This window comes from Nannobrachium achirus (genome assembly GCF_963921795.1).
Source record: "Nannobrachium achirus genome assembly, chromosome: 8".
NCBI lineage: Eukaryota > Metazoa > Chordata > Actinopteri > Myctophiformes > Myctophidae > Nannobrachium > Nannobrachium achirus.
The window spans coordinates 42,186,651-42,330,829 of NC_137817.1; the positions used below are offsets into that span (position 1 = coordinate 42,186,651).

Genomic DNA, 144,179 nt, shown 5'->3' on the forward strand with positions numbered 1-144,179 from the left:
CTTAAGTTAAAAACAAACAAAGAAATGTGTTTCTACTTTACTGGAGTATTTTTAAATGTCAGTACCTTTACTTCGAACTATACTCCACTACATCTCAGAGGCCAATATTGTACTTTTACTCCACTACAGTTATTTGAAAACTTTAGTTACTAATATTTCAAAACATATATTAACAATTTCAGCCCTATATACATTTCGGCCATTTGAAAATAGCCAATCTACAAGCATTGTGAGCTTTCTACTTTGCTTTGAGTACATTTTGATGCCAATAGGCCTACTTTTGTACTTTTACTCAAGTACATTTTGAATTCCTTTACTTGTAACAGAGTATTTCTACATTGCAGTATTGATACTTTTACTTGAGTAAAGAATGTGAGCACTTTTTTCCACCACTGTCACATGTTTACCTACTGAGGTAAGACTGACCTCCTCTGGGCCTGCACAATTCAATGCCTTAAGTTCCACCCACAGGCACACACATACTGACCTGTAGCCCCATACCAACCCACCCCCTCCCTGTCAACTCTCACACTGACCCCATTTTTCACTGTCAATGTTTCACTGGAGAGCCACAGCAAAACATCCAACCCACTTTTATAGTACAAAGATTTACTGCATTTTGTATTCCATGTTCTTCAACAGTCTGTTAAATGCGACGTAAATTCTCTATTGATGGACCCCAAGTTGCAACTTTTGTGCTCTTGGACTTATCTCCACACCAAATCTCTTCGCCCCAAAAATAGCCGATCTAAAAGCTCACACAACGTGTCGAAGATCATGTTTTGGCTAATGTTCCCTCTAGGCTAAAATATGGGAGCTGGGATCCAAGAGGTTAAGTAAAGTAATCCCACGTACATCAGGATTTCACCGTGAAGGTGAGTCAGACAGACACATGGGCAGCGCGTCAATCTCATTCGCAATCGTAGTGTTCTGCTCAAGTCTCTAATGCCCGAGTTAGCCCAACATGAGCTTGTACTGTAGATCGAATATCTTCAGTGCATAACCCTTAAAACTTCCAGTCTGTATAAACTACAATAAATAAAGACTCCATGGTATGGTCAGTATTCGTTCAGGTTGTGTGACCTAAACATGGATTAAATCTCTGACAAGCAGACAGTGATTTACAAGTACTACATACTAGTAAATCACCTGCATGTGTGTTCTTGTTTATCTCCTCTTGATCACCAGTGCCCCTGCATGCTCTGAAAGAACCTCTGTGTTGTGCTGTGTGCGTCTTTGACATGAGCGTAATTCTGGCTGGTACCGATCTGTATGCCAGCAAGCCCCGCTCAGTGCCGTTGGATTATTAGGGCACAAAACAGTTCCTTCCGGAGCTAATCACTGGATTAGAATCATAAGATCTGCTCCCCTTCACAATGAGAGTTTGAAGAAGGATAATATAATAAACAGGCACAATCAATATGCAGACTTTAAAAAAGCATGATGTTTGTGATGATCTTCGATCATTTTTGTTTTGCCTTGTTTTGATTTCACTATGTAATGGTAGACTAGAATTCAATTGAATTATGTTTTCATTGGATTGTGATTTATGAAGTATGAGTGTTTGGACCCCAGGAAGAGTAGTCTTCACTGTAGTGAGGACTAATGGGGATCCGTAATAAACAATAAACTATTTGGAGGTTGAAAATTGGTATCGAAACTTCTGTTGAAAATGCAAACTGCAAAGATCTTCAAACTTTCCTCTCTCTCTCTCTCCCTCCATCTCTGTCTCTCTCTCTGTCTCGACCATGAAGAGCATGTGCATATCTGTCAGAGGAGTCCAATTATGGAACGTTTTACCGGAGCAGGTCCAAATCTGCAAAGATTTGAGACAATTTAAAAAACAGCTAAAGGAGATTGTTTTGGAGAAATATAGAAATGAAAATCTAGCGACCTAAAGGAATTCAATAATTAAATTGTTAAATAAAAACAAATAATTACATTTATAAGTATAGTATTTGGATGAGCGACAGGGTGTGATGTGGCAGTATTGGTGTTGGTAATAAGCATACAGAATGTGGGTATAAACTATATGTACTGATGTACTGTATACAATTGTAAGATATTTTATTTGATTTGATTTTTGACTTATTTTATTTTTCTGAATAATTTAAGTAATTTGGAAAGGTTCGTTTTATTACGAACAGTGACATTGTTAAAGTAAAACGGATGTTTGAGTGTTCATGCAATATGAACTTTTATTTTAAATTGAAATGTTAATTATAGGGGAAAAGGATAGGCATTAATAAGCTCTGAGCTTCGGCCTATGCCTTTTCGATCAGCTAGAAATTGCTGTAATGTTTTATGTTTTTGTGAAACTTTTGATGAGGATCGAAATAAACTAAACTAAACTAAACTAAACTAAACTAAACCATCTCTTTCTCTCTCCCATTCACCATACAGTCCTACACACACGTTTGCCGTACGTTTTGAATAATCAAATTTTTTCATGAGGCTTACTATCAGACCACTGGCGGTACGGAAGCAGCGGGCTGTCATGCAAAGCCACTCCGCTACTGTACCATGCAAATCATCACACCGTGAAGAGACACACAAAAAAAGTCACATAGAGTGACAGGAAAGAGAAAGGAGAATAGAGAAGAGCGTGTGTGTGTGTGTGTGTGTGTGTGTGTGTGTGTGTGTGTGTGTGTGTGTGTGTGTGCGCGCGCGATAGTGAAGGGGGAGTTTTTTCTCAGGTGGAAATGAAGCGAGCTGCTTTGAGCTCACCGTTTGAATAACAGACACCTCGGTTCCTTCGCAGCACATAGGGGATTATAGATAAAATATTTATCGCTGCAAAGCCCAGGGCATTGGTTTGACAGATAGGCTGTTGGGCCGTGTTATCACCCTCCAGTCGGGTCTGCCAAATGTTGGCCTGATAGAAGGTGTGGATGGTTCCCATGTAAGAACGTCCAAATCGTCCACCTGTGATTTGTTCATGGAGTAAGATTTATTCATTGAGTAACAAAGGTCCGGCCGGCGCAGGCAGCACTAGTGTTTGACCAGTGTTTCTCATTTGGCTTTTTAGTCACCCAGGTAGCTCCAAATGATTCAATCAGATCAGTTATGCTTAACCACTTAATCCGAGTTCCCAGAATTAGGCGATAAATGGCGACTAGGCGATAAATGGGTTATACCCTATATACTTTGTTGACAGGGTTCCCCGGGGCCAGGGCTATATACATCAGGTCCAGTAGTATTTTTTTTGCTTAAAAGATTTGGCGTAGAGGGATGGCTGATCTGCAAGCTTGTGACGCATCATGTCGCGATGTGTTGTGAACTAGTGCATTCTTTTGCAGAAAGCTCACCCCTGAGTAGGGATGTCATGGTTCAAATGGTCGATTGTTACGACAGTGTCGAGCGCGCAACGTGCCGTGGGTGCGTAAATCAGACTTTTTTGGTGCACCGTGAAAATCAAGGCATCAGAGACAGGTGACCTTTTAACTTTGGGTTGTGAATTCAGATTCAAAATGAAGTGCGGAGCCTCGACCAACTGGATTGGATTGTTTTCACACACACAGCACAACCTTGTTTATCACACGGAGCCTTTATCAGGGCAATCGGGATGTACCTACTGTTAAAACTACACTACTGTGTGTGTGTGTGTGTGTGTGTGTGTGTGTGTGTGTGTGTGTGTGTGTGTGTGTGTGTGTGTGTGCGTGCGTGCGTGCGTGTGTGTTACGTGTACGAGTGAGTGCGGTAAACAGGAGGTGGTGTGTAAGATCTCATTCCCAGGGCTGGTCTGCTACTCCCGGGACGCAGAGATAAAGAAACAGCCTGTTCCACAACCGAGCTGGAAACAATGGCTCAGGCAGCTGTGTGTGTGTGTGTGTGTGTGTGTGTGTGTGTGTGTGTGTGTGTGTGTGTTCGCTTTCGTGGCTAATATTTCATTTAGTCGATTCCCCACGTCTTCATTACAACTAATTGCTGATTTCCTCTTAATTCCTTTAATTAAATAGCTTCATGTTACTAGACATGGAAGTGTACACACACCAAAGTATTCCTTACCACTCACTCACACAAACGTGTGGCCATGTGCTGTAAAGCAGACAGACACACAAACCAATAACACGTGGTATTATTTCACAGCGCATCATGTCATCTGTACAGTGAGTGATCCAACACTTAGCTACTTGAACCCTAGCTAAACCTACAGTAATGTGGGGTAAAACATTAGGTGAAAATAACTACTAAATAGTCTACAACAGTGTTTCTCAAACTTTAAAATTTCTAGGTCTCCACTTAACGGGTTCATTTGGTTCCATTTGTACACTGTCAGAGTTACAGCCTGTATGGGTCAATTTAGACCCCCCTAAAGGAACCCACAGAGTTCCTGGAATCCACTTTGAGAACCACTGCTCTACAAGCTCACAAATCGGCAATTTGTGGCAAAGAGATTTGGTGTAGAGGGAATAGCTGTGGGGGATCACGGTCAAATAAGTAGAGAGGATTTAAAGATATGTCCCCATCTCTCCCTTATAAGACGATACATCTAGATACATGGCCTATGAAACGATTCAGGGATAACAGATTTTAATATGGAAAGAATAAGCTTCCCTGCGACTTGAAGACTTATTTTGAAGGCCGTTGGGAAGTCAAATGCTTACTTTAATAAGGATTGACTAACAAGCTAAGCTTTGCAATGGTCTCGGAAAATCACAGATCGTTCAATAAACAAACTTTATTAGCCCAGTGGTATTCAGAATTTGGACAGACAGACTAAAGCTTTTAATAGGAAAGGCTTTAAGATGCTTGCTGCACTGAGGACTTTTCATTTTCATTGCAATGACAGCTAGGTGAGCGACGGGTTGTAGCGTTGCAACACATTGCATACTTGTAGATCCGCTATTTTATTGAAACGTTTGCCCAAGAATACGGACGTTAGCGTTCATGTGGTGAAAGCCAATGGAGGCAGAGGGAGATGTAGCAGACGAGAAGGATGAAGACGAGGAAAAGAGAGGGCAAAGGAAATGGTGGGGAAAGGGGAAGGGGACATAGAACGAACGTAAGATTGCAACACATTACAAGGTACAGAATAACTTCATCTGAGCAAGACAAGAGGATGAGGAAAAGGCAAGGGGAGTAGGAGGAGGTAGGTGTTCCTCTGACTGTGAGAGGAAACAGATGCCATTATCCCTCTTTATCCCTGGGACAATAGACTGCTGACCTGACTACAGGAGAGGAGAGGAGAGGAGAGGAGAGGAGAGGAGAGGAGAGGAGAGGAGAGGAGAGGAAAGGAAAGGAAAGGAAAGGAGGAAATAGGTTAGAGCAGGGTTCCCCAGGCCCGCAGGCCATTTGCGGCCCGCGGGGGGCTACTGTCTGGCCCACACCAACCCCAGTAATAATGGTGGTATAAGAGCAGCAACAACACTCGTACAAGGTCGTCGCACGTGTGCGTTGTAGTTTAAATCATTTTTAAAATGTTAAATTCAAAACAAGCGGGTTTGGACATACAAGATTTTCACCCAACAACGACGAAAACTGTCACTGTATAGTGGGAACGCCACCGTCGCCCCCTGCAATGTTGTGGCCCTTGGCTTGGTACCCGAGACATAATTCGGCCCTTGGGGAAAACTAATTGGGGAACCCTGGGTTAGAGGATTAATTGGTTTAAGAATGAGTGCTTGAAATGTTCAGTTGACTAAGCGTTGTGTTTTGTGATGGATGGAGTATAACATTCAATGACTTTCAATCCACCGTTTCTAGTCTTGCAACACAAAAGAACATTCAAAGCCATTACTCAACAAAGAAATAAACAGAAGGAGATATTAAAGTTGTACCATGTAACTTTTTTTATAAAACAAATCTTAAAATTGTCCTAACTGTTAAATCGCTAAAGTTTTAGAACACCCACTCCGTTATTTTCAGCTTCTGAAGCCTTCTCTTTATATGTTTTCTATGATCCTGGCCGTGGACCGGATTTCGCACCATAAAGACGTAATCTGCATCATCTGTATACGTTGTGTATACGTTGCCCAATCACATCGCCGATCATGCACACATGGTACACTACCGGCCAATCACAGCGCATCTTGAAGTGGGGTCGCCATATTTGTAGTCACCCGTGTGTCTCTTTACTCAAAAGGTAATCTCGCCTACCAGGCAGGGTGAAGTAGTCCGTTTCTCCGGAATGCCTGAACGCACAGGAACCAGGGACCCCTCTAAAGATAGCTCTCGGCGTTGTGGAGGCAGACGCGGGGGTGTGAAGGTACGAAAAACGGGCGAAAGACGCGAACGCGACCGCGGTTTGCTATATGGCTACTGACCACTAGTTGAGAATCTTACACAGTATAGCTTTAAATCAAGCTGCACTAGTAAATGAGGCAGAATAGTGTGTGGAAGGGTTAGAAGAGTAAAGGTCATCCTGTGCAAGTGACAACAAATGAGGAGAGAAAATCAGAGCTGCTTCATGGCTGAACGGAGATAGAAAACACTGTATAGTCCAGTGGTTCTCAAAGTGGATTTCAGGGATTTTCTAGGTTCCTTTATGGTGGTCTAAATTGACCCTTACAAGTCTGTAACTCTGACAGTATACATTTGTATACTATCAGAGTTAAGGTAAGACCTTGAAATGTACAAGTTTGAGAACCATTGCTGTGTAGACAGTTAGCTTCCAAGCTGGCAGCCTGACACACAAGTTCAGGGATAACTTGACGACCTGGGGAGGGGGACTTTGCATGTAAGGTGCAACACTGGGCCTGGTGCAGGGCCTTTGGGTTTAGACTGGGATAAAGGTGAAGCTACATAAAATAATTAGTGACTATAGTACTTGTCTGACTTTCTTTCTTTCTTTCCATCTTTCTGGATAAACTTTATTTTGCCACGTTACTCCTCCCACAGTTTTGGTGGCACACACTTGAGCCATATGTCAAATTTCCCGGCTTCATCTGGACTCGTCTGCTTGCATCTAGGGGTGGGCGATATGGTGATAATTATCGTTGAGACGATACAATGTCTCCTCGATATGCCTTTTCAGAGGTATCGTATATATCGTGATACAATTGAGAGCCTTGCAAAAAATCCTGTTTAATTGTTAATACAGAGATTCATTGCAGAATACAATTTAAACCTGCATTTTGGTCTAAATCAGTAGTTCTCAAACTTTAAAATGTCAAGGTCTCCACTTAACTCTGACAGTGTACAAATGAAACCAAATGGACCCGCAAGGGTCCATTTGGTTTCATTTGTATACTGTCAGAGTTACATACTTGTAAAAATTAACTTGAAAAATAACCATAAAAACCAACGTGAAAAAGAATTGTGATAAAATCGTGTATCGTGATACAGCTTGGGAAAATATTGTGAAATTGTATTTTTCGATATCGCCCACCCCTAGTTGCATTTTGCTAAGAGATATGTTATATATTGTTTCATTTATATTAATGTATTCGTGAATTAATTTTCTCCATTGACTTTGAAAGGGAAAATATGGCGACATCATGGTGACATCATAGACCACATGAGACTGACACAGTACAGTATGTCCATATATAGGGCATTCCAAGATATGGGCTTAATTAATATTGAAGACATCAGGGATCTCCATATATGGCCATAAAAGGGACAAGAACAGCATTCACGTGCAAGTGAGACTCGTGTCACGGCAACCACACTTGCAATTTCCCAGAATTGCCATCTCTCTGGTTGGGCTCAGCGCTGCTGGTTGCCGGGAGAGAGTCTGCTGAATGGAAAAACGTGGCAGTGGAACACAGGGATGGAGCCTGGTGAATAAACACAGTGGGTGACTCACCCTGCTCTGGACAGCAGCGACGGCGGAGGAGGGTGGAATGGTGACACAACATGCCAGAGTGCATAAACTTCCCCCCTGATGCACACACACACACACACACGCGCACGCAGGCCGTCGCACAAAAGTAGTGAAAACAGCTGATCTACAAGCACACAACGCCTCGCAGTGCGAGGCGTTGTGTGCTTGTAGATCGGCTGTTTTCACTAGTTTACATTTTTAAAATGATAAATGCAAAACTAACGGTTTTTGGACATAAAAGGTTTCCTACCGACAACGACGATATCCTATATGGCAAGAATACATGGGTCACACACGCGCACACACGCACGCACGCACGCACTAACACTGCATCTATCCAACTCATGCCATGCCAATATGAGTTCAATAAACGTTTGGACAATACGTCATTTGTTTTAGTCAGGGCGTGTGTGTGTCTATGTGTGTCTGTGTGTGTGTGTGTGTGTGTGTGTGTGTGTGTGTGTGTGTGTGTGTGTGTGTGTGTGTGTGTGTGTGTGTGTGTGAGAGAGAGAGAAGAGTGCTTGCGCACATGAGAGCTTGCTTTGAGATTAACCCCTTAACCCCTATATACTTAGTTGACCATCGACCCTCAAGGCTCTGTACGCTTTGCCATCAGATGTCTTTGCCTGAAAACAGTGGGTCTGTAGGCCCACATGTCACAATGTGACACGTTGTGAGCTGGTAGATATAGCACTGTCACTATTGTGACATACACACAAATATCATTGTGGTTAACGATTACATTGTGTTCTTGTCGTTTCTGTGCGGCTGACATATTTCATAACTTTATACAAAAAAAAAAACATGAATAGTGGAAATATCTACAAGCTCACAACGTGTGAGCTTGTAGATCGGCTATTTCCGCCACTTTGTTGGAAAAGGTAGGAACATTTTGTCAACACGGAAAGGATTATGACACTTATGCAAAAGAATAATTGTGATTGGGTGATTATGTGATAACTGTGACAGGCCTGCTTGTAGATCCACTATTATCACCCCAGAATAGAGACATTAGGGCTCATCGTGTTGTGTAAAGTAACTACCGGTAAGTACATTTACTCAAGTACAATTTTGAGGTATCTTTTACTTTACTGGAGTATTTCCAATTTTCACTACTTTTACTTCTACTCCACTACATCTGTGTGGTACTAAAGTGGCACTAAAAAGCGCGACCACATCTCCCCAGTCCTTTTTCAAGAGAAAAAAAAAAACTGCCATCCCGCTGGCCTAACGGTCCGGGCGCACATCACATGGGCTCAGTGTAGCCTGATGGCGTGTCACTGGTTCGAGTCCCGATCCCGACTGCCTTTGCTGCGTGTCACTCCCCATCTCTCTCCCCATTTCCTGTCAGTCTACTGTCCTATCAATAAAGGCATAAAAGCCCCAAAACACATCTTTAAAAAAAAAAGACCCGCACAAAATATGGACACCACAGTGAAAGTGGCTCATAAGAGGATCAGTCTTGTGTTGAATGCATGAATCCCCTCCACTAACTACTACAAATCTAAGCCATCGTTCGGATTGCGCAGAAGGAAAACAATACATTATACAGTATATCGTCACTGTCGAGCAGAAACCTTGTATCTCCAAGTTTCAAATTTGTATGTTATGTTTAGCAAAGTAAAGCCCTGCTTCATCAAACAAGGCCGTCGCACAAAAGTAGTGAAAACAGCTGATCTACAAGCACACAACGCCTCGCAGTGCGAGGCGTTGTGTGCTTGTAGATCGGCTGTTTTCACCAGTTTACATTTTTAAAATGATAAATGCAAAACGAACGGTTTTGGACATACAAGGTTTCCACCCGACAACGACGATATCCTATGGCAAGAATACATGGGTCACACACACACACACACACGCGCGCACACGCACGCACACGCGCACACACACACACACACACACACACACACACACACACACACACACACACACACACACACACACACACACGCACACGCACACGCACACACACACACACACACACACACACACTAAGGAAGGCAGTGTGTGTGGCGGGTAGGTGGGCAGGGTGGAGATATCCAGCAGCAGTGTTTCCTGGAAGTGTGGCCAGTTTGGAGAGCTTTACAAAGCAGCCCTGCTTATCCCCCGGGCTCCATGGAAATCTGTTAATCTAATCATTTTACTGCCTAATTGGCTGGCAAAAAAACGCACGCCTGACTCACACACCACCACATGACCGGAGAGGAGGATAAAGTACTGGGTTTTGCTGTGGTTCTCAACCGGTGGGCCCGGGGACCAGTGGTGGAAAGTAACTAAGTACTAGGGCATACACGAATAGTGATTTTTAGTATTCGAATTATTCAACCTCAAAGTATTTGAATAGTCGAATATTCGACAGGACTGTCCAAACTGTCAAATATTAAGTAGGAGGCTTAAGCAGGAGGCGAACGTTGTGAAAATAGCCGATCTACATGCTCACAACGCCTCGCGTTGCGAGGCGTTGTGAGCATGTAGATCTGCTATTTTCACAATATTTATCTGTGGAACCGAGTCACATTAAATGTAATACCTACAATTCCAAGTGCTTGTCAAGGTGGGGGTCCCCATTAAAATATGTTTATTTTAGGTGTCACAGCCTAAAAAGGTTTGAGACCCCCTGGTATAGAGCATTAACAAATTCATCCACCTGGGGCATTGGGAATATTCGACTTCGGTGAACAACGTCGAATAGTGACTTTGATATTCGAATATTTGGTGAATGCCCAACTAAGTACTAAGTACAATTTTGAGGTATTTGTACCTTTCTTTCCAATTTCCTATACTTTTACTTCTACTCCACTCCATCTCGGATCCAAATATTGTACTTTTACTCCACTGCATTCATTTGAAAACTTTAGTTACTTTGTAGATAGGAAAACAATACTTATAATACATTACTTTTAATTCTACTCCACTACATCTCAGAGGAAAATATTGCACTTCAACTCCACTAGAATAATTTAAAAAAAGTTACTTTTCATTGTTTTCATTGTTATTACAAACATACAATAACCACTTGACTTCAGCCCTACTCTACAAGCTCTCAACGTGTCAAATCGTGATATGTTGAGAGCTTGTATAGATCTGCTTTTCATAAGATTTTATATCCACTTTGACAACTTTTGAAAACTCCATTTCACATAGAGTGAGTTACTTTTACTTTTGGAACTACTTTTGGTGCCAATAAATGTACTTGTAACAGAGTATCTCTACATTGGGTTATTGATTATTTTACATTTACAGTTATTTTTGTGAGTACTAGTTCCACAACTGATTGTGGGTAGTCTGACCAGCCCTTTCGTCACCTCAGCTCATATATGCTACACAGGATTGTGATATTAGGCCAAGACATTCCTCAGCACCAGTAAAATGAAAATTATACTGGTGATTGAATAATTATAATAAAACTGGGCAAATCAGTTCTAATAATAAAAGTTGTTTAAAAAATACTATACATGCCATTTTGGCTATATTTCATACATAAACATACTATTTAACCAAATAATTGAGTCATTGTTGGCTTAAACATTGCCTGGTCATGCAACTCATTAATCACTCTTTTGTTTCTGTGCTGGACTCTACAATATTGACCAAAAGTTTAACAAACAAAAAACTATGATATTTTGCGTGTTGGATTACCCATCTCAAACATGTTCCTCCTCCCAGATCAAACCATTGGAAAATGGTCTGTCGTAATGTCAAGTATACTGTGTGATTCATAGTCAATGAACTAAACTTGTCAGCGCTCCTTTAAGATCAAAGTAATATTGTCTGCTGTAAACAAGAACCACAGATCATCCTTTAGCAGAGGCCTCATTTGGGTCATCAGGGCAGGGGTTTTCAAAGTGGGTGACGGGGCACCCTGGGGTGCCGTGATGGCAGTCCAGGGGTGCCGCGAGATAATTTTATAATATTTGGAATTCATTTGGACACATAAAAAAGTATTATGTATCATTTTAAACTTGAAGTACAAAGTTATTTTCTGTCAGTTCTAATCAAAATGGCTTTTATCACACCGTTTTCCTCGCAACATAATCGCTAAAATATGGCATAAATATAGGTGTTGGGAGTGAAAATGATGAATGTAATGTAGGGGTGCCTCGGATGAAAATAATATTTATAGGGGTGCCCTGAGCCAAAAAAGTTTGGGAACCCCTGCATCAGGGGATGCAATGTCCACCCCCTAGTGTTCACATTTAACCTCAAATTCAGCTATTCTATGCATAAGCTATTGTCCCCAACTCATTTATATACCACTTTCAACGTGGCATCCCAATTAGGGGAACGTCATTATAGGCGAACATCGTTAAACATTCTCTCTTTTCACCCCCAAACGAATAGCGAAAATAGTGGATCTACAGGCTCTCAACAAGCCTGTAGATCGCTATTTTAGAAATGACGTTTAAGTGGTAACCACTTTTTTGCCACCTACTATTTCTTTCTGAAATTACGCCTCCTCGTCCTTTAGCATTACTGTGTACAATTGGCTTTGTTGAAAGTATCTGGAATACTGTGAATTAAGCAAAAGGAACTGGACCTCAGCAAGCAAGCCCATTTCTGATTTCTAGCGTTTAAATTGCAAGTTTTTAGATATTTTGGAGTTTACAGCTAAACAGCCCGAGAACTCCCGAGAGCCTCCTCTCGCACATAGAGCACACATCTGCTCTCCCATGTGTGAACAGACAAACTGCCTCTCCTACATTCAGACGGGAGACATTACACATGTGGCATTTAAAGGATTAATTGAACACGCTGTTCTAATCCAACCGTGTGAGAAAACCATGGTAATAATAGCACTGCACATGGTGGAGGCCGCGCTCTGTCACTGAGGGAATACCAAGCAGGCTCGTACAGTTCAAAGCAGTCACTCTCAAAAAGAGGGGTCCGCTGACCCTCAGGGGTCCCATGAGGGGGTTCCAACTTCCAAATGGACCATTGCAGAGCTGTAACTGAGTTACAAATGGACCCTGAAACTCTCTGAGTTACGGGGGTCCTTAACGTTGAGATTAAAGGGTGTGAGAACGAACCAAGCAGTTTAAACACAAGTGTGTGTTGGTGTGTGTGTGTGTGTGTGTGTGAGACAGTGACAAACAGAAACAAATTGACACACAAATGAGATGTAAATTGACATTCCTCATTCCAGTTTAACTAGCAACTTCACAGCATATGACACCTCCCATCAACAACACACGCACACGCACACGCACACACACACACACACACACACACACACACACACACACACACACACACACACACACACACACACACACACACACACACATCCTACCTTGGTGTCCACGATGGAGCAGGCGATCTGCTTGACGTAGGCCAGGTCAGCGTTCTGGGGCAGCAGGACAGACTCCCTGGTCAGGCCGATCTGGATGATGAAGGAGACCCCCGCCGGCGTGGGGTTGGCGGGCACCATGGCGGCCCCTCCTCCGGGGCCCGGCCCCAGGCCCATGTCCACGACGTGAGGGAAGCCCCCCTGATGGGTGGGCGTAGGGGGCATGGACATGGGCGTCCCATGGGGCATCACCACCGAGCCCGGGGGAGAGGGGCCCCCGGGAGGGAAGAACACCTGGGACAGGGGTCCCGAGGGCCCCATGCAGGGGCTGGCGTTGGCCATGGAGGGGTCCCTCCTCCGGGGTCAGGTGTTCTAGGACCCCCAAGCTGCCGGGCACGCTCGCCGACGCGTGCACGCACACCAGAGTGCAAAGTCTGCACTGCAGACACACACACACACACACACACAATACGTCTCTCAGTGAGCAAGAGAGTAAGGGTGTGGACTGTGGACAGGTTGTATGTATACACACACACACACACACGCACACACACACACACACACTCTCTCACACACACACTCACACTGTCACACACCCACACACATACACAAGGAGTCCGGATTCCTCTGTTATCCTGTGTTCACCCCCTCCTGGAAGCCAAGGGATCCCAGTCCAGGAGGCAGTGGTGGCTGCTGTGTTCCTCTCTTCCAACCTCTCTCCCTCTTCTTGTCACACTTCTCGTGCAGTCATTGCCTCGGCGTGGCACGGCTCGGCACCACGGCATGAGCAATGTGTGTGTGTGTGTGTGTGTGTGTGAGAGAGAGAGAGAGAGGCTCCTGAGGGCAAGACAAGGCTGTGGGGAGGCAAAGAAAGAAAGAAAAGCAGCCCGCCTCCCTGCTTCCCCTCCTCTTGTCCAAATAAGTTGAAACTTTCTCAGTGGAAAAAAAAAAACAATGCCACCAAAAAACTTCTGTTGTCCTCCCCAGACAATGTTACAAAATGGCCTCCTTTGGAGCAGGAAACTGAGAGAATGAAGGCGTGCGAGAGGCTGCAGTTGTTTTCTTTTCAACGTATCTTCTTTAGCCCTGTTTCAGTTTCAGCCCCAGTTCAGTGTATTCTGTTAGGAAAGAGCAGGCAGAGCTGTGTGTGTGAGAGAGAGAGAGAGAGGTACCTCCCTCTCCCCGCCCTCATGCTCTCTCATCTGTGAACTTGCCACAGCCAAAGAGGAAGTGAAGTGACTGACGCGGTCCCAGGCCAATAGAATGACAGAACAAGTCATTCCTGCAACAGGAAAGGGTTCGGTGATGTCATGACGGACACTCCCTCCTGCTCTCCTCCTGAACTAATCCCTCCTCCCTTTCCTCTTCCTTTCTCTCCCTCTTTCTCTCTCTCTCTGCTTTATGTTGGGGTAATTTGGCTTGTTTACCCGCCCTCTGTAACAGAGTGAGTCAGGCTCCTCTTACATTGCCTCAGGGCTCCGAAGGGCCCACACCTCCACACTCAAAAATCTAACCCTCTCCTTCCGTATCTCAGATTCCTTCACACATAATTCCACACAGCTCTACACACACACACACACGCACATATCGTTGGTGTCGGGCGGAAACCTTGTGTGTCCAAGACCTTTGGTTTGAAATGAACTAGTGAAAATAGCAGATCTACAAGCACACAACGCCTCGCGGTGTGCTTGTAGATCGGCTGTTTTCACTACTTTTGTGCGACGGCCTTGTATGAAGAAGCAGGGCTTTACTTGGTGAAAAAAACTTGAAATATGGAGCTATACGAGGTTTCTGCCCGACAACGAAGCTTGAAGTACAAGACTTGTTGTAGGTCGCTAAATGATCTCGCCCTCTCTCAGACTTTCACTGCCTACAATGCTGCAGTATTGTTACAATACACACCTGACAATACACACCTTGAACCTTCCAACCTGAAACAGTTTTTCTCAAACAATTTCATGTCAAGGACACCCACATTAAATGGCGCTTTTATATAGCGCCTTTATTCAAGGCGCTTTATAATGAGTGTGCATTGCATTCACACATAACACACATTCATACACCGAAACCATGCACACAGGACACTTCGCCATCACCTCTAGCTAGGGGAGCCCGGGATCAAACTGGGAACCTTCCTTTTCCCAAGCGGCCACTCTACCTCCTGAGCCACTGCCACCCCACATTTATCTGTATTTATCCGCAGACCCCCAACTGATGCTATATTGACATATACTGGAGTTTTTTTTAATACTTTTATACTGGAGTGACTTTTACTGGAGACCCCCTGGAATTCCCTCAAGGGCCCCTGGGGATCCCTAGACCCCACTTTGAGAACCAAATGTCTTCTGTCCATCCAATTTTTCCACCTTTTATTCTCAAGCAGACACCTCTCCTAGATTACAGAATAGGGCCACACCTTCAGTTTAAGTCTATTCATTCTGTCTCAGTGAGAAAGGCGGCTGGAATTGGGGAACTCCACTTTAATAGTGTTGGTGAGAGGGAGTGGATGGCTCCGGGCTGCTGTGTTACGACACATTTTAATCACTAAAGGAGCAGTTCGGTCTCTCTCTGAAGTTCACTGTGATTGGTCTCCTTTTGAAGTGAGTAGAGACAAAAACAGAGGACAGAGGACAAATTAGACAAGGGGTCTTCAACATTTTCAGACCAAGGACCCCTTAATTGAGAGAGATGAAGCAGGGACCCCCACAACCTTTTCTTTGTTTCCATATAGTTTCATTATTTGACAGCATGATCATCAGTGCATTTTGGATTCATGTCAATTTGTGTTTTCATATATTTAATCACTTGAATCGTCAATACTTAATAAACTTGACCTTTCACTCTGTACTTAGTGTGCTATTTTTCCCCCTACACCAAACATCTTTGCCGAAAATAGCCGAGAGCTTGTAGATCTGCTATTTTTGGCTAAGGGTCCAAGTGGTTAATATAAAAAAGGAATCCATGTTAATGGGGAGTTTTCCCACAGCTCCAACTCCATTAAGGCATTTCTACATTTCCTCATCAGTAAACACCGTTATCTTCTTTTGCTTTGGAAGGAGAGAGATGTAAATGATAAGGAAAAAAAGCACAAATCATGCATTAAAAAAAACACCCGCACACACATTTGAGTTCACTGTACAAAATCCTTCTTCATTTTTTATGTGTTTTTCTCCTTTAATAATGACATACAGCAGGGGACCCGTAAAGTAAACAAAAAGAGGGAAACTGTCATTTGATACAAGCTAGAATGCAGTTCAAAAATATATATAATAATAAAACAAAACTAATAAAAAGCAGGTCTCTTATCCCTTGTAGTTAGAGGAAATATTTTGAATACAGCTTAATATGATGTACAAAATATCACACAGTGATAAGTTGCTATTAAAAAAATAAAAACACAAAGAAATGAGAGTCCTTTACCTTGGCCTCTGACTGATTACTTTTTTTGTCTTTTACTTTATGCCTTTTTCAGTTTTTTTTACCCATTTTCTTACTTTTCAGTTTTTTTAATTGTTTAGCTTTTTTTTTTTTACAAGTTATAGTTTGCCATTGTCAATCACAAGCAGTTTCTATGCCTAGCAAGGAAGAATGGTTCACTTATGATACTACAGTATTCTTACATTTTAATAATAATCATAATTCAGAATTAAAGAAAATGTAACAAATAGAACATGAAAATTATGGACATTTACAGCACAACATGGCCTATCCAGTCTCTTTTCATTTACAGCCTCTTTTCTCACTTACTTTTTGCCTCTTTTTTTTTTTAGTGTGTCATTGATTTGTCTATTCTCAGAAAGGGAACATAGTTTATGTATATATATTTATATATTTAAAAAGAAAAAGAAAAACATCAATTCATTTACAGAAAATCAAACTGAAAATAAATGTGGGCCAGAGCCCGTCCCAGATACCCATGTGGTATTTTTTTATTAACACCAGATAAGAAATACCTGCGAAACATTTCTGCACCCTGTTTCTAAGGCCTGATTTCTACTTAGTTGCGCGCCGGTGTCTCGCAACATAAATTAGCCAGATCTAAAGGCTCACGGAGCCTGTAGACGTGGCTTGTTTGTGTGCAAGACACGACGTGCAGCCACGTATAAATCAGGCCTGACAAAGACATGTCTTTACCATCAATGAGATCTTGCCCTAACTTAAATAATCTGAATCCCATCTATTACTAAATGTAGTGCAACATAATAGCCAGACAGTTAGGCTACTTACTGTAAGTATCATAACAGCATAGAGTTGCCACACTGTATTGTAGTAGCAACTTGCCTTTCTTTGTGACAGATTGATGACAAAGCTAAAATATGTAGTAACTTTATTGGATCTGATGTAAGATTGCACCAACAGCATACTGTACTCCCACCCGTTTGATTAAAAAAAAAAAACATTAAAAGTTAAAACTAACAAGAGAATACCAGTGCCCCCATAAGGAGGGAATGGGATTTCTCTCCAGGCTACTTTGGAAACTCAGATATCACCTTCTGACTCTTAAAGTGACCCTGTGGCCTTGTTGAGGAGTTAAACGTTGCTCCTTAGCTAACTGATGAGATCCATCGGAGCAGTGGACTGTAGATCAACCGTTATGGGTGGCAAGTTGTACCAAAAGCTCACACGTGACTGCAGTTATCAGTTATCACTTGTCAGTACAACGTCGCCAGGGAGGTGGGTGAGAAGAGCTACCGATTCTAATCATTGTGCTCATGCTCTACTCTAGCACATATTAAGCAGTCGTGATGGGTCGTTCATGATCAGTTCTTCCAAAAGTACTAGTTCATTGCTGCAACTTGGGCATTCACCGAATATTCGAATATCAAAGTCACTATTCGACGTTGTTCACCGAAGTCGAATATTCGCTTATTTTATTGTTTTCTCTTTACAAAATATATAGTTTATAAAGCTTGGCTAGATAGGAAGTCATAAGAATGAGTTGTCAATGATGAATGATGAATTTGTTAATGCTCTATACCAGGGGTTCTCAAACCTTTTTAGGCTGTGACCCCCAAAATAAACATATTTTAACTGGGGACCCCCACCCTGACAAGCACTTGGAATTGTAGGTATTACATTTAAATAGTGTTTGGCCAGTTTGGCCTGTCCTGTCGAATATTCGACTATTCGAATACTTTGAGGTCGAATAATTTGAATACTAAAAATCACTATTCGTGAATGCCCTAGCTGCAACATGAACTAAATCGTTCATTTCCTGAAACGGTCACGTTCGCGCTTTCGTTCATGAGCCCCGCCACCTCCCCGCGTACACAGGACGGGAGGGCGGGCTGTACACGCGACGCAACACTACACAATAGAGCTACTGAGCAGTGAACGTGAACGAATCATTCAAACGGATCGTTGCCGTGAACATGAACAAAATTGTTCGTTCACTGAAATGAACTTTTTTTTCCCCCACCACTAATAAGCAGCTGCCCCCTCAACAGCCAATCAGAATAGTACAACCAGGACAACAGGGAGGGGCAACACATTAACAGAGGAGACTAATTCATGTGACTTTTGACCCTCATCTCAATGCCAGCAGTAGCTCTCTCCTATCAAAGGTTTAACCACTTGAATCCTATATACTTGGTTCACCGGAGTCCCCCAGGGGTCTATACCAGGCCCACTCCTTTTTTCCCCTCTACACCATATCTCTTTGCCGAAAAACATCACAGATCTGCTATTTCTGCCGAATGTTTGCCACAGAACAGGTATGCTAGGGTTGATGTGGTTCATTTGCGGGTGTCTCTCCACCAAACAGACTACTACGGAGTGGCAGTCGTATTAAGTTCGGAAATCAGACAGACGGATACTATGGTGCTAAAAATAGCCTAGGGCTTTCTTTTCCAACAACTAGCCCGCTGCTCTCCGACGGTCAAAAGCCGACGAGCTTCCCTACAAGTTGCGACCCGATGCAACAGTGTCCCCACCGCCCATTCAACAGCAGATTTCTAACGCTTTCCAACACTCTGTCTCTGAGTCTTTTCAATATATCGTCGTTGTTGGGTGGAAACCTTGTATGTCCAAAACCGTTTGTTTTGCATTTATCATTTAAAACATTTTAACTAGTGAAAACAGCCGATCTACAAGCACACAACGCCTCGCACTGCGAGGCGTTGTGTGCTTGTAGATCAGCTGTTTTCACTACTTTTGTGCGACGGCCTTGTATGATGAAGCAGGGCTTTACTTTGTTAAAGAACATACAGATTTGAAACTTGGAGATACGAGGTTTCGACAGTGACGATATGTAAAGGGGGTGAATTTATCGTGGGTTCTATTCTCTTGCCCTGGAGGTAGACCCCTCCCCGCCGCCAGATCTTTTCACACAGGAAAGATGGCTGGTTTCACACCATTAGCACTCCGCTGCCTGCTACGATGCCACTGATGCACGCCTCACAACAACAGGAAGCAAGTGGAACGTCACCTCACAACATGAGTGATAGAGATGTCCTCGGATTTACTTCTCTTTAAAACTCTGAATAAATAAAGGTTGGAGAACAATGCTAACCGGCTAGTGCACCGCCCAGAAAGCAGAACCCCAGCTCATCAGGATAAAACGAGCGAGAAGACGATCTGGACTGGTATCTGGTATCTTTGAACAATTTTAAGTCTGTGATTTTTATACGATATATTAATTAATTTTGCTTTGGGAACCACTCTTGTGTCTGCACTCCACAACCAATTAGCCAACCAACCCTGAAATGATAAAAGGCCAGCTTTCGTATACATCTCTGAAATGAAACTCGGCCACCACCATTCTTATTATGAAATGTACGTCGACTTACACTATCTCAGTCACAAAATGATTTGATTATGAGGTGAATACAAAATAATAAAAATAAAATAAACATTCACTCAAAATGATCTATAGCCCAGTGAGTGTGAAAAACATACTTGAAACACACACACACACACACACACACATCCCTGATTCTGACTCAAGACTATCGAGGTCTTAGCACCGAGATTTGACTAGTGCACAAGCAAACACACTCTCTCTCTCACACTCAAACAGTAAAAAGTGCCAACTGGCAAAATCTTCAGCACGTGCCGAGAATACACAGAGTGACTTTCTACCATTCTAGTCAAGATAGTTTAACTGTGCTCCTATGATAGCTACCTCACTATTGAAGTGGTTCTCAAACTTGTTTTTATTTTATATATTTTTTTTAATTCAAGGACCCCATTAATGTACCATTTGTATACTCTGTGTTACAAACGTGTACATTTGGAACCCCCCTCAAGGGACCCTGGACCGCACTTTGAGAACCACTTGTCCTTATTGATTAATACTGTATGAGTGAATGGCAGTCTTGGCGGTTAAAGTACTGAAACTGATCATGACAATAGTGCTTCCTCTATTAGTGGACATTGTGTTTCCCCCTTGCCGATACATACACACACACTGTGGGACGCGCACACAACTCAAGCAGAAGTGTGAGCGACACCGGCTCTCGAAACAGGAGACCGTATTACTCAAGACGTACAAATAGTGTGACTTAGTGTCCTGGCAATGAGGTTGAAATTAAAGCTATTTGTTAGGTGACTGGCTAGTTTATGTCTCTCCCGCACCCAAAACTAAAAACCACGCCGATTCTCCAGCCCCCGCCTGCTACTTCCCCGCATACACTCCGTCCTCCGGAGTCTTTGGAATGAAAACAAATGGCTCTTCTTTTTTTTCGACTATGAGAGGTTAACCCAGAACCTCCCATAACCTGTTTAAGTTTCCAATGTAACCAGAACCACCCCTGAAGGCGGAGGTACGTCCTAAAAGAGAGAGAGAGAGAGAGAGAGAGAGAGAGAGAGAGAGAGAGAGAGAGAAAGGCCTCGCACTGCGAGGTGTTGTGAGCTTGTAGATCTGCTATCTTTTGGGCTAAAGTTCTCCTCGGGATAGGGATTCTAGGGTTCAAGTGATGATGTAAAAATCAACAAAAAGATTCCTATTACCCAAAGATTTGGCAGACACCCCTGTAGTAACTCAGAGGAAGTAACTGTTGAAGACCCCTGCCGTGGCATATGGAAACAAATCCAGAACCTGTGAATAAAATGTTTCACAGCACGGCATTGGTTCAGTTGGTTCGGGTGGTCAAAAGAATAAAAAAAGAAAAGAAAAGAAGAGCCAAAATTGTTCTCCTGTGCAGTGGCTGGGTCGGATGGTCTCTGCACTGCCCCAACGACTGCACTGTCCTTAGGGCAGTGCACCACAATCATGTTAGCAACAAGTCAATGAAGCATTGTATCTACAGTATTGCGCTCCAAAATAAAATGGCGTGTATGTGCGTTCCGTGTGCATATGAAATGTGTGCACGCACAAGCGCACAGGTCTCCTTCTGCACGCCGTCGCGCAGCCGTGTGAGCGGCACACAACGACAAACACATACAGTACATACACAGTGTCTTGTACTAAACCGTAACGGGAGAAGTTCCCCCTAGAAATGACTTGTCTTCTATCGTTATACTCACCCCATGGGGACTTGAATTCATGGAGATTTGTTTTTTCGTTTTCATTGTTTAATTCCCAAGCCAATCATTTGATGAACAGAAGACACAAAGGAAACTCTTCGTGTCCCCTACCGGTACGGCTGCTGCTCATCAAATTATTGGCTTCGAAATGTGACAAAAAAATTAAACAAAAGAAACATGAATTCAAGTCTACATTGGGTTAACAATAGATAGAAATAAAAGTCATTTTAGTGGTGAACCACTCCCTTTAATGGGCGGACAGGGGGTAAAATCTAAATGTGAATCATTGTAGTGTAGAAAAAGTGTTAATCCCAAACATTAAAGAGTTGAAAACAGAGCAGCCGAGGAAGTCGAAGGTTATATAAAAAGCGGTATGATTAGTATCGCAACGAGTCACTGAGGCATCATGGGAACCAGCCGGGAATCGAGAGAAGTGGTGCGTCCTGTGGTGGTGAACCCAGCCAGTGGGGTGCAGGACAACATGGGTGTGTGTGTGTGTGTGTGTGTGTGTGTGTGTGTGTGTGTGTGTGTGTGTGTGTGTGTGTGTGTGTGTGTGTGTGTGTGTGTGTGTGTGTGTGTGTGTGTGTGTGTGTGTGTGTGTGTGTGTGTGTGTGTGTGTGTGTGTGTGTGTGTGTGTGTGTGTGTGTGTGTGTGTGTGGGGATGAGGTTTGTCCATTGTGGTCTTCAGTCTTTTGGCCCAAGTGTGGTTGTAGGACTCTGAGTAATAAACACAAAGAAAAGAAAAGGGTAAATAACTGCTGCACTCACTTCCTGAACAGTCCTGAACATTTCTCTAAAAGCAGTGGCTCTCAAACACTTCACTTTAGTCCATATGTTCGGCCATTTTTACTCAAGCAGTTCAAAAACAAGGAAAGCGATGAGACTCTGAGAAGTTTGAGTAAACATTAATTTATTAGAAACATATGGACTAACACATGCCAACGAGGCTCATCGGTAGATAGAAAGCTGTTTCGACGATGCGGTGAACACCTTATTGATTTGTACATGTTTTGAGCCGAATATGGACGTTGGAGCTCAACCAGCGAGAGCCCTCTGACTCCTCCTTATAACTCCAGTAGAGACGCAACGTCCGAATATTAGCGACCTCTACTGGTGTTATGATTTATGGCTAGCAACACCCCACAAGGACCCCTGGGGGTCCCTGGACCCCACTTTGAGAACCACTGCTCTAAAGGCAAACATTTACTTTAAGAGCCACATCATCAAAAGCATTTATCGGACATGGTTATTGACGTTTGCATTCAGATCCACTCGGCACTGAGTGCCACAGCGCTCCAGTTACACAGATAAGTGGCTCTGTTGCACACTTCAACCATACAAGGTTTTTATAGTTATCAAAGTTTTCGTTTTTATTTCCTTTTGACTTCATGTTTTCAATTTCAGTTAGTTTCAACTAAAAGGGTTTTGCTGGTTTTAGACTGTTTTGGCTTGCGTTAGTTTTAGTTTATTTGTCGCTGTGAGCTAGTAGAAAGGCTATTTTAGCTATTCTTAAAGACAAATATTGGAGGACAAATTTTTGTTTCAGTCAACTAAAATGCTTATTTGGACAGTTTTTAGTCAACTTTAACCCATTTAGAACGGGTACACATTACATTATTGTGTATCATTATTTTATGCTTTAACTATTGAAAAATAGCAGATATACAAGCTCACAGCGCGGCACCGAGTTAGACTTTTTGAAAAACCTATGTTTCTATGTCAGCAGTCTAGCCAGCCATCGTCAAAGAAAAGGTCCTTTTCACTCAACTGGAGCTCAGTTAGTCTGTTCTTGAGAGACTACTGTGTCAGTGGTTCTCAAACCTTTTCATGTGAAGGACCCCCAAACTTGATATTTATTTGGCCACGGACCCCCATCTCAAAATATTTAGTTCCAGGGACCACCCAGAAGCAAAATTTGAGTTACAAACGTTCGCTTTGAAAATACATATCTCAAATCTTTTCATGTAAAGGACCCCCAAACTTGATATTTATTTGGCCATGGACCCCCATCTCAAAATATTTAGTTCCAGGGACCACCCAGAAGCAAAATTTGAGTTACAAACGTTCGCTTTGAAAATACATATATTCAAAGATTTGCGCACATTTTCACGGTAGCAGATCTACAAGCTCGCAGCGCGGCTCTCGGTGCTGCGCTGTGAGCTTGTATATCTGCTATTTTTCACTGGTTAAATCATTCAATAATTCTAGGCCTAAATGGGTAACCCCGTGAGCGTCTCACCAGAGTGGCGTGTTCGTCAGACGAAGATCTTGGCGAGGGCGTCGGCTCCGGCGCTGGCGATGAAGGGCTGCGAGGAGTGGAAGGCCACGTCGTGGATGGCCTCGTCGTGCTTCTTCCTGTGGGCTGTGATCTCCTGCACGCACGTCCTGTTGTCCAGCATCCACAGGCGCACAGAGCAGTCATGGCCTGCAGGGGGCGAGCGAGAGAGGGTGAAGATGGGGGCACAGATGTAGGTCTGTCACGATTATGACATTTCAATAATGTGTTTCCAGGTTTGAACTGGAAACACATTATGAAAGCTGCATGTGTTTCAAGTTCAAAGGGCATGCCACCTTCTGGAAATCCTGGACTACAGTTATGCACACAGCCTGTTACAACAAAAGATCTCTTGTCTTTATTTTGTCACTCTTTATTTTATATTTTTACATTTTTGTGTGGACCCTGAATAAGCCCTTATTCTGGCTTCCTCCCTCTCCAGCATAAATGTACGTATGTATTGTCCACAACTAGTTAAATGCTGCCAACAGTGCCGACTAGTGGTTATAGTAGTCTACTAGCCGGTGAAACTCCTAACCCAGTGCTTTTCAACCCTTTTCATATCAAGGTCCATTATTCATTCAGCACATGAGCCGCGGACCACCATTTGATGACATTTAGCCTCTCACACCCAAAACAAAGAATAATTGGTTGTTGTTGGATAAGATTGTGTCCACAATTACATGCTGTATTGATGTGGCACTACAGAGAGATACCAGAGTTTGCAATTCTTCTCCATTCTCTAATTGTGTAGACTTCTTGTAAACAGGGTTCCCACACATTTTTACCAATTCATTTCCAAAACTTTTCCAGAATATTTAACCCAATTTCCAGGATTATATAACAATAATTCAGCTCAATAACAGGACGCTTACTCCTATGCGCAATGCCCAAAGACAGGTAGTGTATGCCAGTGGTTCTCAACCTTTTCAGGCCGTGACCCCCAAAATAATCATATTTTAACTGGGGACCCCCCGCCCTGACGAGCACTAAGAGTTGAGGAATTTTGTATAACACGGTTCTATTGTGAAAATAGCATATCTACATGCTCACAACACCTCGCGTTGCGAGGCGTTGTGAGCATGTAGATCTGCTATTTTCACAATTTCTGCCTCTAATATTTGACAATTTGGCCCATGTTTAATTTGTCATTTCAGAGGTATTAACAAAATCAATGATGATTGTGGGGTGATTGTGTATCTGTGTTTGTACATGATTCCTTGTATTTCTGTGCATCGGGGGGGGGGGGGGGGGGGGGGGGGGGTTCGGAATGGGGCTTCGGAAGGGGGGTGTTAGAAGTGGGGGGTGTCTGTGTGTCTGTGTTTTGGCATAATACTGTGTATTTCTGTGCATCTGTGCTTCCGGGTCAAAATGACCCGAACAGCACTAAAGGTTCAAAAAATATGAGGGGGGTGTAGCATGGGTGTAGTGCAAAACATTTTTTAGGCCAGTGAGTTTCAGGTGGAAAAAATGTAAACTTATACCTTTTTTTTCCAAATGAAAATGTAAAACGGGTCAAAATGACCCGAACAGCACTTAAGGGTTAAGAACCACTGCCCTAATCCAAGACTTTCAAAACAATCAATATTTCAAAAGACAATCAAGGCTGGTCATGTCGTTTTTTTTAAATATTTGCTCTCCCTGAAGGAGTCCTATTCCCAAAACAAGTCAACAAGTTCCTATTACTGTGGGGAAGCCAGTCAGAACTTACTGCCAGAGATGAGGTAAGTGCCTTTAGGGTCTGTTGTGAGACAGGTGACTGCGTCCAGGTGGGCCACCATTGAATGAACCACTTTTCCTGGAAACCAACACATGACAGCAGTTCAGTCACACTGGACAGGACTATCCATTCTTTTCTGAGCGATTACTTTTTCTAAATAAGCATGCATATTATACATTTATTTATATATCAAATGAATCGACATGGGAAAGATTCTGTGATTAGTATAACATCGACTGGTTTGATTAGTTTGATTAACCAAAATAGCAAACTGATCTACACAATATTGTTGCTATAAAAAAAAGAAGAAGAAGAGAATCGAGCACTCAAAAAATGTGGAGGAGAGGAAGTAATGGTTAGAAAGTCCGGTTAAAGACCGGTTAAGGTCTTCATCAGGACAAGAACTGAATATTTGTGCTATTTTGAAAACTGTAATAATAACTCTAACTGTTGCACCCCAAATCTAGGAACAATCATCGAAAGGAAAGGAAAAAAAAAACTTTATAGAAACAGGGATAACCAGCATGCACACCAACACACACCTGTCTTGTTGTCGAGGAAGCGGATGGTGCGGTTCTCATGTGCTGTGATGGAGACGGGCTCTAATGGATGACTGACCACACGATTTATCAGCTCGCTGCCTGCAGAGGAGCACAAACACACAACCATGATGATCCTTGAGCCCTGAAACCAACAACAATGTAATATGATGCTGTCGGGCAGAAACCTACAAACTCCTTATTCTTTTCTTCTTTTTTTTCTCGTAAATTAACACCCTACTTTATCATACTACAGCGTCACACAAAAGCAGATCTGCAGGCTTTTTTTTTTTTTATATATATGATATGATATTTTATAATATGGTCCAACTCCAATATCAACCGATACAGATATATGCTTTTCTAAATCTAAAAGTCAACTAATAGCTATAATATCAATTTAAATAATATCTATCTAGTGATATGGAGTCTGGAGTCTCATTTCTCTCCAAAAGCCCTTGAATATGAATAAGGATTACTATATTATGGTAAAGGTCAAATTTCGATGTAACACTTTTATGCCAACATCGGGAGGCCGATGATATCGGACGTCCCTGATTGGTTATGTCGGAAACGTACCGTCCTTGGTCTGCGTGTCGAGGACCATGATGCTCTGCTCCGTGTTCAGGTCATAGAGCAGCGTCTCGCCGCCGTTGTAGGATACCACCACCTGGTTGGGGTCCGTGGTGACGAAGGCCACCGAGGTGGGGGTGCCGTGCTCTAGGGGAGGACACACACAGAGAGACTGGGGTCAGGACACCCCACCGTGTAGAAAAAGAAGGCCTGTCGCAATTATTTGACATAATCACAATTCTTTTTTCATAATCGTTTACATGTTGAAAAATGTTCATATTTCAAACATTTTCAAAAATAGTGGAAATAGCAGATCTACAAGCTCACAACGCGTCGCATCGTGAGCTTGTAGATCGGCTATTTCCACTATCAATGCTTTTTTTTCAAGTATAAAGTTGTCAAATATGTAAGATATTTCTTTGTAAATTTAGGTTATGTGTAATATCTTCAAAGCCTACATTGAGTGACAATTAATCGTCATGTAATATGTCATAATGCAGACGTAGGACTGTGACCATTACACATTCAATTTGACGATGCACTGTTACACTGTGTTTTTGGCATTGAACATCGGCTGCCAGCCTTGTGTGCGCAAAATGCGTCACTGTGCCAGTTCACTGTGGGTTATGGGGAGATTTATACATTTTTATTGCAATTTATACATTATTACAGTCTTTTTTTCAAACACACTTACTTTGATGTGTGATATTTTTGGTTCCCTTTATGACAGAAGGCTCAAACTTTGTCATGGGCAGGGGGAGGGGGTTAATTAACATTACATTATATAAAAGCTAATTCTCTGGACTATCGGGCCTGGCAGAGAAGGACATTGGAATTTTCTCGGGACTATCGGGAGGGGCGGTAAATGAGTTAATATTACAGTATGCGATGCGCTTGTATTCTTTTTATCTTTTTTTTTTTCTTTTTATCACATATGCCTATGTATTGTAAGGCAGTCTGTCTTGGAGTTCCAGTAACATTGTTTAACGATGAATTTCTTAAATTGGGCTTTCATTGGTCCTGGCCCGCCATTCAATGTCCGAGGCCAAATCTAATTGCTGACCCCTGATATAGAGGGTTTAAGTGGTATCAGGTATGCACCTCGGCGAATAAAAGGTGAATTGATCCTAGTGCATGACGAAGGATAATTTCACGAGAAATGTAAATCTCCACGATACGATTATTGCGAGTTTTCGATCACGATAAACGATAACGATTATCGTCCCATCCCTAACGTACGCACACACGCACGCACGCACACAAAACACTGTCACCACACGAAACCCTGGTACCTTTCTCCTTGTTGAACACAGACAGACAAGGAGCCGAGTTCTGGGGGTCCCAGATGCGGACGGTGCCGTCGGACGAACAGGAGGCCAGTCGATTGTGGGCTCCCGAGTACGCCAGCCCCCACACACTGTCATCATGACCCACCAGGGCACTGCTCTCAATGCCAGGGTCTGCACACACACACGCACACGCACAAGCACAAGCACACGCACACACACACACACACACACACACACACGAAAAACAACGAACAATCAGCATGTAATTTGATGTAAAACAAATGAATCCTCAACATTAACTTGTCTTGTTACTTTGTACTAATGTGATTATCAGTTTTTACTTAAGTAAAGGTATCAATACTGCAATGTAGAAATACTCTGTTACAAGTAAGAGTGCTTTCCAAAAGTGGAAAGAACTCATTATGCAGAATGCCATTTCACAAGTTTTTAACTCTTTTGAAAATAGCAGATCTACAAGCTCACAATGTGTCACATTGTGAGCTTGTATATTGCCCATTTTCAAATGTCTGAAATATATGTATATAGCTGAAGTGGGTAATGTATATTTTGTAATAATAATGGAAATCTACAAAGTAACTTTAATTTTAAGTTTTCAAATAATTGTAGAGGAGTAAAAGTATAACATTTAGCTCTGAGATGTAGTAGAGTAGAAGGAGAAGTACTGAAAATGTGAAATACAAAAAAGGAAAAAATACCTCAAAATTGAGTACAGTACTAAAACTACCAGAATTTTCAAGTGGAAGGTTAAAAGAAACGACATTAACCAAACCAAACCTGAGTTAATGGCAGAACTACGGGACAGACTCACCGTAGTTGTCGTAAGGATCCACGTTGAGGTCTGGGATCTTCCAGCATCTGATGGTTCCGTCCAGACCTCCGCTGTAGCACGACTCTCCATCATCTCCCATGGCCAGAGAGAGGACAGCCCCACTGGACACACCACACAACAATGCACGCGTGTTAATAGAACTGATCCACTCGGCCCGGGCACCCTAGGCTGCTAATGCCGCCTGACAATGTGTCGCGGGTTCGACTCCCGATCCCGACGACCTTTGCTGTGTGTCAGTTCCCACCTGTCTCTCCCCATTTCCTGTCAATCTAATGTTAACTATCGATAAAGGACGAAAAAGCACTCAATGCTTCGCATGCCGACGCATTGTGAGCTTGTAGATCGGCCACTTTCAAATGGTTGAAATCTATATAGGACTGAAGAGGTTAATGTATGTTTTGTAATAACAATTAAAATCTACAAAGTAACTAACTAGTAGCTAAAGTTTTCAAATAACTGTAGGGGAGTAAAAGTATAACATTTGCCTCCGAGATGTAGTGGAGTAGAAGTAAAAGTACTGAAAAAAATTGGAAATACTCCAGTCAAAACTCAATACTAAAAGTACTTAGTTACTTTACACTACTGGTCATGTGTGTGACAGGGTGAGTGTGTGCTCACCTGTGAGCTCTGAATGTGTAGATGGGTTCAACGTCCAGCGCTGCATTCCTGCAGGGAGACCAAAGAGTGTTAGTTTTCCCTCAGCCATGCTGCTACCGCTGAGTTAACCATTTTACACCTGGCAAACCTATTTTGGCCCTGTCATTACAGGCAAGTAATTACATTTTAAAAACATTCCACAAAAGTGCAAAGATCTCTACCAAAAATATAGGTTTCTCTAACTTTCTTAAAAAAAAACAAAAAAAAAAACAACGCTAATTGCTAAGTGGGGTCCCCAAATTATTTTGGGTGCTTCCGAGTGCAGCATGCGCCCAGCCCCTCTCCCAATACACAATCATTATGAGGCTTTTCCTTCTTTAAAAAATAAATAAATAGGGAAAGGCCGTTTTGGTTCCGGTTGCGTCATCAGAATCAGAAAATATTTGGTGGTGACCCATATAGGCTAGACAATAGCGCCATCCAGCATCAAAACATAGCTCATCAAAGTCGTCCCATGGCAGAGAATGAGTTAATGTGCAGCATTGTTTTCTTATTCAACAGTAAACAAACCAACATACAGTATAAGGGCAATACTGTGTGACAATTTAGGGACTATAAGAACTTCTTAATACCAAATTGGCCAAATTGTCAAATATTGTGAAAATAGCCAATCTATAAACTCACAATGCCTTGCACTGCGAGGTGTTGTGAGCTTATAGATATGCTATTGTCACAATATTTATCTGTGGAACAGAGTCAAACTAAATGTAATGCCTACAATTCCAAGTACTTGTCAGGGTGAGAGGTCCCCATTTCAAATAGGATTATTTTGGGGGGTCGTGGCCTGAAAGGTTTGGAAACCATTCGTCTAGGACTCTCCAAAATGTTGCATGGGACCCAAAGCGGTGGCCTGTGTGACCAGGGCTCTCCAGTCCTTACTTCTTGGAGTGCATGGCCTTGTTGAGGTTCCACAGCTTGAGCGTTCCGTCCTCGGAGGCCGTGAGCAGCACGGGCTGCTCGGGGTGAAAGGTCACGGCGCGGATGGCGTCGAAGTGGCTGCGCAGCGTGAAACGAGGGTTCCACGTCTTCTTGAACTCCTCACGGTTGTCCTGCATCTGACAACACGCACACGCACATGCACACACAGACACACAGAGTGATGAGATATTTTAGGATGGGCGGCTATGGAGCACAACGGGTGCAAGTGAAATTCTCAGACATTTACAGGACACCTTTCCATTGACTGTAATTATTTAATTAAAAACAATATGTTTAAGCAATATATACTTTAATACAGAAGATTAGGCTTCAATGAAAGCATTTTAAAATATATATATTTTTTAATGTTGTTAATTACATTTTTACAATCAATGAAAAACGGTCACATGCAAGTATCTGACAATATATAAAGTCACTATGCCAACTGAGGCGAGGAAAATATAAGGTTTTCTTCATTAAAAAAAAATGCATATTTTGCTTTTTCATTTCCTGAAAAATGAACATTTTGGAGGTTTTGGCCCGACAACAGAGATATATATTTAAATGATAATCTTTTTTACTAATCAATAAAATAATCAGTAATCAACTAATAAATTGGTCTACTAACATCCATGGAGAGGTCATTGTCATTGTTGACGGTGAGGTCAGCCAGCTCGCCCAGGTTCATGTCGGCTCCGGCCACGGCGTCCATGATGAAGACGTCAGAGGAGAAGCCCAGAGCGCCACCTGCAGGTTCCAGAGGGGCGGGGGGGGGGGGGGGGGGGGGGGCGGGGCGGGGGTATAACGCAACGGTCACTGGTGCCGCTTCCGCAGCAACAATACCACCATTCTTTATTACATCATCACGCTGTCCCAACACACACACTCTGGGGTGACAACAATGTGTCACGTTGTGACTGGACATTTCTTGCCAAGAGATTTGGTGTAGAGCAGGGGTATTCAACAGGGGGTCCGGGACCCCTAGGGGGTCCTTAGAGTTAGGGGGTCCTCCAAATCTTTTGAGTGATAGATATATTAACCACTTGAACCCTAATGTTCATATTCTGAGAACTTTAGCCAAAAATAGCAGATCTACAAGCTCACAACGTTGAGCTTGTAGATCGACTATTTTCGGCAAATAGCTTTGGTGTAGAGGGGAAAAAGACCAGACCAAGTACAGTGAAAGGTCAAGTTTATTGAGTATTGACGCTTCAAGTGGTTAAATCTGAAAACACAAAAAAAACAAAATACACTGACAATTTTGCTGTCAAACAATGAAACTATATGGAATCTATGATAAGGTTATGCTTCATCTCTCTCTCAACTAAGGGGTCCTTGGCCTGAAAATGTTGAAGACCCCTGGTGTAGAGGGTTAAATGAAGTTGGTCGAGTATAGTCCTGAGCATCCCTCGTCAAAGAGGTATAGAGTTTAAGAGTAACACCCCTCATCTCTTAGTGGGGGATTTAAGTCTCCTTTAAATGAAACACAGCTAAAGAGAGGACGCGAGGCAAACCAAAAGGATAAATGACAGAGTCAACATGTGATCTACAACCATGTGACTAGGAGACAGAGTGAGAGTCAAGATGATTATTATTATTTGGTGATGGAAGGGAGGGGGGGGGGTTCTTACCTTCCCCGGCACGAGCTGGTCCTGATACAGAGGGGGGTGGGGAGGGTTTGGGAGGGAAGTCCGACATCATGCCCTGTAACTTGTTCCTGCGGTTTTCTGAACCGGGCAACGAGAGAGAGAGAGACACACAGAGAGAGTGTGACAGAGACAGAAACAGAGAGAGAAAGTGTGTGTGAGTGAGTGTGAGAGTGAGTGTGAGAGAGAGAAACGGGGACATTGAGAGAGAGAGAAACACAGTCATGCAGAGAGACAGAGTGAGGACAGGGAAGGGAGAACAGAAGGAAGAGAGAGACCAAGAGAAAAAGGAGCCGTAGGGAAGACAAAGGCACAGAGGCAAGATTATGGTAGGATTTATACTGCAACAGGAATAGAAATACATGTGGAGATGCCAGGAGTATGTCAGGTATGATTGAAAAGGAGCAGAGAGCAGGAAGATATAAATAAAAAGGGGGGTGAAGGAGGGTAAATGTGCCTCAGAGCATCTAACGTGTGCAGGGAAAAGCCTCATCAATACTGCATCTCATGGTGTCACTCACCGCTTTTCACATTTCAACAGATTTTCAAGCTGACGGCTAGCGATACGGGCGGCGCAGGCGGGAAAAGGTTCCGGAACCACCACAAGGGCTTTGAATAGTCCGCGGTGCATCCGGCTTGGCCAGGCACTCCCAACAAAACACAACTGGCCGTGTTTGAGGGTGGGAAGCCGGCATGGGAGGGCGATCTCTTGAAACCACATTAGTGACTACTACGGCTTGGTCAGGGGAGCTATTTGGCGCGTTCCTCCACAAACATCATGCCCTCCCAGTGAAAGTCCTCACCGGTCAAAAGAACCAGCTGGCAACTTCATGTGTACCACGGGAGACCAGCACCCTCCGCTCAAAAATAAATAAATAAAAAGATCACCAGCACGCACTTGAATTCCTTTTAGGATCTGTTATTTATTGATGACCCACTAGCAATTCAAGAAACAGGAGTTTAAGGCTCCACGGCCTTTCTCAGCGGCCGTGGGACGAAAAATGTGTCCGCGTCTTGAACTGCTGCTGGGTCATCAATAAATAAGAGATCCTGAAAAGGAATTCAAGTGATCGCCGGTGTTTTCTTGGAGCGAGCGTTTCATGCCAGAGTGTGAACTGAACTTTTTAACTGACATGCGCTCTTATTCTCTTTTTCAGGTTATCCTGTCTAGTCTACACCCTCCCACACAACCTGATTAGCAGTGACATGGACTACAACATGTGGAAGAAAAGTGGGAATTGGCTATATTGGGAGGGGAAAAAAGGAAAAATCCAATCAATCATTATCTGTCAGCTTGAGAATCAGTCGCTTTCAGCGAGCAACACCATAGCGCAAGGAAGCACATCTGAGGCTGAGGACAGACAACATGCACGGTGTCCTGTTGAGCATGATCTCTGACCCCAAAAAAAAGACACTTGCAGAGAGCAAAACAGGAGTGAAATCACAGCTGAAGAGCGACAGGATCGACAGAGTTCATGAAACAGGCAACAGAGAGACGAGAGTGCTTGGGAATGACAACAGTTTTATTTGACAAAAAAGAGGAGATGCCAGGACAATAGCGAGAAAAAGATGGGGGGTGGGGGGGGGGGCAAGAAGGAGGAGGAGGAGGGGGGGACAGATATATACACTGGTGGCAGTGATGGAGGCAGTGGTAGGCAAAGTGCTGGCGGCAGTTGGCGTTTTTTTTTTTTTTTTACTACGGCAACAGCGTACCTAACTCCCGTCCGTCCCCAGAGATCCGGGCCTCTCCCGCACCCTCCCCCTCCTCCCCCGAGCCCAGGAAGTCAAACTCGCTGAGCGCGTCCTCAGAGTCGTCCTCGTCCTCGTCGTCCTCGGGGTCCAGCTCTGTGGTCATGGGCTCCGAACCCATCTGGCAGGTGGGACGGGACCCGGTGAAGGATGCAAGAGAGGACACACAAAGAGACAGAGGGGGGAAGATTAATTTTTTTTTCCTATGCTCATTTTAAATCGGTTTCTATCCACGAGTTTCCTACGCCCCATAGTGCATCGCGCAAACGTTTGCATCGATCTTCCGGCGCCGATTTACAAGCTCTCAACGGGTTGCATCTGCGACGCGACGTGAGCTTGTATGTCTGCTGTTAAACCCGGAAGTTTGGTCCGGATAGTCTCCAGTAAACTCCTGCGGAAACTTGTGGATAGTTGCGTTTCCATAAAGCTTTTTTTGCGCATTAAGGCTTTTGCGCATAAACCTTTTAATGCAAACGCTTCAAAATTCGAATAAACTTTTTTATTATTCGCAAAAACATGTATGCGCTTGGAGGAGGTGGATTTTGAGGTTTTATCGAAAAAAAACATTAAGCGAATTTGTTTTGAATTAAAATGCATTGAACACGCGGGAAGGGCTGCTGGGGGTCGGCTGCCTCTTGTACCAACACCGGCCACCCAGGAACCCGCTTACAGTATGTTCAAAGCAGTTGTGCTCAGTCAAAAGTAAAACCATTCGTTCTGTGACGGCGCTGCGCGCACAGAACGGCCGAGAACAGCAGGCCTCCAAGTCCAAGCTCACATTTTCTTTTTTTTACTTTCTGATGATTCGCTTCCTATTTTCGAATACGCTTTATGATCAAAAGTCTTTCTCTTCAATCCGAATAAGCTTTATGGAAACGCAACTTATGTTATGGGCATTTTTATTTAAAGGAGAATTCCGGCCTAGAAGCTTCTCTTACCATTAGTTGGTGTTATTTACTCCCCAAAAGAGAACAGGGACCCTGGCGCTATTATTGATGTGATTGGAGTGTGCAGGAGTGCTGAGGAGGTGTCTCAGATCATGTCTTGTGGTTTGAGACACTGGTTCACTTTGCTGGTGTTTTGTAAACCTTTTTTAGTGATGTTATCCGGGTTGTAAGGCCGGATATCTTGGACAACATAATGTCTAATCAGACACGATTGGTCATGCTTCACTTGACATCCCTGCAACCACACTTGCGATTTCCCAGAATTGCATCTCTCTCGTTTTTAGTCATAGTTTTAGTCGACGGAATCGACACTGCCTTCACGGCAGTAACCATTACCTTGACGCGGGACTTTTTGTTCTTGCGTGGGCCGTCGATGCAGTCTGTGGTCATGCCTTGGAAGTCATCTTCCTCGTCGCTGTCGTCCTCGTCGTCGTCCTCACAGCCGTGCAAGAAGGGGATCTTGTCGAGAACCGAGCCGTCCAGACGCTCCTTAGAGCTCTCCTTCCCAGCGTTCCTAAATGTACACACACACACACACTTTAACTCTCAAATACACGCCTGAGATTTTAGATTTTAACCACTTTAACCATTATTTTATGCTTTAACTTTAGAAAAATAGCAGATATACAAGCTCACAGCGAGCTTGTAGATCTGCTATTTTTGAAAAATCGTGAAAACGAGTGCAAGTCTTTGACCCGATCTTTGACCCGACTTCTAAATCCTTCCTCTAAATCATGCCGTTCTCAAACCTTTTCATGTCAAGGACCCCCAAAATGACAGGTATTTGGCCACGGACCCCATCTCAAAATATGTTGTTCCAGGGACCACCCAGAAGTAAATATTTGAGTTACAAATGTTCGCTTTTAAGTAGATATATTCAAAGACTTGAAAAATAAAAATAAATCATGATTTTTCAAAAATAGCAGATCTACAAGCTCGTAGATCTGAGCTTGTAGATCTGCTATTTTTCAATAGTTAAAGCAGTCAATAATCCTAGGGCTAAATGGGTTAACCTCTCTGCTCACCAATCCACAAAGTATGTGGTTCATTTACCACACTGATTCCAAGCGGGTCACAAACCAATTTTAATGCGTCACGACTTGAGTATAGATCTGCAATTTTCGCTAGTTTGGGTCCCGGGCAAACAACTAATTTCAGTCTCAAGTCTCAAGCTAAAACGGTGTAAACTGGTGTAAACTGTAAAGGAACTGATACATGTTTAAGCTTTGGAATATGACCCAGTGTGCAGACTTTTTTTGGATTGAGTGGGATGTTGTGTGTGCCTTATCGTTTAGTTTTTTTATCGTTCAGAAAAAGAAAAGGGTAGGGTTAAAAAGCACAGGGAAGTACTACTCCTTTCCTGTTCTTCCATTCCATACAGAACATGAATTAGGAGAGGAGAGAAGTGGCTATGGTGAAACAAAAATTAATGATAGGCCGCCGCTTCAGAACGTCACTGAAAGAAGTTGAAGCCAGCTCTGCTTTGATTTGCAGAGTGTTGCAGCCGTCGTGCAGTGGCAAGTGTCAGGCTTCGGTTTGTAGCTTCCTGACCCCTGAAAATGACTTGTAGCCTGTTTGCTTTGTTGCAGCCAGTCTGAGCTCGGCATTACAGAATGTCAGATTTATGCCCGCCGTGTCAAGTAAGCGCAGTATTAATGTCAGCAGCCTGGCAGCTGCCCACATGCTTTTAACCCAATCTGTGTCAAAGAAATTACATCACGCTTCTAAGTAAAGGAGAACGCCACACCAGTTTGCATGAGAGAGAGAGTGTGTGTGTGTGTGTGTGTGTGTGTGTGTGTGTGTGTGTGTGTGTGTGTGTGTGTGTGTGTGTGTGTTACTCACACACAAACTGAACTTTATTTTATTTTAAACACAGATTTTCAAAAATAGCAGATCTCAAGTTCACAATGCATCGCAACTCGTCGCGAGTTGCTATTTTAGCAACGTATCTTTTTACTTTAGAAAATGTTCACCCATGACATTACAAACCCAAAATAGGGACACCAGGTTGAAAGTGACAAAAAATCTGAACACAAAGGTTCCATAATTGCAGATACCGTCAAAAAAAGTCGAATAACGGCAGAGACAACACATTCTTTTGTATTCGATAATTCATTGATGAATAAGAAATAAAAATAAATATGTAAAAAAATAAACTGCTCCTTGATTATTCAATTAACCTACATGAGCAAGATTAAGGCCATGGCTACACAGAGCTGGATATTTCTGAAGCTAGAAATATTTTTGTGCTGTTGGGGCTTGCAGCCACATGAAGCTGGATATTTTGGCTGTGAAACTGGATATTTTTTAAACCGGATAAATAAGTGGAGAGATTGAAAAATATCCGATTCACTGGATCCGTGTAGACAGGGAACCCGGATATCTCTGAAGACTTTACTGTGTGTGTGCTGTGCTTGTTAGACCAAGATATCTTTGTCGTGTGGACCTAAATATTTTTCTATGTGGATATCTGAAAAACAGGGATATATGAAATATCCAGCTCCGTGTGGACCTAGATATTTTTCTATGTGGATATCTGAAAAACAGGGATATATGAAATATCCAGCTCCGTGTGGACCTAGATATTTTTCTATGTGGATATCTGAAAAAACCGGGATATATGAAAAATCCAGCTCCGTGTAGCCATGGCCTAAATTATCGGTTGTAAATATTCTTTATATTTTGGGTTAACTGCCCAGGCCCAGACTGGAGGAGGTCTCACCTCTTGATCTGCTCCTCTATCTGTCTGACCAGCAGGGACTCTCCCCCGGCCAGGGCTTCAGGCTCTGGTGGGGGGTCGCTGGGCGGGGGGCCGTTGGCCTCAGGGCTACTCCGTCCCAGCAGGGAGCGCACGCGCTTGGAACGCATGTCCAGGATGGTGTCCGAGTAGCCCACCTCCTCCAGGTACCTACACACACACACGTTTGTATTACTGTACTTGTGAGGACATTGAAGTTTTAGAACAGTGATTTTATTAAAGGAGTAGTTCACCCCAAAATGACTTTTTTTTCTATTGATTAGTCTCGCCATGGAGACTAGAGTTCAATAACATTTTTAGTTTTTTGTCGCATTCCTAGGACAAAAATGTGATAACATTAATTTTCTCCCCATTCGTTCCGGATGGGGACCCGTTTCGAAATAGGTCCCCATCCGGAATCAATGGGGGTAAATTTACTTGAATCAAATTTTTGTCTTAGGAATGTGACAAAAACCAAAACATATTATTGAACTCTACTCTCCATGGCATGAGTAATCAATAGAAAAAAAATCATTTTGGGGGTGAACTACTCCTTTAAAACATACACTTAAAGGACAACTTTGTTTTTTTTTACAACAAGGGTTCATATTTTAGATAGTAATTAGAGAAAAGAAAAGATGAGCGTTAAAATGTTTTCATTTACTCCTTTCTATCGTTTTAGCCATTTTAAGGATTTTGATTTCATTTCTAAATATGTCTTTTTACACACAATAAGCCCATTCCAAAGATGCACTGACATCTTTCAAAGGCAAATGTGACTTATGGGGGCTAGAGTTAATGTAAATAGTAATAAAGAAATCGCCAGCTTATTGAGCCATTTCTAATCCTGAAGCCAAAAATCACACCCGTGTGAAGTGGAGCTGTGTGTGTGTGTGTGTGTGTGTGTGTGTGTGTGTGTGTGTGTGTGGATCATGTGTACCGATTTTTGTGACATTTGAAGAAAATATGTAGGAAAAGGAGCAAAAAGTGTGTTTTGGAGAAAATTCAAGATGGCGGAAAATCTATCATGGCGCAAATGGGCGTGGCCTATATGGGGAGATGCGTCATGACCCAAGGAATCCAGGGAAAAAATATTTTTAATTTTCCGACCTACGGTTCAAGAGTTACAGGCCAAAACGTAAAGTGGGGTGTTATGGCGCCACGATGCGGCCAAATGACACAATTATTTTTTATTTAATCCTTGAAATCATTATGAACCTCCTCTCCAAGTCTTGAAACTCTAGCCCCTATGGTTTGCGAGAGACAAATAATTGAATGTGAGTTTTTGCGATTCCCATTCTAAGTCAATGGGGAAAATTAATTCACTAATAAATTAATATCAATTAAACTATTGAACCTTTCTCTTAGCAAGTTACTAGCCCACGATTCCCGAGTAAGCCGGTCGATTTGACATATGGCGCGAGTGTGTGGTGGCAAAACTGTGGGACTAGTAGCGTGCCGAAGTTTAGGAAGTTCAGGCTACATACAGACACACAGACAGACACACAGACAGACAGACCCACACGGCCACGTATAGGGAGCCTGTGCTTCACACAGCTCCAAAAACAGCTGATTTAAGCAAGTTCGACTATACTTGTAGGGACATTAGTACAAACAAACACACACACACACACACTAATTAGCCATGCTAATGTACACAAGGTGCACGTGTGTACACAAGATGGAGCACAATGTGCAAGCACATCATGCCGATAATAAAAAAGGGAGGCTTACTTGCGTAGTAGCTGCCGGCCCTCTTTCCAAGACATCTGATTGGCTGGCTCAGAATCTGCCTCAGCGGGCCCATTGGGTACTACGGGGGCAAGGAAGAGACTGGTCATGATGATATACTGTATAAGACATGAAAAATTTTATCAATTGTTTAAGCACAAGCAAGATTAAGTTGTGAGTTTTTTTCCCGGACAGATTATCTATTCTGTCCGGGACAGATTATGTTTTCGGCTAATTGCCTGGCCCTACAAGGATCCCAAAAATGTATACACATACTGTAGGCCAGAATTCAGGGTGAGTGATAACAGAGAGTGAAACCTATGATCTGAACAGTCATGCTTATATAAGAGAGGTTAGACATTTGCTCGCGACCCTTTCACGGCCTGAAAAGGTTGAGAAGCCCTGCTGTGAAATACATACCTTGTTCTGCTTCCGTCTCTGGCTTCTTGTCCCCGGGACTCTGGTCACCGCCAGTCTTCAGCTTCTGATGCTTGGCCCTGCAAGGCACACAAATCACCACACGGGGGCAGCGTTACAAGAGAATCCCTCTGAACAGGAAGGAAATGTTCCAAAGCATTTCTATACAGCAGACAGAAGCATATTTGTGTTTGTCAATGTGCGTGTGCGTGTGTGTGTGTGTGTGCGCGCACACACACACAGCAGCAAGATTTGTGAGCTGCTGTGATAGGAGAAGGATATCAAATGGAACACAACCACCCTGCACTGTCTGCATGGAGTAACCTCGGTACATAGAAACTGTTTTCCTGAATATTCTACTGCAGTGGTTCTCTAACTTTTTGGGCTTCCCTTTCCTTGAATCCCCCTTTAATCGACAACATTTTGATAAAAACACTCAAAAGTCCAGTTTTTACGTCAATATGTTGAAAATCCAAGTAAGTAGCCAATTGTTTTCTATTCAGTAACAGTTAAGCTGGTCAGAATTCTTACTTAATTTGGTTAAAGCATCACAGAGCAGCACATTTTCATTTTCCAGAAACACTTTTCTACTGTTTGTTTAGACCAGGGGTAGGCATCCTTAGGCACGGGTGCCAACATTGGCACAGGGGAGGGTGTTCACTGGCACACTGGTAGAAATGTGAGAGAGAGGATTTATTTTTAAACCAAATATTGTTTTAAACGTGGTCAATTACATTAAAGATGTATTCAGTGATAATGAAAGTGGCCGGGGGTCATCTTGTCCCTTACTGGCCTTACATTGTGGAAATGTTTCGTTTTTTATAGATTTTTTACACCATTATAATGTTCTCGTTTTGATCATTAGACCCAATCACTGAATATTGGTAGGCCTACGTCTCCAGCTTCAGGATATGTATGATACTGATTTACTAGGAGACGGTGGCATTTTATGAGTTCAGTAGTTTATAATCTGGGCATTTAGCAGAGGTTCTTAATTCAGAGCGACTGCGGTTCTCAAAACTTTTATTTTGACCATCATAACTAAACATCATAACATAACTACGGCCATACTCTACCCCGATTGGTCGAGGACTGGCTGGCCACCTCTGAAAACCAAATCTAGCTATGCTCGTAACACGGACCATGGTGGAAGTCCTTATATGGTCAACACACATTCTAGTGAGGAGAATGAATGAAAAATGTACCAATTATATTTTTATTTGAATGAAATACAATCACTGAATATACCTTTAAGTCACCCAATTAGCAGCAGATTACATCCTGCACTACATCCATTAAAATTCTTAACCTTTACTGGGAGGGCAGTCGGGGAGATAGGTGGCTTATTGTAAGTCGCTTTGGATTAAAAGCGTCTGCTAAATGCCTAAACTGTAAACTGGTTATTGCTCTGAGTCTAATGATCGTTATAACAAGGTCCTGACAATCAAAATATGTCTGAATTTTGATGGGGTGTCATTAAAATGAATATTGACATGGCACACTGACTATCTAGAAAATAAAAACATGGCACTTCATTTCAAAAAGGTTGCTGACCCCTGGTTTAGACTGATGATAGGTTTGTAGTTTACCTATGATGATCCTAGATGATTATTTATATGCATTTCATGAATTACCTTGCGTTTTCCCTACTTAAAACGTAAATTGTATTAGTGCTGTTCATACAATGTACATTTTAGACACTTTTGAAAAAAAGGGTCAATTGTATAAAATCTAAAACAGAAGAATTACCTTTAAAAAAACGTTTGGAAAAAAAAATTGTAGTTGCACTTGTTTGTAGTGCACTATAAATATACCTTTTGAAAAAAAAACTGTAAATTGTGGAAATACTGTGCAAACAAAGAGACCAATTACCTTTAAACAACTGTTATTTGTGCTCAACCTTTCCTATGAGGATATGTAGGCCAACTGTTTCCGACAGCAAATGCACAATTCTTATGGTTTTGTAAGTTAGACTTGCCTCAGTCGCAATGTAACAGCTCTGAGAGCACATCATCTCTATTCCCTTCAATTGTGTATACAATATTTCTATTCCCTTCAATTGTGTATACCAAGGGTCTTCAACTAGGGGGGTCCGGGACCCCTAGGGGGTCCTCAGAGTTACTACAGGGGGGCCTCCAAATCTTTCTGATAGAAACATTTTTTTCATTTTTTTTTATATTAACCACTTGAGCCCTAATGTCCATATTCTGAGAACTTTAGCCAAAAATAGCAGATCTACAAGCTCGGCTATTTTTTGCAAAGAGGTTTGGTGTAAAGGGGGAAAGAGCAGACAGAGTACAGAGTGAAAGTTCAAATTTATTAAGTATTGACCGTGCAAGTGGTTAAATATCTGAAAACAAAGATTTTCATGAATTCAAAATACACTGATGATTGTGTTGTCAAACGATGAAACTATATGGAATCTATGTATGAGAAGGTTGTGGGGGTCTCTCTGCTTCATCTCACTCTCAACTAAGGGGTCCTTGGCCTTGAAGATCCCTGGTGTATACAATATTTCTATTCACTTTAATTGTGTATACAATATTTTGATTGTATTGTTCCACTTTGTTATGGCAATGTTAACGTATGTTTTGTCATGCCAATAAAGCCCTTTGAATTGAATTGAAAGCGTGCATGTGCGTCGGTCTAACCTTTCCTGTTTGAGAGCATATTCCAGCATCTTGATTCGTCTAACCAGGTCCTGCTTCATGTTTTCCTGGCCTTTCCTCTCGCCTTGAAGGAACGCCACCTGAGCCTGAAAAATACACACAAACAAACACATACGAACAGAGCCAACGAGAGGCTGGTTAATGGCAAGGCACATATCCAGTGAATGCACACGTGCACGATAACCCACTTTAGAATATCACATCTGCACTGAAGCTGTTGGAAAGCAGACACGGTTTCATTTAGTGGTGCAAACTAAATGGATGTCATTTATTATGAAAAACAATCAATTTAAATATAATAAAATACTGTTGTAGACAGGCTTTTCAATAGTTTTGCACATGTACAACAAATTATAAAATAGGACACTACTTGATAGCTTCTCCATTATTCACATAATCGGAAAAGATATTTGCGGCCCTAGATTCATGCTCACTATCGAGTTGTTTATTTGATTCATGTCAACAAAGTTTCACATAAAGAGAGGGTAGGATTTAAGGTTGAATTCTCAGAAACCAAAAAGGAATAAGTAGAGGGTGGCTGTTTATTTTTAAACTCCTGACCGAGCTCTCACCACACACACACACACACACACACATCTGCAGCAGGGAGGATAAACACGTCCTCTGGCCGGGCCTGGCCTCGCTCGCATACCTACTCTCAAGTCACATCCTTCCTCTCTCTCTTTGCTTCCTTGCTCCCAGTTTCCTTCCTTTTCCCTTTTTCTGTGAGCCGATGGGAGACGGGAAAAGAAGGCCTTGTGTGTTCTACTGCCACTGGTCAAACCGGCCCATGTTCTGACCCACCTCAGAGAAGGGAAGCAGGGAGGAAGAAGGACGCAATCTGAAGACGGCGGGAAGCAACTACTGGGCCTTAAAGCCGTTACAAACATTCTTTAGACTACCGTTTCTCAACGTTGGTCTCCGGGGACAATGGTCCCTTACAGGTATATAACTCTAATTCTTTCCTTTTTCTTCCCAATGAGGTCTGTGGAGTGGGTGCGTAGTGTTGTTCCGACGTCCCATTAGTCAGACGATACCTAACCTTAACCTCAGTAAAACAGTTATGCTTAAACTTAACTTTAAACTTAACCTCAGTAAAACTATGCCTAAACCTAACCTTAATCCTAACTTCAGTAGAACTATGCCTAAACCTAACCCTAACTCGGACAAATGGGACGTTGGACTATCGAAATTTCCCCTGTGGAGTGGACCAATTCATATCGAACTGAAATGAGTATTAATTATTAGGTTGAGAATCACTGCCTTAAGGGCTGTCCATACTGTCTCCGACCACCAAACTTTTCATTGGAAAGGTCCGGTTCAACTACAAAATGAGGTCACTCGCAACTTCTGAAAAGCATTACCCCGAATTTGATTTCAGAAAGCTGCACGTCGGAAAGATCAGACTTTCAGACGAAAGGTTCGGTAGTCGGAGACAGTATGTACAGCCCTTGAGATGTCTCCTCCTGCTTGAAGGATCTGATCAGACGTGGATCCTTGGCTGTGTCTCAGGTCCTTATTCTGATCTGTCCTATCTCCTACATCCTAGCTCCTACAGGAAGGAGATTTCGGTCTGCCTTTTTCCTCGTGTCAAGTCTCTTATGCCAGGACATAGGGAATAGGATCCTACGAGGAAGTGTTTGCAAGCTGAGCAGCATGACGAGTGATTACTCCACCCCACCAGCTAACAATAGAACGTCCCTACAAGGCTACAAGGGAGTTGGCCTATCACCGGTGATGTTGTCATCAGAAATGGACGTCGCGCGACATTACACTTCAGAGGCATCTTTCCTCTCTCCTCTTCTATGTTTCCTCAGTGGGAGGGACTAACATACAAGGAAAGGATGCAAGTGTAGCAAATGGGATTTATCAGTTATTAATTTTGGGGTTTGTATTGCAAAGTACACTGTGATGACGGTGTACTTTGCAATACAAACCCCCAAATCAATCCTCCAGTTCTAGGCAACAGAAGGGGGGGGGGACGTTTTATTTATTTCCACACAACTCCTCTAAGGTATATTAATGACATAGTTCAATATTGAAAATGGGTGGGTTTCCCCTTTAAGGACCTGATACGCAGCCCTTGATGGGCCCTGGAAGGTGGTATATTATTGGGTTCAATTCATTTATCCTGCACCTCAAAACCGCTACCAAGTAACCATCTGTTGGACAGAGGGCTGACTATACCACAGTGTATGGATGGGACTAAGTTCTAGTACAAGAAACCAAGGGAAGAGAACAGTATTTGTAGCACTCCAGTCCAGCGACATGGTGCCCTCTTCTGGTCCGGGAACCACAGTGAGTTAAAAACAAAGTAGGTTAAGGAGGAACCCTCGCTCCAGATAAAGCGTTTCATCTCTATCTGAACTGTGTCAGTGGAAGGGACAATGACTGGGCAGATGCCATCGCCATCGCCGTCTCCATCTCTCCTCGTTTAACTTTGTGTCCATCTCCCCGTCTCCCCGTCTCGCTCACCATGCCTCGCCAGGCCAGCTCCCTCTGCCAAGCGGAGCTGGATGCTTCCACTCTACTCATTTCACAGTCCATTTCCCCTCTGTGTGTGTGTGTGTGTGTGTGTGTGTGTGTGTGTGTGTGTGTGTGTGTGTGTGTGTGTGTGTGTGTGTGTGTGTGTGTGTGTGTGTGTGTGTGTGTGTGTGTGTGTGGTGTGAGAGAGAGTGTCTGCTCCCATACTCGCATGCAGTCCCCTAAAAATGGAGCAGCCTAAAAAGTGCCATCTCATGGGACAAGCACTCGGTCTACATGAAGAGTACAGTAGATGATGATGAGAGATGGGACGATAAGCGATATTATCGTTTATCGTGATAAAAAAACACTCACGATGGCCTGGGCCACAGGGTAGTGGTCCAGGCACCTAGGCTGGTAATCCAGACCAGCCTGCAGCGTCGCAGGTTTGATTCTCGATCCTGACGACCTTTGCTGCGTGTCACCCCCCCATCTCTCTCCCCGTTTCCTGTCAGCCTACTATGCATCTATCAATAAAGGCAGAAAAAGCCCCAAAATATATCTTAAAAAAAAGCAAAAAAAACAAACACTTTAATATATTGTGATATCGTCCTCCGTCGTGCACTGGGATCAATTCACATTTTATTTGCCGAGCTGCATATCCGGTACCACTTAAACCCTCTATAATTGGTAAAAGGTACTTATAATATACGTACTTGATAGTCTTTTTTTCATTCAAATGTCTTTGCCAAAAAATAGCCGATCTATAAGCTCACAACCCGTCGCGCTGCGACGGGTTGTGAGCTTGTAGATCTGCTATTTGTTGGCAAATGTTCTGCCCAAGGATAATGGATTTGGATTATCGCAATAATATCGTGAATTTTTCATATTGTCCCAGTACAGTCAATCATCCAGGAGCAGGACCACACACACACACACACACACACACACACACACACACACACACACACACACACACACACACACACACACACACACACACACACACACACACACACACACACACACACACACACACACACACACACACACACACACACACACACACACACACACACACACACTCATGTAACCCACTACATAGGCTACTGAAGGGCGGAGAAATATGCTTAGCAAACCTCACTCCTGTCTGCCGATGGTGCTTCAGCCATCCTGCTTAATGCAGTGTGGTTTTACACGCTAATCTAAGCATCCCGGAGATCCCCGTCAAAGTCGACATGTCAATGATGATGATGATCCAAAAGCTCTTTTGGATAGAAATAGCTTACTAACGTCTACCCTAAACTGAGGTCATATTGAATCACAAGAATCCTGAAAGTTAAAACATGAACACGCAGCATTTAGTGACCCTTAAGTTGAGATCTAATAATGGCGTTTACTACAAGGGGCATGTTGCTCACAGATTGAAATTTCAACTACCCACCTACGAGAATTGCAAAATAACCAATAAAAGTACCACAAAGCACAAAGAGAGAAAGGCCTTTACGGAAGATGAAATAAAGTACACTGATGTCACTTTAATACGAATATGCGTAAAGAGAAGGGATGCTTGGGGCCAAGTATATTGCACTGGCGTAGATTCAAAGAAAGATCAGGGATTTGTGGAATGTATCTAGCTTGACAGTGGGACAAGCTATAACTTGCTTTCTTACTCACTCACTCATTCTCCACCACACACACACACACACACACACACACACACACACACACACACACACACACACACACACACACACACACACACACACACACACACACACACACACACACACACACACACACACACACACACACACACACACACACACACACACACACACACACACACACACACACACACACACACACACACCCCTGAATGACACTGTCACGCTGTCTTCTGTGTTCCTTGAGAGACAAGTTCCCACCAGCCTTTTCCCACAGGCGCCCAATAATCTTGCAACTTTGACATGATGGCTTCAGTTCATCGGTCAAACAAGATGGCAAGACGCACAACAACACAGGCGTGTCGGGCACACATACCCGCTTGCCACAGCAGTGAGCAGTGAGCAAACACGTGTGCACAAGCACAAAAACGAGCATGGGTCAAATAAGTAATGGCTTTGTCACATAGGTTAAATTGAGGCATGACTGCCATTATGTTTGTACCACCTACATCCCTCTCCGTGTTGTGTAATTGCCATCCTCAACCATTCCATCGTGAATCACAATTATCTAAGGGCGTATTAAAAAAGTTAAGTGTTGTTTTTTTTGTTCAATAGCTCTAAAGTCTGATAGTTATCATTGCTGTATAGAGTGTTTGTTCAGTAACAGGGGTCTAACCATCTCTCCAGCTCTCTGGGAAACAGAAAATACATTTTCCGGTTGGGAAACTATTTTCATCCCAAATTGGAAACTGGAACACTATAACACTGAATCTGATAATTGATAAATGGGTTCTCTCTCCCGATTGGATGAAATTGATGACCCACCTGAAAAAGGTTTTTCTGTTTATTAAAGTACTGGAAAGTTGGGGAGACCTCTGTTACTGAACACTAGCAATGATTACTATCAGAATATACGAGGGCACGCACGCACGCACACGCACACACACACACACACACACACACACACACACACACACACACAATGGGCTAAAATCACTGACCATATTGAACGATGGCCATTTAGCTTTTATGTCCTACTCAGTGTGTTGGGAAACTCCATCCTGGGGTGGGTGACTATAGACAATGCTGAGTGGACACAAAGTAAAAGGAAACAGTGATTAATCTCTGGTTGGTTGTCTGTAACATTATAGCCTGGCTGGTTCACTTTATAGCCAGGATTTGTGTTATTTGGATTCTGTAGGTGAACAAATTATAACTAAAACTGAGAAAGCAACCTCGTTGGGAGCAAACCTGCCATACTACGGGAGGGCGCTAAATCAATCAAAATATTTTGGTCCAACTATCTCAATATTATGGATATTGTGATTTGCGATAATACTGTAACTGTGAGCATGACTATTGGAGCTTAAACAAAACATTTAGATAAATAGGCATAATCGTTATTCGTTATTATATAGTAATCAATTACTATATAATAACTATTTGAGTAAAGACAAATAACAGTAGCAGCTAGAACACTCAGGTAGTCAGGTAAGTTTACAGAAAGAAAATATCATGTTACTGTAATGAAGCCTTTAAAACCAGAAAGACAACGTCATTATTAGGCCAATGCCATATCACAATATTATACTCATAACATGATCAATAAACTGCATTGCCCAACCCTATTTCGTACCATTTGATCTCTGTATCTTGCAGGTGAGTCTTGGTCTCGGGTGCAACAGTGAATTGAACTAATCAATAATTTTATAATCGCACCCTGTTTTGGGCATGTCCATTTTCTTTAATCAAATGTTGCAAGCTTATAGATTGTCCATTTCACTATTTTTGCAAGACGCTGCTGTGCAATGAGGCACAAAATAAAGCTTATGTGATCAGCCGATTTTCGATTTGTTGATCAAAACTAAAAAGGTATATACTGTACTGTCTGTAAGTATATATAGGATATAAGTTGGTCCACATAGCCTTATCCTACCACTGCTAACCTTTCCAGAGCCTGTGGCCCGCTGAGGAGAGCAGACACATTTAGCCTTCCCCGTCAGAACCACCACTCTCCTGCTTATCAGAACAGGGTCAAGGGCAGCTTTCCTTTCCTCCACAGCTCTTCAGCTGGCCTCCCTCCATCCCTTCATCTCTCCATAGCCCAGGAGGGAATCAATGAGCCAGCAAGTAGAGCACTCAACTTTTCTGGGACAGTGTTTTTGGAATCAGAGTTGTTGTTGTGTTTAAGAGTGTGTGTATGAGAGAGACAGAGAGAGAGAGAGAAAGAGAGATTGGGACATCACAGACTGCTTACGTATGTTTGGACCAACATGCAGTCAAGTCAAAAGACACAAGATGTAATCCATTAGAGACCTACTAGAGTGCTATGCTAAACAAAGAGTGCTGAGGATGAATAACTAAACACAGACCCTTCTCAAAGTGCTGCAGAGTTGTATGAAGAGAAAGCATGGTCTAACTGACAGAGACACACACACACACACACACACACACACACACACACACACACACACACAGAGACAGAGAGAGAGAGAGAGAGCATGTATTGCACTGAACACCGTAGAATCTTCAGTGTTAATGGACCCATAAGGCTCTAAGCTTATGAGAGCAGCAAGTGTGTGAGTGTGTGTATGTGTGTGTGTGTGTGTGTGTGTGTGTGTGTGTGTGTGTGTGTGTGTGTGTGTGGGCAAGCGTCCCGTACTAGAGTACAGTACATAAGGATGTCATATTGTGTGTCGTTGCTGGGAGCACAGGGCAATTAATTATTAGGCACAAAGTGCCCTGAGGCCGCTTGGCCACGCTCGACAGGAAGTGATGTCATCTGGGTCACAAGTATTTCTATGCTATGATAATACTGATGTCACTAATGCATCTAAATGTGTCTGAATAACGCGTTTGCATTTTAAACACAAGAACCCCAGCGTCGCTATTCTGGGTGAAAGATACCAGGGTCCACGGCCACCTGGTCCAAGTTTAGCATTTTTTTTTTGGTGCTTTTTTTACTCTTTTTTTATTCAAGAGTCCTCTGTCCTCTAATGTGCTATTGTCATCATAATGGTAAGTGGTTACAGTAAAAAAGCATTTGGCTAGCACACCTACAAAAAATATATGTATATCCAACAGCGAATTAGCTTGAACACAAACATTGCTTCAATGATCTCAAAGTTGGCAGTGCACTGGTGCAGTTCTGCCTTGCGTGCGTGCGTGTGTGCGTGTGTGCATGCGTGTGTAAAAGACTGGCCCTGGCCACCTGTCGCTCTTGCTGTTGTCCCACCTGACCCAGAGAGGGGTGTGGCTTCCATGCCTGGCCTGTCACTGGAGACATTTGACCACAGGTGTTATGTTTTTAACGGCACCGCCACCAATAAAAAAATGCCACATGCACTAGCGCACTCACCATACGTGCATCATCATATGCTCTGCCACACTGTACAGTATGGTGTAAAATAACTGCATGTGACCAACAAAACACAAACACAACTACAAAGAAGCCAACAGTGACAGGCCAAGAGAATAATAATCTCCCAAGAGTAGTCGCCAAATTTCGCAGCCTATGCATTCACTTTCTTGGGTGCCCAAAGGTCGCCCAATTCAAACATAAACAAATGGGTCACCCCATCAGCAAAAATGGGGGGAAAGCAATGGCTCCAGCAACATGTTTTGATTGTCTTGGTGATTGACTAGGACAAACAGAACAAACACCCAAGACAAATGATTTTTTAAACAATATGTGCTCTATTGTGGCGCATGTTCAGTTTATGGAGGAGTAAAACAAAGAAAGAATGTATGTGCATATAATGTTCTAAACAATCCCAGATTGTCCCTTAAGGAGTCGTGCATGCACATTTAATGCCTAAAGATACATGTGAATGTTCACTACAGTATGTGCCTCTAACTCTAGTACAGCCACAGTACATGCTGACGGACATACCGAGTGAGTGAGCCCAACATACATGATAGCAATATAGGACTGTGTGTGTGTGTGTGTGTGTGTGTGTGTGTGTGTGTGTGTGTGTGTGTGTGTGTGTGTGTGTGTGTGTGTGTGTGCGTCAACCCTAACAGTATATCTGACACAATGCCCAATGTTAGCAGTGGTTTAACATGACTGCACAATGCATTTCTCTCTTAATTTTAGGACATGGTGACTGATAATTCGGCCTGGAAACAGACCACACATCTCTCTCTCTCTCTCTCTCTCTCTCACACACACACACACACAGAGCTTCCAACATCCCTGATTCCCCACTCGTCCACATGTTCGCCTATAAAAGCAGTGAGCATACAGCACAGTCACTTTGTTATTGTTCATCCATATTTTATCACGCTTCTATTTATAACTACCGTACATGGCTTTCAGTTGAAGGCACAGAACGAGGCACAGACAATCAGCCAGTGGCAATATGATTCTTCAGCGCCAGTTCAGCTTTATGGAAACCCAAAGATACTGTAATATTGCATTAAAGCAAACTGTGTTTACCAGATAGACAGAGGGTTGAGGTAATTGAAAATGTAGGAAACACACTTGGGGAGAGGAGGGAACTTTGTTGTCTGTGTGTGCAATCCATAACCTTTGTTTATCCGAGGAAGGTGTGATTATGATGCCATGCTTTTTTCTTGCAACACCCTGCACACCTGCCGGGAGTCACCCAGTAGTTTTCTAGTCTTCAGTCTTTTTAGCAGCTCTACTTGAGCCATTGGTTATTAAATGCCTTGCTCAGGGGCATGCAAATCACTGTTTTGAAAGCAGAGTTCATCGCTCATTCACATTCACTCAGTTCAGATTCAGGAATTTGAACCTATGCTCTTGTCTTGTGGTGAAACAGCCCTGCCTCTCCAGCTGTGTTGTTTGTTTGGCTAAAACTGTATGGTAAAGTAGAGTACAGTACTATGCAGTATGCCACAACACCTCATTATGTTTTAGGTGTTTAGGTGTAGTGACTGACGCTGTTTAGATACTAACTTATATTCAGAATTGTTGTAACTTCGTCAGGATATCTCAGATTTATGCTCATCTCAAAAAGCCAGGAAAGGATCACTCAAAAAATAAACAACAGACACGGTGCTGTTGAACCATCACAGCCTGCACTTGACTCTTGCATCGGTGTGAAAAGCTGTAAACTGGAGCATTCATTCACTGATCCAGGTGTGATTTGGTCCTCACATTGACACAACAGCACGCACTCACTCAATAACAGAGGCTTTAATATTGTCCCACTGGGCTTGCACTATCTTAAAATTATCTTTATACATTGGACACCCATGTGTTCTCACATCGGTCAAAATAATATATCTGGTAACATCCCTATCAAATAATGCATATATTTTAAATATATATATACATGATTTGATTAAGTATTTGATATAACCTTGTCATAGAAGGCTATCTATACAACAGTAATGTTAGCTACCTAGCATGTTATTCTGAACCAGCCTGGGGACTGAAAGGGGGGGACAGACCTTGCAGGAAGAATCACTTGGTTTGTGGATAAATAGTAACCTTTATCCTCCTGCAATGCTGCAAGCGAAAACGGGAACAAAACGATGAACCAAAAGATTACCCTGAGTTCGTCCCTCTCGGCCTCCCAGCGGTATTTCTCGGCCTGGAAGCGTCCCCACTCGTACTGGATGAAGTGCAGGATCCCGGGCAGCGACAGGCCCGCGTCCCCGTCCTGCGGTTCCCGTTGCAGCGACGAGCCGGCAGCCATCGCCCCGGCCGCCGCCGCCGCCGCCGTGGCCGCCTGACCGAGCGCCGCTTTCGGCCCGTTGGGGTTGCTGCGCCCCACGCCGCCGCCGCCGTTACCCCCTCCACCTCCCCCAGAGTTCTGGTTCGGTCCGCCGGCCGCCCCGCACGATCTGTCCGCCTCCATTTTGCCGTTCAAAGCTGGTCGGGCCCCGGACAAGGAGGTGGAACCCAAGGCAGAGAGAATGATAATAACAACGACGACGTCCCCCGTCCGTCTGCCTGCCTCTCAGAGCCAGCAGCACTTCCACTCTAAAGCCCCTTTCTTCCTTCTCCCGTTACGTTACGTACGAAATCACCGTTCACTTGCTAAATACGACACTTCCGTTGCCCAGCCTTCAACGTAAAGCGCTATCAATATTTATTATGATTATTAATATCAGTATAGTATCAGTAGTAGGCCTAGTCTGATGGTAGTAGTAGAGGTAGTAGGCTTGTAGAGTTGTTGTTTTTGTATTAAACTTAATTTGTTGAGCGCTTATCGAAAGTTATAACGTGATTTACATTTAAGACGAAACTGAAGGAAAAAAATGAAGAAATACATAGTAATAATATGCATTATTATCATTTTCGGTAAACTAAAGGCCCTATGACAAAAGAAAACTATGTGTAAAAAAGGATTGCAGTAGAGTAGCCTTCTGGTATTTGCAGACAATATTTTAAGAGAATAAAATTAATTCCAAAAAAGCATTCTTATAACTTTCGGTACATGACAAGTATGTTAGGGGTAATGGTAATCAGGTAATGCACATTTAAGAGAATTGCAGTCACACTACAATCTCAATGTGGCTCTCAGAATCTCAATCAACTGAGAGATTCTGATTAATTTGTGCTAGGAATACTCGCGTCCAGGAGGCTGGATTTGCTACACTTCCTGCCATTTAGTGATCAAGATTTTGAATTAAAAGTAAAAGCAAATCACATTTCACAATCATTTTGTGATATTAAAGAGAATCGTCCTGACTCCTGAGTGTAAGCCATTCTGACTACGATAAATATTTGCTACATAAATATTACACGTATTACTTCTATATATCTATATATATATTGCACAGGTGTGACGAGTAGCAGTAGTCCTATATACAGTGTAATATGTTTAATTTCCATCGAGTAAAAATGTAATGATAAACACAGTCCAATTCATAAACACTCAAAAAAGAAAGGTGGCTGATTTTCGTCAAAGAATTACGAAGAATGATAATTTAACCCTTATTTTGAAAGGTTTACACAGGAAGGCAAAACCGTTACACGGCTAACGTGACATTTACGCTAAGGTGCAGATTTATTCTAAACAAATACTGCGTTTCATTTAGGCATCAAATGTTGTTAATTTCCTTAAATCGTGTTGAGCGTCCAGTTCCAAGATGAGGATGATTCCACACAAACATGCGTAGCTATCTGTGTTCTTCACTTGCGCTGTGCACAGGATTCCTCCTCTGTACACATCCTACTGTAGATTACTGCAGATGGACCAAACAGCTAGATATCATGGACATGAAAACATAATTATACTAGGTTCTCGTCGATCGTGTGTGTCATACATGGGTCGGAACTGCCGACTGAATAACTAGCAGAAAAAAAGAAAGAAAGGTGAGTTATGAACAACAATCTATGTCAATTGTAAAGCATATTTTTGTGTCATTTTTTCTAGCCCATGTCCAGTGCGTGTTAGCCCTGACAAGACCTACACAGGTTCCCTGCTACGGAATATGCTGACTTCAGAAAAGTTGTTGCTGTGCCTTTGAGGGCAGTTCAAAGTCAGTGTAACGGGTAACTGGCCCTCTTGTCTTCTGCAGGGTAAATTAGGATAATCCAATTAATATCAGAGCATGTTGATGTTAATTATTTCCACAGGGATCTTATTAAAGACATAATGTGAATGTCGTATCTTATGAAACCATATTCACCAGATATTACCATGAATTAGATATTGTGTACTATACTGTATCATTTCTACAGGCTCAACAAATGATGTTTACAGTCTGGAGTTGAGCTGATGTGGCCTCCTGCCTCACCAATCTATCTATCAGGCATCAGGGTGTGATATTATGAACATTCCTTTTGTTAATCTCTGAGCTGGTAGGCCAGTGACCCATTGAGGTGTAGAATCCTTTTGTTTAGACAGAAGACCACTTGGTTACCATATGATGTGCTAAAACTAATCGTATCTCGAATCAACATGTCTGGGTCTCTGGACCAATGTAATGACAGAATCTGTCTCAGCTAACTTTGTAAGAGTATAAAGATTGACCAAAATGTTGTATTTGGGGTGCTTCCACGGGAGGACGGAGGGCTGCTGATCATCTGTGGCTCCATACATCTATGCAATAAACAAACCTGGCTGGAACCATCTCGAACCATCACCATCTCTCTGTCTGCATCTATGCCTGCCTGCATGTCTCCTCTTATCTTCTCTCCAAGCAACAAGGTTGAGAAATAGTTAAACTCAATCTCACAGTAACTTCGGGTATTATTTTAGGCGTAATAGTCTAAAATATACTTCATGAACTATTTGGATGTGGATTGAAAAATGATGTATTACGGTAAATGGGTTATTGGCTATTTTAAATGTCCATGTGCTCTGGATTTCACCTTTCCCACAGCTCTCCCTGAACTCTCAAGAGAGATACACAGCTCTCCAGCTCTACGCTAATGGGGACCTGACTGCCAGCAATCTAAACTTCAACTATTAGACCTCAGACTCGGAGAGTCTTCATTCCTCCATTGTACCACTGAGACGGTTGGGGTAACCATCAGGTGCCATGCGTGTGAGCTTCTGCCAAGGCCTGTTAACAGCAGCCATTCTACTCAACCTCCTGATTCTCTACTATGTCTCTCGAGCCCAGCAGCAGATGATGGAGAAGAGAAAAGACCTCGCCAGGGGCTCCAGGAGAGCTGCCCTACCAGCCTCCGGACTAGGAGGAGGCCTTGGGGGTCTTGTGGGGGCCGGTGGAGGGTTGCCGGGGGCAGGAGTGGTCGGGGTGGAGGGAAACAGCCGTGCGCCTCGCGTGACCGTTCTCGTCCGGGAGTTTGAAGACTTTGAGAATTACGTGGGAGACGTGGCGCATTCGTTCCTCCACCAGAGGCCCGAGCTTCCCTTCCTGGCCGTGGCTGACGCCTACCCCTACCCTCCCCTGTCCCTCCCGGACGGGGCTCGGCTTCTGGTGTTGTCCCCCAGCCCGGATCAACCGCCTCAGGCTCACAGGCCGGAGTTCCACGTCCAGACCGAGTTCGTGCTGCTGGTTCCCGACGGCGTGGAGCTGGAGCAGGGCCGGGCGGTGGAGAGGCTGATAAGGGAGCTGGAAGGCGAGGGCGGGGGGCCCGTGAGGCTGGTGGCAGCACCGGTGCTGGCTCGAAGCGCCGTGCAGTGCCTCCACCTGCGGGTCAGCCTGAGAGAGTGGACGGCCACCTATACGCCGGCAGCGTCCGGGAGCAGCGGGAGCGTGTGCACGGCTTTGCAAGGCGACGCGGTGGTCCTCATCCGCACCGAGGATCTCTTCAACCTCTCTGTCCCGCTGGGGCGGCCTCTTTTCTCTTCGCTGTTCATCCAGACCTCGCTGAGAGGCTGGAAGGTCAAGCTGCTGGAGAGCCCCTGTTTCTCGGCCAACCACCGGCCACTCTTCAGTTCGGCCCACAACCAATGGAAGGCCGACACTCGCTTGAAGGAGGCCACGGGGAAGCTCATGAGAAGCTTTGGCCTCAAGCGGCTCCTGTTGCCCGATGGGAAGGAACAGTGGCACGGCTGCAGCAAGGAGACGCCCCGCTGCTTTGGCACGGTGCGAGACGACACCCCCGACTACCTCTACCTGGAGCGCTGGACCCCGCCCTGTTGCCTACGGGCGCTCAGAGAGACCACAAAGTATGTCATTAACATCCTGGAAAGCTCTGGCGTACGCTACTGGCTGGAGGGGGGCACCCTGCTGGGCGCCGCACGTCATCAGGACATCATCCCCTGGGATTACGACGTCGACCTGGGCATCTACTTGGAGGACGTGCCCAACTGTGATCACCTGAAGAACCTGGACTCTGGCTCTCTGGTGGACGCCAATGGCTACGTGTGGGAGCGCGCGGTGGAAGGGGACTTCTACAGGGTGCAGTACAGCGAGGCCAACCACCTCCACGTGGACCTGTGGCCGTTCTATCCGCGCAACGGCGTCATGACCAAAGACACATGGACGGAGCACAAACAGGACGTGGAGTTCCCCGAGCACTTCCTGCAGCCACTCGTGCCCATGCCCTTCGCCGGGATCACCGCCTACAGCCCAAACAACCACCGCGCCTTCCTGGAGCTCAAATTCGGAGAGGGGGTGATCGAGAACCCCCAGTACCCCAACCCTGCCAAGAAGAGGCTGGACAGGAGCAGGCTATGATAGCGACTCGTTGGCTTTTTTGCATTTTTAATTGTGTGTTGTGTTTTTGTTGTTGTTGTTGTACTGAACAATTCAACAGATCCAGATGGGTCGCACACTTTTGAACCCAGCCCAAAATAAAAGTGTGGAGATTCTAATACGCTGCCAAAATGATGAATGCGTGTATTGAAAGTGACACCAAATATTCTACTGTATGTTGAGCTAACAATACATCACATTCACGGTTGAATTGATGTGTTTATTATCAGACATTGTGGTGAAATATGGCACTGCATTGGTTTACTATTTCTCCATCAGTGTGATATGTTTCATTCATAAGGAGGGAAAATGATTTTAAGTCATGAATCATAAAGTGCAATCAAAAGAGTTTAGGAAAATGGTAAAAAAAAAACACCACATTTTAGATCTTGGACAAATAGACGTCATGTTGATGACATGTTGACACTGCAATGTCATATCATTTTGACATATTGATCTCCAAAATGTAGTTTGCTTCTCCATTGACTTCCAGTATAAATGTAAAGGTGTTGTGTAAGTGATATTCTTTGGTTAAAAGAAAATGTTTTTGTTAAAGCTCTATATTCTGATAGTAACCATTGCTATAGAGACTGTGTGTTAAGTAACAGGGCTCTCTCCACCTCAAGCTCTTTAATAAACAGAAAATATATATTCAGGCAGGTTACACATTTTATCAGGATCCCCTTCATCAGCTTCAAAGTTTCTGCTCATTTTATTTTTTATTTTTTTTAATCACGTTTCAATTTCACTTGTACAGTAGGCTATATCCTTTTAGCCTGGTTAATAAACCAGACCGCACAACACCACCTCCTGGCAGTAGAGGAATTAGTATGAGCAACGCCAGGCCAATATCCTTTTATCCTTTATCTCTCTCTCTCTCTTGATTGGATAAAATTGGTATCCCGACCTGAAAATGTATGTTCTGTTTACTAAAGAGCTTTAGCAAGATGGCGACCCTTGTTACTGAACAAACACTAGCAATGATTACTATGAGAATATAGAGCTATTTGACACTTATTTTAACACAAACATATCACGTTTACACCCCCTTTAAAGTTGATAAAAAATTCAGTATTTCAGGTTAAATTGAATAGATAATATAGGTATAAAACCTATATAAACATTCAGGGATTTACTCCCTTGGCCTATTGGCAGTGTGCACAATACATTTGGTACAGTCGGTCCAGTGGTTTGTAAATTAGACAGACACACGTGCACACACACACACTACAGACCCTTTTGTAAGGGTGAAGCTGTAAAGTAGATTAAACACTGACAATGAACAATCTCATACTGTAGATGCATATGCATCCCATTGAAAGCTGCATTATACATTGTATTTAGCATTATGTGATATGGTACGATATCTGTGTTGAAGCGTTTACATTTTTATTTTTTTATATTTTTTATGAAGTATTATTTTGCACTGACTCACTTTCTAATTTCAGGTTTACACAAATTCATGAATGAATGTCTCAACATTGACGCCACTTGGATCTTGTTGGACAGAAAAAAGAGGAACGTGCTAATCCAAGTACACTGTATAGGCTAATCCTAAATGTCAATTTAACCACGAAGGTGTAAAAATTGGCCTGTAAAATGTTGTTCACCCCAAGCACCATAACTACAGTATAACAATTTATCGTTCACCATTGTTACTTATTGTTGTGCGGATGGCAGAGTCCGCACAAAGGACTCTGCCACATCCACTTGAGTTAGAACAATTTAAAAAATATATATCTTTATAGTTCTAGTTCTCATGCTTGGTGTGAATGGTTCTTAACTGTCCATTATTACAATCTGAGAGTTGTATTAACAATGAGGATTTTGCTATGCAATGGGACAGGGGTTCTGGTATGTCTTCATTTTCTCACTCACAATACAGTAAATCATACTTTAAAAGTTTAGCTAAATTTGATCCATTGGCTGTCTAATGTGTGTCTTATGTAAATGGTGATACTACTGCGCATGTGTGCCGTATTGGCTGAATTCAGAGGAAGAAAAAAAGAGAAGAATATAGATGACAAAATGACAATACCAGCACTTTGGCATTGGAAACCTCATGGTTTAATATCTTGTTGTTTAATATGTTATTGTACTGTATACTTGTGTATGATATACTGAAGTGTCTCTTCATTTCATTAACTTGGGAAATAAAGCAGTTCAGTCAATGGCCTGTCATATCATTTGAAGATTGTTTGTGATTTGTGAAGTTAATACTTTTGGTCACTAGGTGGCAGAAGACACTTGATGATATTGTAAGTTGTCACCCACTTTGATTGTGAAGTTGTTGACTTTTTTGAGGTTATGATTTGATCCAAAGAGGATGGACTCAGTTTTTCCCAGGTGAATTGATAATTTGTTGTCGTTAAGCCATGTGCAGCAGATCTTACTTAGTTCAGACTAGAGTTAAGTGTCTTTTCAACCTGCAAGTGGTCCTTGCCCGAGACTAGGAGCGCAGAGTCATCCGCGAACAGGAACAGGTTGCAGTCGCAAGCAGATGCCATGTCGTTCACGTATATTAGGAACAACAGAGGCCCCAGTATGCTACCTTGAGGAACACCACAGCTTACTGGGAGGGGGGGGGGGGGGTACCGTTAACCTCCACCACCAGGTAAGACTGCATCCAGCTCACTGCTGCGCTGTCAAGACCGATGGCTTTTAGTTTCTCAATCAGAATAGAGTGATTTACGGTGTCAAATGCCTTCTGGAGGTCCATCATGACCATGCCGCTATATTTGCCGTCATCCGCTTTGCGTTTGATTTGGTCAGTCAAATAGAGAAGGCAGGTGTCAGTGGAATGAAATTTTCTGAAACTAGATTGGAACTCGTAAATCAGATTCTCATCAAGATATCTTGCAATCTGTTCGTAGACTATTTTCTCTATGACTTTGGATATGGAGCTAAGAATGGAAACGGGGTGGTAGTTTCCAGGGTCTAGTTTGCTACCTTTTTTATGCAGGGGCGTTACTTTTACTAGTTTGAAGTCCTGGGGGACATGACCTGTTCGATGGAAAGGTTAATTATGTGAGTAGGCCTAATGATTGGAGCAATGGAGGCGGCTGAATCTCTGAGAAATCTAGCGGGAATTTTATCAAGGCCAGTGGCCTTGTGTTGAGGTAGGGCGCTCAATTTTTTTAAACACTAAATCAGTTGTCACCGTGGCAAGTTTAAAACTGTCTTTGCTAACAGCCCAATTTTTTGTAGAATTCTTTAACACATTTTACACCATACTGCCCAGATGGGGCTATGCAATGGGACAGGGGTTCCGTTATGTCTTCATTGTCTCACTTTGGCATTGGAAACCTCATGGTTTAATATCTTGTTGTTTGATATGTTATTGTACTGTATAGGCCTACCTGTAACAGTTCAGTCAATGGCCTGTTATATCGTTTGAAGATTGTTTGTGAAGTTAATACTTTTGGTCACTAGGTGGCAGAAGACACATGATGATGATGTAAGTTAAGAAGTCAACATTGGCCTAAAGTTGTACAACACTTTTACATGTGAGGGTGAGTTATGAGCCATGTGGGTGACGCTTTGGTCATGGAACAAGCACAGGACTGAAGATTAATCATCTTCCACAGACAGGTCACTCAAATATTTTTTTATTTTATTCAGTGGTGTAAATGGTCTGCCATAAAAGCCTGCACTATTAGGGAGGTGAAGTGAGAAGTTATATTTGGATGGGGAGAGTCACAGTCAGTAACTCAATATGACGCAACAATGCCATGACAGATGACACAGACATGTCACCAACATGGCTCAAGTGCATGGAACCATGACTCAGACATGACACAAAGCACATGGAGGAACCATATGACAAAGACTAAGCTTATATAGGCTATAGCAAATACAGAGGGAAAATAATAGGAGCAGGTATAGAGCCCTGGGGATCCTGTTTTTAGGCTATTAGTGGTTTAAAAAAAACACACTTAGTGTGAAGTTTGCGGTGCTATTTATGAGTTAATTTCATTAAGCGTCTTGGCAAGCTTGGCGCTTTGTGCTCAATTGTAGACCATGCTTTGCGTCCCTGACAAAGCCAGATGTTGGAACTTAGCCCCTTCCAGGTGCACCACTCAAAAATGGGAATGGCCTGTCTCCAATGCAGATCTCAGACTTAATGTGACCAGCCTGTGATGTGTCATCAATGATGTCCGTCATCTATGACATCACTATGAATGACTCTCCACATTGAGGCAACATTTCAGCTTGATCCATTGACTTCCATTATAAAATGTGAATGAAAATGAGTAGAGGTTCTTCTGTGACCTACTAACAATGTGATTGGAAAGTTTTGGCGCTTATGGGTTCAGAGGTTTGCAAGATTAGCTCTGGACACACACACAGAGCCTCTCATAGATGGCTAGCCTCTTAAGAGGGTCAATGGTTATGTTCATCTTCCTATAAATTCAAAATATCTGTGTGTGAGTGTGTGTCTTTCCCTCCCATACAATATGTCGAGAACCGTCTGACGGATCGACTTTAAACTTGGCACGTGTGTTGCCAAAGACAGAGAGTATGGTGGGACCGTCCTGGGACGTTTTGGCAGTTGTTCAGAAATGTCTATAAAGCCACACATTTTTGTTATCCCTTTTATGCAAGTAGTAACTTTTATGCCCTATAATATATAGGGCCTATATGGAGATCCATATGTCATCAACCAAGTGCTATGATAATGGTTACTGCACCAAGTACTCTGACAACCGGTACAAAGGTATTGTATAACGAGAGCCTGGTTAAATCAAAATGTCATATCCTGATTGTGTATACACATACCTATGTACTACTTACAAACAATAATCATAATCATTCACCAAAGCATCGATGATCCCAAGAAGCAAGAGTTTGTAATAAACAGTCACAGAACAGCAAATACAAAAATGACTTTTTTATTTTCTGAACTTCAAGGAGAGTACATTCAGTCTGGCCAGAATAAGACTTGTATAAGATGAACATGTATGTATCAGATGAATAAGATTAACTTCGGTGACCGATGCAATCGATGCAAGCATTGTTTGCTTGAATTGATTGCACTAGCTTAAACATGTGAAAAGCAGAGGTTTTTGTCATTTCATCACGATTAATATGGAGTAAATAGTAAGGGATGTCAGATCATTTTAAAATAAACAATCAATATGTCCCCATTCATACTTAACAATGTCCCATTATATGGGTTGAATAAATGATAAACTAGACTTTCAAGAGAGCATCATATTTGGTAGCGTTTGATAGTGTATAGTCTATTTGATTTGGGTGATTTATCAGATATTTTAACACGTGAACAATTTCTCCCAAGTTCTCACAAACAGTCTCAAAACAGCCTTCAAGAGAAGTCTTTGAACAGAAGCATACAGTACCATCCATACACACCATGTATACCTGGCACATGAGCAAAAAGTCAAAATCTCAGACAAAAGTTATCCCCAAGCAATGGCTAAAACATGACATAATATCACAAAAATATTACTTCAAACATTTTTTAAAAGGTCCAAAAGAAATAAAACAAATTGTGTTAGTGACAATAATTTGAGACAAAGCGATAAAATGATGTACAGAGGGGTCTGGCATATACTCCAAACAACTCACTGTCTTATTTGTTTTGGATAGTTTCATTACAGAAATAAATATAAAATTATCTCAAATTACTACAAATGCCAAAACATATATATAAAATAATGTGGAACTGGTAAAGCTGGCTTTTCATATTTACCTCTGATTTCATGACAATCTCACCCTTTCACCTCTACGGATGTTTACACTTTGGCAAAATCATCTTTCTTGCAGTGAAACGTTCAAAGAAACATTTTCACTGAAGCATAAATTAGCGTTAAAAGTCCTCCAGCGGTTGAGAGCCCAACAGTCACAACCTGACCTATGTCCCCAAGCTACTGCCACTACTGTGACAATAGAGGTAGCCTTGTAGTGGAGGGAATATCGTTTCTTATAAACTGCATATGTACACATTAAGAGTTGGGCGATAGCCCAATTTTTGAAACCGTTAGTCTCCAAATTTGACCTGACATGCACGAAACGCATCAACCCAGAACTTTCTTCATTGCATTGTTGGGCCACATAAACCGAGAGCCACATTAGCTTTTAATTAGTTGCACTTTTGAATAGAATTCATTCTGCCAATCAGACTTTACTATAAAAAAAATGTCCTTGGTCAACAAGCAACTATCTGCTTCTGCTAAAGAGATATTTGCGATATTTGAGACATTTATGACCAGTGGATTTAAACGTAACACACAGAGTTCTTTAAATGCCCCAACACAGTGAAGCCAGCCAACCCAAGTGTTCATTCATATTGCGGACTGTGCTTTTAAACCCTGTGTGCTTGGAACTCTGGGAATTATGTAGGGCAACAACAGCAGGTTGGAAAAAAATAAGTGGGGGGGGGGGGGACGAGGACGCTTGTTTCCATGGAAAATAGCGTACAAACAAAGGTGTGGTAACAGCTTAATGATCTACTTCCTACTTGCTGGGTACTGTGTGAGTTTTGGTCTCAGAAGGTTGAAAAACAGACATGGGACAGTCCTGCAGCGACACGATGCCTGTCACAGTACTGAGGTCACTTTGCATGGATGGGTTTGGTTTAAATCTTCAGCCCTTGAGAAAAATAAGCAGGTCCTTTGTTCAACTTCCGATAGATTTGAACTTCATTTGGTGTGTCGCAAGATATAAAATATAAAAGAAAGTGAATATGAGACTGCTTCATCACCTTCACCCACTCTCAGAGAGGCATTGTAGTTCATTAGCAACAACATTGGTGTACATGGAGTAACAGACTGATCAAAGCCTTCAAAAATAGCAACAAAAAAAAAAGGGGGTGGGGGGATGTTGGTTCTGAAATAAAATAAAAAATAAAATAATCTGAAACAATAAAATGCCAAATATGAAGACTAATGATTCCAGATCAGAGACGTATAAGCCACTGCCCCTCAGCCTCTCACTTTTCTTCAGGGCAGATTGAAGACAGAGAGACGCAGGGTGAAGGATACGTTGGTGGCGGGTTCATCGGCAAAGTCATTGTCTTTCTCACATGATGGATTCTCTGTCATCGGGGTGAGCCGAGGCGCCCCCCTCTGGGCGTTTTTTCTGAATGAGCGGCGAGTCTTCGAGCGCGGCCGACGCAGGGGCCTCTTCCAGCCTCACCTCGCTCAGCTCCGTCGCTTCTGCGCCTTTGGCGCTTTTGTCCACAAAATGCTGCAGGATGCCGGCTCCGAAAGCGTCGCCCTCAACGTTGAGCACCGTGCAGGTACGGTCACTGTGGAGGAACAGACAAGAGGATGACTCCAGATTCATCACTCATGTTGCGTGGCTGGTTTGTGTCATGAACCTGGCATTACAACTTTTTAGGGGTACAACAGTTTACCAAACTAATCATTTAATACAAAGATAATCTAATCAAATAATTAATTAATAATCTATCCTTATTTTGGGCTTGTAATATAGGCAAAATGTGAAAATAGCACAAGCTCACAATGCGTCAATACGCAAGTTGAGCTTGTAAATAAGCTATTTCACTATTTTACACGACACCGTTTTCTGACGCAGTATAAAATAATGCTTTATTTCATACAGAGGGATGGTTTTCCTGCTAGGCCATGGACAACTGTGGTTAACTGATTTGTCGTTAATACATGTATGTTTTATATTAAATAGTAATCGATAGAATAATCAATAAGAAAATAATCAATAGGAAAATAATCGATAGTTGCAACTCTATAACATTTACAGCAAATGGGAGATGTTAGACACTCACACAAGCCAGTCGACAGCCAAAATTAGGGAGATATCATTGGTGGGAAGTCCTACTGCCTCCAGGATTATAGCCAGAGTCAGCACACCCCCTGCAGGGATCCCCGCCGCTCCCACACTGGAGGCTGTGGCCGTCACTCTGACAGAAGGAGAGAGAGACAGTTAGCTACATGGCCCAATGCCAACGAACATGCATGTTCAGTATGATGTCAGAGTGTATGAAATGGATTCAGCCAGTACACGATTGAATCGTTATCAGTCTCATATTCATGGTTGATAGTCTGTACATACAGTATATCGTCACTGTCGGGCAGAAACCTTGTATCTCCAAGTTAGAAATGTGTATGTTTTTCATAAAGTAAAGCCCTGCTTCATCATACAAGACTGTCGCAGCGAAACTAGTGAAAATAGCCGATCTACAAGCACACAACGCCTCGTTGTGAGGTCGTTGTGTGCTTGTAGATTGGCTACTTTCACTAGTTTAGATCATTTTTAAAACGACAAATACAAAATGAACGGTTTTGGACATTTTCCACCCAACAACGATGATATCCATAGTACTAATATACATTGACCATACAGTAGATGTATATTCATGCATACATTCACTGGTGATAGCTTGTACATAGCTCAGAAACCAGATGCACCTATCCTATCTTTCATGCTTACTGCTGTTGCTGCTCTGACTTCAACAGCAACTGTTGCTGCTACTGTATGGCTTCAACAGCAGCTGTTACTGCTAGGACTTCATTCATTTCAACAGCAAATGTTGCTGCTACTGTATGGCTTCAACAGCAGCTGTTACTCCTAGCACTTCATTCACTTCAACAGCAACTGTTACTGCTACGAAAATAACTTCCACATGGGGATAAATAAAGGTTTGTCTTATATTAAGAAACAAAGAAGAAGTTGCTTGACAAAGAAGAAGTTGTTGAGATTCCTTGAGTGCTGATAACTTCTTCTTTGTCTCATGTTATTTTGAACCGTGCACCAAAAAGACTATCAAAATTGGAGTGTTGCCGGCTTTCTGCACTGTTGCGGATATCTTTCTCTACTTGTCTTATATTAACACTGTTAACTGAATTCTCATTAGAGTCTGAGGCTGTGATTCAGTTTGTGTTTGAGGTGTGTGTGCGTGTACTGTACGTACAATATAGTGAAAACTTGGATGAAGTTGAGAGAGATGTTGTTGAGCTGGGCGATGAACACAGCAGCCACACACTGGAAGAGCGCGGCTCCATCCATGTTGACCGTAGCACCGATGGGCAGGATGAAACGGCTGATGTGTTTGGACACCCCGTTCTTCTCCTCCACACACTTCATCATCAGGGGCAGGGTGGCAGAGCTACGGAGAGAAAACAAAGACGTTAAGCAGATGAATAGTCTAAGACAGGGGCAGTGTGTGTAGATCGTAGGGCTGGGTTATCGAACATCACAGCGTCCTACGCCAATAGACTGTGCAAAGTGTGCATAAAACTGTAGTCCAAGGGTCTTCAACATTTTCAGGCCAAGGACCCCTTAGCTGAGAGGGAGATGAAGCAGGGACCCCCTCCCCTCTACATATTGTATAACTGTTGTGATGGAGATTCTCATCGATTTCATAGATAGATTCATATACTTTTTTTGACACTTAGAATTTTAAATCGTCGATACTTAGTAAACTTGACCTTTCACTCTGTACTTGGTCTGCTCTTTTTTACTTCTACACCAAACCGATTTGCCAAAAATAGCTGATCTAAAAGCTCTCAACGCCTCACAGCGCGAGGCGTTGAGAGCTTGTAGATCTGCTATTTATGGCTAAAGTGCTCCTCAGACTCAAGAGTTTAGGGATGTGAGGGTTCAAGTTGTTAATTTAAAATAATTATCCTATCACACAAGGATTTAGCGGCCCCCCTGTAGTAGTAACTCTGAGGACCCCCTAGGGGTCCCGGATCCCCTGTTGAAGACCCCTGCTGTAGTCCCAGATTTCCAGAAGGTGGGGATCTGCATGGTCTGGTTCAAATCTGCTGCTGAGCAAACTGAAATGGTAAACGGGTATGCCAACTTCTGAAAACCTCCAACTACAGTTACGAGTCGAGCTTCGCCACTTGACAGCTGTTAGACGAGTACAGTTCGGGTGAGCAGGGCTGGTTATTCAGTACGGATGTGTTTGCCGGATTTGACTGCTGGCTAATCTAATTGTATATGTTCTTTCCTTCCTCAATTTCTGTTGTTCTGCCAATTACCCTTGAACAGTGCACTACTAAACTATATGATCCCGGTCTCTGCCATCGCTCACTGTTGTACTGCGGTGGGTGTAGACGACCTTCTGATATATCTTATTTAACCAGTTTCATCAGGAAGACATAACATGTGGGGAAACAACATCCTCCTGGTTCCACTCCTTGCCAAGCAGATGCCCCCAGCAACCAGTAGGAGTCGCTAGTGCAGTAGCATAGGCACAATACCTGCTTGGAACCCAGATTTTATTTATTTGGGGGAGGTAAACAAAAAGGTACAGTACTTCCTAAAACTAGCGTTGTTCCCACTGGGAGGTACATCTCACTTGTTTTTATTACTTAATTCAATGCCATCTTTTGCAGAGTTCAAATTTATGATTACACACCAGTGTGTATCTATCTGATTTTAGTCTATTTAGTATTTTTACTGTTTTTATATCCTTCTGTCTTTACGGTTTTTGTTTGTGATTACATAAACTCAACGACACAGAACACAAGTGTAGCCTCAGAACCCCTTGAGCATAAATAAAAGGTTTGAATGAAAATCTGTACAACACAAAAGAGACGCCTGGTATTGAATCTCTGCTATTGGTCAAATATTCAATACATGGGTATAATACATGGGTATCAAATCCCAGGCATAGAAAATTATACAATGTTACCCGGCCACGGAAGACATGAAGTGCAAACACGTGTGGTTTCAAACAAAGCAAAATGTGACCACTGGAGACAACAGCGGTGTAGTTGATAGAAAGCTGTGGTGTAAAGTAACTAAGTACTTTTACTTAAGTACTGTACTTAAGTACAGTTCTGAGGTGCTTTTACTTTACTGGAGTATTTCCAATTATCGGTACTTTTACTTCTACTCCACTACATCTTGGATCCAAATATTGTACTTTACTCCACTACATTTATTTGAAAACCTTAGTTACTAGTTACTTTGCAAATATAAATTATAATCATATAAAACATACATGAACCACATTAGCCCTATTTCATACCTAGGCTATTTGAAAATAGCCGATCTACAAGCTTGTAGATCTGCTATTTTCAAACATTTAGTACTTGGTTAGAAGTTGATACTTCTTGTACATTTTGATGCCAACACTTTCAATACTTGAATTCTTGATGGTGCTCCAGTTCTTTGCCCTGATGAAGACCGCAAGGTCGAAACATGTAGGTTTTTAGACAATAAACTTTGTTTTATTTTAAACTCCTCGAGTGCTCGGATCTCATCTCTTTTCTACTTGAATTCTTGACTTTTACTAGGGTGCCCTCACACCAAAATACCTAGAGTGGAATCCGCCAATGCATTTCAATGAGAATGGAGTGTTTTTTGCAGAAATCCTCTACTGGCAAAAAAACGCTCCATTCTCATTTAAATGCATTGGCGGATTCCACTCTAGGTATTTTGGTGTGTGGGCAGAGTACATCTACATTGCAGTATTGATACTTTTACTTAAGTACAAAATGTGAGTACTTTTTCAACCACTGATAGAAAGTTACCTTGAGCAGGTTCCAAAGGCAGTTGCCAGAGCAGTGAATATCCCCCACAAGAAGGAATAAGGGTTCTTCCTGGTGATGATGAAGTAGATGGCAGGCAGTACCAAGATGCCATGAATGGCATGGCCGATGATACAGCAGGCTATGTATTTTCCCAGACTGGCAAACAGTGTGGCAACGTCCTCCATCTCGACTATTTTACCCGCTACGAGGAACATGATACCCAGAGGGGCATACCTGGGAAGAGACAGAGAGAACAAAAGCAAGAGAATTAAGGGGAGCGCAACGTATATATTTATAATGCGTCAGTCAGTGTTATGGATTATGAATTACTAGTAAGACACCTCAGGGTGACTTGCGACCTCAGGGTGACATGCAACCTCGCCCTTGCGCCAATTCTTGGCCATCTGGCCAGTGATGTATATGGGACCAGTTACTCATATATTGGAGACCCCTTAATATTGATAACATAATATCCTTAATAATGTCCTTAATATTGACAATATAGGAATCTCCATATATGGGCATAAAACGTACGTTAATTAGTAATGCCAAGCAGGGCCTTGGTGAGTTAGGGCCTTGGTTTGATGCCTGTGGATCTCCATATATGGGCATAAGGGGGTACCCTAACATTCTCATTTTCGGCCTGGGATTTATGACATCAGAAATCTCCATGTATGGGCATAAAATGTTTTTTCTTTTTCTGGGAATGACCATATATGGACTTTTATACCCTAAGAAATCTCGTAGCTTGTCTGACTGTCAGTACAGGAAGTGATGTCACGTGACATCCTTTTTATGCCCATATATGAGTCATTCTGTACACATCACTGTGACTCACTGTCATCACATGACATCACGTCCTGTACTGACAGTCAGACAATACTGACAGTCAGACAATACTGCCAGTGTCACTACATGTTACTGTCAATGTTGGACAAAATTAATGGTTAGAGGCTTTTTCTCTCAGGCTTTTTCTTTTTCTCTTTTTGTTGTTGTTGTGTTGGTTCATGTTTTGTCCATATTCAATACACATTACAGAATGTAACTTATTTTACAGTATAAATTGGGGTCCCAGAGAAAGAAATGCCATTAAATGGGGGTCTGCTGCAGCCTAATCATGCATGTCAAACCTTGAAATTAAAATGATTTGGAATCACTGCTAGAGCCGTACAAATCTTCTCTTATGGGGGTCCCTGGCATCTCTTTTCAAATGGGGGTCTGCGGGCTAATAAGTGTCAATTTGGGGGTCCTTGACATGAAAAAGTTTGAGAACCACTGCTATATACCATGTTTGTTTATATAATATGACCAGTAGAAGATGGAACAGTGCGGGACTTACCACATGATCCAAGACACCAATATCATAGTGGCTTCATTGAATGAGTTGAAGAACTTGATGAGGATCTCTCCTTCTTCTCCCAGTTTCCTCAAAGCCACACCAAACACAATGGCAAACACTACCAGACCCAGGATGTTCATGCCGTCCTGGTCCACTCCAAAGGGCACCTGGACACATACACATATTCAGTTACAGACGAGCAGATGAGATCATGCCAAGACACAGCCAATATAACAATATATTGGCTCTGTCATAATCTGTCATTATGTTGTGTATAGTATATACACACATATAAGGATGGGATGATATGAAAATGTAATGTCCCGATTAATGTATTATTACCAAAAAGAAAACGCAATTTACGATATTATTGCGATAATCAAAATATCCCCAAAATCCATTTTCTTGAGGCGGAACATTTGCGAAAAATAGCAGATCTACATGCTCCCGCCGCACCGCGTTGTGAGCTTGTAGATCGGCTATTTTTGACAAAGAGATTTGGTAGAGAGTAAAAAGAAGAAAAAAAAGACTATCATAGCCTTCTGGTAGCAGTGGCTGTGTTGCTTTTACCGAGTATGCGAGGGGTGAGGATGCATCACTTGTAAACCTGTTATGCAAAGTAACCATTGGAGTACTTGGCTGTGGCTCATGAATTGATGGGGGACGTGTTCTAGCCATAGAGTTACGAAAAATTATACTGTGGTGCACCAAAGACAATGTCCTGTCATCCTCCTTCTCAAACACCATACCAATTGTGTTTGTTCCAATGCCGGACCAAAGGTGGCTCCGGTTTGGCCCAGCAATGGCCCAGCTCATACAATCAGCTCAAACAGGTTGTGGGCTAGGGCCTTTGGTGGTGGTGGTGGGATATTGTGATGTTGAAATGTCATGGCCTTTTGCATGTCTGTTAAATAGCCTGCAGTATTCATTCTCGTTTTACCTTCTCAACAGTGATGTTGGGCTGTCCATCTGTGCCATTCCTGGTAATCAGCTTGTAGCTCGTGGCATACTACCAAACAAAACAAAGGATTGAAAGTTTAGCATGGTCAAATCTACCCGTATTTTCCGGACTATAAGGCGCACTTAAAAGCCTTTAATTTTCTCAAAAAACTACAGTGCGCCTTATAGTCCAGTGCGCTTTATATATGGATCATTCATTGACATTGACATTCCCTTTAGCACAGCTCCATCTGTTGGATGCATAACGCAACGGTAGCGTCTATTATGTGCGCCTTATAGTCCGGTGCGCCTTATATATGAAAACAGTTCGAAAATAGACCATTCATTGACAGTGCGCCTTATAGTCCGGTGCGCCTTATAGTCCGGAAAATACGGTACTTATATTATTTGTCAAAATGTTAGACAATACGAATGTCACAATTTATGAAATTGTCACATCACCACCAGAGACAACTTACCGACTGGAAGGCAGCAGACACCAGGTTGGAGGGAAAGATGTTTCTGCAGAAGAAAAAAAAAAGAGTATATTCAGTTTCTGAATCCTTCATGTGCTGGACTTTGGTTCACAAGATCTGAATCACAAGGTTTATCATGTGGAAATAACTGAGAGAATTTTACTATTAATCCTCTCTTGGTTTGACCTCAGCAGTACTGACTTGGATTAGCATCCCTAAAGACCTGCCTCCTACCCATAGAGACCCCAATTACTAGACCGACTGCTGCCGAGGTGTTTACTTTAGAATTACATTTACACACATACACACAGTCAAGTACAGTTCCGGCCTCATATCAAAAAGCCTCAAGAACTCAATGAACTCGATTTAAGGTGTCTCCACACCAAACAGCCTAATTCCAACGGCTCCAAACTGCCAGTCTGTTCTGTTGTAGTCTGCTGGCATTAGTTGGCAAACTTTGTCATTTAAAAGTCGTCGACGAACACTGCATTCAGACGGCTGGCAGGTTTGACACAAATTGACAGTGTTGCCAGGTCTGCTAGCGACTTTGATCTTGTTCCTATAATGTTGCTAGTTGTGGGTTGCTTTTGTTTGGGCTTGTTTCTGAAGTGTAGTTGCTTATTTGGCCTTGCTTTCAACATTCTTTTAGAAAGCTAATGTAGCTAATGTAATAGAGCTCAAGATGTGAAACTGGTCGCTTCTTTTGGGCTTGTTTTCTTATAGACCTGGTCGCTTCTTTCACTCACAGAATCTGGCAACCGGAGGCTCTGCGCTCCTCTCCGTGCGGAGAGGGGAAAAAAACAACACAGCATAGCAGCACTATTTAATTAAATTAAATTAAAAAAGAAGGGGGAAAATGCACTCGATACATGTAAACAAGTATAGTAGTTTTTTTCTTTTTCCAAGAAATCAGTTCTGAGTATGCCAATGTGTGATGTGTCTCCACCCATTCCTCCATTCCACTTGGCCGTTATGCTGAGTCACCACTACCTGGCATATCTGATGTCACACCTAAATGAAAACATCCATGGCGTTTTCCAGGGACATTCAGTGGCAGCATGCTATAGCTATACCACTGAAAAACACAGATAAACACAGGCACAGTGTTTAACAGGAACATTCAGCGACTGTGAAAACCACTTACTGAAAAACAAACTATACAAATAGATTCACTCTGGCTCTTCTGGAAGCATTGCCTATGCCAAGCGTTCCTTCATTTACGCTGAGCTACCTTTAATACACTCAGAACATTGTGCGTCTGCAGAACCACTTTTTAAATTTGTTGAGTGTCTGTGGAAACACCTTTTTGACTAATATAATGGGGATAATGTCTGTTTGGTCTATTATTAATGGAATGGTTGAGGAATGCATTGAATAGGCTGATGTGACAACACCCTGTACACATAGTCACATACTGTCACAATCGTCATCCAGTCATCGTGTTACACCTCCCCATGCACGTGCACATACTGTACACTACACCACTGGTTCCCAAGCACTGGGTCGGGACCCATTTGTGGGGCCTTAATGTGTTTGCTACGTTGTTTTTAATTATTATTATTTCAAAACATTAAAAAAAAAAACATTTCCCAAAAATAAAAATCAAAGAAATTCCATAAATTAGAAAACAAAGGTCTAAGAAGTAGAGAAAATAGCTTGTTTTCAGTAGTTTGGGTCCCGGGCAAACGTCCAATTTCTCATTTGGGTCACAAGCTAAAAGGTTTGGGAACCACTGCCGTCCACTACAGTATAGGAGGAGCCAACCAGTACTGAAGCACCCACCCCGACTGTCTTTATAGGAGTGCCCATTTTCGTGCCTGCATATTTTTTCTCATTCCTTTCCCTCTTGCTGAACTGAACTCATTCAATACCACGGCAAGGCCAGGTTGTTTTGTTGACAGGGTAGGGTCCCACATTTCCCCCCAACTCCTCCAGATAACACTGGTTTGACATGCATAGCATCCCATGCACGTCACACCTGTCAAGTTGCAAAGTTCTGTTTATAAGCTTTTTAATGTGTTAATATAATAGGTTAAAATGATTATCTATTAATCATGCTTTTGTTTGGCTGGGCCTGGGCTAGGGCTGAGCTACTCTGGTTTCTAAACCCTCAGGTAATGACTAATGAATGGGCTATTTCATTCCATTCTTTATATGCGTGTTGGGGGTGGGGGGGGGGGGCACCAGCTGCCATTACACAGGTCGAACTGGATCAACCGGCAGTCAAGTGCGTACATGTATTGCAATGTGACTGTCACAAAGTTCGCACAACCAAAACATTTGTGAAATAAAGAAATAAGACGTGGCAAGTTGTAAACAGATATTGCATGAACACAATCAGATGGCCTCAATATCCATTCTATTCACACAGAATGGATGCCTGTGTAATATGTCCCTTGATCTTTACATAACATTGATGGAAGGAGGAAGTGTAGCCTGGTAAACCGAAATCAAATTCCGGGGCTGGGTGGTTTACCAGGCTAGAGGAAGAGATGGCTATAGGGCATGAATGATGCAACAAATCCTATGTTTACATGGTAACACTTAATAGTTGTTTAGCTATTATATAATTGCGACCGTCAGGTCGAAAGTTACTATGAAAAGCTCCACCGGCTGTCAGTCTGTCCGCCACGTCATGTCACACTTTTGGCCCTACTCTTATCCATGCCAAACTTTGCACACACACACTCCTTGGCTGGCAAACCACAACCTCCGCCCCTGATTTCTCACATGCCCCTCTTCTAGCGCCACCATGAGGTTGCCGACCTGACAGTCGCTTATCTCCCAATTAGGGAGTCTTACTGGTACTAAAGGTTGCATTGCCTTTGCTTTCAGAGCCCCTACCCTTTGGAACACCCTGCCCCTGGAGATCAGGCTCTCCGAGTCTATCCCCCGTTTTAAATCCCTCCTCAAAACCCATTTCTATAGACTAGCTTTTAATCCCCATTCCCTGTACAGGGAAGTATTCACACATCTACTTGATTCAGATGCAGGTGCGTTGGACAGGGAAAACTGAAACAAACATGAAAAACTATTTCCATGAACAATAAATCCTGCACGCTGCTCTTGCTCAGCAGCCTATTTTTTTTATTTTATTTAGGGTATCCATTCCCTGTAACTTTCATCTATTTGCACGGATCTTTTACCATTATGAAAGTTATGTATTCATTTCTATGCATTGTTTTTCATCTTTTCCTTTTGTTTTGTGGGTTTTGTTTTTTGTCTTTTGCGGTTTTTCTGTTTCCTCTGTAAAGCACTTTGTAACCCAGGTTTGAAAGGTGCTACATAAATAAAGTTGTATTATTATTATTGTGACATGGTATATTGCTAACTACCACTGTAGTATGTGGTAAAATACAGTGACAGTGAAGTTATCAGTGCAAGTAGGCTACCAGTGACGCCTTTGTGTATAGTTTAATGGGTTGCATGTACCAAAAACATAGCCAGGGTTATGGGTTCAAGTCTCACTTGGGTCCCTCAAACAATTAAAGAGTCATTATAACTTTACAGCTCTTTAAAGCATCTGTCAAACGACACATTGGCTACATCCGTGTGGTGTTAACTCCTGTTCAGGAACCAATCCAGGCCAACATTCGCTGTCAATGTGACTTTCATCTAGGAAGTATTGCTTGTTCAACAATCTCCAAGATTACTGTGTAGACATGGATCCCAGTGGGAGAACAAACAGAAGGCAGGCAATGGGAGATATGAAAACTAAACAAGGATTTTTGGGCGGGGCTTCAAAGTCCTACATCCTTCTTTATAAAGTGACACAACCACACATCAACTGTACATGCCACGTGTTGAGGAGAGAGCGTTCATTCTCAGTCATTCTCAGGCAGATAAAAGTGCCACATAGGTACACTGGAATGTGTACGAGGTTAGGCTATGTTTTTGTGTGTGTGTGTGTATAGTTAAGTCATTACGTTGTGTGCTGCTGTGCATCATGGGTATGTAGTTAAAGGGAAATGGAGAGTGTGTTTACACTTACTGAGAAGGATCTTAGTTTGCACTGTGATACACAAAGCTCCATGGTCACAACCCCCCAAGTCTTTGTTGCCAAAACTTACTAAACACTGATTGAAAGGGCCAGCCCTCACAAGAAGCACGAGGCTCAACACTACCCAATTAGACAGGGAATAGTGTGTGTGTGTGTGTGTGTGTGTGTGTGTGTGTGTGTGTGTGTGTGTGTGTGTGTGTGTGTGTGTGTGTGTGTGTGGACGGCGGTGGGCCTGCACAGACCCAAAATGACTTTCCTAATTGGGTTTAGAATAGCGTGCGTCACCACGTGCATCCAGCTCAAAGCACTGAGGTCACGAGAGCCAAAAGACACTAAAACATCAGAGCAAGGATAGCTACGGTCCTCCAAATAGTATAGACCCAAGTCTAGTGTTAAAAGAAACTGTGGTTGGTCAATTACACATTAACCTGCCTTGCTGGGGGGTTTGAGGGAAGCACCTTTCTCATTCATTTCTTAACTAGGTTTCTGAAATAGACTAGCCCTTCAAAGAGTCTGTCAGAAGAGATAATCTTTATCAACCAAAAACTCACAACCATGCCTTGCCTAATGGGTGGCGTCAATCTTGGGTCAAATACTTCTTGTTGTTTAAAATGCATCTTACTTGCAAAAGAGTAAACAATACCAAGTACTAACTAAGCATTAAGGATTAATCATTATGTAATGTTAATCTGTCTAGTTTTTTGCCCCATTGCCCTTACAGCATGACTGCTCTACATCTGGAAGTTTAAACTACTAGATAGATGTTCAGGCCGCTATGCTGCCTTCACATCTAGATTTTCAAGTGGTCTCCATATGGGCAATTGGGCATGTTGCTTCACATATTTCACGTTTTGCTGCAGGACGGCCATGTGATCCACCAAAATGAGTAGGATTCTTCCATTAATCTTTCTATTAGATGATGAGATATATAGTGTGCAATGTTGACATTCTGCCCTGAGTGTGGTCACTCAAGTACTTGGGGTTTATTCTTGCCAAGCACATTCAATTCCATGGAAATCCACCCATTCCATTTTGAGCGTGAGTAAATGAAAATGTTGGCATATTGGCGTCAGGAGAACAACGGACATTGGGTCTCCAGGAAGCGCCTCCAGGAAAAGCCATTGAGTGAGTAACCAAAATCAATAGGGGTCATCAACTGGCGATCATGAATGCATAATAAATTCCATGGCATCGGCAATACAGTCAGTAGCTTTTAAGATACAGTATGTTGCCAATGGTGAACGATGGACAGACAGACTCACAAGGCCTACACAAGCTATGTTAGAAAATGAACTGTAAGGATTGCTCATTGTATAGGCCTACAGACTAAAGGCAGGTGTAGTAGATAAGGATTAAAACACACTATATCAACAACAGAGGGGGAAATAAACCTTATTATTATTGTCTGAGTCGTGTCCATTATGACCCATACCATAAGAGCAAGGTTACTAAACCACCAATCTGGGAACCCATTGGTTGAATCTGTCTTATATTAGAGATATTTACTAAACCACTAAGGTGCCTCGTCCAATGAGCTAGGAAAACAAAACAGACCCAGGTAGAAAACTGCTTGTCCAATAAATATGTGGCAGACCAACTTTCTCAGTTAAATAACCTGTGCACGGCTTATGTTATGGAGTAAATGAGAGGCTCTGCACATAATAAACAATGGCTACTGTGTGGAGGCTGGTAAATCTACACTAGGCTGCTTTCTAATCTACCTGAGGGGAGCACAGGTCAGGCTCTTTATGTTCAGATCTGGCAGCGGAACAGGCTTTTCTTTCCCTAGAAATCATAGCTAGCCACGGATATCTAGGGCAGTCTTTGGCTCATTGGGCAAAATGTTGGAAGTTAGAGAACAATACAAAATACAGTAGTATCAGTATACAGTAGATATCCAGCTTGCAACCTTAAAGGCCCGCTGACACGCTCCGAAATCATAATAGTATGATACAGTAGGTAATGTGGTCTCTCTGAAAACGGTCTGAAATAGTCTGAAACTCATGTCACAGTGTAATCTGCCCCTCGCCCCCCAACAACAGCTGACCAGTACAGTAAGTAGTCTAAGGACAGTCAATTACATCACAATGACATCATAAAAATATTAACTCATATTTTAAGATGACTTTTTAAAGTGACAGTACCCCTTTAAGTAAGACAATGTGAAGTTGAGTACTTTATTGCTACTTCTTGAACACAATGGAGTAGAGGTACTGCTAGGTCTTAGCATATACCGGTGTACTATGCTTGCTTATACTGTACCATACCATCTTCGCTCATTGCACGGGGGAAATGTCCTCTCAATCCAAAATGTAAACTGCAAGTCCCCTTCAGAATGACCCGAGCAGTAGTATGGTGGAAATGTTTAAAATGACCAACTTGTTAACTTAAGTTGTGACCCACATATAAAGGTCCTCATTAGGTCAATGTCAGCAGTATTGAGACCATATTCCACTCATGAAGTGAGCCCTTCACAGTTCACAACAAGGAAGAAAACTAGTGCTACTCGGAACATCTGTTCTGTGGAATGTTTTCCATTCACTTATTGCTTTTTTGGGGCAACATAGCTGAGCTGTTGCACAAGAACCTCACACAAAGAGCTGCCTTAATCCATAGTTCTATTTGTAAGATTCATGTAGGCTTTGAAATGCTACCTCTGGGGTATTTCAGTGGCCACGTTATCTAAGTATAACATATGGCTGTCTCGATCAAAACAAGACGAGTGGGAACTGCACAACACCCATCAAAAACACAGTGGAGTGGTTGAGAATTAGTCTCCCAGGAAGGATAATAGATGTTTCCTGACATAAATTGTTTGGGCCATTTAAAATACAGTTTGATGCAAACATGTTTGTTGTTATTACTCTATTACGCTTGCTCAAATGGAATAATATAGGCATTATTGTGTCTCAGCCATCCAGTGTATGTCACTCAGCTAGAAAAAAACATACCAAACTTCACTGTTTGCTCAAGCTGATTTATAAATAAGGCACAAAATATGGACTGAATGTGCCTCCTTGACATCTGCTTTTGACATAACAGTGGGCTGTCCCAGCAAGAGAGAGCCACTGAGCTGCCAGAGTCAGGTCTCTAGTCTTACGTAGCCTAGCAGTTGTTGTGACACAGCAGCTCACACACACACACACTCAACTCCTTCATACACGTGTTATGTCTTGAAACTGTACGGGTCTAATACAGTGATTCTCAATGTGGATTCCAGGGACTTTGTGGGTTCCTTCATGGGGGTCTAAACCATAGAGTTAGGCTATAGGGTCTAGACCCATACAAGTTAACTCTGACAGTATACAAATGGAACCAAATGGACCTGTTGGGGTCCATTTGGTTCCATTTGTATACTGTCAGAGTAAAGGGGAGACCTTGAAATGTAAAAGTCTGAGAAACACTGGTCTAACAGAAGAGATATGAACATAAAACTAGACTAAACTATCTCTAGACTGACTCTGGCACGTCTGCAGGAAACGGCACGGGCCGGTGTGACGTCACAGTGCCACTGGAGAGTGTCTCTGTCGGAGGGAATTAAAACCTTGACGTGAACACATGGCTCAGCTGATGCAACCTAGATCTGTCCTTACAGCACAGAGACACAAGTAGCCAGTAGCTATGGAAAAGCGTTACAACTACTTTTTCCTATGTCAACTTCATTAACCTTATATGGAATGGAATGTTGATGCTGACTAAAACGGACATGAATTAGGGCCCTACAATTAAAACTGTTACAAGTCTAAACTATCTTTATATACAGGCAAAAGGTTCTATTCTCTATGCATGAGAATATCTCTATGCACGAGAAATAAACGTGTTATAGCCTACAGCTAGTTTCACTCGACCCCTTTGACATGCATGTTTTGTTGAGGGGGGTTTCGCCACGTGTTAAATCATTAATCATTGTCTCAGAGTCAGAGGATGGGGGGGTGGGGGGCAGGTAGGCTTTGTTCCATGTGGATTTATCAAGTGGTGCCAACATCACCCAGCTGGTCACTTTTTTTCCCACTCACACATAATAAACAATAACAATAATGATTATGATATTAATCATACCTGATCAGGTCTAAGAACGAGTCCACCACCTCCTTGGGCTGGGGGATGTCATCGTCCAGACCGGCCACTTTGGGCTTCTGGCCGGTGACATATCCGGGGGTGATGATTAAGGCCATCACAATGCCGATGGCCGAGGCGATCAGCGTGGTGACCAGGAAGAACAGCATGGCCCAGCCGCCCAGCTTGCCCAGGGCTTTGGGGTCTATGCTGGCCGCTCCGGACACTAAGGAGCAGACCACCAGTGGGATGATGATCATTTTGAGCAGGCGGATGAGCAGCTCGCCGGGGAAGCCCACGTAGATGACCTGCGTCCTGCTCAGCTCCATGTTGCGCACCCCCAGCCCGATAAACACCCCAATGATGACCCCCAGCACGGTGAGGATGACCAGCAGGTTGGCCATCACTATCCTCCGGACCCGCTGGGACAGCGGCTCGTCGCGCTTGCAGCCCTTGTGGTCTTTGAGCCCGTTGGCCACCGGCTCCTCGAGGAGCGCGTCGCCGTTGGACGCCTTCTCCATGTCGATCTTCTCAGCCATGATCGTGCGCCCTGGAAGGAAGGTGTCCCAAGAAACGGGGAAACAAAACTTAAGCGTCGAGGAAACTTCAGTTGTAATGTGGATGTTAGGGTTATAGATGCTGGCAACGGCACTTAACTAGTAAAAAAACCTCTTCCCGTTTCGTGGAACAAGCGTGCGTATGCTGCTGCCGCGCCCTCTAAGCTTCACCCATGCACTAATCTGACTCACTCTAGTCTACCAGCGACGTCCGCTCCACTAAAGGCAACCCCCTGTAGTGACGCAAGGGAAAGGGGAGGGACTCACCATGTGGGAGTACTCACCAGCTCACCCACACACACACACACACACACACACACACACACACACACACACACACACACACACACACACACACACACACACACACACAGTCGATTCTTGCATCATTCATCATTGATTGATTAATTGATTGATTTATAATCATTATAATGATGGACACGCGGATGTGAGTCTTATAGAAGAGATTTGGTTAATCTGATCGAGGTAAATCACTTTGTTTGTTTTTTGTTCAAGGTTTCTTTATTGGTATTTTCACAACAAATAGGTCTATAATAATCAAAAGCAGACAAAATAGGTGTAGGCCTATGTTACCCATATCCCATCCCAACTAATTTGACCAGGCAGTCACACCATGTTACAAGGAGAGAGAGTTCTACCATATAGAATCCAGAGAAACTTGCAAAGAGCATCAATCAATCTCTTATGTTCCATGATATTCTTTCAAAAGCAACACTCTTTGACTCTTTGCCTATGTACAAAGACACAATTGTCTTATAGTACATATAAGCCCAAGACAGTAGCATAACTTTTACAAACGCATTTTGTATGTTCTTTACTGTTCAATCAGTCTACAAACATGTTAACAGTCAGACCCTGTGAAGATGTCTATAGTATCTTATTCTTATCTCTACTCTTACCTATGCATATCCTGTGCTTACTGGTGGTGCTGCCACAACACTGATAGATCTATGGAGACTATCTGTTTTTGGATAATATCAATATCTGCCATCAAGTCACATTTCATGACATTTGACCTAAACTCGTCATGTCAAACCAAGTCAGGAAATTGGTACACTGCTTTCCTCACTCTGGAGTAAAACGGCATAGCCTATTCATGTTACATCAATCCATATCTCTGTTTACTAAAGTTTATTAAGTACCAACAAGTTGAAACAACATGTTGATGTAGCCGATTGACACTTCCCATGTCTAATAAACAATCTTAGAAAGATAACTGGCAGTGTTAGGGAATTTTCCCACAGGTTTATCATATGAATGTGCTCTCAGCAAGTTTCAATGCAATATCTTGTGTGCAAGTGGAACTTTTGACCTAAGAGCAACGATAGCGTAAAGGCCACGGGTTGCAGGATACCATGTGCAAAAATATATAACAATGTAATTTTGCAGGAGCTTTGTGGCAACTCTATCTTTCAGTGGTACCAGGTAGAGTATAACTGCAATACAATAAAATCCACCGGGGAAACCATCTCCTCTCCTTCATTTACACTTCCATTCATAAGATTCACACTCTATGTCACTGTCTTCTGTGTGTGTTTCTGAGCTCCACCAAAGTGGGGAGGGCTTTTTAGTTTGGCCACGATGACATGATGAAACCTTAACTGACCTGATTGACCAAAATTGTGTATTGTGTCTTGCCGCCGCCCTGAGTCAGTTTTGTTGCAGCCTGGCCCTGCACTGGACAATCCGGTGCCTGGGTGGTTAACCACTGTCTATTGTTTACTTACTTCCCACGACAAGCAGCAGAAGAGAAATAGCTGGGAGAATTCAGTGTGAGAATTCAGCGTGAGAGCAGCTGTCCTGCAAGCACATAATAATATTTTTGTCTTTTTTCTTCCCCAAATCATCTAGTCGTCTATTGAGTATACTCTGTATACTCACCAAAAGACTCCCTAATTGGGAGATAAGCGACCGTCATGTCGCATACACAAACTTTAGAAGGCAATCGTAGACAATCAGGAGGGAATATGGGAAATGGGACAGATCCATGTTGATGACATGACTTTAGAGATACTGTGTACCGCTTTGCGTGATTTTAGGCCAAAATCTGTAGTGTCCAAAAATGGGTTTTGCAAATATCGGCCTGATCGTGGCGCTAGAAGTAGGCCATGTGAGAAATCAGCTGGAGGTTGTGATTTGCCATCTAAGGAGTGTGTGTGCAAAGTTTGGCATCGATAGGGCCAACGGTGCCAGAGAGTAGGGCAAAAGTGTGACGTGATGGACAGACGGACGGACTGACAGACAGACAGACAGACAGACAGCCGGTGGAGCTTTTCATAGTAACTTGCGATGGTTGCAACTACAATTAACTACAAGACTACACCACTGGGTCAGTGAAATCAGTAGGGTTCATCCTCCAGGGAACGTGAAGGTGTACCACAAGTTCCATTAAAATCCAACCAGGAGTTGTCTGTATCTTCTCTTGTGCGGGACGGGCCGACTGGGCACAGTTCTATGTCTGTGCAATGGAGCTGAAGACTGACTGTACAGCTGTGGACGCTGCCACTGTCCTCTGATGTTGCATCCTCCTGTGTGTTTGTTTGCTCTCCTCACAAGTGCCAATTCAACAAGGAATGCCGATATTGTTGAATGTATAACATCAAAGGAAAGTGCATCTGAAAGATCAAGCATAGCAATAACAATGAGGAAACATCTGCGAGGTTGTCTGAAAGCCGTGAAGACAGTAAAGGTCTGTCAAGACAACTTTATATTGTCTGGCTCACAAGAATGTTCAGCAATGCACATTTAACACACGTTTCACATGCACAACTGACAAAAACAATGTTAAAAAGGTCAGAATGAAATTCCCGATTTTAGTTGAGGGAATAAAATATCTTTTGTAGATGTTCTTTCCGGACCAGTGGGGGCTCACTGATCATTGATCTCTGTAAGGATTGGTGGAGGTTGTAAGAGAGATAATGCCTGATTTATACTTGCATTGTTTGACATTGTTTTGTACACCGCAAATAGCAGATCTACAAGCTAACAACGTGAGTTTGTAGATCTACAGTGTCCAGTACAATTCACTTGTGTGCAATCAGGCTTGACTCTACCTCTGGAGAAAGACAAAGGGTTGAAGTCAGCCAATCACGGGACCGCAATTACACCACCTCCCTTAACACGTACAGTGTTTCCTCTAAATAGTACCGTGTGGGTGTTCAACTATGTGCATGTGCACAGCATGCATTCCTATATCACCTGCTTTAGTTTATGCCTGATGCAATGATGTAGTGCCAGCAAAGAGGAGTACAGAGGAGGAGAGTAAGAAAGAGATACACAACCTGAAAGGATATATTGCATTTCCCCTACATTATATACCGGTACATAAACAAATCCCACAGCCACTTTGTATTCATAATTGTACATATAAATATATGTTTAAACACCCAAGAATTTTACTCTCTGTACTGTATCTGGCATAACAAAAAAGGATCATGAATTGACAAATCCGAAAAAGAGAGACAGGTTCTCATGTGGAATCGGGGCCTCTAATAGTCAAAAGGCTCTGCGTAGGTAGGGGTCCCCAACAGGCTGGGGTTAGCTTACGCTAAAACAACAACCAAGGCCCTTATTAAATGTACTCATCGGTGGACATTTGTGGGAAAAGTGTCTTTGACACCAAGGAATGTCCACGGGGTGAGGATTCAGTGCTGCTGGAAGCCGTCCTCTCTGCCCCGAGCTTGTTATCTCAAGCTCGTGCTTTGTTCTCTCCGGCTGTGTGTGATGTTTGCTGGAAGCAGTGTGTTTCTGTCGAATGGTGCGTCGCTTTGTGAAAGAGTACATCTTTCGCCAGCTTAAACCAGCAGGCAGAAGAGAGCTGTGGGAGTTTTTCTCTATGAAAACACACACACACACACGCACACACACACGCACGCACACACACACACACACACACACACACACACACACACACACACACACACACACACACACACACACAGGTTTGATGGGTTTGTTGCGTAAACCTGGAGCGGGGTCTCCCCTGAGCATATGAAAACATGCAGAGGATCTGTCTGCCTCTGACGCCTTTGTGCCAACACACACACACACACACACACACCCACACACACACACACACACACACACACACGCACACACACACACACACACACGCACGCGCACACACACGCACGCAGAAGTCTGAAGTTCTCTGTCAATTCAAATCTGCAAAGAAAAGATCAATTGTATTGCAAAATATTGTAAAGCCATTAGAGAATACTCTCAAGTTCTACGTAGTAGAACATATTCTTGGATTCATGACAAAAATGTACAGCAATGGCAAACAGTTTCAATGTCAGGCTAAACGTACATCATCTCCCTCTCTTCTGAAGAATTTATGCCTGATAAATAGCCTCGTTCTTATTTCAACATGAGTCATGAACACAACACACTTTTGTCTTCAGACATCACATCATGTAATTCAAACAAAGATTAAACCATTAGTTTTCAAAGTGTCCTTAAAGGGATTCCAAGGGGTTCCTAGCATAGTTAGGAACCAAATGGACCTTTATTTGGTTTCCTTTTCTAAGACTTTTAGAGCATACCGTAGATTGGGGTATCAGAGCTAAATATTGTATCAAATGGGGGTCTGTGACCTATAATGCATATCAGACTGGGGGTCCTTGATTCTATCTTATATTAAAATTGGCTTTAGGGCTGGCTCACGGCCATTATACCATCTGTTTATTGGCAAGACAGTAGGATGGACAAGAAATGCTGCCCAAGATTTCTAACCAGACGTACAGGAAGTACAGGAAATGCCAGTAGGCTGGACAACATGTAGTCCCTCAAGCCAGACTATCTCTTCCGCAGTCTTGAAATATTACAGAGGAGGGGTCCTGAAGCCTTTTAATTACAAGGACCCCATAACTCTGTGGGTGTAAAAATGGAACCAAATGGACCAACGGACCCTTACGGGTCCCTTTGGTTCCATACACTCTCAGAGTTACAGACCTGAAAGGGTCAATTTGGAATACACTCAAGAAACCCTGAGAGGTCCCTGGATCCCACTTTGAGAACCAGTGTTACGAATCTGTAATTCCGGCCCTGTGAAAGTTGAGAACGGGAACAAATTTCACCTGCTCTTCAGACCAGAAGGGTATTTGACCAATCATGATGCCATGTATTTCTTAGCATCCCTATTCTGGGCATGTCATAATAGGCGAACGTTCCCCAAAATAGGAGATCTACAAGTTCACAACACATGGCAACGCGGCATGTCGTAAGCTTGTAGATCGGCTATTTGCGGAAAACAGATTTGTTGAGGGGGACACCTGAAGGACAGTGGTCAGGAAAGAGTTTAAATGGTTAAAATATACAGTAAATTTGAATTTCCTATAGGAAAGCTGTAACTGACAACCAGAAATGTTCTACTAGCTAGATAGGCTTCAATACATGCGAAAAGTGGGGGTTAGGCGATATATTTTCTATTCAGAAGTATAGATAATATTTTTTTTTCCTATGTTAGATATTTTGGGGAGCTTTTCTGCCTTTATTACAGTGCACAGTAGGTAGTACAGTAGGTAGACAGGAATCAGAAAGAGAGAGATGGGGAGTGACACGCAGCAAAGGTCACCGGGATCGGGACTCAGTGCCAGGCTGCATTAGAGCTTGTGGTATGCGTCTGGACCCACCTGGACCGCTAGTCCAGCGGGCGCCCCCAGAAGTACAGAATGTTTAGGTGCATCCATTTGAAAATGTTTGGGAGCCAACACGTCTGTCTTGAAAGAGACTCAGTCCTGTCTTTCCTGTACTTCCGGTTAGGCACTTTCGGCAGTAGTTCTTTTCCAGGCTTTTACACTTCGTGAGATGGGAATGAATTAACACAACAGTAGCTGCATGCTTCTTGCTTCACCTTTAAATATGATAATTTCACTAAGTGTTCATGGTTTCATCAACATCAGCTACATCCTACTATAAATGCGGGAAATCTCTGTGCGTGAGTGTGTGTATGCGTCTGTAGTTCACATGTTGCGGCGCAGGTTGTAGATCAGCTATTTTCAACTAGCCAATGGGTGGGTGACGTGACGTAGCGTTTTCGCTGTCCTCGGTGTCAAACATGTATAAATAAAAAATATATTTGTCAAAAAACCTTCTGAATATTGTGCAGGACATTAAGCTTTATGTGAACTTACTCAAGATTAAAACATTTCATTCCTCATTTCTTCAGAATCTTCAACCAAACATGGTAAATGTCATCTGGTGTGACTGTCCCGACCTTGTTTCTCAAAGTGGGAACTTGAATAAAACTAAGAAAAAGAATTGCTAAAATTCATTTAAAAATGAATTTAGGCAAAAAAAAATGTCTATTTGTGAGCCTATATCTTTTCAAAGTCCAAGCATAATGTTTTCAGTCATTTCTGATCAAAAAGATTTTGTCCCCCAAACCAAAATCATCTGGTGTGACACTAGTTTGGAAAAATTAAACAGGCAATAATTTGGACACCTACTGGGCTAGAGAGGTCCTTCTTCTGTAAGGCTATTCAGCACTCCCAGCACAACTGCAAGACAGGTGTCTGAGGTGAGTTATGATTTTAACATTTTCATGAAATGCCATCTTGTTGAAACTTTGACAAGTGTGGCACTTCTGGATGTCATCTGGTGTGACACCTTTTTCATTAATAAAGCAAAAGTTATTTGAAACTTTGGTCATAATTACATGTAAATCTAGGTTGTTTTGTTATAGCTAGCATGTTGTTAGCATGCTAATGTGTACCTGGTAGCCTCAAGGTAGTCCTAAATGCAGAAAACGTCATCTGGTGTGACACTTCGTCATCTGGTGTGACATATCTGCTTGTCACGCCAGATGACTTGATTGTCACACCAGATGATATATACTGTATTTTCCTACAGACATAACAATAAATAACAAGTCCCATGTTTCTTTTGTCCATTTAAAACATTTTAACATGTTTAAAACAACGTTTTAAACATTTTTACATAATTTAATTTAGCTTCATTCGGTGATACAGCAAATTCATCAGACAGAGCAGAAACCCCTTCACAGAAACCTAAACCTTATATTGTGGTAACACTTTATAATAACTATCCGTTATAAGCAGTTAATATAAGACACTTGACAACAGAAAATGGGTGGTACAGAAAATGTGATTTTATTATTTCCAAAATACACAAACATACTGTATAGTGATGAATGAATGGATATGGAGGAAGGGCATTTAAACAAAACCATAGCTGTTCTTATCCTTACTTGGATACAGCAAAACAAAAAAAAAGAAGGAAAAAAAGTAGGACTACTAGTTATAGATTTAGCACAATTCAAATAAATTGATTAATTTGGACTCACTGATGTGTTCAACCAGAGGCTCAGTGCGATTGCAAGTCATCAGCTCAACTGGCTTCATCAGGTGAAGCAGTTCAGACACATCAAGGAGAGCATCCAACCCAATGAAATGGTCTTGCATATAGACTTTTCTGAGAACTATGCATGTAAACTAAACACAGAGATTCAGGCGTTTCATTTTGGTGGCAATAGGCAGCAGGCAACAGTGCATACCGGAGTTGCCTACTCAGTCAGTGGCTCCCAGTGCTATGCCACCATTTCACAGTCCTTACGCCATGATGAGCGTGCTGTGTGGGCACACATCAAGCCAGTTATTGATGATTTCCGAGGAAAACAAGACAATGCAATTGACACCCTGCATGTCCTCAGTGATGGGCCAGCAACCCAGTACCGGAATCGCACAAACTGCTTCCTCATGAGCAGCATTCCTTATACATGGGGATTCAAGAGGGTCACCTGGAACTTTTCAGAGCGTTCCCATGGAAAGGGCGCACCTGATGGTGTGTGAGGGGTGCTGAAGCGTAAGGCAGACATGTATGTCCTCGGAGGCAGTGACCTACAAACACCGAGGGATCTGTGTGAGTATTTACAGAAGTCCTCTGAAAAAGTCACTGTCATGTGGATCGAAGAAGAGAAGATATCCAACATGGATGAAATGGTCCCTCCATCAGTGCGTCCAGTGACTGGCATCAGCACTACGCACCAGGTTCTTTCTATCTTCCCGGGAAAGATAGTTTACAGAGACCTGAGTTGTTTCTGCCAGTTTCCTCAGATCTGCACCTGTCACAACCCACGGAAATTACAGTTCGACCAAGTCTCCAGGGCTGAGGTGCCAGGTGACAAGACAAGTGATGAGTAAGTATAACTAAATCATTCTCTTTGCCAATTTTATGATACCTGTAATTGTACCTGTTTAATGACAATAAAGTAACTTATGTCATCCATTCATTCCTTTTCTTCCTTAACTAAGTGGTGGCCCATCTGCGGAACTGCCCATCTGGGCCTGCCCATCTGCAGGCCCAAAACAGCTTCCGGAGCTCAGTGAGTATAACATACTTGGCAAACTTGAGGACTTGCTAGTAATTACATTTTACTACTAAAAACAATCTACCTGACAAATAAATTACATTTAAATGTCTCCTCCTGAAGGTCTTCTACTCAGGTGCTGGACACAAGTGCATCTATTGGAGAGGCCCAAGCTGAGGATTCAGACACCTCCTCAGATGAATACACACAAGGACAGTTTGTCATAATCAAATATGAGGGAAAGCCATATGTGGGGCAGATTGTTACCATTAATAAGGAGGGGCTAGAGATAAACTGCATGAATCAACTTGGAAAAATGAAAAATGGTTTTGTCTGGCCAAAGGGGCGAGACTGTAACTTTGTAAATAACTGTATACTGCTGTGCTACTACTGGACAACTAAATTTCCCCCTTGGGATAATAAAGGTATCTATCTATCTATCTATCTATCTATCTATCTGACTGCATTTTCTACAAAGAGCAGGAAGTTGTCTGTGGCATAGCAGAACCGCAACAGGGCAAACGGTTTGCTACCCTCACCAAATGTGACTGGCTGATGTACAATACAGTCTAAATGTCTAGATACCCTCACCAAATGTGACTGGCTGATGTACAATGCAGTCTAAATGTCTATTCTAATCTAATCTAATACTTTTGTACTTTCACTCACTGGACTGGACAATGAGGTAAGGTAGGACCCGAGACAAACATAGCGAAAATAGCTGATCTACAAGCTCTCAACGCATTGTGCTGCGAGAGCTTGTAGATCAGCTATTTTCGGAGTTGCACAACCCAGCACTCTTTAGCTAGTGGAGATGTGGTGTAACGACATGATTCGTAAATAAATTTGTTCAACTCAAAATGCTGTGTTCAAGTTCAGGAGACTTCGGAAAAAAGTAATACACCTGAATGCTGAGTTGTTTCCAATAATTGGTGTTAATAAAATGTTGCCTTGGCTCCCAGTGTGGCTATGCACCTTATTGTCTCTTTAAGATCCTTCTGCCGTGGGCCGGCAGAAGACTTAGGTGTGCGTAGCATTCCTGTGCACATCCTCATCATCCATCTACTACTACAATTCTTTGTTATCCTATGTTAAGGCCCAACAATACTATCCTGTTCAGAAATATTAAGGCCATGTTATTTAATGTTAAAGCAATTTTACTGTTGCTGTTTTTCCTGGGTAATTGTTTAATCAATCAGTAAAGTTCAGTACTCACTAATAGGTAGGTTAAAACACAGTTTGCTTTGACACATGAAGATATGGTCATCTGGTGTGACACTAAGTCATCTGGTGTGACATTCCAAATAGTGAGAAATCATACCTTTATTAATGATGAAACCGAAAAAATGTGTATGGTTTACATAGAAAATAGTATCAGGAAGAGTCACAAATATTTGTGTAATTTTAAAGAAAGTTTTTGTCAGAATAAAATTAAAATATGTTGAAAGATCGACAACATGGGCCTCACACAGAGTGTTGATTATGAAAAAAATATACAGATTCAATTAATTTTCACAAAACTATAGTGGATCACAGGTTAGTTATGATAAAGGACTTTGATAAAGTGAGTAACTTAAGAAAGGTGTACTCCATTTTCATTTTATGAACAATTATTGTCATGTCACACCAGATGACGGTTTTAGGCACAAGTACAACAAACTGCTCAATAAAGTCTGATTCCAATAAAATATCTAAAAACAAAATGTGTTTCCATAAAGTTGAGAGTGAGTAGAACAAAAGTAAATAATTTTTATGCCTGCTATTTAAAGTTTTTTAAAAAACATGTTTTTTGGGGCGTCACGTCACTGACCCGTATATAGGGTTAAGAGTCATTCCCACCAGGCACAATAACTATAAAGATATCGTTCTTTTTAAATAGTCTGTGTGAACGCTGCCATGCACTTGAGTTTAGAACAATTTTTAAAACCATATATCTTCATATAGTTATCGTGCATGCCCGGTGAAAATCATCACTTTAAAAAGTAATGATTTTTATGCTACAGTATATCAACAGATTTAACTGACCACACTTTGAGAGCCACTGCTTTAAAATGCAGAAGAGCCATCACTCATATGGATGTTCTCCTTCTAAAAACAGTAGGGTACACATATCAGTCAGATTAGATACGGTAGAATTGCACTGTCTGGTACAGTTGTCTACAGCATGTGGGTCTGGTCTGCATGCTAACCCCCGATTACCCAACCCAGAGCTAGACAAACAGCACAGACAGAAAGGAGATAGCCACGTCATGTGACCTCAGAAAATGGGACACAGAAAAAGTCTGCTTCCATGTGCAACAGTGTCAGGTGTGATGGGATCAACAGGTGAGAGCCATGAAAGGAAACCAGATAGCCTAAGAAGTTAATCAAACTACCTGGGAACGCCTCCCTTCCTCTCACTTGTTGTTACTGCAGGCTACACTTTGAGTCACTGAGGGAAACGCAAAACTATACACTAGACCTGTGGTTCTCAACCTTTTCGGGCCGCGACCCCCAAAATAATCATATTTGAACTGGAGACCCCCCCACCCTGACGAGCACTTGGAGTTGGAGGACTTTGCATTTTATTTAAAACAGTTCTATTGTGAAAATAGCAGATCTACATGCTCACAACGCCTCATTTTGTGAGGCGTTGTGAGCATGTAGAATGTCTATTTTCACAATATCTGCATCTAATATTTGACAATATGGCCAATTATTTTACAGGTATTAAAAATGTCTTAAACGTCCTTAAATTGTCACTTTAGAAATGTGCAGATACCCTCTACTTATACTGTATGTTGGTTTGTTTACTGTTGAGTGAGAAAACAATGTTTCACATTAAGCTAATTATCTGGGGACCCCCCAAAATAATTTGGGGACCCCCACAGGTTGAGAACCACTGCACTAGACTAGAGTTCTACACAAAAAGCTGCTTCAACAGGCCAACCAGAGATGATTCAGAGAAAACTCTTGCAAAGGATAATATTGGCGTATGTATCAAGCATTGATGCTGTACATTTCACACTGGTTCACTACATCAAAATTGTACTCCTAGTCCTAATGGAGTTTTAATGGAGAGTCAAAAATAGATCTCTACACAGTATTCGGAGTTGAACAGTTTTGCTCCCAGAGAATGTCTGGCTGCAACAGCAGTGGCCCACAGGTGACATGTAAGCCCCTAAACCCTGTCTGATCCCCCAGAGATCCATGTGAACAGGAGGGGATCATTTACACATTTACAGTGCTTACGGATCATGTCTGTCTGTCATATCATAAATCACATAGAACAATGAGGTAAGGGGTTCTTGAACTGTCCCAAAAGTATGGTTTGTGATGCAAGAACACAGGCGGATAAACAGAAAAGGGAATAAAATACAGTATAGTTCAACATTCAAGATTTGTATACTGTACATCTCAAATACTGGTAAAAAAGTGTAAAGATCTTTGGAAATATATAATAATCGCACCAGTGTGAAGTGTGTGAAACACAACACATGTGCATCTCCTTGTATGGGCCGTTCTGTCCGTGACATAATTTACTTTATGTGTATGAGCACGGATCTGTGCTCATACTTTTCTTGGCTGACACACACAACGTGAAACGTATAGGAGCGGTTTGCACCGCTCAGTAATTGTAGAATCAGCTCTTTGTTAGTATCTCTAATACACTAGACAAGAGTTTCGGGGCGACTACGCGGCCCTCACACCTACGTGGCACCACAGCCTGAAGAGTGAAACCACCTGAATGGTCTAACTTCTATAGCTGCTGAAGTAATAGTGAAATTAGACTGATCCTCATTTTTGCTGGAACCTCCTCATGAACTCCTGAACATCCCGGGACGCCACTTTGAAAATCACTGAAATAAATGGGATGTGTTTAGTACAAGGAATTTGGGTTGCTGAGGCAGGATTTTCCACCACACATGCACACGCACATGCGCGCACGTACACGTGCGCGCGCACGCACACACACACACACACACACACACACACACACACACACACACACACACACACACACACACACACACACACACACACCTTGGGTTTCAATGATTGGCTGTGGCTTCATCTCTATAATAATTTATTGAATTGGAGACTAGATGATTCCTCTGACCGCAATTTAGTGGCTACATATTAAGGCTGCAGTTTACTGCATATAAATGCTACAAATGCATTTCTTTTTAATTCCTCAAAGAGAACAATTTACATGCCATGAACAATACACCCCACCCTTCCTAATTAGCTTACATTGCAGTTTTTTCTTCTCTTTCTTTGGAAAGCTTGCTGGGGTTGAAGCTGAGGCATAAGCCTAAAATGCAAAGGTGGGGCCTTTAAATGTCTGGGTCTCAGGATATAAATGTAATGTAATAAATGTAGTGGTAAAATCAAATTCACGTTGAATAGTTCACATAACTTTGTTTCAATGATGCTGGTATTTGCTGGATTCAAGACTCATTTTACTCTGAATGCATGAGGTCAAAAACATGTAGTTATCACACATTAGCAGCTACAATTAGACGCTTTGCACAGAAATAATGCAATGTTAATAGCCTAAAATAAGCACATATCCTCTGTTTAGCCCTTGAGGATATATTCTTCTCGCATCCCAACATGTCTCTATGAGTGTGTAGCAGATCTACAAGCTTTTGCGATACCTTTGTGAGCTTGTATCTGCTATCTTTGGTGAATAGTGGAAAAAGAGCATACCAAGTACAGTTGCAACTCATGTCCGTTTTCAGTGTTTAAGAGAGATGCGTTCATTCTTACATTCTGCCCGTGTGCATGTTGTAGAAAACGCTATGTCCTTCCATTTTCCCATGTGTTATAGCTTAAAACTAATGATGTTTTCCCCCTGTAGCCTACTACGCCCCATGTCTCCCAGCAGCTCAGGTATTTTTATTTGATCTACAATATTGTCGCTGTTGTTGGGTGGAAGAATGTTCAAAACGTCTCCTTTTCAGAGAATGGATGTAGGCCTATGTATGTGCATGAGCAATAACTGCAACATCTCCGTTTTGATTCCAGCATTAAAGTCTTTCCTCACTCGTTTTCCTTATTTGTCCTACATTATTTGTCATACAGTAAAATACACATCAGCGCAGGCTGGTCAAATAATAAGCCATCACGTTAGTCAATTATTAATAGCTGCTTCCTTCTTAGCAGGACTATTTACGGTACATGTCAGGCACGTAGCTCAGGGCTGCCAAGACTGGACTGTGCAGGAGAATTGTGGGGGAGGGGGTCCTCTACTTTAAATGAGTAGTTCACCCCCAACATGACTTTTGTTTTCGAATGATTACTTGTCTTACGCCATGGAAACTTGAGTTCAATAATATTTTTTTTGTTTTTCGTTGCATTCCTAAGACAATAATTTGATTACAATAAATGTACCCCCATTGTTTCCGGATGGGGACCCAAATGCATTTGGATTTAATCATTTTTTTGTCTTAGAAATGCGACAAAAAAATAATAATTATTGAACTCAAGTCTCCATGGCGTGAGTAATCAATAGGGGAAAAATGTATTTTGAATTTTGTGTGCTTGATACATTTATCAGGCTTGCTTTACTACCATGGAAAATGTAGGGTACAATTTAAGCCATTAAACCACAAAACATAGGTGTACAGAAATTGATTTGATGACTGAAGTGATGTAAGACCCATCTTTAATAATAACCAGTCATCAATATCTATATTTGCATGCACCTTCCCCCACCCCTCAAGCAGGGGGCCCTCCACCAGAAACCTTTTAACATAGTAGATGTAATTTCCAGTGTTCTGGTGAAATCTGGTGGATTTTAGGAGTTTGATCCAGGAGAAATCCAGGAGAAATGAAAATTCAGGAGTCTAGCAGGAGATGTGGTCAAAATCCAGGAGACTGCTGGATCCAGAAGGGTTGGCTGCCCTGATGTAGCTTGCTCTACATACTTTGTAGCACATCCTTGTTACACTTTAATTCCTGTTGTCTGACAGTGGTGGAAGAAGTACTCTGTTTGCTTACTTAAGTTAAAGTGTCAATACCATGTGTAGAAATACTATGTTACAAGTAAAAGTCAGGGGTTCAAAATGTGCTTTAGTAAAAGAACAAAAGTATTGGCTTCTAAATATACTTAAATACCAAAAGTACAAAAGTAAATGATGCAGAATGTCCCATTTCACACAAGTTTTCGAATGTATGTAGCATATCTACAAGCTCAACGCGTCGCTTTGCATTTTTTTTTTTTTTTTACAGTTTACAGTTTAGGCATTTAGCAGATGCTCTTAGTTATCCCAAGCAAAATACAGCTGCGAATCAGAGAAAGCAGAGTAAACCCTCGTCTACAAATTACAGGGCAAGTCGTCACATAAGTATAGTGCAAACTGCAAAATACAACAACTTAGTAACAAATGGAGTACTTATTATCTCCATTTCTCTGCATCCCCCTGCAATTGCAGTTTATTGCAGGGGGATTTTTCACTCTCTCTCATCTTGAGAGAGATGATGACTGCAACAAAGCAGACACTCAGAAAACCTGCAACACTCCAGATTAAATAAAGTCTTTAAAGGAGTAGTTCACCCCCAAAATGACTTTATTTCTATTGATTACTCTCGCCATGGAAACTTGAGTTCAATAATATGTTATTTGTTGCATTTCTAAAGACACAATTTTGATTATAGTAAATTGACCCCCATTTATACCGTATGGGGACCCAAATGCATTTGGGGGTAAATTTATTGTAATCAAATGATTGTCCTATATGTGACAAATACAAAAAATATATATTGAACTCAAGTCTCCATGGCATGACTAATCAATAGAAATAAAGTCATTTTGGGGGTGAACTACTCCTTTAAGGTGCATGGCTCGATAATGAAGGAGTACCCAGCACACAAGGAATTGACCTCTTCTGGACAGAACCATCAACAGATGCGTTTCGACATAATGGTCGACCATTATGTCGAAACGCGCCCGAAAAAGGATATTCCTTGTGTGCTGGCATACTCCTTCATCTCTCTCTCTCATCTTGCCTTCACTCTCTCTCTCTCTCTCTCTCTCTCTCTCTCTCTCTCTCTCTCTCCACTCCCCCTCTCTCTCTGATATAGGTAGGGTTACTCAGCAAAGGTCACACACTATCTCTCAGTGGCCCAGCCACTGCGGGCCAGATGAAACACACACTGTCATTGTCTCGATACACAGAGGTCCATCAGCTCTCACGCTGTGGTACAGAGTGGAGGGGGGGGGGGGGGGGGGGGGGGGACACACAGTACAATACAGGCCCTTTCATGTGCATGCATTTTAATTACAACCTTAAGCACAATCGTGATGCCAAATGTGTGCACTTCTGCGACTCCCTTTGTGTGCGTTTATGGCTTCGGGTTATCACTCGCCGTGCATGCCTAGCGTGTTTGTGTATATTTGCGTACTTGATTGCATGACCCTCATCAAGCCAGAGGTCAATCAATATGACAACAAATCAATGAGCAGAGAGTCCCATTTTGTTGTCTCTCTGTCTGTCGGCCACGCGGCACGTTGTGAGCCTCCGATCGGCTGTTTTCCCACATTTCGGAAAATGTTCGAAGAATGTTAGATTATGGAGCGATGCTAACTGCTCCAATCCAATAGGTGGCTTTGTGTGTGTGTATGACCATGTGTTTTTTCCAAGTGTTCTTCCATGGTATCAAATACGGATGTCGTCACATATCTTCACTGTTGGGCAGAAACCTCGTATCTCCAAGTTTCAAAATTGTAATTTCTTTCGCAAGGTAATGCACTGCTTCATCATACAAGGCCATCACACAAAAGTAGTGAAAACAGCCAATCTACAAGCACACAACGCCTCGCACCATGAGGCGTTGTGTGCTTGGCTAGTTTCACTAGTTTAAATCATTTTAAAAATGATAAATACAACGGGTTTTGGACATACAAGGTTTCCACCGACAACGACGATATCCAAGACTGTTTTTCTGTTGTACCAAATAATGATTTCGACCCCCCACATATTTGACCCCCCACATGTTTTTCCATTGCACCAAATACTGATATTTGACCCCCCACATATTTGACCCCCCCCCAGATGTGAGTCTATCATCATCATAATCATCAGCACCGCTCAAAATATATTCACTGATAGTGACATGCCCAAAATAGGGAGACTGGGGTTAAAGTTAAATTAGACACTGACCAGTGACTGACCAGCCCTTGTGTAAAGTAACTAAATACTCTACTGAAGTACTTTACTTAAAGGAGCTATAGTCAACTTTTTCATTGTTGGGCCAACACTTTGTTTACATCCTAGTCTATAGACTAGAATGTAAACAAAGTGTCGGTCTGACAATGGCCAAAATGTTTATTTTATCATTATTTTACGCTTTTTGTGGTCATTTTTGAATAGAAACACATATATGAAGCTTTTTTTTTTATAAAATATTTTCGAAACATTATTTTTATTTTAGCATCCGTTTTTCAAGAAAAAGTTGACTATAGCTCCTTTAATGACCAAATGAATAGAAAAAACAAAAATAAAAAGTATGTCATGACGTCACAGGTAAAACCCTATTCTTTGAGCTTTTGGGCCTGTGGCTCCCCGGCTATAAACACTTCCTGCTTTGAGTGCAGAATCAGTGAGACAAGACGTGACAGGAAAGGGAACAGTGGTGTAAAGTAACTAAGTACATTTACTTAAGTAGGCTACTGTACTTGAGTACAGTTTTGAGGTATTTGTACTTTACTCCAGTATTTCCACTATACATCTTGGATGCAAATATTGTACTTTTACTCCACTACATTTATTTGAAAACTTTAGTTAGGCTACTAGTTACTTTGCAGATATAAATGATTATATTATAAAACATACATTAATACACTTTAACCATAACCTCAAATAGCATGTGTATAAAATATTATTTTATATTTGAGGATAGCAGATCTACAAGCTCACAACATGTCGTGATGTGACACGTTGTGAGCTTGTAGATCAGTTTTTTGTTTTTTTTGTTTTTTTTTACATTTTATACTTTTACTTTTCACGTCAGCTGTGGCACTGACACTTTATGTCTGTGGGTTTGTGGGTTGATTTTGTAATCACTTCATTATGCTCCTAATGGCCAAATAGTAGCCTCTTTGCTGTTGTCTCTGTCTATGGAGTCTGGTGATTACCAGCTGGGGTCTTGAGACATCGGCTGGTCTCATTCATGCAAACTATGAACTTTACCCATCAATCCCTATACCTGCACTTTTGATACATTGTTCAGTATACACCTGACGAAGGCCTGAGAGGCCGAAACGTTGTGTTTTTATACCGCTTGGTTGGGGAGCATTATAGTCCATGGGCCAGTGCCCAGTGGGGTTGATATAGGATTAAAAATAAAATAAGTCTGCACAACAGCTGATGCTCCACAGTGTTTATTGCGGTAAGTTAAAACATGTTGTCAAACTTTGTTTTAACTTAATAAACACTGTGGAGCATCAGCTGTTGTGCAGACTTCTATCCTTTTTAATCCTATGTCGACCTGAGCCCAGCACCAGCACTTGGAAAGGATTTGCGCATCACCCTGTTCTTTTAACCAGTGGGGTTGATAGCAGTAGATTCTGGTGGTAAATTCTAATGATGATTTTGATGTTCCCACATGCCCATGGTATCATTTAAGCCCTGCTAGCACTCCCAGCTTAGTAGCTTTCTACCTGTTACCACCACTTTTATTTGAGAAATACCGGTAACCACAATTCTCGTTATTTATTAATTTCCATATCATATCCTTATAATGCAATTGAATATATTAAACTATGCTTGTAATTTATGAGGACTGAATTGTAAAACATTGTAATGCTCAAAATTGCACTTGGGAATATAAAACGAAGGCATGCAAACATATTATTCAAAAATAAATAGTTAGCTACTAGGTCAAATTTCTACTTTCTTTTTTTCTGTCTCAAAATGGGCTATATTTTACACAATATTATACTTAGAGAATTGCATTTAGCATGACAGTGTACTCCCTGATGTTGAAATATAACAATTACTAAACTGTTTTGAGCGCAGGTAATTATGCCCCTGACCTAGGCGATGCTGGACAGAGTCGACATGAGGGGTCATCAGTTACTCCTGATAGGCCCATGTTGGCCGAGACACCCTTGATTCAGGATGCTGCTGTCTCTGTTCATGGGGACGCCGTGGGAGTTGCCTCTGATGCCTGACCTGCTTTCACAGGCTCAGGGAACCCTGTGGCACCAGGGCTCCAATCGCCTCCAACATGGGCAGGTGGTCAACAATTTACAATTTAGGTATTTAGCAGACGCTTTTAATCCAGAGCAATTTACAATAAGCATGTAACACATCAATGCAAGATAAAATGTCAGTACATCAACAACAATAAAACAAATGCTTAGGGATATCTAGAAAAAAACTATAACATAGGTAGACCACGCACCTAATCAGTAAAAAAAAAATAGAAAGTGCTCTTCCGAGCACAGGTCTCCACCAGGCCAGGCGGCCTGTTATAGCGCCACCATGAGGCTGATTTGAAAAGTTTGAATTGGCATTTCTTCCTCGGCCTAGTGGGAATGTCGGTGCTCACACGCTGTGTTTGTGATTTGAGGCATTTTGTTCAAAACGGACCAATCTTACAAACTTTGAAAGCCAATCTCGGCCAATCAGGATGGAATATGGACAATCAGACAGATCCATGTCGATCACATGACTGTAGAGATACTGTCAACCGATTTGCGTGATTTTTGGACAAAATCTGTAGGAGTACTGGCCAAAAGGTAGTTTTGCACAAATTGGCCTCCTAGAACAGGCCCATGTGAAAAATGTGGGGCAGAGGTTCTGAATTGGCACTGAACGGACGGACAGGGGCGAAAACATACTCTCCCCCAAGTCTTCGGCTAGTGGAGACAAAAATCTAAACCCTAAATGCTATCTAGCTTCATGTGTGGTCATCGAGGGACGGGGAGTGTTACAGTTGTGCTATGATAGGACAGATATAGGACTCCTGGAAGGAGTTGTGCATACACAGCCCCTTCTACTATTCTGGTGTACCAGGAATGTTCCACACTTTGGTAAAGAGGGTTAGGGTTTGTTGAATCAGGTTTGTTGTCACATCATAGGTTTAGAGAGGTAAAATAAAAAGAAAAGTGGGTGATTTTTCTTTTTGTGCAACTTATATAGTTTTTTTTATTTCCAAAAGAAGAAGAAAAAAGAAAGGGAAGAAGAAGAAGCAGAGGAGGGGGACAAATGGGGGAAGAGAGATCAATCAAAGAAACAATCAAATGATCTACATCTTTACACATAGTACCTGAGTTAAGCACACTTTTGAGGTATTTGTACTTGACTTGAGTATTTGTAGTTTACAATACTTTTACTTCTACTCCACTACATTTTGGATCTAAATAAATTACTTTTACTCCACTACGTTTATTTGAAAACTGTAGTTACAATTTACTTTGTAGATTGATTATTATTACAAAACATACATTAAATATTCAGCCGTATATATACGTTTCTGCATAATGAGTACTTTTACTTTTGGTACTTTAAGTACATTTTTGATGCCAATACTTTTGCACTTTTAGCCTACTCAAGTACATTTTTGAATTCCATAATTTTACGAAAGAAATAAGAAGTACGAAATGGGAGTACTTTTCCCACCACTGTGTTGACCAGTGATTCTATGGAGTTCATTTAGAGCTCCCTGCCAGGTGACACATAACTACCAGCTCCCGGTGCTTGGCCAGGAATGCAATAAGGGCATGAGCTCCCTCTGTGCCACGTTTAATGCCCTCCTTCTTGCCCCCACCCCCCACCCCCTCTAAACCGTCCCCACTTTCTTCCTCTTCAGCCGCGTCCTCTCGCCTTCCTTCACCTTCCGTCACACGTGGGTCCCAGGGAAAGGTCAGCGGCAGCGCCCTGTGTGCAATGTAGGGGACGCTTGACATTCCAGATATGCATAACTCAAGATGGGACACATGCACAGGCCGTCCATCCCAGCTTGGATATTCTCAGACAGGCTGGCGAGACCCCAGAGCCAAGAGAGAGAGAGACATAGACAGAGAGAGAGAGATACAGAGTACTTACAGTAGCAACAGCCCTGTCCAGGGCTTGTTATCACTTGCCCAACTTTGAGACCCCAGCTGAGAAAGTATTGTGTGTCTATATACCGGTAAATGCAGTTCTCAAGCATTGTTATTTTTTCCCCCAGTTATGTCTAAGACTCTGACCTTCGATCATATCTCAAGGCTATGAAGTTAGCTTGTATACACCTTATAACAGCACTCAAAATGGCACTCAGAGTTCAAGGTGTTTTTCATTGCATTCGAGACAGCTCATTACAGCATTATGTTGTTGTAGCCTCCTTTATGATTCCTCAACAGTGTTGGCAACATCAAAATAAAATCAGATAGAATGGAAAGATTGTTGTAGTAAAGCAAAGGTAAAAAGCAAAATAGCCATACAATACTATCAACTAAATTCTATAATCTAGGCTAGGCTAAACAGCATTACTGTAGGCTACATGTACCGGTATATGAATAGCACTGGCACATATAGCAGCAATATAATAAGAAATGGCAGCACAAAATGTGACCAGAATCTGCACAGTTTGTGCTTTACCACGCAGGAATGCAATGAGGGCATGAGCTCCGTGCCACAATGCCCTCCCTTGGCCCAACTCGCCCCCTCTATGCCACCCACCCCTCTACTCCTGTTATCACTTGTTTTGAATTCAGAAGTCTCATGTACTTGGGGGAAACTTGTCCCTGAGCCTCCCCCTCAGCAACAACAGATGCGTTTGCCAAACGTGTCTAACCCAAGTGTCTTCAACAGGGGGTCCGGGGTCCTCAGAGTTACAACAGGGGGTCCTCCAAATCTTTGAGTGATAGAAACCTTTTTTCTCCTTTTTTTATATTAACCACGTAAACCCTAGCATCCATGTTCTGAGCACTTTAGCCAAATATAGTAGATCTACAAGCTTGTGAGCTTGTAGATCGGCTATTTTCGGCAAAGAGGTTTAATGTAGAGGGGAAAAAGAGCAGACCAAGTACAGAGTGAAAGGTCAAGTTTATTAGGTATTGATGGTTCAAGTGGTTAATAAATTGACATGAATCCAAACTACATGATTGTGCTGTCAAACAATTAAACTACCGGTATATGGAATCTATGAAAAGGTTGTGGGGGTCCCTGCTTCATCTCTCTCTCAACCAAGGGGTCCGTGGCCTGAAAACGTTGAAGACCCCTGCTCTACTGTACTCCTGTTATCACTTGTTTGGAGTTCAGAAGTCACATGGACTTGGGGGAGACTTGTCCCTGAGTCTCCTCCTCGGCAACAACAGATGCATTTGCCAAATGTGTCTAACCATAAGCCAGGGTGTCCACACTCCACAGGCTCCTGAGGAATCATTACATAAATAAGTCAAAGAGCTAGAGCGAGTGCAGAGGCATGCAACATAAAAACACAGGGAACACAACCTTCCCACACCGAGTCTCCAGGGAACGTGCAGCACCACCAACCACAGGGAGAGGACGGCCTCTGATTGGCTGAGATCAACACGCCCGCCTCGCCACACCCACTTTTCCGCCTCTACCTCCTCCCCTCCCTGCTGTTCTGCTCTGGAGTCATATGATACGCTATGGCGGAAAACAGAGCTCAGCATTTCTTTATGTGCAAGGCCTCCACAAAGTGCCTCTATTTAATTTTTCTCTCTCCCCTCTCCCCTATCTCTCTCTCTCTCTCACACGCCTACTCTCTTCTCTCCGAGTTTCATTGTTTGAAGGAGCAATGGACAGAGCATATAAATGTTCAGAGAGAAAATGCCTCAAATAATGTTCTCATTACCATTTCTCATGACCTTATGTTCTCATCACCTCACCCAGGGCCCAGACACCCACATCAGATCAGTTCAATGGTGTGCTATACTATATACGCTACAGAGAGCTCTTTTCATAGTGCTGAGGTTTACGATGGAAGCTTATTCTTCCTACAGATCTCACCTCTTTCGTCTATGTTTGAGTGATATGCTGCCATGACAGTTACTGTTGCCAAAATAAAAGTGCATGTGTGTTGCCTTGCTGGGGCTGGGGGTGGGCATGGCTTTAAATGCCTCCCCAACAAGTACAAACAACTAATTTAGTATGGGGTTCAGAGGGCATAGCTCTGGCATGTTATGAATGGCAACTGTGTTTGCTCTGGCATGGTGGCACACGCACGCAGTAACGTTTCAGGCATGCCCTATAGGGGACTGGTTGTCAGCCTGTGGACCGGCAGGTATTGCAAGTCGGAACCCAAATGATGGCAAAACATTTGAATGATAATATAGTAACTAAAAGGGTCCACATTTGGGAAATTGCAAGTGAGGTCGCACTGACGCGAGTCTATAGAGGTCCAAATGGGAGAGTGAGTGTACAAATGGAAATATCGTATTTGCAAGCTTCTCTATAACAAATCTATCTATCTATCTATCTATCTATCTATCTATCTATAGAAAGTTCATTGATTGATCGTTGATGACTCTAGCACAACCATTAAAGGAGCTATAGTCAACTTTTTCATTGTAGGGCCGACACTTTGTTTACATCCTATTCTATAGACTAGAATGTAAACAAAGTGTCGGTCTGACAATGGCCAAGATAATTATTTTATCATTATTTTACGCTTTTTGTGGTAATTTTTTAATAGAAACACATATATGAAGCTTATTTTTTAATAAAATATTTTCGAAAATCTATTTTTATATTAGCATCCGTTTATCAAGAAAAAGTTGACTATAGCTCCTTTAAGCCAAAAATGTCCAATCAGACTCTCAATGTATTGGGCAGGTTGCCATCAAAGTGGATCTGCTCAGCGACAATTGGACCTTAGATGACCATTGACCATTCCACTTTCCTTTAGCTGCCCTCATTGGTTATTCTAACCCCGCACAGGAAGATAATGGCTTCAGCCTGTATTGATTGGCTATCTGCCCTGTAATCCCTTGGGGTTATATGACAGTTAGGACAAGCTTATTCTAGTCTCCTGTAACGTGGGAGCGATCTAGGTGTAGTTTAGGGCTGCAACTATTGATTATATTCTTTGCAATTATTTTATACTTTATACCTTTTTGATTAATTTGATTAATTGTTAATTTGCTTATAACATGCCTACTATAGTGGTCCATGGAATAATAGCAGGTGGTCCTTGGGAAAACATTAAAATAGCCTATGCTTAAATAATATATGCCACCCCATCCCACCATGCACCATGTTAACTGATGCTATACTGATTTGTAACATTTATGAGGCAATTGGTAACACAGGCAATTAAATGGGCTCATGTCATGACACTTTCCCTCCTTGAGATTCTAACTCCCTTTTTTTGTGGAATTTATTGACCTCAGACTTCCAACTGTTATGGTCACCAGGTCATTTTAGTGCACTGCTTCTCACTAATGATCCATGGCATCAGGAGGTCCATGCCTGTCTCTTCTTGGCTATAGAGGTGGACAGGGACAAAGTATCATGTATGCCAGTGTGGAAATACCATTCTCATAGAGATACGTAGTTAAAAAAGGTAGGAGTGTGTATAAATTGTAAATTACCTACATTTGTGTGTGTGTGTGTGTGTGTGTGTGTGTGTGTGTGTGTGTGTGTGTGTGTGTGTGTGTGTGTGTGTGTGTGTGTGTGTGTGTGTGTGTGTGTGTTTGTGTTGGGCCTGATATAATCGCCAGAGCTCACTGAATAAAGGGCATTCAGGTTTGAGTGCCAGTTAAACTTTTCAAGTGCTGAACACAGTGCTTTGCTCCTGTGTTCCTATTGTACTTGTTATCACCCTCCCTTCTTCACATGGCCTTGAAACTTCTGAACAAGCTGTATGACGTTTTGAGTCCCTCAAACAACCTTTTCATATTATGACTTCTAATGTATTAATGTGGATTCATGACATGCCCATTTGTGATATCGACTTATTGCATATAGATGTTTGAACTATAGTGCTGGGTGATTATTTCACGGTTATTTTGAACTTTTGCCTCGATAACAATAATGAACTTAGCTATTTTCGTACTGCACCATTGTAAAACAGAGTATACAATGCAGGATTAAGTGCTTAATCAGACCAACCAATTTATTTGTCAATTATAAAAAAACGAAAAACAATTCGACTGTTTTAGTGTTGATTCGTTCCTGTATGAGAAAATATTATATATATTAAAAAAAGCGCTTCGCCTCACAGCTAGAAGGTCCTGGGTTCGATTCCCGCCGGGGGACGCTGTGGGTTCTGGGGGTGTGTTTCTCCCTCCGCGTCATCAGCGCCCACACCCTAGGTGGGGTTGGCGATAGGGCCTTTCTGTGTGGAGTTTGCATGTTCTCCCCGTGTCTCCTAGGGTTGATACCCTCACAAAAACATGCAGTAATCCTGGTCTCAATAATGCCTCCCCCTGGCCAGCCAGGGTGCATGATGGAGGGGAAAGGAACTGGTTGGAATAACATGTTCCTTCCACACGCTACGTCCATCCCGGGGAAATCCCCCTGCAGGTGAAAAGAAACAACTTGGACTACTCATGCATTGAAGGAAGCATGAGGTCCGTCCGTTGTCTACCCAGGCGCGGCAGAGGGAGAGCAGAGCCCAGGATTACATAGGCAATTGGCACTGGGTGAAAATGGGTTGCAAAATCGTGGGATAAAAAAATAGAAAAAAATATATATTAAAAATAAAAAAGAAAATATGTTGGTTATTGATTCAAAATATATCTGTACAGGGCACACCGCCCTATATGACATGCCCAGTTACAATATTGTGATATGAGCATTAGGTGCTTGAACCTAAGATGGAATGGAATGAAGTCAATATCTATCACCTCTGTCAGAGTCAGGTGCTGTCATGGCAACGATGATGTCATTAGCTCCCCAGGAAGAGGTGCTTGGTTGCAAGAAGCAACATTACGTTGCCATAGTCACAGCCTGTTATGTGGGTATAGCATTTATACCCTTACCTTGGGAATATCTATACAGAATATCTACATAGACCTCCAGAATATTAAGGTGATCTACTTTAGATGAGGCACTTAACATCGCTCAATATAGCTCAATACGAATTGCAGTATAACTGCTAGTGTGTACTGAAACCAGTAAGACACCTGAGGGCGAAAACGCTATCTGTCTTGGCCATATGTCTTGGCCATATATGGATTCTGTTAGTGTGGTTCTCCTAACAGGGCATCATCTGGCATACAATCCCTTTTATGCCCATATATGAAGATCCCTAACAGAATCCCTTTTATGCCCATATGCAGATCCCTGCTCTGAGCATCTGACATCACTATCCTTTTTATGCCCATATATGGAGATCCCTAACAGAATCACTTTTATGCCCAATTGCCCATGTATGGAGATCCCTGCTCTGAGTGTCTGACATCACTGTGATGTCACCTGTTTATGCCTATATATGGAGATCCCTGCCCTGCCCCTGAGTATCTGACATCACTGCGATGTCACCTGTGATGTCACAGTGACACATCACCACAGTATCAGGCGTTACACGTATAAATACATACAGACAAGCTGTGCCAGTTCTGACAGTAAACTGCGACCTACGGTCGCAACAAAGGCTTTGCAATAAAATGACCCATAACAACTCACTCTTAGTTTTCCATGCAAACGTACTGTATGTTCAATATTATTTGAAATTATTCGAGATATGTACAGTATATTTTATAATCTTTTCTCATCATTTCAGACACAAGTACTTAATGCCGTTGAGGGTATTGAAATGCAGAGGAGCCTTTGTTCTGTGAATGTGCTTGGAAGGCACATGATACTGAAGGTCGAAGCTTTATCCCCCTTTTTATATCAGTCAATAAACCTCCACTTCTAATGCTCTGCTGGGGAAGCTTCGCAATGCAATGTTGCATTTTGCATACAGTCACGGACAAATCTTATGGGTCACGACTCGAATTACATTTTAAAGTATATACTGTATATTCTTTTTCAAAGGATGTTTTTTTCTTCTTCTTTTTTATGTATAATTTTTCTAAATAATTAATTATTATTTAACATTTTAAAACAAACAAACAAATCTAAGAAATTCCATAAATGTAAAGAAAATAAATAAATAAGAAGGCGATAGGCGATCTACAAGCTCTTTTCACTAGTTTGGGTCCCAGGCAAACCACTGGGAACCACTGAACTCTACTTGGTTGGAAGCCTCAGGGAGATAGAATGGTCATTTCGTGCTAATCAGTCTATGTAGCCCAGGGCATGCTCTAATGATTTAGGTAGGGCGACCGAGTCGGCGACCTTCGGGAGGTAGCCACAGTGGCCAAATCAAGTTGGGCTCCCATCGACTTTCTATACACTGTACTACAGGAGGAAAAACAATCTGCTTTAAGTAGCATGTGAGGGGTCTGACTAGGGGTCATGATTCTGAATCCATTGCAAGCATTTGTTTTGCACAAAACACTTTCCTTGGGCAGAAAATGGCCCCATAAAACGATGGTTTACTGATGGTAACTGATGAGTCATCACTTTTCACAGTTTTGTGGGTGTTTTGTAGGGCCATTTCTAGCCCAAGGAATGTTTTTGGTGCAAAACAAATGCTGGCAATGGATTCAGAATCATGACAAACCCGTAGTCAGACCCCTCACATCTTAAAGCAGATTATTTTCCTTCTGTATAGAAAGCCAATGGGAGCCCAACTTGATTTGGCTGCTGTGGCGACCCCGAAGGTCGCAGACTCGGGCGCCCTTGCTAAATCATTAGAGCATGCTCTGGGCCACATCTGTGCAAAATTTGGCGCTTTTAGACTGATTAGCACAAACAAACACTGACTAACTCCAGTGTAGTGATGCACTAATGGGGGATGGTGGAGTATGGTTTCATACCATCCTATTATGTTAACTGTTTTGAGTAACTGCTATATGTGACCAGTTTATATGTGTATAGGACCACAATGGATTTTCTTTTTGGCGTTTTCATTTTAGCCTTAATGTCTGACTGCACCACGTGCTGTTCACATTTTTGACTTAATAAAGTATTCAATCAATCAATCAATAGAAAATGTCTGTGAGAGATGATTCTATTCTATTCTGGGAATTTTATTTTACCTTTTTGTACTGGGGATAATTTTGCCCACAATCAGGGGAACTGGGTTAGGGTTAGGGTTACCCTAACCCTAACCCTAACCCTGTAGGGGAACTACAGTGCAATTATTGTTTTTATTTACTTAGCCTGATTCCCTAAAAGTCCAGAAAAGAAAAGAAAACGTTCTCATGTGGGCTCACGTACGTTGTTGGGTCAAGTGAATTATGTTTTAATATGTCCACCATCATAGCAGTCTAAGACTTTCCATATTTGAGGATGATGGGATGTAATGCTTAATTTAGTGACGCTTCCAACCGAGTCTGTCCAATATTCTTTCATTAGACACTGCACTGAGGACTCAGTTCAAAATGAAAACACAATATGAGGTCTTTCGACTCTAATACAAAACAAACATTGACTGCATCGGAGTTCCCTGTAATTAAATGAAAGGTGAAGCTTTGTTCATGTTTTCATTGGGATTTCGCCCTTCTATTTGTATACCATACAAATATAGAAGCCGTATTAAGACCCATAGCACCTGTTCCATTACATGTCACTTTCTGTCATCCCCCACATCAATCTGTTTCATCCCCTTCCATAGCGTACTAACCCTCGCATGTCACTTTAATCCTCCTAGGATGTGATAATGCCTGTTGGCCCTAACTACCTGCTGCTAGCTTGCACACAAGCTGCGTTGAGAGCTTGACGTCTGTCACCCGCCATTTCAGCTCAGCAGACTGTATCTGCTACGACTGACCCGCTTCCCTACTGCCCTAATCCTCAGCTGGTCTCTCTCACAGGGAGGTGTACTGTGTACACCACCGTTTCTCAACCTCTGGCCCCAGGGCACACCAGGGGTCCGAATCGAACCTAATGGGAGCTATTTCAGATTGTTTTGTACTTTTACTTTGGTACTTTGATACAAGTATATCATCTATCTATAAATGCGAGAAGTCTCTGCGTGTCTGCGTGTATGTAATCCGCGTATCTCGAGAACCGTTCGTCCCACCGGCTTCAGATTCGGCACGCACGTTCCCCGCCGCGGAGTGCAGTGCCCGGCCTCGACCCGACCCGACGCGCGGTTTTCCCGAACCGGCGCGAAACGTTCGGAATCTCCTTATGCGGGGTTGATTGTTGACATCAGGCTGTTCCGGAGGAAATCGGCGAAAGCTCTGACTCATTGTGACATCACTTCATAAAAGGCTCTGACATCACGTACGCCACATGAGTCAACAAAAAATCTCTGTGATTGTGTATGTATTTATGTATGTAATCCGCGTATCTCGAGAACCGTTCGTCCCACGGGCACGCGCGTTCTCCATATATGGGCATAAAATGAATGCCCCCATATATGGGCATAAAATGGATTGCAGACAGACAGATACAGATATCTCCATATATGGACATAAATGGACAGAGGCAAACAGATGGTCAAAGATCTCCATATATGGGCATAAAATGGACGCAGACAAACAGATGTTCAAAACGGCTCCTATGACAACAGGTATAATGAGGTTTGCAAACCGGCGCGAAACGTTCGGAATCTCCTTATGCGGGGTTGATTGTTGACATCAGGCTGTTCCGGAGGAAATCGGCGAAAGCTCTGACTCATTGTGACATCACTTCATAAAAGGCTCTGACATCACGTACGCCACATGAGTCAACAAAAAATCTCTGTGATTGTGTATGTATTTATGTATGTAATCCGCGTATCTCGAGAACCGTTCGTCCCACGGGCACGCGCGTTCTCCATATATGGGCATAAAATGAATGCCCCCATATATGGGCATAAAATGGATTGCAGACAGACAGATACAGATATCTCCATATATGGACATAAATGGACAGAGGCAAACAGATGGTCAAAGATCTCCATATATGGGCATAAAATGGACGCAGACAAACAGATGTTCAAAACGGCTCCTATGACAACAGGTATAATGAGGTTTGCATTAAAGGGGGAAACGGCACTGTGTCTGCAACACAGTTGGAGCCACAGACAGATACTCCATATATGGGCATAACATGGACGCAGATAGACAGATATCTCCATATCTGGGCATAAAATGGACCCAGAACTGTAACTGCAGTGATCTCCATATATGGACATAAAATGGACGCCGACAGACAGACAGACAGATACAGATATCTCCATATATGGGCATAAATGGACACAGGCAGACAGATGGTCAAAACGGGTCCTATGAAAACAGGTATAATGGGGTTTGCATTAAAGGGCGGGGCATTCATTCCCTATTTACATTGTTCCGAGTTGGCCAGGTCGCCGACTAGACGCTGGGCCGCCCGAAGGGCGGCCCAGCTTCTAGTATTTTTAATACAGGACTTTTACTTGTAATAGAGTATGCTTGTGTGGTGTACTGCTTGCTTGTTTTATGACCCGGCTCTAGGCCTCAACAAATAAAGGGGAAAAGAGGTTAATCTTACTATAAATGCGAGAAATCTCTGTGACTATGTATGTAATCCGCGTAACAAGAATCAGTTTCTAATATACTTTGAGAAGTAAAAAAACTGCAATAATAAGCGAAACAAAAATGATTTTCTGAGGCTGCTGCTTTGTCCCTGGGAGAAATGAAGAAGGAGAACCATGGAAAGGACAGGTCTTTTATACCATGTGTGGGGAGACAGTGGCCAGGTGTCTCCCCTTCCCCTGATTATACCTCCAACTCCACCCAGCCCTACAAAAACAATTAGGCACACAGCACACACAGAACCCTGACACAGGCCCCAACTGGGGGCTGTCACATCAAAATCAGATTTAAGTCCCAGGTGTAAGCCAACTGCAGATATAGTTACTGCATTAGCATAAATATCTTACCCTGTCCTAGTTTCTAGTCCAAATAGCCTACTGATCCGGGTGCGTGTTATTGTTCCGAACTTCCGACACGCATTACTCCGACATTGCGGTCTCTCCCGATTACTAACCTTATGATAACTCACATCTGCATCTCTAACCCTAACCCTAACCGCACGCATAGCCACGGAGTAATGAGATGTCGGACTGATGTGCGCCCTCCTGTGATCCACACTGATCATTTCTCTCTAGGCCTGGCTTGAGCCTAATGTAGTTACATTCACGATGCGTTATGAAGATCCTTTTATTGATGATTGTACTTTTGCCTTCATGAAAGACACCTTGCAATGTCCTCAAAATCCCAGCATCATGTGTATGGCGACTTTTGATTAGAACCGCAGTCCTCAAAGTTAGATCCATGCAGGGACCCTTTGGGTTCTCTGAGGGGGTTCCAAATGGGCCCCTTGCAGGTCTGTATAACTCTGAGAGTTATGGGGGTGCTTGAAATGTAAAAAAAAAGTTTGGGAACAACTGGATTTGGAAGGACAGACGGTGACAGGGGGAGGTTGGGCCCCCTGGAGGCCCAGGGAGAGGTCAGGCAAGGGGTCAGACTTTCTAAGCCCCCCTAGGACGGAGATGCCCCTGGGTTAGGGTGCTGCAGACACACACCATCCCGTGAGAACAGCCACAACGCACTGCTCCCCTGGGACATATTACATACGTACGTACACACACACACACACACACACACACACACACACATGCATGAACAATTACACTAGGGATGGGACGATATGAACATTTCATATCCCGATTATTGTGACCAAAGAAATCGCGATTTACAATATTATCACGATAATCAAAATATCTCCAACATCCATTATCCTGGGGCGGAACATTTGCCAAAAAATAGGCGATCTACAAGCTCGCAACGCACCGCAGCTTGTAGATCAGCTATATTTAGGCAAAGACGTTTGATAGTGTGAAAAAAAAAGACTGTATCAAGTACGTATATTATAAGTACCTTTTACCAATTATAGAGGATCTAAGTCATACCGGATATGCAGCTCGGCAAATAAAAGGTGAATTGATCCCAGTGTATGACGGAGTACGATATGACGATAAATTAAATCTCCACGATACGATTATCGTGTGTTTTCTTTTATCACGATAAACGATAATATCGCTAATCGTCCCATTCCTAAATTACACATGCATGCAAATGTCTGTCCCAGACAAACATAATCAGGAGTATCTTGTGTAAGGTGAACTCTGTCAGTTATTGTGTGTGGGACGTGGTCTTTCCAGTTCAGTTTACAGAGGCGTTGAAGTTAACCTATATAATGAGGTTTATCATGCATAAGGTTTTGTATTCATTAACCACATTCAACCTGGCGTCTCTGTTGTTCATCGCACAATGACATATGTCCACAATGATATATATGTTACAGTCAGTTTGGGTAACTCAGTCAGATTGGGGTAAGAGCGTTCGTTTTGTAGTTTACCACACACCCCTAACACCACCTGGATCAATTCCCCTTGATAGTCATATCAGCGCACCTGTGTAATTCTGCGTATTCAACATGAGATGGCGACAACAGCCATTCATTTGTGTAGTCGCTGACGTCACTCGTTTGCGACAACTCTTTCTTTGTTTATCTTCTAGCCTAGCTCAGCTGTGTTTAGCCATTAGCTTACTATGCATAACTCTAATCCTAATCCTAACCTTAACCTCAGTAAAACTATGCCTAACCCTAACCCTAACCCTAACCTCCGTGGGGTGAGGCGCTATCATTCCTGCCGACGCTACGTTGACGTTGTTGTTGTTGTGGATCAAAGCGACCGCTTGTTCCGCCCAGCGCCGCACGACGAGCGCTCCTGTTCTCAATTTCACTGAAACTCAAAAAAACTGTGACATATATATCCACCTGTTTCCACATTAATTTATTGTAGAACTATGTGTGGGACACATCCAGAGAACAGCTGACATACAAGCTCACGTCGCGTCGCAGATGCAACCGTTGTGAGCTTGTAGATCACACTCGGCTGCAACGCCGGAACTGCCGCCCATCTTCTGCGCAATGCACGATGGGACGTTGGAAACTTGTGGATAGGGCTTACTGTAAATGATTAGCTCAACAAGTGATGTCCGGCCAATATGAAGGGTTCATACTGAAACTGATGTCGTTTCAGTATGAACCCCCCACATATCTTTTTCATTCCCATAATAATTAAATCGAACTCCAGTCTGGGCTCAGCATTTGACCTATTCTGGTCATGTTACCATAGCAACCAGTACGTGCTATGATGTACATTTCTGAAAAAGAATGAATGTAGCCTAACGCACATTGTAAAGTGCTTAGGGTGAAAAGGCACCATAAATGCACTGTTTCTTTCTTATTTTTTGGGAACAAGGAGGTTGTAAAAATGTGTTTACGGGCCCAACAGAACACAGTGTCCTCCTGTGCAGGAATGTGTGAAAGTCAGAGAAAAACAAGACACCTGCATGTGCCAAGTGACAACGTAGTCTCAGAACCAAACCAGCAGAAACTACGAGGCAAAGGTCAGATGAGGACAGCCCTCTGACTCGATCAGAGAACACAGAGTGATGTTCTGAGTCTGCAGCCGGATCTGCAAGCTGGCAGCGCTTGTAGATCTGCTATTTACTGCTATCTAAGTATACATCAGGCTTTAGATACTGTATAGCTCTTCTTCAGACTAATCTTTCTTCTTTTTTGGGGGCTTTTTGGCCTTTTTTAAAAGATTTACAATAGAGACAGACAGGAAACAGAGATAGAGATGGGGAGAGGCATGCATCAAGGATCGTTGGGAACGGGACCCAAACCCGCGATGTGCTGTCAGGCTACACATCAGCCTAGTTGCCTGGACCACTGGACCACGGCCAATTTTTTGTATTTCTTTTTTTCAACGATTAAAAAACAACCTTCAAGAAATACAAGTGAAAATATCATTATGTACATTAGGTATGAAATAAAGGCTTATAAGTGGCTCGACTCCAGATAAGCAGTTGAAAGATGGATGGATGGAAGTTATTAATTCATAATGAATATATTATGTATGACTGGGTCCTGTGGAGACAAGACATTTATCGTTTGGGTCTCGAGCTGAAAGTCCTTAGGAACACCTGCTGTTCTGAGGCGCTGATTAAGTACAACAGACATTAGGAAAGAGACATCAGCCAAAAACAGAGCTGAATCCCTCTCAAATTCATCAATAGAAATCCAAATTCAGCGCCAGACAATTTATTTCCTGAACAGGCTGTCTCTAGTGTGTGTGTGTGTGTGTGTGTGTGTGTGTGTGTGTGTGTGTGTGTGTGTGTGTGTGTGTGTGTGTGTTTGCACCTCGCAATATGCATGGTATTTTTTTTGTTTTGTCTTTGTGTTGTGTTCACTCACTCACTGATAATCTGCCTGGAATGCAGAATATCTATCCTCCCCTCACTGTTTCTTTGTTGTTTATGCACCAAACCCTGCTTCCTCAATAAGGACAAGAATGCCGACGAGCCATCACTCTAAATCCCAGGCTTTATCTCAGAATTCTGAATGAAATGCTGTGGGACATAACGCACACGCATGCACACACGCACACACACACACACACACACACCCGCGCACGCACGCATGCACACCCACCCACACACACACACACACTCGCGCAAGCATGCACACACACACACACACACACACACACACACACACACACACACACACACACACACACACACACACACACACACACACACACACACACACACACACACACACACACACACACACCAATATTCAGAGGAAAAGAAGGAAAAAGGAAATCCAGACAATAGCAGTACAGTTTCAGCATTCAGCCTGACCACAATTGTTTTGTTTATTAGTGGCACACTGATTAGCCTACTCCTCTACTGCAGTGGTTCTCAAACTTTTTTTTAATTTCAAGGACCCCCGGTTTGGTAAGTATTAGGTTACGGACCCCCATAACTCCCATAACGTGACAGTTTACAAATGGAACTAAATGGACCCGTTTGCACACTGTCAGAGTTACAAGCCCATAAGGGTCCATTTGGTTACTTTGAGACATCATCCACGATGCTCCTTCACCACTTGACAGACCAAATCACACCCTCTATTACCTCTCCAAACTTTCTATTTTTTTAACCATCTTCACCCCTCGATTTCAGGGTCTCCCTATCATCACTATCACTCGGCATCATCCATAAATCTCCCCCCTCTGGAGACACTCTGAAGATGACACCGCCGCGCCATCAACCAGAGGGAGAGCAGGACCTGAGCGTGATGCTATCATTCACTGCCTCATCACTGCCTGAGTGATTTGCTGCAGCGAGATTACAGCGCCTGGGGTGTCCTGACTGAGGATCCAGGAAGTATTAAGTGTCAACAAGGCACTAGATTAATGTTGGGTGCTGATCACGGCCAGGTTGGAGTGAGGAGTGACATGGCAAACAAGAAAAAGAGAATGATTAAGGCGATTAGACTGTCTGGTCCGAGCCAGAATGATTGGTTTGTATTTAATTGTGGGGGCTTCTCTGGTTTGTTCAGGCATCCCAATGTCACACAAAGAGCATTTGCAATATAACAAATGACATGATGTGAATGGTGACATTGAAGGAAAGATAAACTGAGCTTAACTGAGGTGAGCTTTGCTTGATGATGGGTATTATCAGGAATCATACCCCCTTAAAGCAGCTACAGTTAAATAATGTTGCTTTTTTTGGTGGTGGGGGTAACCCTTTGTTTATTGTCAAACCTCCAGACAGGGTCCCCCTAAGGGATAACAGCGCCATCTGATGGCGCAACAGAGTAAAACTCATAAGCTCCCGAACGTCAAATACAAAATGTCGGGAGGGCTGTCAATCACAAACGAGGGCACCGCCCCCCGAGTGTATAAAAGCCCCCTGGGCCAGCATAGCTTCCTCTTTCCGCACCTCTGCTTACCGCAACTAGAGTACTGCGAACTCAGCCATTATTATTTTAAAGTTTAAGCTTAAAGCGACGGCTAGGAAGTCGGCCACAGGCCTCTTTAGAATATTCTCCCACTTTAACGTCTAATTTCTTCAGTTATTCTCCTTGTTTTCACTTGTTTCCTCTGTTTCTCCTTCACGCTTCTTCTCTCGACGGTCAATTGTGCGTTAGCCTTGCTTAGCTTAGCTTAGCTTAAGCTAGCTCGCTAGCATGTCTGCGCCACGACCCAGAGGACCGAGCCCTAGCCACTTGCTGGCTATGGTGCCCAAGAAGTGTGGGAACCCTGCTTGCAGAGGACTCATCGCAAGGGAGGACACTCACCCTTTTTGCATCGTCTGCGAGGGGGTAGGACATGCCCTGGCTGCTCTGTCTCCACCAGCTCCAGCCTTGGGGGTGAACTGCGTGGACTGCCTCCGCTACAACGAGGTAGCCCTCCGGGCCCGGTACGAGATCGCTTCCGCTGGCTTCGGCCTAGCCACCGCTCTCGTCGCTGGACCTTCCCCCTCTACCCCTCCTAGTGTGCCGGTCAGCGCTGTACGCCACAGCGCTGCTACTCGCCACGAGGTTGGGCCTCCGGCGGATGCGGCCCTTTCTAGCACCGGTAGCCCCGGCGCTAGCGGACCTGTTTCCACTCCCGCTCCACCGGAGGTCCCTTCCACTGTTGCTCATGTCTCTCCTGGCACTGGGGCCGTGCCCAAGAAGAGGACATGCAAGGCCGCCTTCGGAGTGGTTTCACCGCCAGTTCCCGCCACGAAGGCCGCCTTCCAGGAGTTCCACCCCGGTGCTTCTGGCCACTTCACCGTCGGTGATTTTCCTCAGTCATTCTCCGTCCCCCAGCAGCGCGCCATGCAGTCCTCCTGGCACGACAGCGATGGAGATGAGGCGGAGGACGACTACGACCCTGGAATGTCGGAGGAAGGGTCCGAGGGTGAGTATGAGGAGGAAGACCCTCAGCTCCCCTCCGGACAGGGCGGAGACGCAGCCAAGGAGGTCCCTCATGCCGAGGTTCCTTCCTCCGCTGTGCTCTCCCCGGCCCATACTGCTCCCATCCCCCCTACTACGCCAGTAGGGGGGAGCGGAGCAACAGCACCCGACCCAGACTCGATCCCGCTGGACGAGCTGTCGGTGTTGGAGCGCGCCGCCATCAGATGTGACTTGGAGCTGCCGCTCGAAGCCCCAGCGCTTGGACCCCGGGACAGAGTCCCCATCCTAGGCCAGGACGTGGAGCCTTCCCCACCGCCACGCATGGCGAAGATCCCTGTGGTGCCTGGGTTTGCGGAGGCCCTGCATTCCACCTGGTCCACTCACAAGGACCCCCCGAAGCTCCCTTTCCTTGTTGACTGCCTCAACGCGGAGAGCATAGGGATCCCCCTGTGTCCCCCCATGGATAAGCTGCTCGCTCAGTCCTTTGCGGGGAACATCAAGCCAGAGCACGAGCGGACGGGACCGGGCGGTCGCTGTCCATTCAAGCTGGCTGTCGGGAACAAGGCGCCTGGATTCGCCATTGATTTTGACGACAAACAGTCTGCCTTGGTGAGGAACTGTTACAGATCCTCTGCGCTGGCCGCCAGAGGACTGAACGTTACACAGCTGTTGCTCACCTCTACCAGGCGCCTCCTCGGTGAGCTAGAGGGGGTCCCTGAAGACACAGCAGCCGAGTTGGACAAGACCCTCCGCATGCTGGTGGACCTGAATGTCCATGCCATCGAATGGCTTGGACATGGCATGGACTATTCGATGCAGGCGGAGAGGCAAAGGTGGCTCAACAAAGTCAAGCTACCTGGTTCCTCGGGGGTGGAGACCGCGAAGGTCATGCAGGACCTACCCGGACACCCTACCACCTTGATGGGCGGTGGACTGGATCTCCTCCGCCAGGAGGTGGAGGCCAAGAGGATCACCCTGGAGCTCCTGGAGGCTACCACCGAGCCCAAACAGGAGCCTAAACCTGACAGGCAGGGACGAGGGAAGGCCCAAGGTCAGGCTGACAGAGGGCGCTCTTCCTCCAGCAGGGGAAAACCCCATCCCCCCAGGACCCCCTCCTCCTCTGCGGGGCCCACCCGCGGAGAGGTGAGGGCTCCTGCCCGCTCACAGCCTCGCCCCCCTCACAGGGGCGGGAAACCGAGCGGCTCCTACAGGGCCCGTGGGAAGCCGTCGCGGAAGTGACATTGGACCTTGGCGGGGCCCCCTTGAATTTTCAGGGGACCCCCCCTATCAAACGCAGGCGGGTGGACAATATAATTATTTCTCATGCCAAGAAAATAATATGTGTGCCTCCTCCTCTGTGTCCAGTGCCAATAAAAATAAAGAGTATGTTGATGAAACAATGCCTGTTTATTTCGACTCCTCCTGCATTAGCACAGACGACTCCATTTTGCATGAATACAGCCAGTATAGAGAAGTCCAGGTTGGATTTTCTATCAGCTCAGAAAGCACCGCTTTATCCAGTCAGGCAGACGGGGTACAAGCCAGGGGTTTCTCTTTGCAAAATGCTTCCTCTTACGTTAGATCCTATTCACAGCATTTCAACTCCTCTTCTATGCAATACTCCTCTGTCTCCACTGAGCGGCACTGCAGTGCCGAGTTTAGTACAGGACAGGGGTTTGGTGCTAACGTTAGGGAAGAAGTCAGCTTTTCACAACAACCAGGGTCGGCCTCGTCTTCCCGTAAGGAAGAAAATAAAGGCCTTAGAAAAGGTATTAAACGTAAACACACTTCCCCAAGCCGGGGATTGTGTTTCTTATGTAATAAAACCTGTCCCCCGGGTTCCTCGTTGTGTTCCCCCTGCATCTTTAACGAGCGGGGCCAGGAGGGCGTTACGTTTCTGGTCTCTACCGGATACGGAAACGAACCTACCGGATACGGGGGTCACGCGCCTTCCGGTGCGATGGCAACCGGATACGGAAATGAAAGTGCCGGACACGGAGACCCCTCGCTGCGCAGCGAGGTGGCCACCGGATACGGAAACTTCTCTTCTGGGAACGGAACCTCTTCCTCGCGACCCTTTAGTCACGCGGACTCTGTACAACCCCAAGGCTTCTCCTTTGCTCAACAACACGCTGGCTCGGTGTGCGGAGCATTGGAAATGTTGCAATCCGAATCAATGGGTGTTTCGGACGGTGACACGGGGGTACAGGCTACAGTTCGCGGAAGTACCCTTTCTCTCCAGCAAGGTTATTTACACTCGAGCCCGTGGCTTGAAGGCAGAGGCCTTGAGAGAGGAGATAAGCTCGCTATTGCGCAAGGGCGCTATAGTGGAGCTATCTCGGGATCAGAGCCGTCTAGGTTTCTGGAGCCGTTATTTTCTGGTCCCCAAAAAAGGGGGGGGGCTACGTCCGATTATGGATTTACGTGCTCTGAACAAGCACTTGAAAAAATTCAAATTCAGGATGTTGACGTCAGAGGCTCTGATGAGATCAATGAGGCAGGGGGATTTCCACTGTTCAGTGGATCTAAAGGACGCTTATCAGCACGTCCTTATTTATCCCCCCCACAGGAAGTTCCTGCGGTTTGCCTTCGAGGGGCGCCTGTACGAATACACGGTCCTCCCTTTCGGCCTTTCCCTGAGCCCGCGGGTTTTCGTGAAAGTGACCGAAGCGGCCATAGCTCCACTGAGGCGACAGGGGGTCAGACTCGCAAACTACATAGACGATTGGATGATTTCAGCCGCCTCCTGCTCAGAAGCGGCGCGTCATACCAATCTGGTGTTATCACACCTGAAGTCTCTGGGTTTCAACGTCAATTTTGGCAAAAGCATGTTGACACCCTGTCAGCAGATTTCCTTCATAGGGATATCTCTGGACTCGGTGGAGATGTCTGCCCGCCTCTCACCAGAGAGGGTGGACAGATTTCTGGTTTGTCTCCGCTCCTTTCAGCTGAACCAGGTGGTCAGATACAAGGAGTGTATGAAGTTAGCAGGGCTGATGGCCTCAGCGGTGCAACTTCTGCGCTTGGGCAGGTTTCATATGAGACCTTTCCAGCGGTGGACACTGGCACTCAGGATTTCCTCCCGGCAGGGCTACAGGAAAGTGGTTGTCAGCCAGGTCTGCTTGGACGCTCTGGTTCCTTGGAGGGATCAGGCGTTGTTGACAACTGGAGTCTCCATGGGCGAGGTGGTGTCACGCAAGGTGATTACCACGGACGCCAGCCGCTCGGGGTGGGGTGCCACCCACGAGGGGCGTTCAGCCAGGGGTCTGTGGACTCCGGCTATGTTGGAGTTTCACATCAATTATCTGGAATTGATGGCGATCTACTTGGCGCTCAAGTACTTCGAACCGTTTCTCCAGGGTTGCCATGTCCTAGTCAGGACGGACAACACGGCGGCCATGTATTATCTCAACAAACAGGGCGGCCTATCCTCGCGCACGCTGGATCAGCTGGCTCGGGAGATGGCTCTATGGTGCGTGCCGCGTCTCAGGTCCATCAGGGCTTCCCATGTTCCGGGACTTCAGAACGGCGGCGCCGATCTGTTGTCCAGGGGGGAGCCTCGCTACGAGGAGTGGTCACTCCATCCGGCAGTAGTGAGGCAGATCTTCTCCAGGTTCGGGCAGCCTCGGATCGATCTCTTTGCCTCCCAGGAGAACTCGAAGTGTCCCCTTTACTTCTCAGTAAGGGGGCCTTCTCCCTTGGGGACGGATGCGTTCGCTTACGAGTGGCCGGTGGGCCTTCTCTACGCGTTTCCGCCCCTGCAGCTGATCCTTCCCACGTTGGAGAGGATCAGGTGTGCCAACCTGGAGGTTCTTCTGGTGGCACCATCCTGGGGAGTGTGGAGGTCCTTGATCACCCCACTGCTCTATCGGTCCCCTTGGCAGCTCCCATTGCACAGGGATCTGCTACGCCAGGCAGGGGACGAGATCTTCCATCCAGACCCGCGGGTCCTAGACCTGTGGGTTTGGCCCGTGAGAGGGAGAATCTGTTGGCAGCAGGCTTCTCACCAGCGGTTGTAGCTACTATTCAGAGTGCTAGAACCTCCTCTACTAGGGCTTTGTATGATGGGAAATGGAATGCCTTCTTGGACTGGTGTGAGCTTCAGGATCCTCCTGTGGTGGCTCACTTGGCTCCAGCCCAGAGGGTGTTGGATTTCTTGCAGAACCGCCTGGACCTGGGTCTGGCGTTTTCTACCTTGAGGGGTTATTTAGCGGCCTTGGATGCCTGTCACCTGGGGGTGGCAGGCAAAGGCTTGTCTAAAATCCCTGAGGTGGTCCAGTTCATGCATGGTGTCGACCATTTGAGACCTGTGACTAGAGTGTTGTTCCCTTCTTGGGATCTACAGGTGGTTCTGGTGGGCCTATGCAAGGCACCGTTTGAACCTATTGAGAGTTCCTCCTTGAAGCATTTGAGTTTCAAGACGGCTCTTTTGCTGGCTTTGTCTACGGCAAAGCGAGTGAGCGACCTTCATGCGCTCTCAGTGAGTCATGATTGTATGAGGTTTCTCAATAATGACTCTAGGGTTCTTCTTAAACCTCATTTGGGTTTTGTTCCGAAGAACCGGGTGGTCCCGAAGGACCCTGTTGTTCTGACGGCTTTTCATCCTCCTCCGTTTGCTTCGGAGGAGGATAGGCGTCTTCATTGTCTATGTCCTGTTAGGGCCTTGAAGGCCTATTGTGACAGGACGGCGGACAGCAGGTCTACTTCTCAGCTTTTTGTTGTTCTGAATGCTCGGCAACGAAAAGCGGTGTCCACACCAACTTTGTCAAGTTGGATTGTGGACGCTATTAAGTTGGCTTACGCCCGTGCGGGGTCTGAAGTGCCGGTGGCATTTAAGGCCCATAGCACTAGGGGTGTGGTGACCTCTTGGGCTTTGTCCAAGGGGGTCTCCATTAATGAGATTTGTGCTGCGGCGAATTGGTCTTCGCCCTCCACATTTGCGACCTACTATCACTTGGACCTTGCGCTTTCTGCTTTGGCGCATTCGGTCCTAGGTGCTGCTGCCCCATCTACTGTGTAGTGGGACGGCTCTCTTCTCTCCCTTTCCTGGGACAGCGTGCCGCTGTTCCTGGGTGGCTTGGGGGGGACCCTGACTGTTTCCTTATCTTACTGTAGTATTATAAGGCAGACCTATGTCTGCTATTAGTGCATAAGGCAGATCTCGGTCTGTCAGGGTCTTTTTACTGTCTGGACACGCCCAGGCCCTGTGGGTCTGGGTCGGCCGGTTCCTGGGAGGGGTCACGTCGGTTGACGGTGACTCTTTCAGGTTGTGGTCTGGGTTCACGACAGTTCTGTCGGTGCATGGCTTCTCGGGGTGTTTATGAGTCCCTTAGGGGGACCCTGTCTGGAGGTTTGACAATAAACTATTAGGTTCCGAACGGAACCCTGTTTATTTAAAACCGGAGGACAGGGTCCCCCGATTTAAGCCCCTCGGTTCGCTTGTTGCGGGCAGAGGTGCGGCTTTAGAGGAAGCTATGCTGGCCCAGGGGGCTTTTATACACTCGGGGGGCGGTGCCCTCGTTTGTGATTGACAGCCCTCCCGACATTTTGTATTTGACGTTCGGGAGCTTATGAGTTTTACTCTGTTGCGCCATCAGATGGCGCTGTTATCCCTTAGGGGGACCCTGTCCTCCGGTTTTAAATAAACAGGGTTCCGTTCGGAACCTAATAGTTTTGGCTTGTCCAGTCTGCCTGTAAAAGTGTCCCTGAGCAAGATACCTAACCGTAACAGCTCAGCATGACCATCTGATCAGCTGGGTGAAGCTGAAACAGAATTTCCCCCATGCATGGATCAATAAATGTCCACCTTACCTTAAATGTTTAGATCCAGGGATGTGCAGAGAATGAGAGGCAGGGGCTGAAATTTCTAAAAGGGCCTTTTCGTGAAAATATCGAAAATAGCAGACCTCTAAGCTCACAACGCATCGTGCTGTGACACACACGTTGTGAGCTTGGAGGTCGGCTATTTTTGGTGCTTAATCAAGTCAGTACTGGAGACGTGGCATAGGCCTACGGCATGGATTTCTACACAGAGAGGGCAATTCTTTCAACATAAGATGCTGCACTCAATTTCAGAATTTTCAGAAAGCAATTCTCTTGAATGCTGCCTTCAGGTATGGCATGGAAAGAGGGCATTTGCATTTCTTTCACCATAGTAGAAACTGCATTCATGGTCTGGAGAGGGCACATTTTACAGACGGATAGGACCAATTAAGCCCCCTTTGATGTCTATGTGTGCACTGTGCACGTTCCTGTTTAGATCACTGGTTGGCCCTTTTAACGTCAGTGTGAGATTGAGTTTACTGTGTAGCCTATGTGTGGGTGGTTAGGGTAAGAGATGGGTTAACGGTCCCCATTTAGCCCTAGAATTATTGAATGCTTTAACCAGTGAAAAATAGCAGATATCGCGCTGCGAGCTTGTAGATCTGCTATTTTTGAAAAAGTCGTGAAAATGTGTGCAAATCTATGTATTTTCAAAGCGAACGTTTGTAACTCAAATTTTGCTTCCCGGGGGTCCCTGGAACTAAATATTTTGAGATGGGGGTCCGTGGCCAAATATATATCATTTTGGGGGTCCTTCACATGAAAAATGTTTGAGAACCACTGACATAGCAGTCTCTCAAGAACAGACTAACTGAGCTCCAGTTAAGTGAAAAGGACCTTTTCTTTGACAATGGCTGGCCAGATTGCTGACATAGAAACATAGTTTTTTCAAAAAATCTTAGAAGGATTCAAAAGACACTTCGGGTCAAAATTCGAATTTTCACGATTTTTCTAAAATAGCTATTTTTCAATAGTTAAAGCATAAAATAATGATACACAATAATGTGTACCGTTCTAAATGGGATAAATAGTGGACAAAGGACACATGTAATATCACTGGTGGACAGGAATGGGTGTTAACTGGACATGATGTGCCGGATGAAACTATTCTCTGATTGCTGAGAAAACAGAAGTCATTCTGAAACTTAGGAGTTTGATTGTGTAATTGGTTGAGCATTATGTTGAAATAGGAGTGACCGTTAAAGGGTAAGGTCTTCATATTCTCAAAATAAGATTTCATTTTATTATAGAGTTTGATATTTTCTACGTTCAGAAAACACTTCCAGAAGCTTTAGGTGGGTGATAGGCTGATTTCCATTCCGGTAGAATTACTTTGTCGCACCAGAAGTGAAGCAATGTTTTATGTGATCACCTTGAACCCCCAAAATAGCAAATTTATCACCATGCTGTAGAAGAAATCTACAAGGAGCAAATAAACTAGCCTGGCGTTGCTCATACTAATTCCTCACTGCGTGTTAGTCTGAATTTTCATTTCCAAGGGGTGGTTTAAAAAAAATGTCAAGGTGACTTGCTCTTAATTGCTCCCTCTGAACTTCAAAGGGGTTGTGAGCTGCGGTAATTGATTGAGCCATACAAGTGTCAATAGCTCGTTAGTTCAATGAAAGCATCAAAGACTACGATCTGTTTGATGCACACTGCACAGACATAAAAAGGTAGACGCCTCTTCCGGCTCTCTGGTACCCGTCTCGCCTTGGTGGGAATTTTTGATTGACAGGCTTGGAATTCTTCTGTCGGCAGGCAAATCAGAGGCAGGTTTGAATGGAAAAGTCCCGGAAAAGACACGCTGTGATTGGCCAGTAGTTTTTTTGATTGGCAGCCTGCCCTCGACACTTCCTCTTTTGTGCCCACCAAGTTGGATGGGTCGCTCCAATCAACTGCAGCGGGTGGACGAGGTATCTAGCTTTTTATATCTTTGTGTTTGATGTCTGTAATGGAGTGGAGGGGGGAATGTGTTTGATTTAATGTGAAGGGCCAGACTACACAACACCACCACTACCGCCAGGGGGTGGTGTTGTGCAGTCTGGTTTATTAACCAGGCTACAAATAAACAACCTTGAGCTGTATCAGACCGATGTGTGCGCAGGAGGTCTTCCTACTAAATTGTAGCTTTGTGTATCTGAAGTTGAAAGCAGCTCAACTTTTTTGTACAGCTTTGAAGCTGTAGATTCATTGTATAGCAGCTCCAAATGTTGGATTATCTTTGTAGCTTCATGTTGCTGGCATCCGTTGAAAATGAATGGTATTCTGTATCTAAGCTGCCTGTGTGAACTAGTGTTGAAACTATGACGAAGAATGTTCGTTGACAACCTTTTTTCACTGACAAGGAATAAACATTTTTTTTTTACAAAAACTTATGATGACTAAAACTAAGACTAATAAATATATTGACAATTTTGTTAACAAATAAAAAACTGGACTAAAATGTTAGGGAGGGACTAGTGGAGAAGCGTACCAGTGGAACTAAAAGACAAGTCATTTTATGTCTGGTTGCTTTACACTTGGTTGCATGCTGAAAATAGCAGATCTACAAGCTCACAACATGTTGTCCAAGTTGTTTCTTGTAACCAAGTGTAAAATCAAGGCCTGCCAAAATACCTTTTTGTCAACAAAATCAACTGTGGATTTAGTCGACTAAACTAGACTCAAACTAAAACATTTCAGATGACTAAAATATGACAAAAAATGTATTCAAAAGACTATGACTAAAACTAAATAAAAAAATGTCAGTCAAAATCAACGCTGTGAACGCAGCATAGGGCTGGATGAAGCCTTCATGCAGAGATGGACAAGCCCATCAATGACATCACTCCATGAATTACCAGAAGAGAGACAGAGAGATCCCAAGAATAAGTCATTTTGAAACTTGGCAAGAGTAAGAAAAAGAACATTTTCTGCATACTTGAACACTTGTGTAACAGGTGTGTCGGAGAGAAACTGTGATGATGTAGGCTACAGTACGGTAGTGAGTTTAGGCCCTCCCTCAGGTTAATGTTGCTTTGCTGGTTTGCATCCAAAGATACAGAGGTGTGTGTGTGTGTGTGTGTGTGTGTGTGTGTGTGTGTGTGTGTGTGTGTGTGTGTGTGTGTGTGTGTGTGTGTGTGTGTGTGTGTGTGTGTGTGTGTGTGTGTGTGCGTGTGTGTGTGAGGATACAGTTTTAGAGTAGGCGGGCTCTAGACCATATTGGTACTGGTTAAAAATGGAATGGAAACCACACATGCTTTCCACAGGTACTGCGTAAGGCCTGGTGATGCAAGGCTAGAGGAAACCATAGTTATTTTTAAATTAAAGTAAGCGTGGTCACTTGGCTAGCTATGAGGACATTAACAGTTTAGAGGCATTGGGTCATTCTGAGCAGGGTGCCAAAGGACATTCATCATTCATTGAACCTCTGTTTATTTTCTCGGAGATACATTGAGGGCAAACCCCCATGTTCAATGATAAAGAGATTATACATGCAAGCAAGTACAACAGTGTATAATAAAAAAGGACAAAATAGGTTATGTTTTGTTTTGTAAAAACAAGCAAAGAACAGTAAGAAAATAATAACACAGACAACTAATTAAAGCAATGACAATTTAAAACAAGATTATAAAGCATGTTTTTAAATTGCCCCAAGTGAGACCATGGAGTCGAGATTTAAAGTGCATTGTAACTCATTCCAGCAAAAGGGAGGTCTGAAACCAAAAGCTGTTTTGCCTAGCTCAGGCCTTGGGAGCTAATAATGGAATGGAATTCTGAGAACGTGTATGGTGAATGGAAGTACTATAACAATAGTGCATATGAAGGCCCTGATCTTTAATTTAGTGAGATACAGATGCTTTTGGTTTCTCAGAATGGGTCATAGTTCACATGTTACGATGCAGGCAGGTGGTACAGCCAGGGTGCCAAGAAATGCACTCCGTTGAGTGTGTATGTGGAGGATACACGTGCCTAGCAATGCATACAACCCACAACACATGTGAGTGTCTGGTGTCTGTCTGTGTGTTTGTCTAGAGAGAGAGAGAGAGAGAGAGAGAGAGAGAGAGAGAGAGAGAGAGAGAGAGAGAGAGAGAGAGAGAGAGAGAGAGAGAGAGAGAGAGAGAGAGAGACACACACACACACACACACACACACACACACACACACACACACACACACACACACACACACACACACACACACACACACACACACACACACACACACACACACACACACACACACACACACACACACAGGCAGATAGCATGAGGAAAGGAGCAGCTGCAAGTACAGTATGCCTTTCTCAAAGAGTAGACCTACATTCACACATAAACAAACGCACATAAACTCCCTCATTGACCCTCAAGGCAAACGCATTCAAAGGGGCTTTATAGGGCTTTAGTTGTTCCATTCTGCCCTCTGGTGGCTGAGCATGCCATTACAGCGAAATTGGTACTCCGTCAGCAGCTGTGGACTGTGTGGAGGAAATTGAGCCACTAGGTGGGGAAGGATGACAACATTGCAGTATAATAATTGGCTGTTAATGATGACGTTGCCAGAGATGCTGGTCCCCAAACGGTATTCAACAAGAGGAGACCTTTTATATATACTCAATAGCTGCGTCTCAAGTCCTTAAATTAGATCCTATTTCCTACACTTCTTTCCTATTTCCTTGTATTTTAGTCCTGCCCACTGACAATAGAATGCCCCTACAAGGGAGTTGGCCCTATCACCTGTGATGTTGTCATCAGAAATGGGACTCTTCTCTATGTCCTCAATGGGAGGGACTAACATACAAGCAAGGAAATAGGAACTAGGAAATAGGATTTGATTTAAGGACTTGAGACACAAGGAGACACCGACCGACCGTCCATATAGGCAAATGTGACTACTGACTATTGATGACATCAGGGATGGCCATAAAAGGGATTGTATGATGTCAGACGTCATAGACATCATTGTGATGTCAGAAGTCAGCTATATCCTTCTGCTGAGCTGGGATGAGGTGTCACGCACTGTGATGCACACACATGGTAGGCTATTCTTCCGTTGGTCTCCCTTCTCATGTCACAACAGCTCACAAATCTTGCTGCTGTTTCTGCAGTGTTGAACTTACTTCTCCAAGCCAATAGGTAGGCCTGTGTGAGTTTTTGTCATGTTTTCAAAACCCTTGAGTTTGTAAATCTGTGAGAAGCAGAGCAGGAATTTCAGGGAGGCCATGGCCGTCGTTGTCCCTCAGTTTGGCCTTGTTGTGTCCCTTCAAATGGCATGCCCTGTGAGGCCACAGTGGCTTTAATGCCCGCAGGGGCATCACACCAAATTCTGGGCCCTGGGTACAAGGATTCACTGCGGGCCCCCCCATGAATGTTAACTATTGAAAAATAGCAGATATACAAGCTCACAGCGCGGCACCGAGTGCCCCGCTGCGAGCTTGTATATCTGCTATTTTTGAAAAATTGTGAAAATGTGTGCAAGAAACCTATGTCAAGGACCCCCAAGATGATATGTATTTGGCCACGGACCACGATCTCAAAATATGCAGTTCCAGGGACCCCCAGAAGCAAAATTTGAGTTCGAAATGTTCGCTTAAAAAATACATATATTCAAAGATTTTACACATTTTCACAACTTTTCAAAAATAGCAGATCTACAAGCTCGCAGCGCGGCACTCGGTGCCGCGCTGTGAGCTTGTATATCTGCTATTTTTCAATAGATAAAGTTATTAGGACCCCTCCACCTTGGGCCCCAGTAACTCAGTCCCACTTTCCTACCCCTTGTGACGCCCCTGAATGCCCGAGCCCAGCTGACTGTACTACTTTCTCCTCTATCTTGTCAATATACACCAGTGTCTTGTTGAGTCCCCATTTTTAAACCAATCCAGCATCTTTCATTTGTGCAGGGCTGAGCAGATTGTAAATATTTTGAATATTCGACATATTAAATATAACCCATAAAGTTATACTATGTCACTTTTTTTATAAAACAAATCTTAAAATTGTCCTGTTAAATCGCTAAAGTTTTAGAACATCCACTCCGTTATTTTCAGCTTCCAAAGCCTTCTCTTTATATGTTTTCTATGATCGTGGCCGGGGACCGGATTTCGCGGCAAAATTACGTCATCTGCATCATCTGTATACGTTGTGTATGCGTTGGCCAAACACATCGCGGATCATACACAGATGATACACTACCGGCCAATCACAGCGTGTCTGCAGACTGTTTACGATGGTGAAGGATTCTTACTCCCCACGTAGAAAATTACGTTCTACCCCTCTACGGATTCGTATTGGTCGCGGTGGTTTGCGGCCCCGCTCCGGTGTTCCACAGCGACTCCGGGCGAAAAAAGCAATACCGCGACTGACCACTAGTTATAGCTTTAATTCAATTAATTTCAAAGGACTAAGTGTTTTATGGACTCTGCCCTGGCACCCTCAAAAACGGACAACCCCAAAGGCCAAGTGGCCTTGCCTCTAAAATGATAAAATTCCAGGCCTGGTCGCCAGAATTATAGATTAAAGCCAAACCATTTGGAGACCTGGCGCTGAGCCCCAGTTTAAACTTAATGATCTAAAAGCTCACATGATCCAGTTCTAATTGCTTCCAAAATAAGGCCACCAGGTTAATGTGGATATAGCCAGTACCAGATCTTATTGTGCCACAGAATCTGCTATGCTTACAGGTGCATGGTCAAACAGTTCAAGTTCTGCGCTCCAGAACATTACTTCTCAAAACAAACACTCACAAAATGTCAGTTAACTTGCATCTTTATTCAAAAACATTTGTACTGGTATCTTTATTCAATTACATTTATAGAGTATGTCATATAATAACTTTCAATTACATTTATAGAGTGTCATATAATAACTTTTAACAGATCACTTTTAACAGACCATTTCTACAGGGACAGTATCATATAAGAAAAAGCAAAGCTAGTAGAAAAAGCAAAGCTAGCATAGGAACAAACATCTTTACTCGATTTTCTCTAAAGCACACTACAACAAGGCAAAGGTTAACAAAATTCTAAACAAGAATTGTTACCCGACAAAAACTTGCAGAATCTGAAAATGTCTACCTTTTAAAAGATGGTGCGTTTCATAAATGTAGTGTCACTTTATGGCCGCAGACACACTTGAAGCACATGCCTTATGCTTTACCTGGGGGGGCTCACATGTTTTGACATTGGTTGGAGGCAATGTCAAAACATGTGACTTCCATCCATAGGGAATGAATTGGATGGTGCTACAATAGGTAAAGCATAAATCATGTGCCTTAAAGGAGTCGTTCAGACCAAAACACGTATAGGGTTAAATCAGCCTTTTATCATACCCCTTCATACCTGCTTTAGTCGATTTTTTTCATAGCTGCTCCTGTTGCTAGATTTCGGATGCCCCTGATGCTGGATTTCGCAGGCCCCGAAATCTAGCAACAGGGCAGACTAAAGCGACTAAAGCAGGTATGATAAAAGGCAGATTTAACCCTATATGTGTTTTGGCCTGAACGACTCCTTTAACTGTGAACGTGGCCCATGAAAACCCCAAAGCCAGCCAGCCTGACCGTTTTACTGACCATTATAGCCTCAAAGAATTAAGCTTTAGGCTCTATAATAGTAGGCTGCGTGGCTGAGGAAGGACAAGGCACTCCATGAGCAGAGTCTTCTGTGGTGTGCGTTTTAGATGTTGATGTGTGAAGGGTTACTGCGTCAAGACTGTCACTGATGAGGCCTCGTCTCCTGAGCGAGGGTCCATCTCCATGCAGTTCTACCGACCAGGGGCAGCAGGGAGATGTGGCGCTTCATGTACAACCCTTCCAGTCTCCTGGGAATTGTAGTAAGAGAAAGTTAGCCTATTGCTACATCAATCTGGGAACTAAATCACTAGCTTTCTTCACAAATGTGTTCATAAGGTGTCTACTATCACCTCTGAACTTTGTCAAATCCAACTCCCTTGACATACTTTGTGGGAGCCAATCAAAGTTATTGGGTATCCCGAGGGCCTGGGATTAAAGGGTGAAAAATAAAAAATGGCAAATATGAGCGTATGAGGTGTGTAATTTGGGTATTTTTGGGCTGCTGAACCCATTCCAACCATTCGTTTTGAGTTAAAATGACTCCTTGGACATAAAATAGGCCACATCTACTTTTGTGTGTCCATGAGACATAATATTGGCAATTAAAAAAAAGGTTGTAGTAGGGTTTGAATTCATGAAAACTTTTCAAGATCACGTGGGTAATCACACATGACACACAGGATAAAATGATACAATCTGACAAGGAACACTCAAACACAGGGTTTAAAACATAGGGACTAACAGGAACTCGAATGACATGATTGGCTAAGCCTTAGCCAATTAGGCCTTTTTTATGGCCAAGGAGTCATTTTTAATGATAACTAATGGTTGGAATGGATTCAGCAGCCCAACAATACCCTGATTACACACCTCATACGTTCATATTGGCCATTTTTTATTTTTCCCCCTTTAATCCCAGGCCCTCCCGATACCCCCCAACTTTGATTGGCTCCCACAAAGTATGTCAAGGGAGTTGGGTTTGACAAAGTTCAGAGGTGATAGTAGACACCTTTATGAACACATTCGTGAAGAAAGCTAGTGATTTAGATTTAGTTCCCAGATTGATGTAGCAATAGGCTAACTTTCCCTTACTATTGGTAGATGTTAGGTTACCGGCAGGAGGGACCTGGAGATGCTGGATGGTTGCGTTTGCAGTGGGAAAGGCCACTCAAGGTTGGACTTCAGCTAAACAAAGAAAAAGAAATATAGCACTAAATTACATAAGTACATTTAATGAAATACTGTATCAAGATTAAGGTACTTTTACTTTACTGGAATACTTATATACTACAATACTTTTAGTCCACTACGGCGAAAGGCAAATCTTGTACTTTTTATTGAAAAATTGACTTGTAGACTACTATAAAACCACCTCAGAAACATAATACATTTTGGCAATTTGAAAACAGATCTACAAACTCACTCAGATCTGCCATTTTCAAAAGATTTGTATACATTTTGTATCCGTAAAATGAGATCTTCTATATGTAATGAGAACCTTTACTTATAGCCTACTTAAAGTGCATTTTATGCCAATACCTTTACTCAAGTACATTGTTGAATACCAAAACTTGTACCAGACCACTTTGAAAGCAAAAAAAAAAACGAAATACTTTATGGGCAAAGTCACTCTTACCTCCAGTGGTGTAAAGTAACAAAGAACATTAAAGGGGGACTTTGCCACTTTAACATATCTTCATAGAATAAGTCCTCACATATAGCAAAGAGAAAATGTTCATAATAAAATGGCAAAAAGAAAAGAAATCCTACTCTGTCCAAGTCTCTGAGCTGTGGGAAGTTCAGAAATGTATAGTCTTGTGACATCATCGTTTGATTTTTTTTAAAACTATATCAGAGACTTTGACCAAGTAGATCTTTTTTTTGCAATTTTATTATGAACATTAGTGAGGACCCATTGTATGAAGATAGGTTGAAAAGTGGTGAGGTTGAAAAGTGGTGAAGTAATCCTTTAAGTACTGTACTTAACTCATTTGCCGCGATGCCCGTAGCACCCGTACATTTTCCGCTGTACGGCCCTGCCATGCCCGTAAATCCCGCAAATGTGCTTTTAAATTATGTAATGCTAAATTACACTCTTCCCCAGCCCCTGATAAAGTTTGAGCCTTCTGTCATATAGGGAAACCAAAATATCACACATCAAAGCTAGTGTGTTTGAAAACAAGAGTGTAATAAATGTATAAATCTCAATAAAAGTGTATAATTCTCCCCATAATCCACAGTGAAGGAACGGTGGTGGCATTCCGCACGCACCGCTGCAGCCTGGCTGGCACCAGGCACCACAATGCGTTTTGTTTTTTTTCCCTCCCGCATCCTCACTCCAACATGCAGCCATGCCATTCACACCCCCCCCATTCCTACACCATCTATGGAATTGGAAGTGAATGTCTCTGAATGGCAGCATGTCAGAATGGAGAAGCCCCCCCAAGCGGAGGCTATAGCAGTAGCCTACTAGCTACAACAGTGCGGCTCGATCTAACTACTAGAGAGTAGAGACCATTATGAATAAATCAAACACAATCCCGTGACATTTTCACTTGAAAAGCCCTGAACTGCCATGGGCCCAATGCCCCAGAAATATTTCAAACTGTCTCCACAACAAAATAGGAGCGACAATGTATGTCAACAGCTAGCAGGGATGTCACAAGGGGGGGAAAGTTCGTGGGGCTGAGTTACTAGGGCCCAAGGTGGAAGGGCCTTTGATATTTTATACTTTTGCGATTGAAAAATAGCAGATCTACAAGCTCACAGGGCGGCACCGAGTGCCGCGCTGCAAGCTTGTAGATCTGCTATTTTTTAAATCTCCATATGAAGAACATTCATGGGGGGCCCACAGTGAATCGTTGTACCCAGGGCCCAGAACCGACACCCTTGCTTTAAATCAAAACCAACACAGTCACAACTATAAATCTACGTACCGCGTCTTCCTTCAGACTTGGAATATCCACCGATTTCGGGGTCCCGGGGGTGGCAAAAGAGGCCAATGGACTTGTTTTCTGACTCCCGAGGCCAACCTCTGTGGAGTGAGTCCTTATCCCTCCGGTCGAGATGATGATGGACGAGCGAGATTTCCATCTTGTCCCCCCATCTTGCAGCAATCGCGTCGGTAAAAATACATCCTCGTGTCGTCGTGTGTCCATATAATCCCAAGGATATGTCGCGTCCTTTGTATAACGAGCTGTCTGTAACATACATGGATCCCAGTAACAGTGAGGCCGAATATGAGGAAGAAGCGCAACGATCGTTCCATTTGCTGTAAGTTTCTTTTTTTACTTTCATCCTCCTAACTTTGTGCTGAGTGCTGTTTCGGTAGCAGCCAGGGCAAGTACCCGTGGAAAACTTGTAGCTGTACGCTGTGGTGGAATCCTGGCTAATCAGCAGTGATCCGTTCTGAAGCCCGCCTACTGTATCCGGTTTTGTACAAACTCACATACATGTAAGAAACGTTTCCGTATCCGATATAGACCCAGACCGGATCAGCAACGGCTTTGATTGATTGATTGATTGGCCTATGGCGATGGAGGTTTATTGGCATGAGAGCACGAAACACATAGGAAACACCTTTTTACGTAGTTCTCGCCAAGCAAGTGTCACAATAAAATAAAAACAGTTGAAAATGGGTAACATAATATACAGTTAGATTCCCCCCTGCTTTTACTGCTATATAGGCATTATATATATGCATATATGGGTCAGTGACGTGACACCCCAAAAAATGTGTTTTTAAAAAAACTTTAAATTGCAGGCATAAAAGTTATTTACTTTTGTTCTTCTCACTCTCAACCTTATGGAAATACATTTTGTTTTTAGATATTTTATTGGAATCAGACTTTATTCAGCAGTTTGTTGTACTTGTGCCTAAAATCGTCATATGGTGTGACATGAAAATAATTGTTCATAAAATGAAAATGGAGTACATCTTTCTTAAGTTACTCACTTTATCAAAGTCCTTTATCATAACTAACCAGTGATCCACTATAGTTTTTTGAAAATTAATTATATCTGTATGTTTTTTTCATAATCGACACTCTGTGTGAGGCCCATGTTCATGATCTTACAACATATTTTAAATGTATTCTGTCAAAACTTTCTCTAAAATTACACAAATATTTGTGACTCTTCCTGATAATATTCTCTATGTAATGCATAAACATTTTTTTGGTTTAATCATTAATAAAGGTATGATTTTTCACTATTTGGAATGTCACACCAAATGATTTAGTGTCACACCGTATGATCATATCTTCATGTGTCAAAACAAACTGTGTTTAACCTACCTATTAGTGAGTACTGAACTTTACTGATTGATTAAACAATTACCCAGGATAACATGGCCTTAATATTTCTGAACAGGATATTATTGTAGGGCTTTAACATGGGATAAGAAAGAATTGTAGTAGTAGATGGATGATGAGGATGTGCACAGGAATGCTACACACACCTAAGTCTTCTGCCGGCCCACGGCAGAAGGATCCTAAAGAGACAATAAGGCGCATAGCCACACTTGGAGCCAAGGCAACATTTTATTAACACCAATTAGTGGAAACAGAACTCAGCATTCAGGTAAATTGCTTTTTTCCGAAGTCTCCTGAACTTGAACACAGCATTTTGTGTTGAACAAATGTAATTAGGAATCATGACATTACACCACATCTCCACTAGCTAAAGAGTGCTGGGTTGCGCAACTCCAAAAATAGCTGATCTACAAGCACAACGTGTTGAGCGCTTGTAGATCAGCTATTTTCGCTAGTTTTGTCTCGGGTCCTACCTTAACACTGTCCACTGTCCAGTCCAGTGAGTGAAAGTACAAAAGTATTAGATCAGATTAGATTATACATTTAGACTGTATTGTACATCAGCCAGTCGTATTTGGTGAGGGTAGCAAACCGGCTGCCTTGTTGTGGTTCTGCTATGCCACAGACAACCTCCTGCTCTTCTTAGAAAATGCAGTCTCGCCCCTTTGGCTCCTCTCTCCTTGCTGGGTCATTGTTTAGTTTCTCCCTGTACTTTCTCGTTCTCTCAGCACTTGTCATTTTCCAGCTGACAAAAGAAAATGGAATGTATAGTTTAAGACAAAGAGAAAATATTGTTTAGATTGAAACAATATGTTAAGGTTTCTGTGAAGGGGTTTCTGCTCTGTCTGATGAATTTGAAGTATCACTGAATGAAGCTAAATTACATTTTATGTAAAAATGTTTAAAACAAATGTTTAAATGTACAAAAGAAACATGGAACTTTGTTATTTATTGTTATATCTGTAGTTAAATACAGTATAAATCATATGGTGTGACAATCAAGTCATATGGCGTGACAAGCAGACCTGTCACACCATATGATTAAGTGTCACACCATATTACTGTTTTCTGCATTTAGGTTTACCTTGAGGCTACTATGTACACATTAGCATGCTAACAGCATGCTAGCTATAACAAAGCAGCCTAGATCTACATGGAAATATGACCAAAACTTCAAATAACTTAAGCTTTTTTTAAAGAAAAGGTGTCACACCAAAAGACATCCAGAATGGTGAGTTTGTGAACGTTTCAACAAGATGGCATTTCATGAAAATGTTAAAATCATAACTCACCTCAGACACCTGTCTTGCAGTTGTGCTGGGAGTGCTGAATAGCCTTACAGAAGAAGGACCTCTCTAGCCAATAGGTGTCCAAATAATTGCCTGTTTAATTTTTCCAAACTAGTGTCACACCAAATGATTTTGGGTTGGGGGACAAAATGTTTTTGATCAGAAATGACTGAAAACATTATGCTTTGACTTTGAAAAGATATAGGCTCAAAATAGATTTTTTTTTAGCCTAAATTCATTTTCAAATGATTTTTAGCAATTCTTTTTCTTAGTTTTATTCAAGTTCCCACTTTGAGAAACAAGGTCAGGACAGTCACACCATATGAGTTTTGCCATGTTTGGTTGAAGATTCTGAAGAAATGAGGAATGAAATGTTTTAATCTTGAGTAAGTTCACATAAAGCTTAATGTCCTGCACAATATTCAGAAGGTTTTTGACAAATATATTTTTTATTTATACATGTTTGACACCGAGGACAGCGAAAACGTTACGTCACGTCACCCACCCACATGTGTATATATATATATATATATATATATATATATATATATATATATGTAAGCATATATATATATATAAATACTGTGTGTATATATATATATCTATACTATAATTTTGCGGGTCAGTCAGTAGGAGGTCAGTCACTCAGTCAGTCAGTAAATGCTTTTCCACTACAAACCACCCACCAACAGGGGGTGGTGACGTGCGGACTGAAGTCTAACACACACCAATCTCACAGTTAGGAATGTTGCAGTGTCTCTCTCTCTCTCTCTCTCTCTCTCTCTCTCTCATATATGTGGTTTGCCTGCATGCACGGGTCACTAATGCACCGGGTGCATTTGATGTGTGTCTTATCTTCCGACGGGTATGGCAAGCGCATACATCCCCATACTTCTATTCACCTAATTTAGCTGTTAAATTATTTGTATCCATCAAAAAATATACACTCCTCCATGGGTTGCTCCTTACATTATGATGCTCCCACATATTCTCACACACGCACCAGTTACAGTTAATTTCTCCATAACCCACACTCTGCACATATATTGGAGCACATATCTTCAAACGGGTAAGGTCTAGTATATATATATATATATATATATATATATATATATATATATATAAGCTATATATAATGCCTATATAGCGTTTATGTACGTGTGTGTATAGCCTACAGTATAGTGTGTGTGTGTGTGTGTGTGTGTGTGTGTGTGTGTGTGTGTGTGTGTGTGTGTGTGTGTGTGTGTGTGTGTGTGTGTGTGTGTGTGCGTGCGAGGAGGTATTGCAGACCATCGTGGGCCAGTCGGAGTCCAATATAAAAAGCGTATTTCTCTTTGTGTGAAGTACGCCCTAGTTGCCCTAGGGGCAAGAGGTGGCCTATTACAGCACTATTACACAATTCCAGTTATACACAATTACACTTATTACACTAGTACACTCATCTGCTAAGTGCCTGAAGCCATAAATACATATATCAAGTGCATTATGTGCTTGAAAAAAGACCATTCACAAAAACCTAAATAACTCCCTTTCATTAGATTTTTAAGCTCGGAAAATCAAAAAACAAGGGTTTTGAAATGGCTCTAACTATAGAATGGTACATTGTAAATACAAAATTATATTTTTTTGGTGAAACTAGAGCTTGTCCTCTTTCATTTTCATTACTGTATGACATTGTCGTGCAAATACAGAATTTAGGAAAAATGTAAATATAAAAAAAATATATCATTGTACAAAATGGCAGAAAAGCCATAGAGTACAATGTTAAAATGGCAGCAACTGAGTTAAATTGAGTATTCAATTTCTAATACTTTTACTCCACTACATCTGGGATCCAAAAATTGTACTTTCACTCCACTACATCTATTTGAAAACTTTAGTGACTACATTTTGTACTTCACTTTTAGTCATTTAAATACATTTTGATGCCAATATTTGTACTCACACAAGTATATTTTCACACAAGTATTTATTATTTCTGGACTTCTACTTAAAGGGGGCGTGACACGGCCAAAACAGCTAATTATGGCTATCAAATTAGCATTTTTTTTTAATGATGTCATGTACCCCCATGTTAAATTATCCAATCAAATGATGCTGCCGACCCGCCCAATGGCGCCCATACAGCTACAGTAGCTGTATGGGCGTGTCGGCAGCAACACAGAGCCCCCAGTGAGTCAGAGAATAGGCTGTTGTTTGTACATACTTTGAGCTCCACCCCCTTTCCAAACCGTTTCAACAAAGACCACGTGACCTACTGTACCATAATGTTAAATTTCGGCCGGTGTCACCACTCCTTTAACAGAGTATTTCTATATTGCAGTATTGATACTTAAACATTTTAGTACTTTTTTCCCCACCACTGCTTACCTCAGACAATTTGTTTGCAGGGGGTTTGGCTCTGAGGCTGCTCTGGACTAGGGATGTCAAAAATGGACCTTTATCAAAATTTCTTCTGTTTTTTTTTTTTTTTTTACTGGATTTCAATGCACATTTACATATGTACAACATGGCTCTTCAGGTAATTGGTAGCCTAACTACTACTCTTCATCTTTCTTTTTAGTGTGCCAGTGTACTGTTCACCTAATCTCTCAAGAACAGATTCTGTGATGCTTTACAATACAGAGGACGCTGTTTTCCCTTTTCTTTGATGATGGCCACCAAGTACCAAACAATCAAGCCTGAATCAATCACACCTGTGTCTGAGACAGGGGGGGAGGGGAGTGTGTAGCAGGCAGTTGCCACTCTGCTGTGCTCCTTCACTCTGTCTACACAGTTTACAGTTGGTGCTGGTGTGAATAATAAATCAATGGCCATTTACTATTATCATTAATACTATTGTTAGCCTATATTCTATATATTGGTTGAAACTAACTAACTAAGCCAAAAAATAGTATTAAAAAAATAAATAAAAAAATATTAATATTTTTTCGATTTTCGATTATGAAATATTAAAATCGAATATTGATTAATCAAACGAATATTCGAAAATCGATTATTCGGTGACATCCCTACTCTGGACTCGCCGACTAAACAAAGGAGAAACACATTTGTTACAGTCACAACTTTAACTTTTTGCACTTTTTTTTTTGCAAAAAAGGTTACATTTAGCTAGACCATCCGGTTGATTTAATGCTTTACAGTTATACAATCACGCTAAAAAGGATACCAACGCAAGCAGCCGTGAGGGCTCGTCAATTCATCAAGACATAAAAACATACTCCAAGAATTCGGGAGAGTATTTTTTGCATGTCGTTCAGTCAGAGTGCATCAAAGGGTGCGTTCGGAAATGCACGCCGGGTGTGTTAGATAATCACCCGCGTCTGACTGAGGTTAGGGTTAAGGTTATGTTTAGGGGTTAGGGTTAGGCATAGTTTTACTGAGGTTACTGCACTCACTACACTGAGCACACACTTAGTGCCATTTCTAAACGCACCCTTTGATACACTTGGACTGAACAAACTGCAAAAAACACTCACATAAGAACTCATCAATACTAAAAGATGTAGTCTATACTGGGGCTATCAACAACAACCTGTATTGTCTTACCACAGCTTTGTTGGCAACAAGTGAGTCTTGATGTTCCTAAGCAATGCCTACTCCAGCATACAGTCTGCAATAAGCCTTGCTTGCCCATGACAGAGTTTATGTAGAGCAGTGCTTGGTGGTGATTGGTTGATTGCTGCACACACCCACTCACCACAGGTGAGGACCATGATGCAGTAAGTGCCATTAAAGCCTTGTCTAAAAGTTAGCAGACCATTAAGATGCTACATGACTTTAGAACCAGTCACAACAATGATATGAAATACTGTTTCTATAAGTATTCACCTAAACCAAAGGGGGAGGTTCAGCAGTGAGGATGTGATGCGCACGCACACACACACACACACACACACACACACACACACACACACACACACACACACACACACACACACACACACACACACACACACATTTATTGCCATTGCACGAGTGCATAGGAATTCTGGAGCACAGCTCCCAGGGTCAGCATTTAAAGAGACAAGAAAAAATACAGACAAGAAAAAGACATCTTACATATCCTATACTCAATAATAAAAAGGTAATCTAGACTAAAACAGTGCAAATAATAATGTTTAAACTTCACTGCTACTAATTGCACAGTGGCAGGAAAATTAACTGTTAAAAAAGCGTGTGGTGTGGAGATGTTCTCTGGTCTGTGGTGTCTCAGGTTGTGTCCAGAGTCCGTCCACACCAACAGAGGGTGAGTAGGATAATGTAGATCCTTAACCCATTAAGGCTTGAGAACCTATTATTACTTTAACCATTATTTTAAGCTTTAACAATTAAAAAATAGCAGATATACAAGCTCACTGCAAGCTTGTAGATCTGCTATTTTTTGAAAAATTGTGAAAATTTGAGCAAGTCTTTGAATAAATGTCTTCTCAATCCTAATGGGTTTCTGAAGAATCTATGGATGTCAGTGTTGCTCAAACCTTTTCACGTTGAGGACCCCCATCTCAAAATATTTAGTACCAGGGAGGGACCCCAGAAACTTTAAAAATACATATATTCATAAGATTTGCACACATTTTCACAACCTTTCAAAAATAGCAGGTCTACAAGCCGTGACTGCCTTGCTGTGAGCTTGTATAGCCTATCTGCTATTTTTCAATAGCTGAAGTATAACATAATTCCAGGTGGGATGCTCTCTGCTCTCCTACTACAGCGCTGTGTGTGCAGATTGTGTTCATGTGAAATTGTGAAATGTCCATTTCAGTGATGTTGGAAGGAAGGGATGCTCTTTGCCAGTGGTGTTAAGTAACATACATACTCAAGTACTGTACTTAAGTACAATTTTGAGTTTTTTTTTTATTGAGTAGATTATTTCACATTTTCAGTTCTTTTACGTCTACCCCACTTACATCTCAGAGGCAAATATTGTACTCTTCTTTACTCCATTACAATTATTTGGGAACTTGAGTTACTAGCTACTTTTTAGATTTTGATTATTACAAAACACACTAACCACTACAGCCTTATATATTGGGAAGTATGCATTTTCTGATGCCTTGCAGGGCATGTGGGTATAAAGCTTTGTTCCAGCACATATTGTGTGCTGTGTGTGCACATAGTCTCCATTGCGTTGTTCACTGAGTCTATATGGTTCCCACACATTTTTACAAATTAATTTCCAAAACCTTTCCAAAACCTTTCCAGAATATTTGACCCAATTTCCAGGACTATATGACAATAATTCAGCTCAATAACAGGTCGCTTACTCCTATGCTCACAACGCCTTGCGTTGCGAGGCGTTGTGAGCATGTAGATCTGCTATTTTCACAATTTCTGCCTTTAATATTTGACAATTTGGCCCATGTTTAATTTGTCATTTCAGAGGTATTAACAAAATCAATAACCAAAGGCAATGCATAGCTATTCTTTCCAGGACCTTCCGGGACCCTTGATGAATTCCAAAACCTACCAGTACACGATTTTTTTATTTTTTATTTTTCTAATTTCAAAATATTTCCAGGAATTTCATGACCGTGGGAACCCTGTCTATACCTAGTCAAAGCTTTCCTATTTTTTGGACCAGTCACAGTGCTCAGATATATTATTTAGAACCTTTCCAGTATGTCAGATAGCTTTCTTTTTGTATTTCTTTGGGTTTTCTGTCTGGTGGCTGTGCTTGTGTTTGTGCACAGAATATAACTACCGGTATACTACCAGTAAAATGTCTAAGGGACACCATCTGTCTTGGCCATATGGATTCTGTCGTCTGACGTCATACATACAATCCCTTTTATGCCCATATACTGTATGGAGATCCCTTTTATGCCCATATATGGAGACTCCAGCTCTGAGTATCTGACATCACTGTGATGTCACCTGTGATGCAGTGATGTGTCAGGGGAACCACTGTGTCAGGCATTACAGAGATACGGTCAAGCTGTGACGGTTCACATACTAAACTGCGACCTATGGTCGCAATAGTGTGTGTGTGTGTGTGTGTGTGTGTGTGTGTGTGTGTGTGTGTGTGTGTGTGTGTGTGTGTGTGTGTGTGTGTGTGTGTGTGTGTGTGTGTGTTGTGTCCACAGTGAAGCCAGTTCCAATGTGCAGGGGGTCTTTTGTCTCCCAGAGGCCCTCAGGGACCCAAGAAGACCACACCTCATCATACCTGATTGTTTGGCGTTATCAGCATGGAGAGCTGGACACGAGCTGTAGAAATGTTTGTACTTTTGCGCACGCGAGTGTGTGTGTGTGTGTGTGTGTGTGTGTGTGTGTGTGTGTGTGTGTGTGTGTGTGTGTGTGTGTGTGTGTGTGTGCGTGTGGCTGTGCGCGCGTGCATTTTATGAAGGGGTGGGTCCAAACCTTTGATCAGATGAGCAGCTGACCCACAGGTCTCTCTCACGCCATCATCCTCCACACAATGGGAAAATTACACACACACATGCACACACGTGTGTGTGTGTGTGTGTGTGTGTGTGTGTGTGTGTGTGCGTGCGCGTGTGTGTGTGTGTGTGTGTGTGTGTGTGTGTGTGTGTGTGTGTGTGTGAGATTCATGGTTATTTGAGGAGAATGATTATTGTGCATGCGACAGGAACACAAGTCCTATAAAAGTAAAAATGACTATGGTTTAGTGATGAAAAGTGATGAGTCATCACTTTCCACACTTTTGAGGGGGCCGTTTTAGCCCAAGGAATATTTTTTGTGCAAAACAGATGCTTGCAATGGATTCAGAATCATGAAAAACCCCTAGTTTGACCCCTCATATGCTACTTAAAGCAGATTATTTTTTTGCTTTTTTTCCCCTGTATAGTAAAGGTAATGGGACACCGACTCTAGCGGGTGATAACATCAATTAAGCTACTTCTCAGAAAGGGTTATCATACCAAAATGTAAATTAGAGACATGTAGGAAGACAGAAATGTAAAAAACTTACGGTCACGGTTTACCTCATGAACCCTAGTGTCCATATTTTGGGGCATTTTGGAAAAAATAGCAACTCTCTATGGACCATGCCTCATTTTAGCTAAGACATTGGTGTAAGGGGGGAAAGGGTGCCCCCTGGGGGACTGGTCAATGAACTATATACATTTCAAGTGGTTAAAGGTAATCAGTCAAACAGAAAGTTGACCAGTGTAGAATAGGATTAATAGGTTGGTTCTCTTCTCCTGGTTTTAACAAAAGGCCTAGGAGCAGAATCCTGTCATTTGGGTGTTTTTTGCTCAACACACAGTTGTAATTGTCAAGGCATGAATTTTGTCTTTAAAACTTCCTGAATATATTTAAGGGATGATAAAAAACTTTACAAAGTTTGTTAACTTGGCTCTTTTTGGCAATAGACCTGACCTTGCTGAATAAAGGACAAATTTTATATCGCAAAGGGATTAGCACCAGCATTGACATCCAGTCTTTAATGTCTGCTAGCTACACAGTGACAGTTTACTAAATGGGTTTGTCGGGTTGTTCACCGGATATAATTGTTTATGTCAGTGTAAGTAACAATGGAATGAGATGGTGTGCCTGTATGTAATATTGCCACACTCTTGCACCTGGTCAGAGTGTGTAAGAATACGAACCAAACACAGACAAACAGACCAGCATGTTTCTTTTTTTCTTTCTGTAATGCAGGAGCAAATTAAAAATGTATAGCCTACGGGCATAAAAGGGACACAGACAGACAGATACAGAGATCTCCATATATGGACATAAAATGGACGCAGACAGATACAGATATCTCCATATATGGGCATAAATGGACACAGGCAAACAGATGGTCAAAACGAGTCCTATGACAACAGGTATAATGGGGTTTGCATTAAAGGGTGGGGCATTCATTTCTTATTTACATTGTTCCTGAGTAGGCCGGTCCCCGACTAGACGGCCGAACTTCTAGTTTTTTTAATTGGGCCAATTATGCAAATTAATCAACACTCAACACTGAGCATTAATGTTTATTTCATACACTAGGCCTATATTCCAATAATAAAGGTTAATAGAAATCAACATTTCTGTGTTTCCAGTAGCCTATAATTGTAATAGAGAGGTATGATCACATGTACTGGCAGCGTTTGGTTAGGTGGTTTCATGAATGTATCCACCTGTTTCCGCGAGAATTTACTGTAGAATTATGTGTGAGACACATCCGGAGAACAGCAGACATACTGTACAAGCTAGATCACGCTTGGCTGCCACGCCGGAACTGCTGCACATCTTCTGCACAATGCACGATGGGACGCTGGAAACTTGTGGATACGTATATATATATATATATATATATATATATTGACCATTAACCCTGCAAGGCCCAGCAATGCTTTTTGGCAACATTTATATTTTATCAACCCTAACCCTTTAAAAAGAGTTTATTTTCCTGTTCTTTTTTCGCCTTAACATAACCATTGGATCCTATTGTTTAGTATTACAATGCCATTGGCCACGATATTTGCATATAAATACCCCCCACAGAGGCTGACATTCACACAACTTCAAGATCTCTGGGTCCAGAGTCTGGACGAACAACATCTCACTTTTTTTCACTTTCCTCACAAAAACATATTTTGGTGATACACATTGTGTCGTTATATATGGGTATGAGGCTTTTGGAAACAAATAGCAGCAATCTTAAGCAGTCGTTTTTTGTCGTTGGTCATGTTTTAAAATTCACTTTGGGAAGTATGTCTGTGTGTCTCTGATATCTAGGTGGGCAGGTGATAAGCACACAACGATAAGAACACAACGATAAGCACACAACACCTTGCGGTGCGAGGCGTTGTGTGCTTGTAGTATGGCTGTTTTCACTAGTTTAAATCATTTTTTATATGATAAATACAAAACAAACGGTTATCACTTGTCATGATCTGAAATGGCAAATATTTGAGTAGCAGCAGCGCTATAGAGAGATGTCTCTCTCTATAGCGCGCAATGAGGGCCTCTCCAACTCTTTTTCCCGGGCTGAATCAGGGGCCCTGGCTAGGACAGAGCAGGACAAGGACCTGAGACACACAGCATAGGACGTGTGGAGCGTTGGCCAGGGTGTTTTAAGGAAGGAACGGACAGACTTCCTGTATTAGCTGATCACAAGTGAGTGTTAAGGGGTGGGGGATTGGATCATATCCTGAAGATAAGGGGGTGTCATACATACACCCCCACGCCCTAGCCCCCCCGCTGTGATATACAGCATTTTAACAACTCAACATCCTATAAATACACTGTACAAGGATGTTATTTAACCTATGCACACACCCACGGTCGCGTGTCTGCACGTAGTCACAGGCAATCATAAAAACAATAGGTGAAAACATACAGAAATCTTGCCTATGCTTTGTGTAATTGGCTGATTCATTTCCTGCATTGCTTTCCTGCAGGTAACTAAAACACTAACTTTTATCAATATTGATTTTATATGAGATACTTCAATGGTTTCCTGTGTAAATAAGCCAAGTGCTTTTCTAGGATCTCCTTTTAGTTGACCTTGTACCAGTGAACTGTACCGTCATGAAACTGTACCTTTTCCTATGCAAACTTCTAATAAAGTCTTCAATCAATCAATAAATACCGTGCAAAACGTGGACAAGGTTTGTCTACTGTTGCAGTAAAGGGTTAGCATGCTCTCTGTCTTGGTGCCTTCAACCTATTATAAGATATTGTAGAGCCGCTGTTACTGTTAAGCCTGTTAAGGCAAATGTGAGTTTGTCCTTCATATCTACTGATACTTCAACATACTCCCCCTGCCCACTCAAGGCAGATGGCTGTCCACCCTTGTTCTGCATGACATTTCTTCCAGTTGAGGAGTTTTTCCATTGCTACTA

General features: G+C 42.9%; 4 protein-coding genes across 5 annotated transcripts in view; 1 reads left to right on the plus strand and 3 right to left on the minus strand.

Moving 5' to 3' along the window:
- Positions 1 to 14,136, minus strand: part of prkd2 (protein kinase D2) — a 75,411-nt gene extending 61,275 nt beyond the window's left edge. Inside the window, exon 1 of the mRNA XM_080731274.1 lies at positions 13,059 to 14,136. Within this exon, the coding sequence (XP_080587400.1) occupies positions 13,059 to 13,397 (339 nt within the window). The 5' untranslated portion in view covers positions 13,398 to 14,136. The remainder of the gene's footprint in view (positions 1 to 13,058) is intronic.
- Positions 14,137 to 19,224: 5,088 nt separating this feature from the next.
- Positions 19,225 to 52,314, minus strand: strn4 (striatin, calmodulin binding protein 4). Of its 2 annotated transcripts, none has more exons than XM_080731530.1 (18): positions 51,888 to 52,314; positions 42,221 to 42,324; positions 39,573 to 39,649; positions 39,156 to 39,234; positions 37,407 to 37,592; positions 35,021 to 35,198; positions 33,702 to 33,858; positions 31,974 to 32,069; positions 30,971 to 31,089; positions 30,304 to 30,473; positions 29,386 to 29,433; positions 28,747 to 28,868; positions 27,921 to 28,088; positions 26,635 to 26,775; positions 26,059 to 26,157; positions 25,508 to 25,594; positions 23,761 to 23,946; positions 19,225 to 22,238 (listed from the first exon to the last, which is right to left on the minus strand). In XM_080731530.1, the coding sequence occupies exons 1-17, from the start codon at positions 52,194 to 52,196 to the stop codon at positions 23,777 to 23,779; spliced, it is 2,310 nt and encodes a 769-aa protein (XP_080587656.1). In that variant the 5' UTR covers positions 52,197 to 52,314; the 3' UTR covers positions 19,225 to 22,238; positions 23,761 to 23,776. The 2 variants fall into 2 exon arrangements, with proteins under 2 accessions (XP_080587656.1, XP_080587655.1); XM_080731529.1 differs by having other exon boundaries at positions 30,304 to 30,479.
- Positions 52,315 to 54,722: 2,408 nt separating this feature from the next.
- fkrp (fukutin related protein) lies at positions 54,723 to 57,146 on the plus strand. Its single transcript, XM_080731497.1, has one exon. The coding sequence runs from the start codon at positions 54,832 to 54,834 to the stop codon at positions 56,437 to 56,439; it is 1,608 nt and encodes a 535-aa protein (XP_080587623.1). The 5' UTR covers positions 54,723 to 54,831; the 3' UTR covers positions 56,440 to 57,146.
- Positions 57,147 to 63,498: 6,352 nt separating this feature from the next.
- slc1a5 (solute carrier family 1 member 5) lies at positions 63,499 to 79,295 on the minus strand (the record flags this gene model as incomplete). The annotated part of the gene is made up of 8 exons (XM_080731893.1): positions 63,499 to 63,727; positions 64,226 to 64,360; positions 65,372 to 65,566; positions 67,947 to 68,180; positions 69,286 to 69,452; positions 70,226 to 70,294; positions 70,704 to 70,746; positions 78,760 to 79,295. 8 exons carry the CDS (start codon positions 79,293 to 79,295, stop codon positions 63,499 to 63,501), a joined length of 1,608 nt encoding a protein of 535 aa, XP_080588019.1.
- Between the last annotated feature and the right edge of the window lie 64,884 nt (positions 79,296 to 144,179).

Excerpts from the sequence above, each read along its gene's own strand:
- strn4 (XM_080731529.1), bottom strand. The coding sequence starts at position 52,196 with ATGGAGGCGGACAGATCGTGCGGGGCGGCCGGCGGACCGAACCAGAAC. Across the intron at positions 42,325-51,887 it reads CCGAGAGGGACGAACTCAGG|GCTCAGGTGGCGTTCCTTCA; the intron begins GTAATCTTTTGG and ends TGTATTTTTCAG. Across the intron at positions 32,070-33,701 it reads TGGGGACGGACGGGAGTTAG|AAAACCGCAGGAACAAGTTA; the intron begins GTACGCTGTTGC and ends TGCCCGGTTCAG.
- fkrp (XM_080731497.1), top strand. The coding sequence starts at position 54,832 with ATGCGTGTGAGCTTCTGCCAAGGCCTGTTAACAGCAGCCATTCTACTC.